General features: G+C 33.7%; 14 protein-coding genes, 1 long non-coding RNA gene and 2 pseudogenes across 23 annotated transcripts; 7 read left to right on the top strand and 10 right to left on the bottom strand.

Annotated features, from left to right (window-relative positions):
• Positions 1-5,012: 5,012 nt before the first annotated feature.
• On the bottom strand, positions 5,013-5,590 carry LOC120213588 (non-specific lipid-transfer protein P3-like). The gene is made up of 2 exons (XM_039211692.1): positions 5,172-5,590; positions 5,013-5,088 (listed from the first exon to the last, which is right to left on the bottom strand). The coding sequence occupies exons 1-2, from the start codon at positions 5,513-5,515 to the stop codon at positions 5,079-5,081; spliced, it is 354 nt and encodes a 117-aa protein (XP_039067623.1). The 5' UTR covers positions 5,516-5,590; the 3' UTR covers positions 5,013-5,078.
• A 541-nt stretch (positions 5,591-6,131) lies between these two features.
• Positions 6,132-19,807, bottom strand: LOC120213800 (stress response protein nst1-like). 3 transcript variants are annotated; one of them, XM_039211863.1, is made up of 6 exons: positions 19,667-19,807; positions 17,762-19,459; positions 16,325-17,394; positions 15,536-15,674; positions 9,028-9,032; positions 6,132-6,151 (listed from the first exon to the last, which is right to left on the bottom strand). In XM_039211863.1, the coding sequence occupies exons 2-4, from the start codon at positions 19,271-19,273 to the stop codon at positions 15,554-15,556; spliced, it is 2,703 nt and encodes a 900-aa protein (XP_039067794.1). In that variant the 5' UTR covers positions 19,274-19,459; positions 19,667-19,807; the 3' UTR covers positions 6,132-6,151; positions 9,028-9,032; positions 15,536-15,553. The 3 variants fall into 3 exon arrangements, with proteins under 3 accessions (XP_039067794.1, XP_039067795.1, XP_039067796.1); XM_039211864.1 differs by lacking the exon at positions 19,667-19,807 and having other exon boundaries at positions 17,762-19,461; XM_039211865.1 differs by lacking the exons at positions 6,132-6,151; positions 9,028-9,032 and having other exon boundaries at positions 15,326-15,674.
• On the bottom strand, positions 8,873-11,788 carry LOC120213801 (serine/threonine/tyrosine-protein kinase HT1-like). Its single transcript, XM_039211867.1, has 6 exons — positions 11,131-11,788; positions 10,635-10,767; positions 10,353-10,548; positions 10,093-10,217; positions 9,523-9,681; positions 8,873-9,431 (listed from the first exon to the last, which is right to left on the bottom strand). The coding sequence occupies exons 1-6, from the start codon at positions 11,292-11,294 to the stop codon at positions 9,141-9,143; spliced, it is 1,068 nt and encodes a 355-aa protein (XP_039067798.1). The 5' UTR covers positions 11,295-11,788; the 3' UTR covers positions 8,873-9,140.
• LOC120213638 lies at positions 14,109-15,202 on the top strand (annotated as a pseudogene).
• Positions 19,808-24,125: 4,318 nt separating the features above from the next.
• Positions 24,126-25,298, bottom strand: LOC120213573 (peroxidase P7-like). Its single transcript, XM_039211678.1, has 3 exons — positions 25,061-25,298; positions 24,790-24,984; positions 24,126-24,710 (listed from the first exon to the last, which is right to left on the bottom strand). The coding sequence occupies exons 1-3, from the start codon at positions 25,265-25,267 to the stop codon at positions 24,162-24,164; spliced, it is 951 nt and encodes a 316-aa protein (XP_039067609.1). The 5' UTR covers positions 25,268-25,298; the 3' UTR covers positions 24,126-24,161.
• A 1,924-nt stretch (positions 25,299-27,222) lies between these two features.
• LOC120213797 (protein IQ-DOMAIN 14-like) lies at positions 27,223-31,205 on the bottom strand. Its single transcript, XM_039211862.1, has 6 exons — positions 30,875-31,205; positions 29,663-29,815; positions 28,869-29,303; positions 28,403-28,633; positions 28,172-28,300; positions 27,223-27,913 (listed from the first exon to the last, which is right to left on the bottom strand). Exons 2-6 carry the CDS (start codon positions 29,735-29,737, stop codon positions 27,263-27,265), a joined length of 1,521 nt encoding a protein of 506 aa, XP_039067793.1. The 5' UTR covers positions 29,738-29,815; positions 30,875-31,205; the 3' UTR covers positions 27,223-27,262.
• Positions 31,206-31,525: 320 nt separating this feature from the next.
• Positions 31,526-43,969, bottom strand: LOC120213799. Its single transcript, XR_005524812.1, has 3 exons — positions 43,621-43,969; positions 43,550-43,586; positions 31,526-31,537 (listed from the first exon to the last, which is right to left on the bottom strand). It is a non-coding gene; the product is annotated as an uncharacterized LOC120213799 (long non-coding RNA).
• On the bottom strand, positions 39,626-43,251 carry LOC120213796 (disease resistance protein RPS2-like). The gene has a single exon (XM_039211861.1). It carries the CDS (start codon positions 43,081-43,083, stop codon positions 40,141-40,143), a length of 2,943 nt encoding a protein of 980 aa, XP_039067792.1. The 5' UTR covers positions 43,084-43,251; the 3' UTR covers positions 39,626-40,140.
• A 6,428-nt stretch (positions 43,970-50,397) lies between the features above and the next one.
• On the top strand, positions 50,398-53,421 carry LOC120213637 (endochitinase EP3-like). Its single transcript, XM_039211725.1, has 3 exons — positions 50,398-50,649; positions 52,620-52,784; positions 52,977-53,421. Exons 1-3 carry the CDS (start codon positions 50,398-50,400, stop codon positions 53,409-53,411), a joined length of 852 nt encoding a protein of 283 aa, XP_039067656.1. The 3' UTR covers positions 53,412-53,421.
• Positions 53,422-57,566: 4,145 nt separating this feature from the next.
• LOC120213636 lies at positions 57,567-65,388 on the top strand. The gene is made up of 5 exons (XM_039211724.1): positions 57,567-57,869; positions 57,992-58,396; positions 63,101-63,357; positions 64,188-64,761; positions 64,948-65,388. Exons 1-5 carry the CDS (start codon positions 57,590-57,592, stop codon positions 65,349-65,351), a joined length of 1,920 nt encoding a protein of 639 aa, XP_039067655.1. The 5' UTR covers positions 57,567-57,589; the 3' UTR covers positions 65,352-65,388.
• Positions 65,389-71,452: 6,064 nt separating this feature from the next.
• Positions 71,453-111,998, top strand: LOC120213795 (B-box zinc finger protein 25-like). Of its 4 annotated transcripts, none has more exons than XM_039211858.1 (7): positions 71,453-71,477; positions 79,771-79,775; positions 92,649-92,848; positions 92,973-93,272; positions 93,385-93,607; positions 96,446-96,453; positions 111,987-111,998. In XM_039211858.1, the coding sequence occupies exons 3-5, from the start codon at positions 92,666-92,668 to the stop codon at positions 93,604-93,606; spliced, it is 705 nt and encodes a 234-aa protein (XP_039067789.1). In that variant the 5' UTR covers positions 71,453-71,477; positions 79,771-79,775; positions 92,649-92,665; the 3' UTR covers position 93,607; positions 96,446-96,453; positions 111,987-111,998. The 4 variants fall into 4 exon arrangements, with proteins under 4 accessions (XP_039067789.1, XP_039067791.1, XP_039067788.1 ...); XM_039211860.1 differs by lacking the exons at positions 71,453-71,477; positions 79,771-79,775 and adding exons at positions 88,293-88,306; positions 91,996-92,005 and having other exon boundaries at positions 92,663-92,848; XM_039211857.1 differs by lacking the exons at positions 71,453-71,477; positions 79,771-79,775 and having other exon boundaries at positions 92,430-92,848.
• Positions 76,362-81,609, top strand: LOC120213789 (uncharacterized GPI-anchored protein At1g61900-like). Of its 4 annotated transcripts, XM_039211851.1 has the most exons (9): positions 76,409-76,500; positions 76,790-76,875; positions 77,945-78,067; positions 78,621-79,475; positions 80,266-80,511; positions 80,636-80,650; positions 81,017-81,157; positions 81,310-81,357; positions 81,500-81,609. In XM_039211851.1, the coding sequence occupies exons 3-9, from the start codon at positions 78,001-78,003 to the stop codon at positions 81,571-81,573; spliced, it is 1,446 nt and encodes a 481-aa protein (XP_039067782.1). In that variant the 5' UTR covers positions 76,409-76,500; positions 76,790-76,875; positions 77,945-78,000; the 3' UTR covers positions 81,574-81,609. The 4 variants fall into 4 exon arrangements, with proteins under 4 accessions (XP_039067781.1, XP_039067780.1, XP_039067782.1 ...); XM_039211850.1 differs by lacking the exon at positions 76,790-76,875 and having other exon boundaries at positions 76,362-76,500; XM_039211849.1 differs by lacking the exon at positions 76,790-76,875 and having other exon boundaries at positions 76,397-76,500; positions 77,917-78,067.
• Positions 84,119-87,768, top strand: LOC120213791 (annotated as a pseudogene).
• LOC120213635 lies at positions 87,251-87,790 on the bottom strand. Its single transcript, XM_039211723.1, has one exon. It carries the CDS (start codon positions 87,788-87,790, stop codon positions 87,251-87,253), a length of 540 nt encoding a protein of 179 aa, XP_039067654.1.
• LOC120213792 (protein STRICTOSIDINE SYNTHASE-LIKE 13-like) lies at positions 88,164-89,958 on the bottom strand. The gene is made up of 4 exons (XM_039211853.1): positions 89,591-89,958; positions 89,208-89,492; positions 88,931-89,098; positions 88,164-88,653 (listed from the first exon to the last, which is right to left on the bottom strand). Exons 1-4 carry the CDS (start codon positions 89,956-89,958, stop codon positions 88,254-88,256), a joined length of 1,221 nt encoding a protein of 406 aa, XP_039067784.1. The 3' UTR covers positions 88,164-88,253.
• Positions 95,517-115,100, top strand: LOC120213794 (tetrapyrrole-binding protein, chloroplastic-like). Its single transcript, XM_039211856.1, has 3 exons — positions 95,517-95,525; positions 113,731-113,735; positions 114,317-115,100. Exon 3 carries the CDS (start codon positions 114,324-114,326, stop codon positions 115,083-115,085), a length of 762 nt encoding a protein of 253 aa, XP_039067787.1. The 5' UTR covers positions 95,517-95,525; positions 113,731-113,735; positions 114,317-114,323; the 3' UTR covers positions 115,086-115,100.
• On the bottom strand, positions 95,651-97,850 carry LOC120213793 (fructokinase-2-like). The gene is made up of 3 exons (XM_039211855.1): positions 97,377-97,850; positions 96,445-96,777; positions 95,651-95,929 (listed from the first exon to the last, which is right to left on the bottom strand). Exons 1-3 carry the CDS (start codon positions 97,782-97,784, stop codon positions 95,684-95,686), a joined length of 987 nt encoding a protein of 328 aa, XP_039067786.1. The 5' UTR covers positions 97,785-97,850; the 3' UTR covers positions 95,651-95,683.
• Positions 115,101-118,483: the final 3,383 nt, after the last annotated feature.

The raw sequence follows: 118,483 nt of genomic DNA, 5'->3' as shown, positions 1-118,483 counted from the left end.
GTGTTAGACGCTTTATTCCAACAAGATCTAGACATCACCATTAAGGAAGAAATGCATGCATATATGGAAGAGAAAGAATAGGGAACAATTAATCGTTTGGTGTGCAACACGATTCGATCTTGTTTTTCCAGGGAGTAGAAGTATGGCTACAATAACGAAACTTCTGCAATTAAGTTGTAAAAAGCATTGGAGGAAAAATTCTACATAAAAGCTCTCATAATCATCTCTACATGAAGAAAAGATTGTTCAAATTTGATTATCAGCCAAGCACCAGTATGAATGAACATATCATTGCTTTCAATGAACTAGTGGCATATTTGTTGGGCATGGATGAAAACTTAAAAGATGAAGATTTGGTTTTAATGTTGTTGTCATCTCTTTCAGATAAATTTGAGCACCTTGAGATGTCATCACTTCATGGTAAGGATCAAGTTACCCTTAAAGATGTAATTGTTGCTTTGTATAGTTATGAGCTCAAGAAGAAAAGCAATAAGGAGAACAGGTACGAAGCAGCGGAGGTTATTATGGAAAGATGTAGCTCAAAAAGCCAAAAGCCACAGAGGATAGAGAGATCAAAATCAAATTCTAGACTAGGAAAAGATGAATATGCCTTTTGCTATGAGAAATACCATTAGAAGAAAGATTGTCCGAAGCTGAAAAAGAAAAAAAAAACCTGCTCCAGATGCATGTGTTGCAAAGCATAATGCCAATAGATCAGACATATCATTGGTTGCTTCATCATCAGGATTCCATTCAGATAAGTGGATATTAGATTCAGGTTGCACCTATCATATGTCCCCTAATCGAGAGTGGTTCTCCGATTTAATAGAACTAAATATAGGAGTTATTTATATAGGCAATGATAATGCCTGTAAAACTGTTAGGATAAGTTCAATTTGATTGAAGAATCAAGATAAATCAATTAGAGTTTTGATTGATGTCCAATATGTTCCGGAATTGAAGAAAAATCTCACCTTGTTGGGAATCTTGGAATCCAAATGCTCATACTCACCATGAGAGATGAAGTTTTAAAAGTCACGTCTGATGCACTTGTGATGATGAAGGGCATCAGGAAAAATAATTTGTATTACTACCAAAGTAGTACAATTATTGGAGCAGTTGCAACAACTTTTGGTGGCGACAATTTGGATATAACCTAGTTGTGGCATATGCGGTTGGGACATGCTGGACAGAAATCTTTGCAAATTCTGGCAAAGCAAGGGTTGTTAAAAGGTGCAAAGGCTTGCAAATTGAACTTTTGTGAGCATTGTGTTCTGGGAAAGCAGAAGAGGGTGAAGTTTGGCACCACAATCCATAATACGAAAGGTATTTTGGATTATATTCACTCAGATGTGTAGGGTTGGGTGTATCCGACGAGGTCCAAAGATGAAGTGCTTGAAATTTTCCTTAAATGGAAAAATATGATTGAGAACCAGACTGGTAAAAATATCAAATGACAATAGAAGTGATTCATTCTTTGACGTTTACCAAGAGAATGATATTATTTGACACTTCACTGTTAGAAATAAACCACAGTAGAATGGGGTGGAAAAACATATGAATTAAACATTATTGGAAAAAGTTTGATGTATGCTATCTAATTTTGGGTTAGTGAAAACATTTTGGGTTGAGGTTGTGACATATGCTGGTCATCTCATGAATCTTATGTCGTCATCAACAATTGGAGGAAAAACACCGTTGGAGGTATGATTTGGAAAACCTGCTATAGATTATGATTTCTTTCATGTGTTTGGATCCATTGCTTATTATCATATGAAGGAATTAAAGCTTGATTCGAGAGCAAAGAAAGCTCTCTTTATGGAATCACCCATGAAGTGAAGGGATTCCGCCTATGGTGTGTAGAAACCAAGAAGATAGTTTGTAGCAGAGATGTTACCTTTGATGAATCTGCATAGTAAAAAAAATGTAACAAATGGAGTTGTTCAAACAAGTAGTACTCTGCAGCAGGTGAAACATACTCCAAAACAAGTGGAGTTTCAACATATGACGATCCCAGAAGTTGATACAACCGAATCTTCAACTCCTATAGAAGAATCAGAAGATGAAGAGGTTCAAACCCAAAAACACCATAACTACTTGTAGTTACAAAGCTAAGAACATAAATTTATAGACCTGCTCGATTTGTTGATATGATGGCATATGCTCTCCCAATTTTTTATGATGATATTCGTATCATTTACCAAGAAGCCATACAAAACTTGGAAAATGACAAGCGGAAAAGTGTCATGGATGAAGAAATACAATCTCTCCGAAAGAACAACGCCTAGAATCTGGCACAATTACCGAAAGGTATAAGAGTAATTGAATGTAAGTGGGTATTTTCAAACAAAGATGGGTAGCAAAAAAGATGTTCGCTACAAGATAAGGTTGGTATCTAAAAGCTACTCTCAAAACGAGGGAATCAACTACAATGGAGTATTTCTCATGTTGTGAAACATTCCTCCATTAGAATATTGTTAGCCTTGGTAACACAGATGAATTTTGAGCTAGCTCAACTTGATGTAAAAACGTCTTTCTTGCATGATGATTTGGAAGAGGAGATCTATATGACTCAACCATAAAGATATAAAGATGATGATTGTGAGAAATGAGTTTGTAAGCTGAACAAATCACTTTATGGATTGAAGCAATCTCTGAGGCAGTGGTACAAGCAATTTGATAGCTTTATGAGGAGGCAAAAGTACACCAAAAGCAAATACAATCATTGTGTGTATTTGTAAAAACTACAAGATGGATCTTTCATTTATATTCTCTTATATGTTTACGATATGTTGATTACTTCGAAGAGTCAAAATGAGATAGACAAATTGAAGGCTCGGTTGAATCAATAGTTTGAGATGAAAGATCTAGGTGAGGCCAAAAAGATTCTCGGTATGAAGATAAGTAGAGATAGAGAGAAAAACAAGCTTTGTTTGACTCAGAAACAGTATCTGAGAAATGTGTTACAATGTTTTGGCATTAATGAAAAGGCCAACCATGTAAGCATCTCACTTGCTTCTCATTTTAAACTTAGTTTTTAGTTATCTCCTAAAACTAATGAAGAGCGAGAATATATGTCAAAAGTTCCATATGTTAATGCAATTGGGAGTTTGATGTATGAGATCGTGTGTACGCATCCTGACATTTCACATGATGTTGGAGTTGTGAGCATGTATATGCATGATCCTGGAAAAGGACATTGACAAGCTGTGACATGGATTCTACGATGTCTTTAACAAACCCTAGATATTGCTTTAGTTTTTGCACATGATGAAGAACTTGGTCAGTTTTTGGTTGAATATGTTGATCTGACTATGCTGGAGATTTGGATAAGCATCGATCAACTACTGGGTATTCATTTACTCTTATTAAAGCCCCAATAAGTTGGAAGTCTACATTATAGTCTATAGTGGCTTTGTCTACTATGGAGGCAGAGTATATGGCAGTTTTAAAGGCTATGAAAGAAGCAATTTGGCTTAACAAGTTGATGGAGGACTTGGAAGTTGTTCAAAGTCAGATTAGTCTCTATTGTGACAGTTAAAGCGCTATTCACTTAGCGAAAAATCAAGTCTAGCATTCAAGGACTAAGCATATCGACGTGAGGTATCACTTTGTGCGTAAGAATTTTGAAGAAGAAAATATTATATTTCAGAAGATTACGACAACATACAATCCTGCAAATATGATGACCAAGATGGTAATAGTAATCAAGTTCAATCATTGTTTGAACTTGATTAACATCCTAAAAGTTTGAGCACCTTCGGGTGTACGACGCATGTGAACGTGATTAGAGAAGCTACATTAGGATAGTTTCATCAGATTTGAGGAGTTGAAGAATTTGAGTAGGCTTGGAAATATCAAGCCAAGGTGGAGATTTGCTATGTGTGGCTTGTAATTTTACAAGCCTACATGTTTGAATGTCAACAAGTATTGGTCAGAATTGGTAGCCATCAAAGAATTCAAATTCAATTTTGCAACCACCAAAGAGTTCAAGTTTGATTTTGCTACATAAGTTGGCTACACAATTTGACAAGTGCATATGATGGATACCAAATGTTGCAAGTTGTCAAGTTACCAACTTGTGTACATGGGAAAAGTATCATTTAGTCCCTAAACTATTAGGTTATTTGCAAGTTTGGTCCTTGAAGCTCAACTATAAATAGGCCTAAGCACTTTCACTTGAATGTATCCCAAAAAATTCTCTCTCCCATTTGTTTTCTTTATTCTCCCACTTTGTAATATTTTGGGAATTCTATGAAATTCCATTTGTTGTAATGTTTTGTCGATAATGAAGTTATCATTCGTTGGTGGTGCCCGAGGAGTAAATGATATTTTCGTTGAACCTTGTAAATTTGGTGTGTTCTCTTCATTATTGCTCTTTATTGGGGTTTTCTATTGTGTTTCAATATTTAATAGTTTGATGGGTTTGTCCGCTGTGCAATTTTGGTAGTTTTGATCTTGACGATTCAGGTCAATTTTGAAACTACGTTCGTGTGGGAAATAACCCGGTTTCCCCAACAAGATTAACATCCAGCTTAGACTGTCGTCAAGTTTTAATGGAAAATGATGAATTTAGAACATAAAGAATAGTCGGATGACCATTTTGTAACTTTTAATGGTCAAGGGACTCAACAAAACACAACATCCTATAGTCGAAAGACCATTTTGTAACTTTTGATAATCAGTGATTTAACAAAGCAACACTCTATATCCGAGGGACAACTCGTGTACTTTACCCTATAAAATCGGATTAAACCATATCAAAATTTATAATGTTTGAATCACATGATCATCCCTAATTGTTACCGTAAAATAATATTAACAAACCAAACAAAATAATTTTATAATAAAATCTTACATTATTGAAGGAGATATTATTACTCAAACTGAATACACCATAGAACATCCGATACATAGACGATATTATTAGAGCCGACAACAGAAGGATAAACAACCAATTAACAAAGAGACTAAATTCTGGAAGCATAATCATCCCAAAATCTTTATTTTTACCCCCATATAATATATATATATATATATATAGTATCTCCTGCAAGCTGCAAATTACTTCATCCATCTCATCTCACCCTGCAACAAGTTCAAATAAATAAATAAATAAATCATTTAATTAGATCCGAACATATCATATAACTATATAAGTAGAAGGGTACCTGTTGCAATTAGTAGAGGGGCTGATCTTGAAAGGAATTCTAACACCGCATCTAGCAGGAAGACTCTCAGCTAATCGGTAATTAACACCGGAGATGGTCCTGGCGGCGGTTTGCAAGCACCGGCACACGGTTCGTCGGTCACGGGTGGTTCTAGCTCGCCTGTTGAGGTTCCTAACACCATTGCAGCAAGCACTCGACGGCCTTCTTCCACCTCGGTTCTGCAAGTATCCTAAGCATCCGGCCGCCAGTCCCGCCACGTCTCCGCATGTTAAGGCGGTCGTGGCCATCGGTTCAACCACTAACATGAACAAGATTAGACCACAAACGAGCTTAACACTAGCCATGGAGGGTTGAAATGAAAAACAAATGAACTTGGAGAATCTGGCTGTGTTCTTGGAAGGCGAGTGAGTTGATTAGGGTTCAGGTATTAGGGTTTATATAGGAGCTTGGAAAGAGATGATGTAGATGAGTAGGGTTTGGTAATGGTGGGTTTTAATTGAATTTAAACCGTTTTTGCATGCAGCTTTTATTTCAGTTGACATCTTTTTTCTCTCTTAAATATAGCCACAAGTTACATATTGATTCCCGTGATCATTTATAATTTAATTTATTCTCGTTGCTTTTTTTTTCCTCTAATTTTGATTTCATTACAGTCGATGATAATTAAAAGAGAATTATACGAGTATATCAAATTTTATAATATGTATATATATAGGGTTATGATTCGTAAAATTAATAAGTTTTATACTAATTTATAGCTATTAGATTTAAATAAATAAATTACTTAGACTTAATTAAAATTTATAACTTATAAATAAATATTTCTTTAACTAGTAGCAAAATAATAATGTTTTAGGGTTTAAAATTTGAGGTTTAAGATCAAACTTTAGGGTTTATAGTTTAGATTTTATGATTTAGGGCTTTAGTTTATGTTTGTTGTAGGAGTTTTGGGGTTTGAGATTTTAGGGTTTAGGGTTTGAGCTTATGTTTGGTGTTTGGTGTAGGAGTTTTGGGATTTGAGATTTTAGAGTTTAGGGTTACGATTCACTTACATTTGATGTAAAACTTTTAGTTTTATAACATTTTAAGATTATTGGATGAGCGTAAATTAAAGGATGATATTAATTCTTTAAGACGAGAATACCTTTACGTATGGATCATCATAATTATTTATCTCTTGCATATATCCGAAAACAATAAAATAAGAATGTTAGGTATGGTGGGATGAGACGCTAGATTCCTTAAGCAAGGTCAGGAGTTCGAATCCTGAAGTTTACGAATGGAGCAAACTGGGTTGGGAGGGTTGTCATCGTCTCTGCAGTACCCGATTTAATTTAGTCGGTCAATAGATCAGATATCAATGATTAATTTAAAAAAATGTTAGTTATAGAACTTATAATGAAGACCGTCAATTTTAATCATGTTTCCTCTACCGGCCTAGGATGGAGTGCTATATACAGTTGCGTTTGACGTATTGAGCCGGTTATGACTAAGCTTGGATTGCCTTGCCTTTACGGCAAAAGGGTGATTGGTGATGGAAGGAACTCCAATTTTGTAGAGAGATAGGCTCAGGCACCGACATGCCGACACCTTCCGAAGACAAGCCTAACGTTTAACTAATTTCTTTGCCGACATGGTTAGTGGTGTTTAATGGTTAAGTTATTCACATATTTATAATGTATTAAATGAAACAAAAATTAAATATTATGTATAATTTTAAAAAAATTCAAATTTTAAATTTCAAAACGGATTAAAATTAATAGTAAATTTAAGTATTAAATGAATAATTTACCCAAAATTAAAATTGGAGTACGAATTATGTATCAAAGTTAATTTTTAATTAACGGTTAAAGTAAATTATTTTTGTTTTATAGTGTTGTTTCTAGGCGATGCCCCGGTGGTGTTGTGTGCGTGTTTTTTTTTTCCTTTTATTTTTAGCTTTTTTTATTTAGATTTAAATAAATATTTATCGCAACATATTTCTTGATCATAAGAGGTTAAAGGTCTAGTATAGTTAGATGTTCTTTTACAATGATCTATCGATATATCCAGAATTATTCGAGTAACTTATCATATTGATTTTTTCAATTTCCACACCTTCATCGATATTGATCTAAGTTCGAATAGAAAAATAGAGAATATTAATAGTTGCTAAATTTGTTTAGAATATATATATATATATATATATATATATTTGAAGGAAAATTTTAATTTTATTTTTCTTCACATCTTCTGAGTTTTCATGTTGGGATTATATTATCATTATTGTACCTCACCTTTCTTATTTAATGAAAATCTAACTTTTAATAAAAAAAAATATTTAAATGATTACTAAATTTATTGGTTGTTATAAAATGATCATTTATCTTAACAAAATTTATGATTATTTTATAACATTCGCTTAGTTTAATAACCATTTTATAACTTGAGTCTCCCAACTATATGGTGATGCTTTGTTGAGTCCCCAACTATTAAAAGTTATAATCGACTATAGGATGTTGCTTGTTGAGTCTCTTGACTATTAAAGGTTATAAAATGTTCATCTGACTATTCATTGTATTCCAAACTTGTCATTTTCGGTTAAAAAATTAACAACAGTCTGAGCTAGATGTTAATCTACTATCTCAAATATGACAGTCGTTTGAGATTTTTGGTCATATTTTATCATATCTCAGACAACAGATTAACATCCAACTCATATTGTCGTCATTTTTTTAACAAAAAAATAACAAATTTAAAATATAATGAATAATCGGTTGACCATTTTGTAACTTTTAATAATCAAGAGTCTCAACAATACTACATCCTATAGTCGGAAGATCATATTTTAACTTTTGATAGCCATGATACTCAATAAAATAACATCCTATAGTTGGGAACCATATTGTACACTTTACCCTTTTTATTATTATTATTATTATTTAACTTCGCCTTTCTAAATGTTACAACTTCAAAGGTTACCACCAAACTCACATTTCAGACAGCAATCGCAGGATAAACCAACACCGGGAACAACCTGCACAATTCTTTGCATGCATAACGAACACAAACCAAAATGGGGGAAAATATTAGATAATTCAACAAGGGGAACTTCACTCTGGATCTTGTGGTACTTCACTCATCTCCGACTTGTCAACAAATTTTGCCGATTTGCTTATAATGCTTTCTTCTTAGCCGGAAGCCCGGAACTACCGACAGCGGCCGCAACTTTCTTTAGTTCGTCATTCGGAGTATGTTCCCACAAAAATTTACTTGCAGCCGGGAATCCTAGAATACAACAGCTTCATGCATAAGACATTCCTCGACCCAAACTCCCGCACTCCGAATTGTGCTCCGCTGACAATGTAGACACCAGATAGCCAAAGAGGTAGGTTAGGTCACCTATAAAGGTTTCAGGGTTCCCGACTGGTGCAGTACTAACATGGGAAAATCTCATCCATTTCACTGGTGAAAACCATCGGTTATAAAGGATTCAGGGTTTTCGACCATTGCTATCGTTATCATTGATTATAGTGCAATTAGCATTCTCTTTTTCCTCCTAAAGATCATCATGCACATCGTGATCAAATAAACGATCTTATGCATCTTTACAATCACATCTCGAACTGTAAAACATAACTCGGAATCAAACACTAACAAACAAACATGACATAAAGTCTACTTCCAGTAGGAGAGAATCCATGAAACATACCAAAAAGGAAAAGTAAAGCTGCAGTATGATTGCCTTTTGGAGATGATGAATGTAACATTTGATATGAACATGGCGATGTCAAACAAGTGTATCTTCTTTACAACGAAGTCAACTAGACAGTGTTAATGGTGCTCTATTTTTTCTTTTATTTTTCCCATGGAGTTGACCCCCTACATTTCCTTCATTCGAAGAGATTCGGTTAAAATATATACCTAATCTCGAGTGCCAAATTTCTTGAGTTGGAACAAAAAGATGGTTTTTTTCTCAAAAGTTTAACCTCATTGAGAGTTCCTTGTCTTCTTGGCAGTGAACAGTTGGCGAAGGAAACCAAACTTACCCTTTGTTCGAGCAGATAACTCGGTCATGGTTCCTTTACTTGTTTCTGCAGTCTCGCTGGTGTCAGATTCGGGTATGGATGGTGAAGGCGTTGTGAGCGTGAAGACAAATGCATTCAGCATGCCCGTTATCTGGCTGAAACTCGGCCTCATGTTAGGGTCCTCGACCCAACATGATTGTATGATAAATGCCAGCTCAGGGGATATATCCTCTGGAAGTCTAGGTCGCTCTTGCTGCACATTCATACGGCATCAAATTAGTTGGTCATCCGCTAGTTTAAAAACACTAACCATGCATAACAAAACATGCGTTAGAGACTTGCACCTTAAAAGCGGCAGCATAAGCTGCCTGCAAATTCGACATGCCCTCAAATGGCATACGATTCGTCAACAATTCCCATAAGACAATTCCGAAGCTGTAGACGTCTACTTTGTTATTGTAATGCTTTTTCTCCCCCTGACGCAACATCACCGTGCTATACAACTACAATGACACAGATCGATAGAAAGAGAGATAACCAAGATCAACTGTAAACAAAAGTTAACTCTGCTCGTAGAGATTACGTTTCGTTAAACAAACCATATCCGGGAGAAAACAATGATCAATCGTATTGAAGAGGTTAATGAGTATTTTACATCCATTTGTTCAGTCAGATACTAAATACGACACTAACAGACGATGCATGAATCTACTGCTATTCTATCTATACAAAAGACTTGAGGCCTGAGGCCTATGATGAACATTCCATGACTTATAGGGTGGTGATGAACTGATATCAAAAGTTAGACAACTTAGTATCAAAACCAACAAGATGAAATCAAAAACTAAAAGATCCAATTTTCTTTGTATATAAGTTTCATTTTCCATTTTGCTAAATGCAATAGTGGCACGAACCTCAGGGGCCATCCAACGATAAGTCCCGGTCTCTGCAGTCATCATTTCCGTCACAGTTTCTTCCCCTGCAAGTCCAAAATCCGCAAGTTTAACGGACCTCTGGTTTGCCGTAAGCAGCAAGTTGTCTGCTTATTAAATTTCTAAGGAATTAGTCAAAGAACCCGAAAATCTACAATGCACATTCTGCTTTCAATAGCAAAGATTCAATCACATTGGGGCATCAGTTAATGCCGTAAAGAAGAAGCAAGTTCAATAAATACCAGGCTTTAGATCCCTATGTATAATCCCATTGGCATGCAAACAATCCATGGCTCGAGCAATATCCAGTGCAAAATTCAAAGCCACATGAAGGTCCAAAACCTTCGGACGGATGCTAAATAAATACTTCCGGAGCGACATTCCCGGTAACAGCTCGGTTACCATCGCCATCAGTGGGTCCTTGCAATCTCCAAAGAACTGCCAATGCAACAAATCAACATAAAACAACAGATTCCATCAATGAAAATAATGTCATATTCGCATTTCAAGCTTCGAACAGTCACCTTCACAAGGTTCCCGTGTTTCACTCGAGACATCATGATAACCTCGCGAGCAAAACGACTCTCGAGCGCAGCTCTTTCCTCTGCAGTACTCCCACGGTGAAGAACTTTAATGGCAACGATCCGATTACCATACCTGGAAAAATATTAGACTCGCCCTTACGTAACTAGATAGTATTTACATATTTCTATCCATAATTCAGGGATTTAAATATCGGTATGATATCGGAATAGCGACCGCAATATTGCGGTAACAATGCTGTCCGAAACGGCAGTGACTACAATAGCATCCTTATACTCGCAATCACAATAATTCATTTCACCGTAAAAAACTAAAAACGCACACTGTGTCAACGGATTCTACCACTCCATATATGTATTATGAACTCAAAGCTAAAAAAAATTCAATTTGGGATAATGAACAACAAAAGTTCGCATTACAACAAAAACAGTTTTCCACAGCTACCACTAAACAACCATTAGGTGTTTTGAGACTGACCTTCCTTCGTAAACTTTGCCGTGAGCTCCTTCGCCGATTTTGGAGCCGATGAATAACAATTTCGGGTCAATGAGCAAATTTTGATCGATGGTCAACTTTTGAGTAGCCGTGATCGACCCGTTCAAAACGACGACGTTTCTGGTTTCTTCTTCGCTGCAACTCATTTTTTAAACCATTTCCCCCCCCCCCTTTTTTTGCTAAAAAATTGTCTTAAAAACCGAAGGTTTTTTCTTTCAATCTTCCAAATAAGCTTCAAAGTTCAAACCACCGATTCCTCTATCTCTCCCTAAACTAACCATCCAAATCAGCTCCTTTTTTTATAATCTTCTTTCTTCCTCTCTCTTTTTTTCTTCTTCTGGAATTTCGCTTGAGCTCAAAGACACTGACTTGAAGATAATGGCCAGAAAAGGAAATGAAACCCTAGGAAAGGGAGAAACACGATGAAGGAAACACAACTTACAGTCCAAGCAAAAAATAGGCAAAAACAAAGAGAAAAGTCTTAAGCTTTCACTCTAAACGGAGAATCTTCAATGCATAATCGAAGAAATAATCGATTAAAAATGACAAAAAAAAAATCAAAAAAGAGAGGAGTTTTGGGGTTGGTTCGCTCTATCTAAAGTACGAAGCTTTTCCGATGAAGATTAATATTGTAGGATTTTTTTTTCCGACGACGTTTTTATTTTTCAATTAAATAAAAAATGGAAATAATAAAATAGAAGTGAAAAGAAATGGGAAAGGCAGAGGTGTCTGGAGAAAAGTGAAGACCAATTAGAGTAAGAAACGTGGACAGTTAAGAGGTGTTTTCATAGTATCAGAGATTTTGACATGGCTGGTCCATGACGGAGTGCTCGTACGGGAGAGACAGACTCTCCATCTCGACTCCGGTCGGCTCGGTTCATGTCGGCTTTAGTTTTCTCCTCCTTTTATTTTAGGCAAAAAAAAAAAAAAAAAAGAATGTGAGACCCTTGAACTTTTTGGAAGAATCAATGTGATCCTCAGTTATTTTTACATTTAAATTGATTTTCTAACTTAGAAAAAGATTGACAAAAAAGCACCAGAGGTTCCTGCACTTTAAAAAAAAATTAATGTGGTTATCGTATTATTTTTTCTTTTAATGTGGTCCTCTAACTTAGAAAATGAACTTAATGTGGCCTTTTGAACAATGTTTTCGTTGTTAACCATTACAGTATCAGCGTGTCAGCTCATGGTTTTAACTTGACAATCCATATTCCATGCTTCAGTTATCAATTTAGTCAATCTGTCATATCATTCGCGATGTTAATTTACCACCTAGTCTATCATGTTAGCTCCATAGACTATTACATCTATATTGTGAGCTGCCACATATACAAGTGACAGTCAACGATGAAAAAAAGTACATGAACATTTGATGCATTTTTACCACAATATGATCATTTAACAAAAATTTTGCATCATTAACCAATGACTTAGCGTTGACTTGGCTTTAAATTGATATCGTCACAATAATAGAGGAATCCACCGGTTAGTTTCACCGTCATATTCGTTGACTTTACGTGTATGTTTATAAATATAACGTTGAATTAATCCACATTTGACTTAACGTGCACGCCATTTTAACACCCGAATATATTAACATATAAACTACCATTTTATTCCTTTATCACATTAGAATAAAATTAACATTTTTTAATTAATCATTGGTATCGATTTATTAATCGACTAATCCAGATTGGATACTACAGAGGCGAGGGCTATCCTCCAAACCTAGTTTGCTCTATTCGTAAACATCAGGGTTTGAACACATGATCTTGATTAAAGAATATTGTACCTTATCCTACTAGGCCAACTCGTCGTTGGTGGTGAATAACATTAACTCAATAAAGAAACATTTTTTTCTTATTGTTCATCAAAAAATCAAATTTCTTTACAAGTCATTGTAAGAATGGCTTAGACCACAAAATGGCCTTTAAATTTGGTAAGTTTCGTTAATCTAACCCCTAACCTTTTGGGGTTGATTTGGCCCATGAATTTATTAAGTTTATCAAATTTGTCCTTAAACTTTTTGAAGAGTGGCATCATCCCTTAAACTTTACAAGTTTGGTTAAATAAATTGACCATTACACTTGTTTTATAGGGTCAATTTGGCCTTAAACCGAATAAGTTTTTTTTTACAAAAGAATTAAAATGTCAATTTGATCAAATTTGTCAAATACAAGGACCATTTTGACCTTCAAAATATTTAAGGGGTATATTTGATCAAACTTATCAGACTGAAGAGTGAATTTAATAAATCATTAACCTACACATTGTTGTTATTATTTGGGTGGTGTTTAGCTTTGAAATTTGAAAGTTGTTTAAAGTAGGAGTTGATGGATGACTTTACGATAGTCTAATTTAAGATTAAAAAACAATAGAAAAATGATGTAATTGAAAATATTATTTTTTTAACATTTTTCGATTGCACACTTTCTTTATAACGTCAGCCGAAAATATTATATTCTTCGTAATATTTTTAATTTAACCAAAAATATTAAAAAATAACATTTTAAATTAGAAAACAATTTTCTATTAGCACAGGACTTTCTGGACGCTTCTTAAGTTTCAAAGGACCAAACAGAAGAGGAAAGAGGTTTGAGAAAGTCCAAAGTTTGAAAAACCAAACTAACGAAACGTGCCAAAACCGTCGGCGGCAGCGGCGGTGTACGGTGGTAGAGGACGTGCCGGGTACTACCGATTGATGTGACGATCGAATGTCTTTTATTAGGTCAAGCCATATGAAAAGTGCACATATGGTATAGTACGTGCAAATGAGGCTGGCTTTATTTCGTGGGTCCCAGAAAATCACACCAACTGCCGGCGGCAGCGGCCAAAGGAGACCGTCGGAGATAAAATTAAAACGTTGAACAGCGTTCTTTAGATAACTAGAAATCTTTGTGCAGTCACATAAATAGCATTAACAGACAGTTTTTGTTTTGTTCAAAAGCAGACAAGCGTGAATGTTCCTCGAAGTCGACAGTTTGAATGCCGAAGACCAATTCCTTAAATTTGTGCTGGTAAACAAAAGCTAGCTGTTATTATATGGAACAACTCTAAATCCATGCAGCTCTCTAGCTCTAAAAATCGACACCCACCGCACCACCAATCACAACAAAACCTCTGTCCAAGTTTGATCTTTTGAACAACTCAGAAATATACTCTAATACTAGCTGCATGTAGCTTGTGATATTTAACTAATGATTAATGTGTTGATTGCAGGGGTGTGACGGTTCACTTCTTCTGGATTCGACACCCGATTTCGAAACCAAGAAAAATGCACCTGGAAATTTGAACTCTGTGAGAAGGTTTGAAGTTGTAGATCAAATTAAGGCTGAAGTGGATAGAGTCTGTGGGCGCCCTGTGGTCTCTTGTGCTGACATCTTAGCCGTAGCAGCTCGGGATTCAGTAGTTGCGGTAATATCCAAATCATTTATCAATTGACTTATAGAAAAGTGTTGTGTTTGATTTGTAAATGAGGAATAAATACTATGCTGGTTGTAGCTTGGAGGCCCGACATGGAAGGTTCGTTTGGGAAGGAGAGACTCAACCAGAGGCAGACTAGATTTAGCAAACACCGTGCTTCCATCGGCATCAATGGATCTCCCTGCATTGATCAACAACTTCAAGAAGCAGGGGTTGAACAAGAGAGATCTCGTAGCTCTCTCTGGCGGTCAAACCATCGGATTCTCACAATGTTTAATCTTCAGGAACAGAATCTACAATGCAACCAACATTGATCCTGCTTTTGCCAAACACCGTAGAGCAACTTGTACTCGCACCAAAGGGAACACGAACCACGCTCCTTTCGACTCAACCCCTGGTCACTTCGACACTGCGTACTTCAAAGACTTGGTGAAGCAAAGGGGTCTACTCACCTCGGACCAAGCACTTTTCAATGGTGGCTCGACCGATAAACTTGTGAAGACTTACAGCTTGAACCCTAATGCTTTCTGGGTTGATTTCGGAAAGTCTATGATTAGGATGGGAAACATTAAGCCTTTGACTGGTAAAACAAGGACAAATTCGTGTCGGCTGTAGGATGGTGAATTATTGAAGCTCTTAAAGTTTATTTTTATTTAATTATTGCTAAACTTGTTTTTGTTGTTAAATAAGAGATCTCGTCATTTGATTCGCAGTATAATAAGAAAATTTTAACTTTTGGTTATAGTATGAAGGTATTTTGGATTTGGGATTTTGTCAAATGAAAATTCATTCAAATTTGGGTCAAAGAATCTTTTCGTTTAAAATGATGCATATCCTAAAAGTGAATGAATCCCACGTGTATTCCCCATGGAAGCTAATGTTAATACTCTCCCTTCATCATGAAAGAAGAGAAGATACAAAATCCAATTGGGTAATATTGTATTTTTCTATCATTTTTTTGAACCTATTATTTAAATGATAATCACCAATGTGAGTGTACATCTGGGGTGGGAAATAAGCCCCCAACATGGGTTGGCCTTGCAATTGTAGACTTCCCAACAGCTTCTCCTCCTGAACCTTCTTGCTTAATACCCCATTCCTTCCTGCCAGACCAAACAACAAAACACCCAACATGAATCAGACCAACACCCAATTTACAGATTTTACATATACATATCGTAAACCAAAAGAATCTATAAACCACAACATGGCCCTAGCCCTACATGTGTAAGTATGCATGCATGCATTTGGAAATTACTTAAGATATCGGTTCGAAATCTTAAAAAAAAAAGGTTCTGCGTGTTAAATTCTAACTCAAATTTGCATGTCTATCAATGTTTTGAACCTGAGCAGATGATGTACACATTTAAGAACATACACATCAAGTCATCCAAAAAATTATTGCTGCATTTCTCAAATGTTTTGTTCTTAAGTACTAACAAATCAAACCAAAGATGCAGGACCGTATGGTCACATATTCCTAGAATACTAGTAATTTAACACATAGCTTACCCCAAACCCAAGAGAAACGGTAGAGCTAAAAGATACAAAAATCCAATTCCTAAAAGACTAATAACTTCCTGTGGTACAAGTCTTCCAGTCAATTAGAGCCAACTTAAAATGCCAAGACTAAAGTCAGTCAATAATTTGATGAATCAACAAATGAAATACACAGCATTCAAGGTTTTTGCCTTTCATCTACAACTCTGAAACCTTAGCAATTAATGGCAGAATATAAGTTAGATGCACTCACTTGGGCCAACCATTCAAAGGAGACTGCTCAAATGGATGGGTACAAGGAGCTCCACTAGGACTTCCATAACTACTTTCACTTGCATCATCCCGAGGCTTAATAGGAAAATGATTATCACCGCCAGACAATGGTGGAAGGAAAGCATTTTGAAGCCACGAATCATGATAACTTGGACCATTTACAGGATTGAATGCCCCACCAAGCTGGCCGTTACCAAGAAAAACCTGCTGAGGAGATTGTGTGCTAGCAGGTAAAGGGTCCTCGTTCAAAAACAATGATGCCATAGTGTTCTGCGTAGAAGGATGGGCAAAGTTTTCCTTATTTGATATATTATGCTCCAAGGGTAAAAGCCAGCTTGAAGGACCAGTACCACCCACCAAACCCAGACCATCTTCAAGGAGAGAACTATTCCACATCTGCCATGTCCCCTTATCATTTGCATTTGTAACATCCACAGGGGCAAAGCGAAGATCTTGGGCCTTTGGAGTAGTCGGGAACCTATTGGAATTGTTAGGCCCTTCATCAGCAGATCGTAATCTTGACAAGGGGCACTCAATAGGCGAGGGCTTGTTGACTTCAGAAGAAGTGGATATGTTATTCATAGCTCGAGGCCTTTCCATACCTATACTGATATCCCTTCCATAGCCAGCACCCGAGTCCAGCTGAAAATTATCAAGCAACTCTGAAACAGGCCCAAGCAAGGATACGGGATCAGGGACATAACAGGGATCTTCGAAAAGCTCTGGTTCTTCTGGAATAAATTCATGAAGCCCTTCAGAAGCACTAGAAAATATGGGTCCAACAGAAGGTGAGAAACCTAAACTACTGCTGGGGACAGCATTTTGGTACGTAGAAATAAATGGTGACGGCAGTACAAAATTGATAGGACTATCAAATGTTTGCATTGTTGACGAATGACCAGGAAATGGTGGGCTAGCTTCTGCTTGAGTCTTTGAATTTGGTCTGCTAATAACATTTTCATTTGAGACTGGAGCAGCAGAGGGTGAATTAGTGAATAACTGTTGCCAAGATTTTTTTGGTGCTGCCCTTGGTTGGGGTTCTGAAAGCACCTGCAGTGAACAGCCCAACGTAACACTGTCATCTTCAAGACAAATTGTTATAATGCACTGAAGTGCAAAACCCCAAAAGAACACCCAATCCTAGAGAATTGGAAAATGCTCATCTGGAAAAGAAGGGGGGGTTTAAGCATAAATTCAGTTAGAATATTTGACTAACATGGAAATCAAGAAAAAAATTCATTTAGCACTGAAGATAACTGGCGCCTGCTCTTAATAGCAATAGTAATTTATACTAGTTGCAAGTTATTGTGCATTTAGAATGCAAAAGATAATGACTTGTATTTCATATCATAAAAATGGTATGGATTCTACTAATTTACAAAACCAATGAACTCAACAAACAGAATCAAGAACTTACAGGGTAGCTGCTTTTAGCATTCTTATCATCTCCATTGATACTCGACTTCTCAGATACACGCTCAGGTGTACAAAAATCTCTCCTGTTGGCAGAAGTACTTGCATGGTCAACAAAATTGGTAGTTTTCTTTTCCTTTGTAATAGTAGAAGGCGTATTAGTACTCTTTCCAAAGAAACTACTTCCACTAAAAGCCTTAGACGGTGAAAAAAATGTACCCCTCACACGATCAAAGTATCTAGTACCAGAATTTACTCGACTAAAGTTATTTGAAGAAGAATATTTCAGTCCATGTCCTGTTTCTAGCATACGAGCCTTGACATTATCCAGCCCAGACTTCTGATGTTCCCAGTGATCAATCTCACTCTTCTTATCAATGTCACGCTCCCCCTCAGTTTCCATACTAGTCCTCTTCTCAACTTCTTCAACATCAGAATTGCTCTTACTAGATGCTTTATCTTTTTCTTTCTCTTTCCTTCTATATTGACGCTTCTTTTCGGCTTCCTTTTTCATCTCTTTCTCCCTAGCAGGTGTGGATGATTTGCTGCAATTTTTTTCCGTCTCCAGTTTTTCATCCCTCAGTTTCCTTTGTTCCTCCACCAATCTTGCAACCTCCTCTCTTTGCTTTCTCTCTTCTTCCTCCAAAAGCTCCTTTTCCAACCTAGCCTGTCTCTTTTCTTCAGCTTTTCGGCGAGCTTTCTCTCCTCTTCTCTCTTGGAAGCTTGTCCCGTTTTCATCCCTCTTAGTCAACATCCTCTGATGGTCTGAATCAGATGAACCATCATCCCTCGATGAACTAAACCTAAAAATCTTTCTAAAAAGCCACCTAACGCTCAAGAAGAAGGATGTCAACATCTTGCATGCAAAAATAACAATGCCTGAATAATACTTCTCTGCCAAACAATCCTCGTCTCCACCAAAAACTCCAGTGCCATTCCTCCGCCAATAGCTATGCTTCCCTGAAACAGACCTAGTAACCCAGTTTCCATTCTCCAACTGTCCAGGCATCCACACATTTTCAGACCACCCCTTACCATTCAAGATTCTCCCGCCTTTTCCTACGAGATCCTTAATGATACCAGAATTTGAGATTCTCATACCAGTCAGTGCAGGCAAGTCTAGAACAGGTCTCTTCGAATTATGGCCACAATAAGAGCACATAAACCGACCACCACCAGGGTTCTGATCCCTATAAGGAGTCAGGCAGTTCCGACACCTTCGTGTTGCAGTCTTACGAAGCTTCTGCAATTCTATAGCCTCAAACCTCTTGCGCTCCCTGAGACGTTGATTCCTTCTAACCCGCCAAGCAGATATCCAAGGCATCAAAATCTCATACCAAAAAAGAGTAACCAGAAGCACAAATACACAAGCCAACCTCGGGGAGGTAATCTCAAATCGAAAATCAGGCGGCAAAAGCTGAGAAAGAGCCCATAAACCTATGAGAGGTATAACTAACCAAGGCAGCATGGCAGCAACCCGGCGAGACCACTTCTGAACCACACACAGTATACACATTATCCTCTAGCCCCCACCTATTTTCCCAGTTTATACAATCAACCCAAAACAAAACCTAAAAGTCAGACCTCCAGTCCCTGCAATTTCCTATTCAATAGACAATGCCCCAAAATCGAAAACCCTAACCTCTCATCCGAAACGAAGATAGTTATTTAAACGCAGCCGTTCCTCGGTGCTTCAAGAACCCTATATAGCATTACAATTGCAAATCCTTCAAGAACGGAAAACAAAACAAACCCTAACACCGCATTAATGGTTCAATTGTCAACCAATCAAATAAATTTAAAAATGCAAAGAAATCCCCAGAAATGGATCGATTTAAGGTCCCCCTTCCCAAAAAAAAGTTCCTTTGCAAATACTCAATAGAATACGTGAGGTATTCGGGGAACTTACAGAATCAGGTGTCCCTTCCGGAGCCTAATCGGGTCGGCGCGGTGAAATGATGCCTTTTTTTTTCCTTACCAACAAAGAAACGGTAAGAATCTTTTTTTTTTTTTTTTTGAGACGAAAATTTTGTAAGAAAGAAAATGATAAGAGAGAAGAGGAAAATGGGGACGAAAAGAACATTAATTTTTATAGTGTATGAAATCCTTTATGAACCACTTTTATGGGGCCGGCTTTTTGTAAACACTAATGCTTGGGTAAATTACGCAATTAGTACTTAAACTATCAGTTTAGTTTAGGTTCATTTTCGTATTTAAACTTTCAATTTCTTTCAAAATTACGCCTAACTTTTAATATTTGTTTCATTTTAGTAGCACTGTAATTGTTATAACTTGATATTTTTATGGGTAAATTACACCAGTTATCACTCGACTATCTTCTCGCTCATATTTTGGTCATTGAAGATTAATTTTTTAATTTAATTACTTAACTTCCAAATTACTCCTAATTTAATCACTCTAACTTTTAAATTTATTTTTTATTTTAATTATATATTAATAAAATAAAAAAAAATATCATGTCACAAAATATTATTAATAAAATAAATTAGAGTAACTAAAACATGATCAATTTGAAAGTTGGCTAGTTAAATTGAAAAATTTTAAACTTTAATGACCAAAATAGGAGTGAGAAGATAGTTAAGAGATGAATGATGTAATTCACCTATAAAAGATGTCACTTGGAAAAGTTACGTTAAGTTTTTAACGACGGAATACTAAAATGAAACAAAAACTAAACATTATGAATGACTTTAAAAAAAATTAAAAGTTAAAGTACTAAAATTGAATAGAACTGATAGTTTAGGTACTAGATATAGAGTTCACCCCTCAATTATTTTGTGATTATGATTTACTTACCGTTTTACCTAATATAAAATACTTTAGTTTTACATTGATTTAATATCATTAAATGAGCACAAACCAAGCGATCTCGCTGGTAAATGAATTGTTGTTATTATTTGAAGTTTCAGATTCAAGAATCGGGTATGCTAGGTGTTTAAATATTCAATTTCAAATGGTTTAGAGTTATATTTAAATAGATACTGCCTTATACTTACCCAGATTAATTTTATACTCGTGTTTTGATCACTAAAATTAAAAAAAAAATACTCACTAAACTTTTGATTTGTTCTCGATGATAAAAAATCTTGTTCTAAATTCCAACGGTGAGGAGGTGGAAAAGAAGGAAGCAAATTGTATATTTTGATTCTTCGTTGATCGGGCGGTGGATATTATAGACCATAATAGTTTAGGATTTTATGAGTTTCAGGTTGAATTTTGTTAGTGTTAAAGTGATTTAGGTAAAATCTAAATTGTTAGAGTGATAAGATATTATTAGACAACTTCATCGGTATCTTAAATGTTAAGAGAAGGCATCAAAGATGGTAATTACAACGTCGATGTGAAACATGAGTGAAATTGTAAAATTGTCATATATATAGTCTTGTAAACGAACCGAACGAACACAAACGTGATATGCTCATGTTCGTTCGTTTAACTTTAACCGAACAAATGAACGAACATGAACATAAACGAACACAAAATTTCTTGTTCGTGTTCGTTCGTTAAGGAATGTAGCTTGTTCGTGTTCGTTTATGCTCGTTCATTTAAATGAAAAACGAAAACAAATGAACGAAAACTAGAGCAAATAAAAGGGTAGTATATGTTCAAAGATTCTCAACCATTTGGCAAATAATGCTCAAATCCCTTACATTTATGGTGTTTGAACTTGAAACCTCGAGAGACTATAACAAATATCTTAACGACTAAAATCGTTTAATCAATACAAAATAATGGAGATTTTAATGACACTATTTGAGAAATTAATTGTTGACATCATTGTCCCACGTATAGATCATCTTCTAATTTCTATACATCCCCAACCAAATTGGTTAATGTATTATTTGAAATATTTGAAAAGACCCTAAGTTCTTCCCTTTTAATCAGATTCTAGATCATTAAGTTAAGCATGCTAACTATTTCACGACTCATTCGTTTTTTCATTAACGACGTTCTAAATTGACTGTTATATAAGTGTAAAACGACGTCATTTTGGTGTAAATTCTATTTTTCCAAAACAGCGTTGTTTTAACGGTGCTAACTATTTAACGATGAGGCGACCAAAAAAACCAAACATATTAAGTTTATTCAATCGTGATTTTGTTAAGTGATGAAATTTATAATGCTTGAAAAGACTACAGAAAATTTAATAAGATTCGTAACCGTATTCACGTAAAAAATAACATAACACAAAATATCAACACGGGATATCCCAAGCATGTCAAGGTTTCATAAAATCTTACAAACCAATACCATCTCCTTTGTATGGTATAACCTAACCTATCATGGCACACATGACATAACATGGAATGGTCTAGCATAACATAATACACATACCATGACACACAAACATAAAATAAATATAATGTTATGATTCATTACCCTATATTTTTAGTCTTGTTAATAGAGAAATGTGAGTTATGACAACTATAGACGATTTATCTCTATTGATTTAAACGAAAAATTGTAGTTGTTAATTTTATTATCAATGATTGATCAAAGATGAAAAGCAATGCTCTTTTTTCATACCAGCGGAGATGAATATGAGGAGAATAAAGCCTCTTTTCTTGTCTTGCGTTAGAGGTTTTATTGTTCTTTAGTATTAATGTCAGACGTAAGATCACGATGAGTACAAGTTAACAAGGCCAACATATTACGTGAATCTATTAGAAATTATGTCGAGAGTTATGGCTGATCGGAAGACAATAATATTGATATTAATAGGAAAATTCCTCTATAAATCCATATTAATAATAATTTAATTTTAAAAATAAAAATTAAATATGTTATTTTTTTTTTAATTTCTCACAAATTTTTTGAATAGGATATAATGTAACTCGTTAAAAATTCAATTTAAATTCGAGTTTGAATCAAATCCATTCGAATTAATTATTAACCAAATCGAACTCAAATAACCAAAGAGTTATCTCACTTAATTTAAAACAAACAATTATATACGAGATTTGTGTATTTATTAACCAACAATTATAAACGAGTTATATTGGTCTTGGTAGCCAACATCTCGATGAGCTTGACGACGTTGGGGTGGCGCAGCCGGCGCATGATAGCTATCTCCCTCTTAACCTGCGCCATGAACTGAAGGCCTTGATCGCCACGCTCTGCCCGGTGTCGACGTTGCGCGCGTGGTCAACTTTTGCGAAAGCGCCACACCCGATCTCGTATTTTCCGAACAGGGTTATCTCCGATGAGATTTCCGACGACTCGCTTGCTCCGCTGGAGCTCGCCGCGTCTTCCACCTCAGCCATTTTCTTGACTCAAAGACTGAAACTTGTTCTTTCTCTTACAGTGTTAACAAAAAAAATGAAGGAAAGAGAGAAGCTTGAACTGGAAATTTGGATTTATGAGAGAATTGGATAATGGGTGAGACCTTATTTTCTTTCAGTGGGAAGTCATTTTTGAAGCTACTTATCCATGGCGGAATGGCTTCCTATTGTCCTTTTGAAGACGTAGACAAAATTTGGAATATTCTTGAGGGCTAAAATAACTAGGATAAATTACGTGTTTAATACTTAAATTATGATTTTTAATCTATTTTAGTATCTAAATTTTTAATTGTTTAAAATCATACCTAAAGTTTATTTTTTGTTTCACTTTAATACATTGTTCAAAATTTAACGTTAAGTTTTGAAAAAAATTGAAAGTTTAGATACTAAAACGGACAAAAACATATGATTTTAAGAAAACTGAAAGTTTAGGTACTAAAATAGATCAAAACTGATTATTTAAGTACTAAATACGTAGTTTATTCAAATAATTATAATGATAAATGTTATCATTTTATTTTATGAATTCTATATAACTTCATAATATGCTTAATTGAAATAATTTAATAAATTAAATTACATATTAAGTACTCTAATTAGAAATTTTATTTTATTTTAATCGTTCGATTATTTTTTTTAAATTATATCTAATATTTTGTTTTAGTCTCATTTTGATCACCTATCATTAAAAAATTTACGGTGATGCTAATGTGTCATCATAAGATATTATTACGTCATCATTAAAAATGAAAATGAAAAAGATGTTACATCAATAATTCTATTGATTTTTTAACAGTGTGTAACCAAAATAAAATTAAAACATAATATTAAGTGCGATTTTGGAAAACGAGATATTTGGATGACCAAAATGAAATGAAAGTGAAATGGAAATACTAAAAGTGTACTTTACCCTTAAATTAAAGACATAAATGTTTTATTAATGTTGTCACATTATCAATTTAACAGAGATAATGAATCAAACAATTCAAAAGGTATATAATTTGACATTTCTTATATGTGTCCTTATTTCCATAAAATACAATTTAACAAACGATAAACAATTAGTACAACAAGAAGAACAATTAACTGTTGTTGCTTTCATCAATTTGCCCTCCTGCAACTGACACGAATTTGTCCTTGACTTCCGGTCAAAGGTTTAATGTTCCCCATCTTAATCATAGACTTTGCAAAATCATCCCAAAAAGCATCTGGATTCGAGCTATAAGTCTTTACAAGTCTGTCAGTTGATCCACCATTGAAAAGTGCTTGATCCGAGGTGAGTAAACCCCTTTGCTTCACTAGGTTATTGAAGTACGCAGTGTCGAACTTGGCGGGCGTTGAATCAAAAGGAGCTAGATTAGTGTTGCCTCCGGCTCGTGGGCAGGTGGCTCTACGTTGTTTAGCAAAGGCAGGGTCGATATTGGTTGCATTGTATATTCTATTCCTAAAGATTACACATTGTGACAATCCAATAGTGTGGCCACCGGAGAGAGCTACGAGATCTCTTTGGTTCAAGCCCTGATTCTTGAAGTTGTTGATTAATGCAGGCAGATCCATTGAAGCCGATGGAAGCACGCTGTCAGCTAAGGCTCTATTAGCTGTGGTTGAGTCTCTCCTCCCCAACCGGACCTTCCATGTCGGACCACCAAGCTGCAAACATTTTCAATTACAAATCAAACACTGTTGTTTTTTTTTCTATGATTCGATTGATAAATGATATGGACATTACCGCAACTACTGAATCACGAGCTGCCACAGCTAAGATATCAGCACAAGAGACAGTGGGGTGTCCACAAGTTCTATCAACTTCGGTCTTTATTTGGTCAACAACTTCAAAGCCTCTCACGGAATTCAGATTTCCACGTGCATTTTTCTCGGTTTCGAAAGCTGGTGTAGAATCCAGAAGAAGTGAACCGTCACAGCCCTGCGATACAATACAGTAATGAGTTCAAGAACACATAAAATGAACATAAAAAGGATGTAAAGACGAATGATGTTACATTAACGAAGCAGTCGTGAAAGTGCAGACGAAGTAAAGAGGCTCCCATCCGAGGCTCGCGGTGGACGGCAGCCTCGACTACTTTCTTGATGGCAGGCAAAGCTTGGGGACAAATTTTATCGTAAAATTTGGGTGATAAGGAAAAGGAAGTGGTTGCAAGAGCCAACAAGAGAAATGCATGAACAAGGAAGTTAGTGGGGGAAGCCATGTGAAGAAAGTAAGATTTGCTTGATTTTCAATAGCTTTTGAGGTTTCGTTGTGATTGCTGGTGTGATGGGTGTCGATATTTATAGCTACAGAGATGCATGGGTTTTGGAATTGTTCCATATGTAACAGCTAGCTTTTGTTTACCAGCTCAAAGGAACATTCAACACTTGTCTACTTTCGAGCAGAACAAAAACTTTGTCCGCTAATGTTATTTATGTGACTGGACAAAGATTTCTAGTTACCTAAAGAACGCTGTTCAATGTATTAATTCTATCTCCGACGGTCTTCTTTGGCCGCTGCTGCCACGGTTGGGCGGCAAGCAAAGCTGCACTGTCTTGACCTTGTTCACTATGCGTTTTATGGATAAACTCGTACTTTATAATTTATGTTACTTTTTTGACTTTGCTTCCTTTGCCAACCTGTAACGTGAATGTGTTGTTTAAGATTTGACCGCTAAAATGATTGAACATGCACTTAAGAATATGAAAATATATAGAATTGTTACTTGGTTTAAATATATTAGGTTTAAATTTCATCTTATAAAATTATCTTTTTATAAAGAATTAAAATTAAAATCAAATCAAATTCAAAATGCTATGGCGATTTTTTAGTCAAAGAAGAGACTGGTTGGAGTGAACTTTTTTAAGCTCGGTGGCATGGGATTTTCGTTCGTGCAGGAAGGATGAACGAATTTAGAAGATAAAGGGTTTTATGGCGTCAAAAACCTATAATCAATTGGCTTAGAATTGATGATGAAATCTTAACCTTCTTCCATAGAACCTGATGGTAGAGAAAAATAACACGATGGCTGTCTTTTTGTGAAGGCTTGAAGCACGGTGGTTATGTGAGCCTCGACAAGAACGTTACGGAGATGTTTAGAGTTAATTAAGGAGACGCTCTCGGATGTTGGACTGGTTAGGATATTGTTGCAAAGCTGAGATGAGTCAAAGGAGCACTGCATAGATGGAACGTGGAGTACTCTGGGAATGTCGATATTGAAGTTTAGAAGATGGAGAAAAGAATAAACGAGCTTGAAGTGAGTTCAAAGAGTGATGGTAAGGGTTGTTCCTGGTTTAGTAGTGTGTTTTGCTCTGTTATGAATTTGTGCTGGGGTTGAGTTGGTTCTGTATTCTGTCTTCTTTTGCTCAAGTTGTACATTGCCAGGTGATTTTTGTTTTGCTGAGTAGGCTTCGGGTTCCTACTCAAATTTTTTTAATTTGAGTTTTAAAACTTTGATCAATGAAAGAAAAAAAAAAAAGAAACTGAGTCGTTTGTCGATGACGATAGTCGAAGAAAATAGTAGAAACGATGACAATAACGATAGACAACGTTAGGGTTCATGTTCGTCATCGAATAACATCAACCCTTTAGAACTCAATTCGACAAATGAGACGTATTGGTTCTTCGAAGGCTTGAATTCCCAGTAGGAGTACTTCAACTTGCCAGAAGTCAAGTAAAGAGCAATATTGTTATGTTGGACATCAAATGTGTCGGAGGAAGATGTGTTTCTTGGGAACCAAGTTAACCGAGTCGATACATCATCCGGTCTTAATTTGTCCCCACGTCAGTTGGGAGATTGAAACCCTGCCATTTTATCTGGTCCAAACCATCCTCAAGAACTAGATTACATCTCTTCAGGAATCGTAATCTCTGCATCGATATCGAATATGAATACTTTCAAAAGAACGAAAATCGAATTCTAAGAACTATAAGTACACCATTTCCAGAAGTTTCGATCCGTCACCCGACTCGATCTTTAGGTCCCATCAACAGCAAATCGCCATCTTCACTAGGCTGAAGCACACATGAATCAGTGGTGTAAAACTGGGGATATTTTCCTTTGTAATGTAACCCCAAACCCTAGTTCCTATTACATCCAAATCATTGTTCTCTATAGTTTAATAATGTCCTTTATATATGTAAAGCCATACACTCAATTACGATAACACCACAATAATACATAAGTAATCAAAGGTTAAGAATCAGAGAAAATGAATCACACAAATCTGTTAAATGGCTTCCTTCCATCAGTGGCATTAGTTGGAGTAGAAAGTGTTGAATCAACACTCATGTTGCTTACAGACCCTTTGTTTGATCTGAATGATCTGATCCCTTGTGAAAAAGGGTATGAAAGCCTCCTATTCGACTCACTACGGGGAGTTCCTACGTATCTCTCTTTTGGATTACTAATGGCTCTGGCTTTGACTTTTGTTGAAACGGTTGGATTCATGTAGTTGGGAATTGAAAATGGTGGGCAGCTCATGAGGCTATCGTCGTCCTTAATGTGCATGTCAAAAGGTGAAGTGGTTCTGGTAGCCCTTGACCTTGAGTATTGGTTTTTGCTAGAACTTGAAGGCGGTGTTCGTTTCAGTCTTGGTGTAGGGAGTGTTGCGGATTTTGGTGTGGGAGTTTCGGTAATGTTGTCGTAGGTGAACTGCCTTTGCTTGCTGCTGCTTGATGGCGGCCTTGAACCAGGCTTCAGTTCGGTATTTGGCGTTGGTGGTGTTAGTTGAAAACTCTTCATGCCTTGGCTTTCAGCAACAATGGCTGGAGGTAGGTGACGATCCAACCGGTTCCACCACCATGGAAATCCGCTAGAAAGGCCTGAAACACCTGTGTGACCTGAGTTTGAAGCAGCTCTCCATAGCTGTTATGAATAGAAGTTTTAAACCAATATTAAATCAAATGCACACACCATAACGTCATAAGCTACAGTATGTATCCGATAATCAACCTTTTCTTCTTTGGGGTGTTTTTGGATGATCATATAATTGATACCAATGTTCATATATGTTGTGCAATAGATGCTGATACTTTAAGAAATACTAACATTCGAATCATATACTAATAAAACATTGAATAAGGTACAGTTGAATCTGGCCTATGCTGGTAAAAATAAGATTACCTGGTTCGAATATGCATATGCCATGGCCCTTTTTCTCTTAACGGCTGCCTCTGCTTTTCTCCGCTTTCTTTCTTCTCTTTCCTCTTTTGTTATCACGCTGTCATCCCAGTTTTCGTTGCCTGCCTCGGACTGATCCAACATTTAACTAAGTTAGGCATTTAACAGTGATACAAGAGAACAAACATAAATGAAATAAACATGAACGTATGTCTACTGGTTCCATAAACTTACTGCTTGGCTTATCCATTTGCCCAAGGTCCTCTCGGCTTCCTTATCGTTCTTAAATTGAGCCCGTGCTTGGTTTTCAAACATCTGGATCCTGCGTGACTGAATCTGAGACTGAACTCGCACCGAAAGCTGCATATGTTTCATGGCATTTGTAGTTTGGCGTCTCACATTTTGACCTCTCACCACTCCTTGAAGCCTCACTAGGCCTTTCAAAGCTCTAAAACTTCTCCTTGCCTGTATTTAGAGGTGGAAAGATGAAGTCGGGAATCAAATATCGATGCAAAACATGTCGGTCTAAAGATACATACGGTGTATCATAAAACATTATGATACACCGACCGACGAACACATGACCTGTAGCATAGCCATTAATATTAAAATGCTCTTTATTATAATGTTTCCATGGAGAACTATGTTCATTTACAAATATATATCAGCAGGTCAAAAAGTGAAGGGTAAAGTGACTTACCTTATAACCTCTATAGGCTGCTTGGATTTGAGTTGCTGAAGCGTGCTGGTTCCTTAAAGTCGGTTCTGGTCGAGGACGAACAGTCCTAGGAGGAGCGGCTTTTGGAGAAGCAACACGTGGAGAAGCAGCTCGTGGGGGTGGAGGTGGAGAACCAGTTCTCGGAGAAGCTGCCCTAGGAGAAGCAACCCTAGGAGAGGCAATCCTCGGAGAAGGAACCATTGGAGAAGCAGGTCTGTGAGGCACAAAAGGCGGTGTTGTTGGCTGCTCCGGAGGTGAAGGAGGCCTGAATATCAGGTTATGCTCTCGTTCAGCCTCCCCCAGAATTTTCTCGATACTGCTGGGCTTTCTGAATAGTGGAAGGAAGGAGTTGGTTTCTCCATGCCTTTGTTTTCCTAGGCTTTTCTTCTTGTCTTTATCACTTATTTTATCCCATTCCTGAAATGATATAGACATGGAAAACATAAGGTATCCTTTCAGTAACATTTTTAATGCCGCTCCGTATGCACACGATATAAAGTAGAATTTGCCAATGCTATGAGATCGGAAACGAATACACCAATATCAACAGCCGACCATAGAACAAAACTGACTTCAACCATAAATTTCACACTCCAATTAAGCTCTTCTATCAGTAAATTGCATTCTAGCGAAAATTTTGAAGTTTTCTATCATGAAAATATAAGAAAAATAACGAAATCAAGCAACCAAATATCATCCACGACATTCAATCTTTACGCAAAATCACGAACAAAGTGGTAAAGTCTGTATGCACCACTGATAAAATAACAACTTACATTACTTAGCTTTTCCTTGGAATGTGGTAAGAAAACTCTTTTAATTGCAGAAAACCAACTTCCCCTCTTTCCCATACTGCAGCATGGGAAGAAATACAATAACTAAATATCAGCAACCCCGACCCCGTATTATCAAAATGTCGATCCTTCTATCTGCAGACATAAACGCATGCATAAGAACAACACGGACGAAAAATAATATGTAATCAAAAAGTTTTTCCAGCAAATAATATTTCATGCAGACTCCAGAATTCATGTTCTCAACCATGAAATCAGATGAAGCTGCCTGATAAGAATCACAACAAGGAACTTTTTCAGGCCTTCATGAATATGATCTGAAAGTTTATTGATGGAGAACAAATATTGGAACTCGAAGACTGTCGTAAACAGGATAATAAGAAATTGGCTTTGATCATTGAGAGGAAAAGAAGTCAAAAGAAAATCACAGCAACTCATAATCCATAGTCCATACCAACAACAGGCCAGAACTTTTACTTAAGGTTATATCCACTACCAGCCATGAATCAAACAACTACAAAATCGAAAAACTCCATGCGAACAAAGGGAAAAGAAGAAACAGGGGAATCTTCGTAACCAAACCAGCTTCAATGTTAGTTGAGCAACAAACAGACTCTAGTTTCTCACTTGACATCATTAAAAAATATAGGTTTAACCCACCATATTTTTTCAGGTTCCAAGCTATGATCAAAACTGATATATCAGTCCAAATCGAAGAAACATACATACATACATACATACATACAAACAAGCAGAAAAGTCCAAAGAAATCATTTTTGTTGAACACCAGGAAACACATATTTGTCAATTTTTTTATATTAATTAAAAAATATATACATGAAGCCTTCACAATCAACATAAACTTCCTTAAAAGAACTTTTCCAGAAGAAAATTCACCTAGCAGAAACTAATAAAAGATAACAATTTTCCAAGAAAATATCTTACCCTTAGGTAAAAGATATCCAAAGAAAAGGTCAAAAAATAAAAATAAAAATGAAGAACAAAAAAGCTCACTTTTTGAGAATTATAGTTATCTACCCTTTCCCCAATAACATAATTAACACACCTCCAAAATTCATCATGAACACCATCATTAACAAAAACCCAAAACCTCAAACACACATATATACTTTGAAAACCCCCAAAAAAAACACTAACTTTAGAAGAAATCATACATGTATCGTGTATGGTTACCTTAAATGGGGAGCTTCCAAATCCCGAATTCTGCAAAGAACCCTTCAAAAAGCTGAGTTATAAGAAGCTATAGAAAAAGGAAGAAAGGTAGTAGTAGCCAGACATGGAAGACCCTCTTTTTTCCTTGTTTTAATTATCATTCTCTTGCTTTTGATTACAATTTACATGGGGGGTTTTCTATTGTGTACTAAAGAAAACAAAAGAAACTGTGGGGTGTTTCTCTTTCTGATTTTCTCTCTCTAAAAACCTTTAATGTGCTTCTTTCTTCGTTGTAGCTTTGGGTGCTATGAAATTGTACTACTTTTCTTCATCTTCTTCTTCTTCTTTTATCTCTTTTGCCACCTTTCACCTTTTGTTGAATTTGGAATTGGTTCTGCGTCTTTTAATATAAAAATGTAAAAGAAAATTCATCAGGCTAATCATGATGATGATTAATAATAATATTAGAATTTGATAAGGAAATAGAGATGGGTTGGCCACTTTCTCAACTTCAATTCCCCTAGGATGACTAATTAGATTTCCTATATTTTTAGTAATTTTATATTTTTAGTTTAAAGTTTATGACTTTCTTAATAATTTCTAAATAAGAGAATTACGTGACAATGAAAATTTGAAATATAAATATAAGAACCTTCTTATAAATAAGAGTTTATAAAAAAAATTCTTTGACAATTTTTAAATTAAATTATAATTCAATTTATAGGAAAGGGAACGTGGATTCTAAGAGAAAGAACTGAAGCACTTCTAGCGAGTTTAAAACTCACAACTTAAGAAAATAAGAGAGAATAAAGATGAATATTTTAATCAATTGATCGAATATGTAAAAAAAACACATATGATGATGTTATCGTTATTACATGATATAATTTGATGTTATTATATCACTAAAAGTTAACAAAAATACTAATGTAATAGCTAAAATTAAAATACAATTTAGCTTAAATATTAAGTTGAGCAGGCGGGTGAAGACAATCATCCCTCAAAATTTAAAATTATCATATAATTTTGAATTTTTTTTACGTATTTTACAGAAAACACAAAGGAAATTATGTTACTAGGAAAATGAATTACGTGAAACAAACAAGGGAAAACATTTTTCGGAAAACTAATTACGTGAAACAAACACGGAAAAACATTTTTCGGAAAACAATTACATGAAGCAAACACAGTATTTCAGAGAAAACCAATTCCATAATTGATTTTACGACAAACAAACAGACCCTTAATCAATGATAAATTTAACTCAACTATCATGTTGACTGATGTTACAAAAAATATTTATCGACCCACCTGTCCCCTTTATTTAAGGTTAAAATTAAATATCAAAGAGTTAAACAATAAAAGATTTAAAGAAAAACTATATTTTATTCTGTTAATATTTAAATACATCAAAATTCAAAATTAAATTAATTGAAACAATTGGGGACCGGCGTCGTTTCATCTTTATTTTGATTATGTTTTGGTATTATTTTTTATTTTTTTTCATGAAAATAATATATCAATTTATCAATAGATAATTTAATAATTGATCAGTTATAATCAAATACCTTAAAAATGATCTTATTAAGTTATATTATAGCATAGCAATTAATAAAAGATTTAATATCTTTATCGTATTAGATAAATTAACAGTTATTTTTTCTTAAATGATCTAGATTGATTATATGGTACTATCTGCTCGTAATCTTTTTTAACCTATTAACTACACACTTGCACAGACGACTACTCAAAATTAAAACTTTCAAAGATAATAACTTTCTTTTACTATTGAAATTATTTGACATGTTCAACTAATAGTTTATATAAATATCGATATTAGTTGTTTTTACATAAAATTAAGGGTAATTGTGCATTTAGTATATAAGCTGTCAGTTTTGGTTCGTTTTAGTATTTAAACGTGCAATTTTTTTTAAAATCATACATAACATTTAGTTTTCATTTCAATATAGTACCCCAGCGTTAAAAATTTAATGCATTTAATACCTAAAATATCAGTTTTTTTCCGTTTTAGTACCTAAACATTTTTCAAGCCTGAACGTTAAATTTTGGACGGGGTACTAAAATGAAACAAAAATTAAAGTTTTTAACAGCATGTACTAAAATGAAACAAAAACTAAAATTTAGGTATGTTTTAAAAAAATTGAAAGTTTAGGTATTCAAACAAACTAAAAATGATAGTGTAGGTGCTAAACGCTTAATTTACTCTAAATTTAATTGTAGGTAAAATAGTGATAAATCCTAACAGAAATTTTTTACAGGGTAAATTACAAATTTCATCACTAAACTTTACTCTCTCTATTTTGTTCATTGAACTTTAAAAATTTTAAATTTTCTCACTAAACTTAATACATTGAATTTTTTGTCACTCCGGTGTTAAATAGTTAACGACATTAAAATGATATCATTTTAAAAAAATCCCCAAAACGAATTCATTTTACATTTATATAAAACCCATTTCTAATGTCGTTAATGAGAAAACGGTTGAATAACAAAAAAAACTTAATATATTAAGTTTAGTAAAAAAAATTGAAAAGATTTAAAGTACAATTAGTGGCATAGAAGAAAGAGTAAAATAATTTGTAATTTACCCAAATTTTATAATTCAAAAAGTTAACATTTTGAATTCCTTTTACACGTGTAGACAGGGGCCAATAAGAAACGGTCAAACTGTGCTTCATACAATTCCAAACAATATTCGACACGGTTTTGATCGTGAACAGCACAAATAAAAAAAACACCAAAATATTAAAATACGATATCTGTTAAATTAAAATTTATATATTACATTATATATATATTTTAAATATCTTTTTATTTCATACTATTAATTTTAATATTTTTTTATCCATTCAACAATCATAAATTTATGTAAATTGTTAAAAAAAACTATACATATAATCCTCTATAATATAATTTAGGGTAAAATACATGAATCATCATCGAACTTTGCTCTATTTCCTATTTCACTCACTGTACTTTAAAACTGGTCAATTTCATCACTTAACTTAATATAATTGACAAATCTGGTCACTCGATCGTTTCCCGTACTCCCACCACTTTCATTTCAAGCCCATCGCACGGTGATAGAGAGACGGTCAAGGGACATTACCACCTGGGTTTTGGTTGGAATTGGGCAAGGAACTCAATGGTGAAGGCGATGAGGTGCAACGAAGATGGAATCGACCGAAAATCACAAAAATCAGTAGCAACGTCGAGCGACTTTCTCACAATTTGTGATGTTTTGATGATTGATTTTGGGTAGCTGATGATTCGGTTTTACTCGAGAAGTGACATCGGGACTACTGGTGACAGCGACGCAAGCCACCGTTGCTTGGAGACGATGGATTGAAAGGAAATAGGTTTCTGGAAATGGTCGTTAGTGGGGGAAACAACCGAGTGATCAAATTTGTCAATTATATTAAGTTCAGTGATGAAATTGACCAACTTTAAAGTATAATGACTGAAATAGGAAATAGAGCAAAGTACAGTGATGATCTGTGTGATTTACCCTATAATTTATAAATATACAAAAATATATATATATTATAATATCTTAGTTAAACATACAAAAATTACACGAATAAAAATTAATGTAAAATAGATATACCAACGTGATAAATTCAAAATAATAATATTATCGTTATTAATAAAACTTTATATAAATTTATTATATTTTATTGAATAGTAAATTTATTGTACTTTAAATGTAAAAAAAACACGTTAAATATATAAATTAAGCAAATCCATACATATATATTTCACCTTATGATGTAATTAACACACACACACACACACATATATATATATATATATATATATATATATATGAAAAATATGTGTATTTAATAAATTTAAATATACATATTATATATATAAAAAAAGTTTGATTTGGTTTGGCCAATACTTTAAAAGCATGATTGTTAATCAATTTTTAATTCTATTGGTATCTTTTAAAGATTATAAATTTAAATATGAAATTATAAATAATATAATGATTTTATATTAAAGAAGAAAAGGTTAGAGGCACACTTAAAGCTTTTATTAAAAAATCCCATCATTTAATGTCTTTGGGTAGGGTCCCAAGTCCTATCTTCATACAAGTGGTCCATTTCAATGGGAGCCTAACAAATTAAGCATTCGTATAATGCATTTATTATGTTGGTGAAAAAAAAATGTTATTTAAATTAATTTATTAAATGGTCATAATAATAAAAAAATATTATTTGTTTTAGAGGATCAGATTTCGAACAGTCGGATTTTTGTGTTGTCAATGGCTGACAAAGATTCTAAAATATATTATTTTGTAATTACTCAGACTATTCAAAAATTTATTTATAAAATAATATCTGTTTAAAATCTTTATTAACTATTTACAACGTACACAAACTATACAGATACAATTGTTTAAACCCTGAAATTCTAAAAAGAATAACATTTTATTTTATTAACGAGGTCATTCAATAAGTCATTTTAACTAATATCATACTCTCTCGTTAATATTCTAGATGTATTTCACAATTTTATGGGTAAACTACACATTTAGTATTTAAACTATAAGTTTTTATCCGTTTTAGTACTTAAACTTTCAGGATAAAATCATAATTAGCGTTTAATTTTCATTTCATATTAGTACCCCACTGTTAAAAATTCAACGTGCTTAATACCTATATTATCTGTTTTTGTCCATTTTAGTACCTAAACTTTCAAAAAAAATTAAATTTTAACGTTAAATTTTGAGCGGGGAACTGAAATGAAATACAAAATTAAACTTTAGGTATGCTTTTGAAAAAAAAATAAAAAATTTAGGTAATAAAACAAAATAAAATTGATAGTTTAAGTACTAAACACAAAATTTACCTAAATTTTATCCTTTTCATGCATTGGTCATGCTTCATGGAATGAGGATATAATATTGATTGTTTTTGACCCGGTAAATATAATCTCACTCACACCAAGACAATGAATTTGGTACCCAAAAGTACATTTCTTAACCAAATTTAAGTTTGGGTCAAATTCAAAGTTCAAAGTCCAAATTTTGGGTCAAAAAAAAGTCAATTTGGTCCTTGTCTTCTATTGTTCGTCCCAGTCAACCCTCCTTTGCCTATTCATTGCTCATTCAACATTCATTGCACTACAAGCCAGATGTTACATACTATATTTCTTTTGTGTGAATGATTGTATTGAAAGGTTAGAAAATTTGAAATTAGTCAGATTTATATAAATCTGATTATTGATTCAATCAATTAGATTAAATAGTATACTTTTTTTTTATTTTACATTTAAATTTCAAATTTAACATTATTTTTTTTACAAAAAAGTTTAGGTCAGGGTTGGTTTTTTCAGTCCAGAACCAGGGCATACCGAAGATCCAATTGAGATTTAGATAGGATTCGAACTTGACCTTACAAGTTTAAATAATATAATTTACCCTATGAGCAAAATGTCCTCTCTCCCTCCCTTTTAAGTACATTTGTTAAAAAAAAGATTGTAAGAAACGTAAATGGTCCCCGATTATAGAGTATTGTTTTATTAAGTTTATAGACTATTAAAAGTTATAAAATGGTCATTCGACTATAAAGTGTTACTTTATTGAGTCACTCGACTATAAAAAGTTACAAAATGGTCACCCGACTATTCATTATGTTCCAAACTCGTACTTTTTCATTAAAAAATAAACGATATTATGAGCTGAAAGTTAACTTGTTGACTGTGATATGATAAAATTTGATCTCAAAATCTCAAACGACTATCATATCACAGTCATCATGTTAACGTCTAACTTAAACAACCGCCACTTTTTAATGGAAAAGGACGAGTCCGGAACATAATGAACAATCGAGTGATAATTTTATAACTTTTAATAATATATGGGTTCAATAAAGCAACACTCCATAATCGAATAACCATTTTGTAACTTTTAATTATCGAATGACTTAAAAAAAATAGTACCCTATTTACTTTCTTTACCCGAAAAAATAAAAAATAAAAAAATGTAGTTTTTATGTTTGAAAAGTGCGTTTGGAGTGAAAGTTATGGAGAATATATTGTCTAGCTTTTAATAAATGAAGTAACAATCAATCTGTGATAGACTAAACTTAGAACAATATAAATACATATTATTTACATACGTCATCAATTTATTGTATGATATTAATTTATTAAATAAATATTATTATATGACAAGTATCGATCATTAATAGATTAAATATTTTCATTTAAATAAATAATAATTATAACTAAAATCAAAATGTAAAAAAAACAAAATATTAACATTTAACAATAAGGATAAAACTAAATATTAATGCCGATATTAATCCAAAAACGTTTAGGGTAAACTACACATTTAGTACCTAATTATTTAAATTTTTATTTTTTAAAATCATATTTAAAGTTTAATTTTTATTTATTTTAGTACCCATAGTTAAAAACTTAAAGCGTTTAGTATCTAAACTATTAATTTTAATCCATTTTAATATTAAATTTTCAATTTTTTTCAAAAGTTAACATTAATATTTGGTTGATTGTCCCTTGTTCCCATATGTAATGGGGTAAGGAGAGGTAAGATAGTAGGCTGCCCCAACACTAGATTGAGAGCAGCTTCCGTAGGAGACCTCCAAATTATGAAATGCCCTCCGTGGGATTTGAATGGATGTAAACAAAAACCAAACTTTAGGTGGAAAGAGCCTCCTTCCACCGAAATGGACGGTTCGTTACTCTCAATTGAATTTGTCCTCACTCTTGTTCTAATTCGGTGCTCGTCATTTCAATCGTTGAATTTTCTGTTTTTGGTTGTTTCAGTAGTTTGCCCTGACTTTTAGTTTGCTGAATCAATGCATATTTTTTTGACTTGTTTTTAATTAACTATTCTCTATAAACGAATGAATGCAATGTTGATTTTGTCTGGTGGGTTTATTTGGGGTTTTTTCATGAAATTATGTAATTTCTGGGATTTGGATGGTAACACCAGCTTTAGATTTTGGCTGGTGGGTATATTTAAGATCAAATGATGCCTTTGAATTGTGTTTTATGGTAGTTTTGACATAATGATGTGTGATGAAATCTTTTGCTAAATTGTTTGTTATAAAGTTCGGCAGAGCTATTTGCATAAACTGTTTGTAGAATTGCTTGATTGAGTGTTTTTTTTCACAATCTGTTTGTTAAAATGTTTTACAGAATAGCTTGGGGTTGGTAGATTTTGTATTGGGGGGAAGGGGGAAAGTGAAAAGAAAAGCATCGACCTTAGCTTTAATTGGCTGTGGTGTTTAGATACTTGCCGATGGGAATCAACTCATGAGTTTGAAAGCTTTCAATCTCTTTGAGCCGAACCGAGTTTAGGAATTTTTAGCTGCATTTTAACATCTCAACAAAGCCACATCTTGATTTGCCTGTACGCGAATGCTTGTTGAATTCTTAACATTTGAACTCATAGTAATCTGCATTTTTCTTCTTTACTGCATAGCTGGTCTCACTATAAACCTGACTCCACATGAAGACGGTGAAGGAAAATCTCTTCTGCTCGTGCTGAAGGGACGGGTCTCTTCCTTTCATGTCTTCGTAGTTTCTGTCATATTTACATTCAAAGTTCTTTTACAGCGTTTAAAGTCCACGGAAATTCGAAGATTTCAAGATTTTACAGATGTTTTTCAGCTGTATTTCATCAAGAGAAAGAATGAGTCAATCGCACACTGGATGAGATACTGAGATGTTTATGAATTTATATATCTTCACGCCATGTTTAAGTTTTGCTGAAAATATTCTTTTCCCTTGTCACTGATTTTTCTGAACCCCTCATCAACAATCTTACAACCTAATTTCATGTTTCTAAATCAACATTCTTTTCATGTACAGGTTGAGCTACTTTGATTCAATGTGTAATTAGTCAATGTTCATATCAGAATGTCTTCATGTTTTTGGAGTTGGGGTTTAATTTTGCTTTTGTTTCTCGAATATCATGATCGATATACATATCTGAGAACATTTTAGATCAAAATGTTTGAATACAGATACACAGCTAAACTATACAATGCTAGCTGTCTTGGATTGCCACGCCGTGTCCATGTTGTGATTTAGTTAATATCCTTTTCCTGAAATAGAACTGTAGTGAAAACGTTCATCTGCAGAAAGAAGGGTGTGGTCCTATTCTAAGCACAACCAACACCAAACGGTTAAGACTTGAAAGTCTCGAGTTCGAATCTTGCAATGGGATGAGTATAATCAATGATATGATTTAGATGAGGGCCTGGTCAATCTCCACACAGACGAAAAAGGTTTGTAGACGACAATCATGCAAGGGCAAGTCCCTGATATAAGTTTCTGAAGGTGTGGACTCTGCATTGGATTTGTTCGGGGTCGAATTATTTTCTTTGATTGTTGAAAGATTTTGTGCTTCAAAGATCATGCATGTTGGGTTTATTTGTAAAGTTACAATTTTCCTTTCTGTTGCAGGCCAGAGGGCTGAAGAAACAATTGAAGTGGCTCAAATGCTTCAAGGCATTGGATGCTTTCCATCATCATCATGTGTTGTCCATCGACGTAAGAGTGGTTATTGTTCATCAATTTGCATCGACAAAAGTCGTTTATAGTTGATTTCGTGGTGCCTCGTTCATTGATTTGCAATGACGGAAAAGTGGGATAATCATTAGTGGAGTCCGACGACAGGAGAGGTGGGCGGTGGTAGTTGATTCGGCGGTGATAATAGTTGGAATTTTAGGGATTTGACTTTTTGATAATTTAGGGAATTTAGGATTTTGAGATTTTGTTAATTTAGGGTTTATGACAACATTTCAATATTCATATCCAAATATGAATTGTGTACAAATACTAAGAAAAATAATGACGTTGAAGACGATGCTGCACCGGAATGCCAACACAGTTCCTTCAGTTATGGAGTCTTGAACTCGAGAAACCGCAACATTGTAACCGGCCAAGTCTAAGCACATTGAAAGGGGTAGTCCGATTCTAAGTACATTCAACAGAATAGCTCAAACTTGAAGATTTCAACTTGAAAGCCTCGCATTCGAATCTTGCGATGGGAAGAAAGTGATTATGTGATAGAAGAGAGTTACCTCATTGCTTGAAGGCCGAGCGAATCTCCATATATGCGAAAAACCTTTGAAGAGGAAGTTCAAGGACGGAACACGTTACTATGACCGATTCCCACTCGATCTCAGTATCACATAAGAGCTGGCATATGGTCAGGCCCGGGCTTATGTCGTCTCTTGTAAATGCCTTTAGCTGTGGAAGGACTGGTTGAGGCTCTTCTCTCGTCATATGAAACTGAGGAACTTTCTAAAATCATCTCTATTAGTGTTATTTGGCCAGTCCTGTTGGTTCCACCAATCTTCCGAGCATTGAATTGTTATCAGTTTCGACGCCTTTCGAATTGTATTTGGTAAATTTCTAAGCTTCATGTGCGGATTGATAAATACCGTCTCCAACGAAGGCCATTCCAAAGCGGCATGAGAAATGGTGCATAATTCCGGCAAGTCGCAGAGCTGCAAATTCTTCAACTTGGGAAAGGTGTGGGATTCGTCTACACGTCCGTCTTCAATAATCTCTTTCAAGATGCAGCAGTCCTCCACCTGCAGGTTTTCTAACTGAGAGAGCCGTATGATCATCCCCGGTGAGAAAAGCACTTCTATGTTGTTGCATCCTTTTAACGAGAGCGTTGTGAGACTACAAAGGCTTTTAGATTCTACCGGGCGCTGCCAGATACCTTTCAGTTTTGGTAGATTGCATATTTGTAGGCTTTTCAAGCATTCGAATTCAACACCTGTGCTGTCTATGATGTTCTCCATCTCTTTACACTCCTCGACGATACATGCTTCCACGCCTTGTAAGTTATCAGCACGGAAAGCTGATAAACTAGTAGCAGTTTGGTGATCGATCAGTTCGAACGCTTTGGCTTGCTTTAGGACCTGTGAAATAGCATCTGGAAACTCGTCTCCTGCCGAAAACCGAAGGTGCTTTTCTGCTGAACATTCAAAGACTCTAAATTCAGACGCAGAACTGTTTCTCTGGTAACCGACAACGATCTTGAATGATCTGAAGCTATTGGCCGTCCATGATTTGCTATTCCGAATGAAAGCATTGAAAAACTCCATCTCGGGGAAGAAGAAACAGAGTGAGGTTAAATTTTCCAAATTCGAAATTTCACTGGCGATTTCGGCTGCGTTTTGATATCTACTGCTACAATGGCTCACAGCAATGCTCAATTCTTCTAAATTAGAAAGCCTTGCAATCACGTTGGAAGGAATCATCGGCTTTGGTTCTTCGACATGGTTCTGGTTTCCAGCATCGTTGGCGAATGAAACCCTCAAACATTTTAAATTCGACAATTGTCCGATCTCTACAGGCATACTGTAGAGACTGGTGTTATGTATATCAAGGATTTCAAGATGCTCAAGATCCCCGATCTGAGAAGGAAGCTGTACTAACCGACTACAATTGATTATCAACAGCCCTTTTAGATTTATTAAGCTGCAGATCGATGATGGAAGTGCAGTTATTTGCATCTCATGCAAGTTCAGAACTTGAAGACCGCACATGTAGCCGAAGAATTCCCTCGGAAATTCAGCCAAGCTACTCTCCTGCAGTAACAATGTCAAGATCCCACAACATTGGGGTCTCTTAGGTAGAGTCGATAGGCGAACCTGAATAAGTGACATTCTCCTTGCACGTTTCCAATCTTCGTCTATAATGTTTTCGTCATCGGCGACGAAAAAGTTGAAGTTCTCTTCTCGATTTGCTATCCTTAATGCCACCCGTTGAAAACACTCGAACATCTTGAAGTGCCCCCACTTTCTTCCCTTTTCGAGTAACGACTTCCTCACAAATTCATCTACTATTGTATGCCCCCTGTCTCGTGTCCATGAAAGATTCCTTTGGCTTGGTAAGAACTGCTCGGCTCTCCAACAATCGATTATATGGTCTCGAAAAATTTCATAACCCGTCGGAAAAACCGCCCAATACAGCAAACAAGGCTTCATCTCTTCCGATAGTTTTTCATAGACAAGTTTAAAAGCCTTGTAAAATTCTTCCAGTTGTTCTAGTGGTTCCATTGTCGGCGACCTTAATTGGGACAACATATCCCGCCATATTGCAGGGTCCTCGTTTTTTGCCAATCGATTGCCGATTAACTTAATTATGTGTGGAATGCCACCGCATTCGTTGATGATGAGCTTTGCAACTTGCTTGATATCGGGATTACTCTTGAGATGAGAACCAACTATTTTCCAGAAAAAAATTTCGGCATCCTCATCTGATAATCTCTGCACATTCATCTCTTCATCCGTGTCGCCACATATATTGTTGTTTTTGTATCTGCATGAAAACACCACTTTTCCATGATCATGTTCATCATGAATACCAACTTCTCTGAGATCAATCTCCGAGAAGACGTTATCGAGATCAAGAAACAATACATATCTCTTGTCCTTTAGCTCTTTGGATATCATGTTTGCTCTTTCATCGGCACTGTAGTTTCTGTCTACCCTCATATCTAAACGCTTCCATATTACATCATGTATGTCTCCTATTGCTGATACATTCACCCAAAAGATAATGTCAAATTTACCAGATTTACCGACCCTGTCATGCAGAATCTCCATTATCGTGGTCTTCCCGACACCCGGAGGGCCCCATATGAGGATTCTTTTCAAGTTCTCATCCTCAAGCCACTCCACCAGTGTTTCTACACGCGAATCAAATGATGGCACATCACTTTTTTTCCGTGCATGCTTCTCTATAACAGGAACCGGAGGTGCCTGTGGCTTCTCATGCATTATATTTATTTGATCTAATTGATTCCTCAGCTCAACTACCTCTGCCGTCTTCTTCACGATACTCTTGCCAAGCTTTAGCAAACTCGGAAATGGACATAGTCCACAAAAATACGAACTGATATTGCCGTAATCAACCTTGAGTTTTTCAATATCCTGTTTCACGTTTTCGACCTCGTTGAGCCAGGTATCACATCTGTTTGTCTTTTCTTTCATTAATTTGTTCCAGTCCAGCATCCTTCTAACATCTTCATCTTCCTTACACAGATATTTATTCTCCTTCTCAAGCTTGGAAATATTCTCTCGTATATTCTTCACGTAGGCGTATTTGCGCTGCAAGCAGTTGAATATACCCTTCCCACCTTCGACCGCTGGTGCAACCAGTGAACCAGCCACTAGTCCTGCTGCTTGCACTGCCAGCGTTTCCATCCTGCCAATGTCTTTGCGATGAATTCATCATTAAACCGAAACCATTTTTCTCATGGAGCAATAACAAATATTACACACACACACACACACACATATATATATATATATGACCACACAACTAGGTAGTTGCAATTGCATATCACTGCATCAATACTATCTAAAACATTATTAACCTACCGATTGAGACATTACTACCCTACATATCCAAGGTATAGTAAGTGCAAAACTCAGATTGTGATCTTGGCTCGAAAGTCTCGTTCTCGGAAACTAATTATTTCTTTCCATTTTTTGCTCACTTCCAACTTGTATTATCCTTGTAATTCTGGCAAGTATCTATAAACTATAAAGTTCAACAGGTCAGTTCCACACCTAAAGTTGATTACTCTTGTTTACAGTTATATAGACATTGAGAATGCATACTTTTACCCGACTTGCAAAGTATCGTCTGCTTTGACTCGAAAGTCACAATTTGAGTCTCGAATTTCTCAATGCGGGATTGGGCGCTACAAACACTCGATACAGCTCGATGGAGAAGACAACACATAGGACCAAGATTACACCAAGCATTTGAGATCACAGAAGTGGATCTCATTAGCATTACATCAAGCACATAAAAGACACCATCTAACCGAGTTTCGGCACTCCGATTCCGGTGGTTAGAATTAGAACATTACTCTTTGTTTCTTTCAAGAGCTAAATTTTGCAGTACTTCCCAACATTTATGGCCACTCTGGTTAAAACCACTAAAATGAGAAATAAATTACCCCTTTTTCTAATTTCACACCATAGCTTCTACATTGAATCAACCCTACCAGAGTCAACCTTTCCTATCAGCTAATAACTTTATCAAACACCATAGCCAAGGATGGACCGAGTGAGTGCCGGAGGGTGCGGTCGACCCTAAAAATTTCAAATTCTCATATAAATTTCAAGTATTTTTACTGATTATCTAATTTTGCAATCCATAAATTTCTAATACTATAACTTTTTAAATTCGGTCCCTAGTACAAAATCATGTGTTCGTCCTGACCATAACAAATACACATGAAAAAGATACTGAAAACAAAGAGAAAGATGTTGGGGGTAAAATCTGTGAAGATCCAAGTTCCAAGCAATAATAAAGATATGGCATTGTAGCTCGTTTGAAGTAAATTCAACAGAGTTTCAGATTCAGACAAGGAAGAATAAGAATACCTGGAAAGACAGAAGCTTGCCTAGTTCTGAGATTATGTTGTGACTTGTGTCTGAAAACTGGGGTTGGGGTTGTTCCTGTTGAGATTTTTGAATCTCTTCCTGGAAGTTGACCAGACCAGACCAGATGAGCCAGTTGTGAAAGAACATGGGTTTTAGAGAAGTCGGACAATGTGCCAGCCAGGCCAAGGACCCACTCATCCTTGTACCAACCGCACTTCATTGCCTACTACTTTCCTTCTTTTGTTTTTTACTGCAAGGTAAAGTGTATATAAATTATCTAAATTTTTAGTTCTTTTAAAACTATATTTAATCTTTAATTTTTATTTCATGTTAGTAACCTACCATTAAAAATTTAACGTGTTTAATATCTGAACTATCAATTTTAGTACCTACACTTTTAAAATTTGAATGGAGTACTAAAATGAAACAAAAACTAAACTTTAGGCATTGTTTTGAAAAAAAATTAAGTATTAAAACAAATAAACTGATAGTTTAAGTACTAAACGCAAAATTTATCATTTTTATCAATATAAAGTGCTTACAAGCAATAGTATATATTCTAAAGATTTTCAAAGATTTTGTAATAAACATTCAAATATCCCGTAATCTATGATACTTAAATATGAGACTTTAATAATAATAACAATTCCTTTAATTAATAGGTAATTTAATTCGTGTTATTGTGGAGGAATATTAACTTTTGAAGGGGAACGTTCAATTAATTTTCTTAATTTTTTAAGCAAGTAATTTGTTTTAGGGTTAATTGATTACAAGGCACCTGAACTTTTGAAAAAATCAACTCAATTCCTGAATTTATGATGATCCAATATTGATACCACAGTCCACATGTATATAATATGTGACAAATAGAATTATTTAAAAAAAAAAGTTTAGGAGTTCAATTGATTTTTTTTAGAGGAATTAAATTGGTTTTCTGGTAAACTATACTCATGGCTATTTAATTATGTGAAAATTTTAATTTGACATTAATCTTTCAATTTTATTTTATTTTAGTCATTTACTGTTAAAAAATTAACACAATTGCTGTTGATATTTTTTTATTTTTTCAATAATGATGTGACATTACCTTACGATTTATACATCAACAATACCATTAGTTTTTAAAGGGCGGGTGGCCAAAATAAAATTAAAATGTAACGTTAGGGATGATTAAGGATGACAACGTGTTGGGTTGGGTCGGATTTTTGGTCAACCTGACCCGACCAGAAAAATATATATTCCCTTCACTCGACTCTGACCCGACTCAAATTTTTAGAGTATAAATCCGATCCGGTATAAAATAAAGACTTAACTAAAATAATAATATTTTTTTAAGGAAATTACACTATTATCCCTAGGTCGAGTTGGAGTTTTTTACTCTCCACCCTAACCCGACCCGTCCTGAACCATAATTTTTTTTTTAAAAAGATCCAATCCTATCGGATCGAGCCGCGTCGGAACTTATTAATTTCGGATTAAATTGACATCACTATGTATGTTTTTGAAGGAAAAAAATAATAATTTAGTGACCAAAACGAATCTGTACAAAAAGTCGAGTGACTAGATATGTAGTTTACCCTTACAAATTAGATGTCTAAAAAGATAACGAAAAAGAGAAAGAAACCGTGTACGTGTATCAAAATTTCAATTCGCTCTGCCATGCAGGTCACGTAATTCATCATGCAATCCACCAAGTTTACACATTATTCTCATTTCCGTCTCTATATAAAGAACCTCCATTCGCACAACATCTCCATCAACTCGTACTCACAGCACAAGACATGGAGTCCCTGAGGAAGCTCGCTCTCGTGTTGGCCACGATTGCGGTGGTCCTGGCGGCCGCCGTGCATCCAACGCCGGCGACCGCCGCTCGCACCGGGGCCGTCTCTCTCCCGAACTCGAACAGTTTGGCCGACATTTTCGACGCCCACGTCAGTCCACCGCCGACTATGACTTGCATCCCCCATAATGACCTTTGCCTGTTTCAACACCTTCCCTGCTGTAAACCTTACAAATGTATAGGGTTCTGCTTGAAAGGATGAGAAAAATAATGGAGCTCAAAATAATTACTATATCATATTTCTTCTTCTTTTTCAAATATGTATTGTTTAATAAAGGTGGGGTCTCTTGAAACAATGGCAAGTATGTATTAAGATCATGGAAAATGATGATATTGTTTGAATTTTAAGCAGTGTTCGATATGAAATGATATGATTTAATTCGAAAATCGAAATTGTATAAAGAACTATAAAAAATCGATGAAAATCATTTCTTTTAGTGATATCCGAGATAAAGAAGCGAAATAAAAGTAATTATTGACGTTAAGAGTTGAATCAAAATAATTTCATTTTACGACCACTACTGTAAGAAAATGTTGATGTTGAGTCTTCTTCTCCAAAATCTCTAATTTTCTAAATGAGAAAATAACCTCAGTGACCGAAAATGCCTTATAATATACGATTTTAACCAAATTTTTTTGGATTTGCCAAAATGACCAACAATTTCGCAACGCAAACTCCAATTTCGCAACCCAGTTTCCAATTTCGCAACGCGAATATGTAAATCGCAACACAGAAGTCAAATTCACAACACAGAAGTCAAATTCGCAACACAAAAGTCAAATTCGCAACGCGATAGTCAAATTCGCAATGTGAATAGTAAAATCACAACGTGAATAGTAAAATCGCAACGTGAATAGTAAAATAGCAACATGAATAGTAAAATCACAACGTGAATAGTAAAATCACAACATGAATAGTAAAATCGCAACGAATCTATATGTAAATTATCTCTTATTATCCATCTATAATAATTTGTTGGAAAAGTACATAAATAATTTTTATAAAAAATATTCGTACACGTGAAAAATTTTATATGTAAATGAACAACAAATCTATTTCATTTGTCATTCTTCATTACAAATTATTCTAAATTCAATTAATTAAAGTTTGAAATTTGAAAGAATCATTAACTCAAACTAATGAAATACATTTAAAAAATTAAATTTTGAATTATATTAAGAAAAAACTGATTCCTATACACATGTAGATAAATTTTATTTTCCACTTAAAATCCCAGTCTAGAAGCAGAGAGTTACCATTTGAAATTCGTAACGCGATTTTGCGATTTTCTAATTTCGCGTTACAATTTTTACTATTCACGCTGCGATTTTGGAAACTGAGTTGCGAAATTGTAGTTCACGTTGCGATTTTGTTGGTCATTTTGGCAAATCCAAAAAAAGTTGGTTAAAATCGTATATTATAAGACATTTTCGGTCACTGAAATTATTTTCTCTTTTTAAATTGACAGTCATTGCAAAAGTTGAGTTTTTGACGAACGAAATAGTTGTCGATCAATCCCACCGATGGAAATACTCCAACATGATTTGATTTTAAGTTTAGTTTTGATTGGACCGTTGTCTCCTATAGTCGAAGTTTGTACCATTGTTTGATGATTTCTCCTATCAAAAAGATCACCAAACTACTTCATGTTCGTATTTTTTTTCTTTGGTTCAAAATCGTAAAAGAACTTCCAGTATCTTTAAATCCCAAGTAAATCCTAATTGAAGCTAAAAGTCAAAATTTTTTGACGTCATTATCAATTATCACATTAACTTGAAACCAAACTATGTTAATCTTCAGATCAAATGAATCCTTTCCACCATTGGAATTGACCAACAAGCACTCTATTCACGAAAATTTGACCTTAGTATCGACTACAAATTTGTGGGGGAAGAAGAATTTAATGTGTCACATAATCATTTTTAGTGACAACTAGCGACAATAACCATAATGAAAGTGAATTAAAATTTAGTGATTGTAATGCAAGTTTTAAAAGTTTGGTGACCAAAGAAAAAACACCTTAAATTAATGTTTAGTGACCACCATTGTAGTTTGTCTATTTTATTTTATTTAACCATATTTATATGATATATTGAACAATTGATTCATATTGTATATTGCAGAGCTTCATTATGGGTGTGAACCTCTTAATCTAGTTTACTTGATCGAGTTATTTTTTTTTGAAAATCAATATATTTAGGGTTTGTGGATAATTATAATAATATCTCTACCTATATTTTTTTTACAATTAGGTATTTATTTTATCCAATAAAAATGAAACATATTATAAGTCAGATCGAATTAGGTGATGGTGTGAGTTTTACCTCAAAATTTGGATCGAGTTTTAGATCAAATAGAATCCTCCTAAACTCGGATTGAATCAAGCGCAAATGAAGAGGTTTAATTTTCGAATCGAATTCGAGTGAGCCAAAAATCCGACCTGGATCACCCGACCTATGATTATCCCTAATCTTATTGTCAACTGATCTCATATACTTGAAGCTAGATGCTCAACCTATGAAAGAAGAGATATACGATTTCCATTCCCTCTGCCATGCATGCAAGTCACGTAACTCGTCATGCAATCCTCCCGTTTCTACATGTTTTTCATTCTCTTTTCGGTACAAAATTTCGGCATTTCTATATAAAGGACCTCCATTTGTACATCAATTCACACACACCGAGAAATGAAGCCCTCGAAGGAGCTTGCTCTTGTGCTGGCTACAATCGCGGTGGTTCTAGCGGCCACCGCCGTGCATCCGACTGCAACCGCCGCTCACAACGAGGCGATGAGTATCGTCGTCGGAGCGAGCATCGACTCGAATAACACTTTGGCCGACATTCCCGACGTCGACGTTAACGGCGCACCCGCTAAGAAATGCCTCGGCCGTTACGAGTTTTGCCTGTTTCAGGGTCAGAAATGCTGTGGTAATTGCACATGTTTCGGGATGTGCCTCATGTGCTGAGGGAAAAATAATGGAGTTTGAAATAATTATGTGATGTTTTCTTATTCTCAAACACGCGTGGTTTAAGTTTAATAAAGGAGGAATGGGGTCTCATGGAACAATGGATTTACAGTTAAATAATGAATTAATACAGAAAATATTTATTTTATTTTATTTTCATTGAACATAAAAAAAATTATTTCCACTTTATTATTGTATTTTCACTTAAATATGTCACGTTAATAACATACGAGACGCCCTATTAAAAAAAAGTGCTCTTGTCCCTTCCAAACTTTTTAATCTAATAGTATTTTTCGCATACCTCTGCAATCATGTTGGTGCTCGTACAAAGATTTTCACGACATTTATTAAGTGCTCTTGTCCCTTCCAAACTTTTTAATCTAATAGTATTTTTCGCATACCTCTGCAATCATGTTAGTGCTCGTACAAAGATTTTCACGACATTTGTTTTTTGATTGGTTTGTCGGTAGCCACGTTCATATCCTTTCTTTGATAAAATGTTGTTTTGCCGATATAATCAGAATGATGTAGCGAAGTAATTTGTCAAATTGTTTGGTTCACTTATCACTTTTTTATCACTTCGTAAAACATCTTGTTCGACAGAGACAATGAGCTCTATAAAGGTTGCTAGATTTTTTTTTATGTTGGACGTCATTCTTAATGGAGATTTTATTTTTCTTTATATCTTTAAGTTTAATTTTTGTCGTTAATTTTCTATTTAAGTGTATTGTAATTTAATTATTTCCATTGTTTTTATTAATGAAATCCAGTTACCATTATTAAAAAAAATAACATGAGATTTAAGACAAACATGAGCGGGGACGAAGTTACGTAGGAGGTGGGAGGGGCAACAACTTTGATGACTTAATTAGTTTTAGGTCCCTATTATTTTTGAATCATTATAATTAAGTCAATATTCCTCCTAAATTGACTGATTTAATTATATTTTAGGACGTAGTGGTAAAATACATCATACTTTCAAAATAAAAGTTAAATACAAATCTTAAGATATTATACTTTTGAGCCGACCACTCAAACCCTAGATTTACTTAAACGATATTGCGTTGTTTACCACTTAAACCAATCCCGATTCATCCTCCGACAACATTCGTTAACGTTAACAAAGCAGTGAAGCACAATTCACCAGTCATGCGATCCACCTGTCATACAAACCTAGTCACGTAATTCGTCACGCAATTCACCTGTTCATGTATTATTTTCATTTAAGCCAATAACATCTATATAGAAGACCTGCATTAGTACAACGTCCCCCAACAATATATACTCAGAACACAACACAACACTGATCAGAAATGGAGCCCTTGAAGAAGCTCGCTTGTGTGGTGGCTACGATGGCGGTGGTTCTCGCGGCCACCGTGTCTCAAACGGCAACCGCCGCTCGCAAGCCCGTCGGAGTGTCGACCTCGATCAGAACGAAGAACAGTTTGGCCGACGTTTTCGACGCCGGACTTGCCCGCAAACACGGATCATTGGACTGCATCATTCACTATGACTTTTTCCTGTTTCAAACAAAGCCTTGCTGTGATGGATGCAAATGCCAGGGAGTATGCCTGTGGTGCTGACAAAATAGGGGGGAAATTGGAAATAATTTATATGATTATTTTCTTATTTTCCAATGTTTGTGTGGGTTAATAAGGGAGAAATTGGAAATAGTGGGGCTTTATAGGTAAATAATATGCGTGGTTTAATACTAGTTAATTACTTGTTTAAAATACTTGGTATTATTTTAGCATCGTTGTTGTTATGGTCATGTATTGTTACAATGTTATATTGTCATTAATAATAAAGGATTGAGGTCTCATCGAATGTACATTTGTTTTCATGCAACAAAGCCATAAATTAATTTTAAATTACATAAATGGTCCCTCATAAGTTTTTTCAATGATATTTTAAAATTAATTTAATCACTAATATTATTGATTATAACAAATTAATAATTCGGCGTTAAAAATCATTACCGTAGTGACTATGGGATTTTTTTATCCTCCAAACCAGCAAGTTGTAGTTTATGCTACAAGTAAGTTGGTCAATGATTAATACGTCACATCAACTTTTAATCACATATAGTTATGGTCGTTAACATCTGATTTATTATAAGTTAATAATGTTAGTGATCAAATCATTAGATTTCAAACTTCATGGAAGAAAAGAGAATTCAAACATAAATGACTACTTATGTCATTTACCCTTTTTTCACATTTTAGTTATCACATATCCCTTGTCAATCTGAGTGACATAAAAAAGTGATTTGATCAGTAATAACCTTCATTTTACATATATATTTTGCTTGTCTATGATCTGTTTTAGAAGTCTAGGTTTTATTTTCTGTATTTAAACAAAAATAATAAAAGTTTTTATCTGATCTTGTATAAGGTTTCATCCACGATTAAAAATTATAAAATATCATTCGGTTATTCATTATGTTTTAAATTCGTCCTTTGTCGTTAAAAAAATTGATGACAGTTTGAGTTGGACACTTACTTGCTGACTGAGATATGATATAATATGAACCCAAAATTCTATACAACTATCATATCTCAGTCAGTAGAATAACGTCCAACTCAAATTACCATAAATTTTTAACAAGAAAGGACGAGATTGAAACACAATGAATAGTTGGTTAATCATTTTGTAACTTTAATAGTAAGAGGATTTAAAAATAGGGATGGCAACTGGTCGGGTTAGAGCCGGGTTTTTGGTCAACCCAACTCGACCTGAAAATATATATCCTCCACTCGACCCGATCCGACCCGAAAATTTTATATCCTCCTTCCGACCCGACTCAATTCAAAAAAATATATTCTCCACCAGACTTCGACCCGACACGAATTTTTACAGTATAAATCCTACTCGGCCCGACTTGGTATAAAATAGAGACTTAGTTAAAAAATAATAATTTTTAAGGAAATTACATTCGAGTCAGGTCAGGTCGACATTTTTTCACCTTCCACCCAAACTCGATCCGACCTCACTCCTTAAAAAATCCGACCCTATCGGGTTGGGTTTGATCAGAACCCATCAAATTTCGGTTAAATTGCTATCCCTATTTAAAAAAAACAACGCCCTATAATTAATGGATTATTGTATAACTTTTAATAGTTAGACTCAGTAAACCAATACTTCATAATCGAATTATCTTTTATGTACTTTATCCATTACTTTAATAAAATTGTTATTTCTTATAATATTTTATTTATTTTTTTATGTGGATAATGTTTGAAAAGTATCAATTTCTCATAATTAGGGATTTAGATTTCAGCCTATTGAGTAGTATTTTACGACGTCACAAATTCAAAGGGTTGAATCATATACGATCTAGAAATAAGCTTTAACAAATTCGAAAAGTATAAGCTTTACCCATTTCCCTCGGTTGAATTTGTGCCCTGCATGCCATCATTGACAATTTCAATTACACTTTTGTTTAGCTATAAATAGCTGTCAACTATCCACCTTTTTCCCCAGAGTTCAATCAACGTTTGATATCACAAAAATGTCATTTCCCCTTATGTTGAAGGGTTTGCTAACCGTGGTCGTGGTCGTGGTCGTGGTCGGGCTTCTTGTCGGATCGGTGTCGGTTAAGGCTCAGACGGTGGCCGATATCGTGACGGATGAATTCTTTAATGGCATAATTGGTCAATCAGATCCAGGTTGTGAAGGGAGGAACTTTTACTCGAGGGCTGTATTTCTTGAGGCTCTCGGTTCGTTTCCTTGATTCTGTACGGCCGACGATACTAGGCGTGAGGTTGCGGCTTTCTTCGCTCAGGTCACTCATGAAACCGGACGTATGATCTCTCTCTTCCCCTTATAAACCTAAATCCCTATAGAGAAATGCATGTTTAAAGTCAAATTGTGTTTATTAAGGATGTAACAGATGATGTTGTTCTGTACAGATTTTTGCTCCATAGAAGAGAGAGCTGGTCCGAGCTTCCCCAACAGTCAGTATTGTGATCCGAACAACACCCAATATCCATGCAACCCGAACAGAAGCTACTACGGCCGCGGTCCGATCCAACTATCCTGGAACTTTAACTATGGACCAGCCGGAGTTAGCATCGGGTTCGACGGACTAAACTCGCCCGAAACGGTGGCAAATGACCCTCTTGTCTCCTTCAAGACGGCCTTATGGTATTGGGTGAACTTTGTTCAACCGGTCATAGGGAAAGGGTTTGGGGCGACGACTCGAGCCATTATTGGGGCTATCGAGTGCGACGGTGGGAATCCGGCAACGGTTCAGGCTCGAATTAACTACTGTACACAGTATTGTAACCAGCTTGGCGTTGATCCTGGACCTAATCTTTCATGCTAGTAATAAAATAAATAAATCATGTCCAATTTCTCAATAGAATAAAATTACTTCTCCAGCATCACAATTAGACCGTATTTGATACAATTCTATCGTATTTTCATAATGGATTAATAGTTGATTTGATCCCTAAAGTATACCGTTTTTCACTTTAGTCCTAAAACATTTTTTGTCCAAATGGTTCAATCCTATTTAACATTTTCAAAGTATTATATCAAGTAAAATTTTTAATTAAGCAGAGAGATATAATATTTTCTAGGTAAATATCGGGTTCAAAACTATCTTAAATAACATGAATGTTTTTTACCACTCGACCAATTAAATCAAATAAAATTTTAAAATAATGGTAAACCCAATTAAAAGTTAAATTTTCAATAAAATAAAAACAATAATTTATCTAACACACTTAATTAAATAAAAATTCATTGAAGATATATTTAAGATCATCTTCGATAATACTCGTATTTGAGTGTAGTTATAATTGATAAATCTTCGATTTTTTTTATAATCTGAAATAAGTATAAGGTAGTATTTGTTTAAAAATAACTCTTAATCATTGACATTAAACGCTCATACTCCTGACATTCTTGGTGCTCGAACCCAAAATCTCAATGAATAGCAACAATTCATTTATCACCAAAATTGTTTAGTTCGTGCGATTTCAATATTGACAATTTCAAGTTGATTAAAATTATAATGTATTGACAAGAAATATCACTTTTATCTTAATTGATATTAACTCTCCTCTTCATCCATAAAACTGGACGTATGATCCCTCTCTTCTTCTTATGAACTTAAAATTACGATCGAGACATACATGTATCGAGTAATATTGTGCCTATTACGATTGCAGGTGTAACGAATATTTTTGTTTTGTACAGATTTTTGCTACATAGAAGAGATAGGAGGTCCAAACTTCCCCAACAGTCAGTGTTGCGATCCGACCATCTATCCTTGCAACCCCAAGAAAAGCTACTACGGTCGCGGTCCGATCCAACTATCCTGGAACAACAACTACATACCAGCTGGGGAGAGCATCGGGTTCGACGGACTAAACTCGCCTGAAACCGTGGCCATGGACCCTATTATCTCGTTCAAGACAGCCTTATGGTATTGGGTGAACTTTGTTCAACCGGTGACATGCCGAGGGTTCGGGCCAACGATTCGAGCCGTTAACGGGGATATCGACTGCAACGGAGGGAATCCGGCTACAGTTCAGGCTCTGATTAACTACTACACACAATACTGTACCCAGCTCGGTGTTGATCCTGGACCTAATCTTTCATGCTAGCATTTTACTTCCAGTTTCTTGTTTCGGCTGCTTTTTTCTCATAAACAAAATAAATTAATATATGTATCAAACGAAATGAAATCAATATTTTAAAATACTTTTATTTATTTATTTATTTTTCGTTTAAGATTATTGAGGAACTTTCTAATTGGAGAATATCAATACCATACGCTTCAAGAATACAATATTCTTATACGAGACTATAATAGATGCAATAATTATAGTCTAATTTAATAATAATTAAAATAGTTTCACAATTAATTAACTTTTTATTATTTTTAATTGAAAAGTATTGCATGTAAAAAGATCAAGATATATAATAATATTAATAAATTAATAAAGTGTAAATGTATAATCTTGTTAATTTAATTTAATAAATGAATTTTGCAAAAATTTGTTTATTTTTCAGATTTATGTGATTGATGGTAGGTATTAGATCAAAGTTTAAAATGGAAGTATATTGGTATTTGAAGATTGATATGTAATGTTTTAAAGTTCATGAACCAATTTAAGATATGAGTTATAGTTTGAGGAGTGATGTAGATCGTTTTAAAGTGTTGGGATTAATTTAGAAAAGGCCCATAATTTGGATATCTCCTATGCAATTTGTCTCTTGAAAATGTTTACGAACTCCTTGATCCCAAAAAAAATGTTTATGAGCTCAATTTTTTGATAAATTACGTATTTAGTTACTCAACTATCACTTTAGTTCCGTTTTGATCATCTAATTTTTATTTTTTTTAAATCATCACTAACTTTAAGTTTTTTGTTTTATTTTGGTTATCTTTCATTAAGAAATTAATAAAACTGTTGATGTGATATTTTCTATTGTTTCAATGATGACATATCAGAATCACCGTTAGTTTTTTTAATGATGGTTGACCAAAATAAAACCAAAACGTAACGTTAATGATAATTTTGCAATGAAAATAGTCAGGTGACCAAAATGGAACCAAATTGATAATTGGATGACTAAATATATAGTTTACCCTTTTATTTTCTTAACATCCTAAAACCGCAACCCATCTTCCGTGTTTTAAAAAAAATCAATAATTACCTATCAGACACCCATTAACTAAATTTTATCGATTTAACACCCATTTACTGTGACCACTCAAACATAAGTCATCGCCACAAAATAAATTCTCTAAGAAGTAAATTAAACATACTAATAATTGCCTTACGTTTGTCAAATATAAATTAGGCAATTCCTAATTTATCTTAATTAACTCTCCCGCATTTGTTAAATATAAATTAGGCAATTATTAATTGATCTTAATTAATTAACTCTCCCCAATTCCGTTTTGAAAAATTAAACTCCAAAATTTTACTCTTAAATTTCATAAATATATTTTTAAAGTATTAAATTTATATTAATTTTTTTTATAAAATTATGAATCTTGTCTTTTTTTTAATTTCGTATTTCTCAAATTTGAACTTATTAATATATAAAGAAAATATTTTATTTATTTATTGATAATACACACGTATCTTTTTTGATATTATAAATTTGTATATGAATTTTAAAATATTAATATTTTATATGATATAAAATTTATAATCGTATAATTATATTATATTTAAAATTAGTGGATGCAAAATCATGACACTGATGTAAGCATTAAGACAACAAAACATAATTAATTCTTGACATTTTAGCCTCATGTTAAGTTTTAACCTTAATTATCTCAAAAAAATAAGTTTTAACCTTAAGAGGTCATGAAAATTTTCAAAATTCGACTTAATTGATCATTAAATAACAGAAAATAATTTGAATGTTTAAATAGTATCATACTAAAATGAATTAAACGTGAATTGTCACATTAATATCGTTAAAAATAATATTTTAATTAATATTTATATAAGAAAAGGTGTTTAACTTTTTTTAAAAATAATAACTGAATTTAATTTAAAAATAAAGATTAAATCAATAAAATATATAAATAATGATAATTAAATTTATCGGTAAATCATATTATTATATAATTTGAAATTTAATTGGTCTGAGATAATATTATTTGACAAAAAAAATTAGAGGTTCATGTACTTTTGAAAGGTGAAAAAACAATATGACATTTGTATTATTTTTCTTTCAATGTGACCCACCAACTCATAAACAAACTCAATGTAATATTTTGACCAACATTTTTTCATCGTTTGACTATTACGGTGCTGATGTGGCTGTTTACGGTACTAACATGGTAGTTTATCTGTCCGGGACAGAACTAGGAATTTATTGTAGTTGGGTTAAAATATTTTTATTTTCTATAAATATATTTTTTTAAATGAGGCGAGCTTGGTAAATTTTTCATTTATTGTAACGGGTAAAAATATTTTTATTTTCTATAAATATATATTTTTAATTAAGACGAGCTTGGTAAATTTTTTATTTATTTTTAATATATATATTAACATTTTAAAAAATAATTGGCAGGGACCAAGGCTTTCTTTGGCCCCCACGATGTTCCGTCCATGCATCTGTCTTGTTTGACTTACAAATTTAATACATCTGTCATGTTATTCGCGACAATATCAATTACCGTAGGTTGTCACGTCAATAGTGTAAATCGAATTTAGACAAATTAGGAGGACTGGTTTATCTAATTTGATTATAAAACTATAAACAACACTAAATTTAAGTATTATGTGATTAAGAAATGGTGTTAATGAGGTGGAATTATCTCACGACAACTTTAGATTATTAGGACCCAAAGGCGAAAAGTCTAAACTTGCAATTCTTTCATTTTAATTTATTACTCCTAGAAACCCTACATGTCAACATTGTTGATTCCAAAAAGCAACACTTCTCTACACGCTTTGTTGAGCTATAAATAACCGTCAACTATCAACCATTTTCTCCACATCAAAAACTACTTCGATCTTTACATAAATGTTATTTCCCAATATGATGAAGGCTCTGCTAACCATTTTCATGGCCCGAATTCTCATCGGATCGGTGTCGGTAAATGCTCAATCAGTAGCTGATATCGTTACAGATTCATTTTTTAATGGCATAATTGATCAATCAGATGCAAGTTGTGAAGGGAGGAACTTCTATACGAGGGCTGCATTCCTTGAAGCTGTCGACTCATATCCACAATTTGGTACGGCTGACGATACTAGGCGTGAGGTTGCGGCTTTCTTCGCTCATGTCACGCATGAAACCGGACGTATGATCCCTCTCTTTCTCTTATAAACCTAAATTTACGACCGAGACATACATGTATCTAGTTATATTACGTTTATTACGATTATGGATTTAACGAATGTTGTTTACTTGGGTTTTGTATAGATCTCTGTTTTATAAATGAGATAGATGGTCCGAGCTTGCCCACCTCTCAGTATTGTGATCCAGCCCAGTTTCCGTGCAATCCCGAAAAAAGCTACTACGGCCGCGGTCCACTCCAACTAACATGGAACTTCAACTACATACCAGCGGGGCAGAGCATCGGGTTCGACGGACTAAACTCGCCTGAAATTGTGGCCAGTGATCCTGTTATCGCCTTCAAGACGGCCGTATGGTTTTGGGTGAACAACGTTCAACCGGTCATAGGGCAGGGGTTCGGGGCGACGATTCGAGCCATTAACGGGGCTATCGAGTGTAACGGAGGGAACCCACCTGCAGTGGAGGCTCGGGTTGGGTACTATATAGACTATTGTAACCAGCTCGGTGTTGATCCTGGACCTAACCTTAGGTGCTAGAATTTTACTCTCGGTTCCTACTACTTAATCCTCATAAATAAAATGATGATGTATGCCATGAAATCAACATCATTATATATATTTGATGTATTATCCGTGATAGTTTTTATATGTAATGATAGAATTATGATAAATTTAGAATTTTAAAAAAATAACACGAATCAAATTATCTCAGTGGTTAAAAGAATAATTGATATTTCTAGATGTCTCAAGTTCGAATACTAACGACTGCGCATCTGTCATGTTATCCGCGACGTTATCAATTACCATAGGTTGTCACGTCAACAGTGAAAATCGAATTTAGACAAATTAGGAGGACTAGTTTATCTAATTTGATTTTAATACTATAAACAACGCTAAATTTAAATATTATGTGATTAAGAAATGGTGTTAATGAGGTGGAATTATCTCACAACAACTTTATATTATTAGGACCCAAAGGCGAAAAGTCTAAACTTGCAATTCTTTCATTTTATTTTATTACTCCTTCTAGAAACCCTACATGTCAACATTGTTGATTCCAAAAAGCAACACTTCTCTACACGCTTTGTTGAGCTGTAAATAACCGTCAACTATCCACCATTTTCTCCACATCAAAACCTACTTCGATCTTTACATAAATGTTATTTCCCAACATGATGACGGCTCTGCTAACCGTTTTCATTGTCGGAATTCTTATCGGATCTGTAATACCCCAATTTTTGATTAATGACTAAAATGTAAGTTTTAAAAGTATGATGGATAAAGTTTAAACTTTGTAAAAGTTCAAGGTCCAAATATATAATTTTAAAAAGTTATATATTTTGAGTCGTAAATGAACAGATTGGCCTAAAACAAGAATTTTCGTGGTAATCAGATTTTCGGTACGAGAATTATGTTAAAAGTTATAAAGCGTTAAAGTTCAGTATAGAAATCGGATAATTTGATCGAATCATAATTTTACGAAAATTTGAAGGATGCTAGATAATAGTTGGAAATATTATTTCCCTATTTTAGATCAGAGAAATTTAGCTAAGAACAGGGCAATTTTTCAGATTTGGTCTAACATTGGAAATTTTAGTGACTAAAATACAATTTTTGAAAATTGCATAACCAAAGTAGAAAGTCAAAGTCAAATTGGTTCATCTTTGAGTATGGAATATTTTAATGGGAGATAATGCAATGGCATTTGGTAATTATCAAGATTCATTAATGGTAATTTTGGAATTTCCCACTAAATGAATTAAAAATTCAATTAAGTTAATTAAATGTCAAATGTTCATGAAATTTGCTAGAAAATTCATGACAATTTTTGCTCTCCATCAAGCTTTGGCCGTGAGTCTCCCTGGTAAGGTAAAGAAATTTTTCAAGTTCATTTTTAAGCCTACATGATTGGTTTTTTGGATTAAGCTACTAGATAGAGAACTAATCTACATGAAATTCTCTATCATTTGGTATAAATATTATATGATGAACATGCCTATTTCATGAGAGTGAAAATTAGGGTTTATGATTTTGAAGATTGATGAAAGATTTCTATGTTATTGATGTCGGAGATTAAATTTCAATCATGTGTGATGTTTAAAATTGTGTAGGATTATATAAAGCATTCGACCATATAAAGTTGAATTCATGCTTGAAATTGAATAGAAATCATGCCTAAAGCTACTTGAAATATTCGGCCATATGAAGAAATTAGGGGAAAATTATGGAAAATTTTCCTATGGCCTAGAAATGATACCTAGAAGTATTCTATGAGACTTGGAGATCAATTTGGAAGCTTGAGTTGGTAAAAAAGGCTAATATACAAGTTTTGACAATTGTGGGACTTTATTGCATAAATGTGATAGTTGGAGTGTTAATGTTGAATCTTAATATTAGAAATGATGAAATTTTAAGTTAAAAGTTGATTGGAACTAAACTGCAAGTTTGGTAAAGTTTAAGAGTAGAATTCGAAAGGTTTCAATATTATACGGGCTTGATTTCAAGTTTATTAAATGTGAAAGTATCATTTGGGTAAAATATTATAATGCTGGAAATTTTATGGACATGCTGATTTTTAAGTTTATTTATTGAGTTGGGACTGAATTACAAGTTTATAAAGATGGGTGGTTAAATTCGAAAAGCCTAAGAAACTTTGGGATGAAATTTCAAGTTTTTGAATGTTAAAGTGTTGATTTGAGAATTTTATTAAAGTACTGGAAATTTTAGAAATTAAAGTGCAAAGATCATAATGGTGAAGGATCATTATGAATTTAATGGAAAAGTTAAGGTGAATTATAGAAAGAATTCATAATTAGTGGTTCGATTGTGAATTGACAAAAGTTGAAGGGTTGATAGTGGAAATAAATATTTACGGAATTGAATGAATAATTTGAGAAGTTTGAAATATCGATGGAAGTACAATTTGTCTTTATATTGATTTAAGTATCTATTTTATTTTTATCGAATTTTATATTTACACTTAGATTATGTTAGTTCGATGCTAACATATATAGTTTGAATATTCTATGTTATTATATGATGTCTTCGTATCACGGTAAATTTAGTGATCCACGTAACTTGAAATGGTAGGAAAAAGTGTGAGGCAGAGAAAATTATCGTGGAGAATGTTTGATAGTGAGACAAAGGTGAGTGAGTGCTTTAATTTGTATTTAAGTTATCGAACAAACATTAGCTTGCAATAAGCCAGTGTTAGAGTTACTACATTAAAAAATGATTCTTAATGTGATGTGAATTTTGATTTTAGTCTATAGGTTCATTTATTAAGCTTAAAGAATTATAAAACTAATACAAGGATGTTAATTAAGGAAAGTTGTCTAGAAAATTATGATTTGAACAATAAGTTTAGAAATTCACCATAAATTATGTAGAAATGATTAGAAGATAAATTTTATACCGTTGGATTTGTGTATCAGTCTAGTTTTGTTTAAAACAAACGGCTACTGATTCTGAGGTGTATACATAAATATATGAATTCTTAATTAAAGATATGTCAGAAAATTGGTTAGCAATTTCTGCTCAAATCAGTTTCTGCAAGTCAGATTTGAAAATTCACTATAAATTGTACAAGTTGAACTAAAAGAAGTTCCTTATATGGTTAGATTCTCATTCGAGTCTAGTTTCTAGTGGTACAAACAAAATAATTTTTAAGTATGTAGATTAATCCAGAATAATACTTCTTTTAATTTTATTCAAACTGCCAGAGTATTAAACTATGATAATTTTTGTAGTCGAAGCAATCGAAAGTAAAGGATTAACCTAAAACTTAGTGAGGCTAATATTTTGATTTATAAATAAAGTATCAAAGTGAGTACAATTTATTTATTTAATTAATCTTATTGAGGACGACTTGTGATAAGTCAACCTCGTAATTATTTTAAAGTATGTTTTCTATTTTAAATATGCATTATTTACATAATGTTTGTATAAGTTTTATGGATGATTTAGGGTATGAATTGCCCATATTCTATTTTGACGATGATGAAGTAAAATGATTCTAAATTTGAAATATTGATTATGAAATGAATAAGATATGATCTGAAAGCCTATTGTATGTTGCATTGATAGTCGTAGGTACAATTGGCATGCCATGAGGAGGGTGATTGTGATGTATTATGGTGTTACCTGAAGGTACACTAGTATATTTTCGATGTGAATTGCACTTAACGTGTATATTTTGATTTTGATGTGATTGCACTTTGTGTGCATATTTTGATTCCGATGTGATTGCACTATGTGTGCATATTACAATTCTGAAGTGATATACTGTGGCGTTACCTTAAGGTATACTAGTATATTTTCGATGTGATTGCACCTTGTGTGCATATTCTGATTCTGATGTGATTGTACTTTGTGTGCATATTACAATTATGATGTGATAGCACTATGTGTGCTTATATGTTCTGATTATGTGATGGTACAGTGTAGTGCTTGCGCGCGTACACTCGTTTGACTAACAAACCTTGCATTCTCATAAATATACAGTGTGCTATGAAAATGAATAAGGAAAATTCTAATAGTGATTGAAAGGAAAAAATATAAATTTGAAATATAAAAGTTCTTAAAAGTGTCTGAATGGAAAGTTTATGCAAAGTATACTATTTCTGATGTTAATTATTGTGATTTTGATAAAATTATGAGATCGTGATTTTTAGGTTTCTGATGAGGACAAACGACTTGGAAAGTCTGATTTGAAAATTTTAAAGATTTTATTTACATTTATTTTTTTATGTTATGAATTATTTATAATATTCTATTGATATTGCTCATCATGATTTATTTATTTGTCTCACTAAGTTTTACTTAGTGCATGATGATTTTAATGTGTAGGTTCACATAACGAAAAGGGCGTCAAGTGAGGAGCTTGCGAGCATCTTCTAGAAATCAAACCTACCAACAGTATCAGAAAAACATCCTATCTTTGACTTAGTAGTGGCATGTACATTACATATCTTAGGTTGTTTTATCATATTTATTTTAAAATAGCCTGTAATAGTAATTTGGGACTATTTTAATTTTGGCTAATTTTAGTTATAATCATATTTATGAATGAATATTATACATGTTAAGTTTTAAATGGTTTTAAATCAAGCAGTGTTTAGGCAGTTGTATATAGCTATGAAACAATACAAAATTGCCTAATTGCATGCTAAATGAAAACAAAATTTTAAGCATTTATGTTCATCAATTGTTTCCTAAGTTGATGTGATTTCTTTAGCTCGTATTTTGAGATGTATGTGTGCTATGGGTGTTACAGGATCGAAGTCGGTAAAGGCTCAATCAGTAGTTGATATCGTGACAGATTCGTTTTTTAATGGCATAACTGATCAATCAGATGCAAGTTGTGAAGGGATGAACTTTTATACGAGGGTTTCATTCCTTGAAGCTGTCAACGCTTATCCACAATTTGGTACGGCTGATGATATTAGCGCAATGTTGCGGCTTTCTTCGCTCATGTCACGCATGAAACCGGACGTATGACTCCTCTCTTTCTGTTATAAACCTAAATTTACGATCGAGACATGCATGTATCTAATTATATTACGTTTATTACGATTATGGACCCACCTATAGTGGAGGCTCGGGTTGGGTACTATATAAAGTATTGTAACTAGCTCGGTGTTGATCCTGGACGTAACCTTAGGTGCTAGAATTTTACTTTCGGTTCCTACTACTTAATCCTCGTAAATAAAATGGTGATGTATGCCATGAAATCAACATCATTATATATTTTTCATGCATTATCCGTGATAGTTTTTTATAAGTAATGATCGAATTATGATAAATTTAAAATTTTAAAAAATAACACGAATCAAATCATCTCTGTGATTAAAATAATAATTGATATTTTTAGAGATCTCAATATCGAATACCTACGATTGCAACAAGAGCGACTGAACATTGTGAGATAAATTCCAATGAAAATCGCAAATAATTATGACCACATAAAATAAGCCGCCGTCAGGATGTCGTCTTATTTCAATCTTCTCGAAATAATTAGTGGAAAGACTTTTCAACAAAAAGAAAATGTTATCATAATTATAAAATAATATTTATTTTAAATAATTTTAATTATCGATAATAAATATTTAATCATTTTTATGATTGTGAATATTATTTATATTATTGTTGTCATTGTGAGTCACGACCCTATAATATATAATTAATTAATTTAAACTGAATATTGTAAAATTTAATTTATTTATAATATTAAAATTTATATTTATAAGGGACTCGAGTTGACATCGTGTTGTTGGACCAAGTCATAGCTGTTATTTACAAGTGAGGTTCACATTAACGAGAAGCGTACCCGCGCAAAGTCAAAGTCAGACCAATTGGCAGCAGACCAAACGCTGCACAGTGCACCCCACCAATTTTCACTCTATATCTTCTCAACTCATCCCCTCCATTCTTCTCCCATCAAACACATTCTTCAGTTCCAAAAAAAAAAAAAAAACTCTCGTTCTCCCCCCTCCAGTATGAGGAAACATTTAATAACCATTCTTCTGGCAGTGATTATTGCCGTCGGAGCAACCGCGGTGAATGCTCAGAACTGCGGTTGCGAACAAGGTTTATGTTGTAGCCGGTGGGGGTTTTGCGGCACCGGCGATGATTATTGTGGCACCGGGTGCCAAGAGGGTCCTTGTAATCCACCGCCAGCTTTGAACAATGTTTCGGTGGCCGATATCGTTACGCCGGAATTCTTTAATCGGATTTTGGATGTTGCGGAAGTTAATTGTGAAGGGAAGAATTTTTATTCGAGATCGGCATTTCTCGAAGCTCTCGGACCTTATCCTCGGTTCGGAAGAATCGGATCCGCCGATGATTCTCGGCGTGAGATTGCGGCTTTCTTTGGCCATGTCACCCACGAGACCGGACGTAAGATCACTCACTTTTGTTAATTGTTACTCGTAAATGTTTAGTCGTTTAATTCGGAAACTAAGTTTTGCATGCATTGTATCGAGTCGAGTCGAGTTAAACCTAGCCGGTAACAAATATATAAATGGTGTTTCATCAACTTCTCCTGATAATTAACCAGCAAAAAACCTTTCTTTTATAATGCAGATTTTTGCTACATAGAAGAGATAAACGGTGCCACAAGGGACTACTGCGATGAAACCAACACACAATATCCATGCAACCCTAACAAAGGATACTACGGCCGAGGACCAATTCAACTATCCTGGAATTTCAACTACGGACCAGCCGGTGAGAACATCGGGTTCGATGGACTAAACTCGCCTGAAACCGTCGCCACGGACCCAGTTATCTCCTTCAAGACCGCAGTGTGGTTCTGGGTGAACTTTGTTCAACCGGTCGCAAACCAAGGGTTCGGGGCAACTATTCGTGCCATTAACGGTATGGAGTGTGACGGTGGAAACCCGACCACCGTTCAACGACGGATCGAGTACTATACCGATTATTGTAACCAGCTTGGTGTTGACCCTGGACCTAATCTAACCTGCTAGATTACATTTTCAAAATAATATATTTCAATTCTAATTACGTTGAATAAAGAAAATGCAATCATACATTATTGAATTGCATCTTTGTTTTGGCCTACATGCATAGTGCAGACATGATTGCAGATGGCATCAGTTCATAGTGGCACAACCAAACTACCAACCAACAAAAATCATTGTTTAAATATATATATATATATATAAAGCTTTCCTTAACAATTAAATCATTAAGCATGCAGAAATGCATGTTATTAAGGTTTACGAATTGATTGTGATAAATGAGAAAGACTGAAGATCGAGAAAGATTCGGTTGATGATTGAAAAGCTAAACCCTTATAACCTCAAAACCTCCCACAAATAAGAAGTGACAATTGAGTTTTTCTTACCTTAAGTACTAAAATGAAATAAAAATTAAATTTTAGGTATAATTTAAAAAATAAAAAAATTTAAGTACTAAATTAGATCATTAATTATTACATATTAGATAAAATAGTAATCGGATCTTGAGTCGTCCATTTTTTAACGAAAATTGATGAGTTTGAAATATATGAATAGTCAAATGACCAATTTGTAACTTTTAATAATCGAGAGATTTAATAAAACAACATCCTATAGTCAAATAACCATTTTATAAATTTTAATATTCGATGGACTAAACAAAGTAGTATCTTATAATCGGATTCGTACCGAAAATGTTTTTTTAGTAACGAAAAAGTTAGATATATGTAGTAGATACATATGCTAATGGGCTGATAGGCCCAAGACCATAGCCCACCACTGGTGCAACCCCACGCTATAGTATAGTTTTATTTATTTAGAATTATTGTAGTTGTACAATTATATAAAACTATAGTTTTAAAATTTAATATACATTTACTAACGAGTTGGTTAAAGTAGTAAGCAACTTGATATCACTTAAGTAAAATTTTGTGTTTGAGTCTTTGTGTATGTAGAAAATTTCCATTGGGAGACACACCCACCAGCACCAGGTGTGCGACCCGAATCGATCCAGATTAATTAGGACGAAACCTTGAAACCGGGGCAACCAAATTTTTTTAATATACCTTCAAATAATTGTCTTATAATTTTTTTTATTGATTATGTAAAATTCTTGTATTTTCCAGTGATATTTTCTATTTAAGATTTAAGATGTATTTATCCGTATACTAGTTTAATATTCATATTATATTTTTGTATTTGATTATATTTTAATTATTTTCCACGTGGATTTTGGTGTAGCGTGAAGTCGTCTCATGTGTACTATTGCGGATAACAGGCGGAAGTGAACATGGAAAAGCTAAAAACGGTAAACTTTTCAACGTCAAAGAAGGTATCCAATGAGGGAATGTCTCAGGAAAGGTGGGTTAATATACGGTTAATATACAGTATTATCGGATACATTAAAATGTATTTAATAAATTTGGTTTAGCGGTACCTATTATGTTGACAACTAATAATGTTTTAGGTAGAAAATATGAAAAACTATTAAAAAATTTGGTAACCGGTAAACTTTGGTTATCGGTAAGTATCTATCCTTTTTATAAAAGTGTCCATACTTTTAACATATCAAGTAAATTTTACCGGTTTTGTCATAATGAATCTGGTTTTGTCATATTTTTACCTGTTATATTGTAAATTATCTATCCTTTTTATAAAAGTGTTCATACTTATTTCACTGTGAAAATATATATTTATTATTATCTTTAGTTAATATTGTTAAATTTAAAATCTAAATAATATTTTATAAAATATCAAAACAATCAAATAATTTTTTGTGTAAATGAAATTATTAAATTAATATTGTAGGTGAAAAACATGAAACACTATTAAAAAAATTGAAACATAAATTACATAACTTTCAAAAAAGTATATATCATTTTTATAAAAGTGTCCATACTTATTTCACTGTTGAAAACATATTTATTATTATATTTGGTTAATATTGTTAAATTTAAATTCTAAATAATATTTTATAAAATATCAAAACAATCAAATAATATTTTGTGTAAATTAAATTATTAAATTAATATTGTAGGTGGAAAACATGAAACACTATTAAATAAATTGAAACATAAATTACATAACTTTAAAAGCAGTTTTAAATCCTATAAAGTGTCGATACTTTTAAAAAAATCTATCGATCCAAAACGATATACCAGGTAAAAATATGATAAAACTGGTAACAAAATGATAAAACCGGTAAATTTAAAAGTGTCGATACTTTATATAAGGATCGACACTTTGTGAATTTAAAAGAGAAGCAGTTATAGCGCCTATAATGTGTCGATACTTTAAAAAAAATATCGATCTACAACGATATAACAGGTACAAATATGATAAAACCGGTATCAAAATGATAAAACCGGTAAAATGATACCGAATATATTGAAAGTGTCGATACTTTCGTAAGTACGTGTAATAAATTATCGACACTTTCAAAGAAATAGGTAATCATCCTTTCGAAATTATCGACACCTGACATAAAAGTATCGACACTTTTGTATTTGTATCGATTAAATATAAATAACATATCCGATGAAAATATAAAGGCCATAGCTAAATATCCTCTGAAAAAAGATAGAACGGACGAGTTTTTGAAATCGAAGCGTAATTGTTGCTGCATTTCAGAAGGCGTTTCTAAAGCGAAGTTTGTTTGTTTGTTGCTGCAGTCGAATCGAAAAGTATGTTGTCGAAACCCTAATTTTTTATTATTACAGTAATCGCGATAGGGTTTTTTATGTGTTGTTTGGGGTTTTGGAGTAAGGAAGCATTTGGGACCGATTGCAGGTAGAAATAGATATTTAAGGAAAAATATAAATGTCGATACTTTTATTAAATATTATAGGTAGAAAATGATATTATAGGTTGTATAAATGTGCCGACACATTTTGGTGTGGCCATTCAAATTCTTTTGAAGAAAACCGTTTTACCACAAGAGTAGTTATCTATATTTGTATATTGAATAAAGTGTATGTAACAAAATAATTTGATTTGCGTAAACTGATATATGAAGGAAAAATGGAGTCAATGGGTTGGAAAATTGTTGGTGGAGCAGATGACTTTGAAATTGAGGCCGAGACTCGAAAGCAACCAAAGGGTGGATATATGTACTTCTAGTAAGTATCAATGTCCTTTTGTTATTATTGTTGAAATGGTAATTGGATTAAAGTATCGATAAACTTTAAATTGATTACAAATTTTAAATGTTAACAGTATGGTCGAATGCAAAAGGATGAAGGGAGATGGCACACAGAGCGGTTCGGTATGTAAAATGAAATTGACATTGAGTAGTATTAGTATTTAGTGTTAATGTATTGATTAAGAAACGTTTATGTTTAATATTAGGTGAAAAAGATGTGAGGTCCAAATGGAATTCAATGAGTGATGCTGAAAAGGAACCTTACATCACACAGTCAAGGAATGATAGTAAAGAATACAAAGAACGGAGGAAAGCACATGAAAATAAGGTATTCATTAAACTTGTAAATACGTTGATACAAAATATATAAGAACTATAACATTATATATTGTTAAAAAATGTAGGAAGTGTCGACAAGATGCAACATTAAAAGGGTGAATTTATTAATTAAACACCTTAAGGAGAAGGGTCAGTTGAATGTGCTGGGAGAAATAGGTTTTGGATCGTTGATCGGAGTAAGGGATCGACCTATTCGGAGGGAATTGTGCCGATCCTTGATGGCACAATTTGACGTCAGTCAATGTATGGCTAAGTATGGTGATTATTCATTCCCTCTGGGGGGTATCGACTGCTGCAGCCGTCTTGGGGTACAAAACAAAGGCAAAAGTGTTATAGAAGTCTGTAGGAGTAAGAACTGGAAAGCACTTGCCTCCAAATATGGTTTGAATCATAAGGTGACATATGCTGAAGTTGAAGAGGATATCAAAAGTGGATCTTACTGGGGGGATGAGCTGAAGGCCCGAGTTCTATTGTACCTTGTCGGGATATTTCTTTGTCCAACGGGGTGATACATCAACGAACAAGGAATATATGAAGCTCATTTGCGATGAAGGCTTGAAGGGTGAATTCAATTGGGCTGAATATATCCATTCGAGATTGATTGAATCAATAATCACCTTTAAAAAGGGCAGCCAGAGATACCTCAAAGGGTGCATAGCAATCTTAGAGGTAAATGAGTTGAATCACTTTTTTGTGTTTTTATATAAAAATATAAATTTTATTATAAATGCAGGTTGCACTGTTCAATTTTTGGTCGGGCTGTGAGGCAGTGCCGGCTTATGAAAGAACCGGAGTGGCACGCATCCGTGCATGGGGGAAGGAAGAGGTGGTTAGAGTGATGGTGAAGTTGAAGTTGGATAGAGGGAAGAAGCAAGAAATGGTAATAAATGTAATTAAATAATATTAAGAATATAATCAATGTATTAATATTGTAATTTAATTTTGAAGGTTATTGGCAAGGATGTAGAGGAGGCAGTGGAGGCAGAGGAGAAGAAAGGAGGGATGGTTGTATTGAGGGATGACGGTGAGTGGGACGACGGTGAGGGAAAACATAGTAACTTCGACATTTTGATGTCTGAATTGGCTGATATCAAAAAAATCCAATTTGAAATCATGCAAAGACAATCAAGAGTCGAAGAGAAACTTGATCGAGTCGTAGAGAAACTCGAGAGAGTCAAAGATACAGTTGAGAGGCATAAGGGGGTAGTGGAAGGAAAAATAGATGGAGTAGTGAAAGAAGTAGAGGTGTTGAGGGGTGAAGTGGTGAAAGAAGTTGGGGTGTTAAGGGGTGATATTAAGATGGTGACGGGAGAAAAATTTGAGGGAGTGGTGAAGGAGGTTGTGGATTTGAGGAGTGAACTTACGGGGGTGAAGGGGGTGGTTGGTAAATACTCGGATGAAGGAGCTCAATTGAAGGGTGAAATAAAAGAGATGAAGAGCTATGTAGAAAAAAAGTACGATGAACTGAAAAAATATGAAGAAGAAAAGTGGGAGGAGGAAGAAGAAGAGATGGAAGAAATGAGGAGGAAGGAAGTCGATGTCATTTATACACCAGAGAGTGTTATAGCAGCAGTTTTGGATTCGGAATGTCATGCACCCCAGAAGAAGAAGCAGAAGGTAAGTTTAATAAAAGAATACTTAATTTGATTTTTATTATGTTGTTGTGACAAAAATTTGTATGCAAAATTGTAGGTTGAAAAAGCGGATATTCCAAGCGGAATTGATGACATCGAAGCTGCAATTTGTGATTATTTATGGAATAGCAAGTTAGAATCGGGGTAAGTGAAATATATTGTTTTGTGAGTGATATTTAAATATTTCATGACAACATATTAATCCTAATGATTCATACAAATATTCTGTAATCTCAATGGGAAATCAATTCGCTACTGTATACGACGTTGCAACGTTGAAGCCTACGGAATGGGTTGGCGGTGTGGTAAGTAGAAAGTAGAAAATGTTAAAACTTATTGAATATGTCCTGATTGTGTAATTAATTTTGTTAGGTTATCGATTTGCTCGCCTGGACCATATGCTACGATTCTCAAAAGTCACTCCGGAGGATTGGCTACCTTCCATACCTCTTAGTGGTGAGTTAAATTAATAAATATTGAAAAGTAGTGTTATAGACGGTAAATTAATAATGTTTGTTGCGTAATTACAGCAACAGGCGTTGGATGCCAACAACAAAGAAAGTGTTGAGAGTATTTCTACCTTCTGGGGTGTCATATTGGATAACTATGTGAAATTCACCGACTGTGAGAAGGTAAGACACCATACCAATTGCAAATGATGTTTTCGGATATAGAATGTTGAATTTTGTCAAATTGGGTGTGAAATTTGTTGCAGATCATGATCACAATAAACTACCATAATTCACATTGGTATCTGTTGGATATGGTAGATCGTGTTGTAACAATATATGATAGTATGTTTACAACTGAAGCAGCTAAACAGAGAGTGAAGGATGCTAAGAGATTGGTATGTATGTATGTATGAAAGGACATTATGTAAATTATAATGCATAATTTTTTTGGTGCATAACTTCTTCTATTTTAATGCAGATTAAAATATTAGATTCTTATAATAAGAAACGCATTTGGGTTGAGTCCTGTGGATCTCTAGGAAAGTATCCCTTGAAAAATTTCAAATTTGTGGAGCATAAGAAGAATAAGCAATTGAATGGGTATGAGATGTTATCACAAATAGAAAGCTTAATTTATGCAGTATTCATCATAATTGACATGTGTGGTTTTCAAATTTTGTAACAGATATGATTGCGGCATGTATGTGATGATGTGGATGGAATCGATCGGTTCTACAGGGGCAACTGGTGATTTTGTAAGTGGATAGAAAAAATCGTCTGTGGTAAAATTGTTAAAAGTCGTAGATTGAATGCTGTAGTTGACAATACTTAACGTTCTGACAATTTGAATATAGGTTGTTGGAGACTGGGATCGATCGCGAATATTAAACGATCTCGTAAGCCACAATCAAAATGAACGAAGACAGGAGATAACAAAAGCTGCAATATTACATAAGAATAACAAAAGGATGCAATGATGTAAATGTAGGGTTAATTTTGTATAAGATTTATAATTTTGTATACGATTTATATTTTTGTATGTGAATATAATTATGAATGAGATGAGAAAAGTTAGCAGTATGTTGTTGTACATGTTTCTTATACACATTAAGGGTCATGTTGATACTTTGAAGTAAAAGGCAAATTTACAATATGGCCAACAGGGTGTGCCCATAAAGTGTCGATCCATATATAAAAAGTGTCAATCCCAAAAACATCGAAAACCAAAAGTATAATGTAATATGTAATTTTTCAATCTAACCGGTACAAGTCTACCGGTTTTATGAGAGAATATGTCTAAATAATGTGTCGACACTAATATAGTTTGTGTCGATATTTTTTGTCCATAATGAATGTAAAACAGGGTGCACCCATAAAGTGTCGATCCATATATAAAAAGTGTCGATCCCAAAATCATCGAACCCAAAAGTATAATGTAATATGTAATTTTTCAATCTAACCGGTACAATTATACCGGTTTTATGAGAGAATATATCTAAATAATGTGTCGACACTAATATAGTTTGTGTCGATATTTTTTTTTCCAGAATGAATGGAAAACAGGGTGCACCCATAAAGTGTCGATCCATATATAAAAAGTGTCAATCCCAAAATCATCGAACCCAAAAGTATAATGTAATATGTAATTTTTCAATCTAACCGGTACAATTATACTGGTTTTATGAGATAATATGTATAAATAATGTGTCGACACTAATATAGTTTGTGTCGATTTTTTTTTCCAGAATGAATGGAAAACAGGGTGCACCCATAAAGTGTCGATCCATATATAAAAAGTGTCGATCCCAAAATCATCGAACCCAAAAGTATAATGTAATATGTAATTTTTCAATCTAACCGGTACAATTATACCGGTTTTATGAGAGAATATGTCTAAATAATGTGTCGACACTAATATAGTTTGTGTCGATATTTTTTTCCAGAATGAATGGAAAACAGGGTGCACCCATAAAGTGTCGATCCATATAAAAAGTGTCGATCCCAAAATCATCGAACCCAAAAGTATAATGTAATATGTAATTTTTCAATCTAACCGGTACAATTATACCGGTTTTATGAGATAATATGTATAAATAATGTGTCGACACTAATATAGTTTGTGTCGATATTTTTTTTCCAGAATGAATGGAAAACAGGGTGCACCCATAAAGTGTCGATCCATATATAAAAAGTGTCGATCCCAAAATCATCGAACCCAAAAGTATAATGTAATATGTAATTTTTCAATCTAACCGGTACAAGTATACCTGTTTTATGAGAGAATATGTCTAAATAATGTGTCGACACGTTATAGTTTGTGTCGATACTAATTTAAATATCAAGTGTTTTTCCACCGTTTACGATATATAGTACTCTTAATCGAGAAACCCTAAACATAAAGGCAAGCAGGCAGATCTTCCTCTTTCTTCTACCGTTATCATAAGTGACGATCAGATATTCAGGTAAATTTATCGATATTTTATGGGTTTGATTGATTTCTATATTGGAGTTTTTATCCTGAATGTGTTTGTGTTCCATTATAATAGGGTTAGCATCCAACCAAAATGGCTCCAAAACGTCAGCGTCAGAAGCGAGGTCTTTCTCAAAGCTCTTCTCAACCCAGTTCTTCTCAACCACCTCCTTCTGTAACAAACGATTCTTCTGTATTTATATTTTGGTGTGATTATATTGTGTGTATATTTTCATTAATTATTCCATATTTGCTTCTATGTGTACATATACATTTGAGTGTCTATACTTTTTTAATATATTGTAAAGTATCTATCCTTTTTATAAAAGTGTCTATACTTTGGTTAATGTTATTATTATCTTTGGTTAATGTTGTTAAATTTAAATTATAAATATTATTTTATAAAATATCAAAACAATCAAATAATTTTTTGTGTAAATGAAATTATTAAATTAATATTGTAGGTGGAAAACATGAAACACTGTTAAAAAAATTGAAACATAAATTACATAACTTTTAAAAAAAGTATCGATCCTTTTTATAAAAAGTATGGACACTTTCAATATAATAGGTAAACATATGATGTAATAGGTAGCGCTTATATAATGTAATAGGTATCGTTTATATAATGTAATAGGTAGTGGTTATATTGTAAAGTGTCTATCCTTTTTATAAAAGTGTCCATACTTTTTTCACTGTGGAAAACATTAATTTAAGGTTATCTTTTGAGTGAGTTTTAAGATATTAATTTAGTAATTATAGACGTCTAATGATTTATTTTTACGTTACGATATATATTATTATTAAATTAAAAATTCTAAATAATATTTTATAAAATATCAAAAAATCAAATAATTTTTTGTGCAAATGAAATTATTAAATTAATATTGTAGGTGGAAAACATGAAACACTATTAAAAAAATTGAAACATAAATTACATAACTTTAAAAGAAGTATCGATCCTTTTTATAAAAAGTATGTACACTTTCAATATAATATAATATAATGTAATAGGTAAATTTGCAATACTATCGGTATAAATATACCGGTTTACTTATAAAATAGGTAAATATAAGCGCTACCTATTACATTATATAAGCGCTACCTAGTATGTTATTGTACTTTATAATATTTCCGATTAAATAATATAACATAACCGGTATAAATTTTAACCGGTCAATTGTTTAACCGGTCACGCCATATATTAGCCGTTTTTAGGCGCCGCACCGCAGAACTACCCATCCAATGAAGACAATTAGTAACTATTTTATCGTTACTTTAAATATATATATATATTTTTAAAGTAAAGTGCATAAATGGTCCCGGTTATATGATATTGTCTTATTAAGTTCTCTAACTATTAAAAGTTATATAACGATCCTTTAACTATAGATTATTATTTTGTTGAGTCCATCGACTATTGAAAGATACAAAATGATCACTCGACTATTAATTATGTTTAAACTCGTTGTTTTTCGCTGAAAATTTGATAGCATTCTGAGTTGAACGTTAACTTGTTGACTGTGATAAGATAAAATCTGATTCCAAAATCTCCAATGACGATCATATTAACATCTAGCACATCTCAGTCATCATGTTAACATCCAATTTAGACAATCGCTATTTTTTTTTACAGAAAAATGACAAGTTTGAAACATAATGTATAGTTGAGTGATCATTTGTAACTTTTAACAGTCGATGGACTTAACAAAACAATAATCTATAATTACGGGGCAATATTGTAACTTTTGATAGTTGAAGGACTTAATAAGATAATACCTTATAGTTAAGGCCATTTGTGTACTTTACCATTTTTCAGAATTCATACTCATGGTATAAAACTAGGTTTTTTCCTTTTTAAAATATTCATATTTTTAATCCTTTTTATGGTATATAAATCAATTTGATATTGAAACTTAATTTTTTTAATTAATATTATATATTGACTTTACTTGATATTTTAAAAATCAATCAGTTTATTAATGTGACATTAATTTCTTAAAATATCAATGGCATTAAAAACAATAATTAAATTGAGTTTCAATTTATATAAAAAGTCTATTTTTATATGATTCCAGTTAGAAATTTTCAATATTAATTATTTATTGTTAAGTTTAATTTTAATTTAATTATTCAACTAATCTTAATATTTAATTAAATAATTTAAAATTTTAATCAATTTTATTTATAAATAATTTTAAATTTGAAGTCTAATATAAAAATTAAACTTATTTTTATCTTATAACAAATGTCAATTGAACTTTTTTTATTGAAATTTAAAATAAAAATTAAAAAAATGGGTACATTATAAATTTGACAATTGAACTTTACTCTATCTCCTATTTCACTTACTGTACTTTAACTTTTTTCAATTTATTCACTAAACTTAATACATTATATTTTTTTGGTCAATCAATCGTCTTCTCACTAACGACATTATAAATGGGCTTTTATATAGATGTAAAATGACGTCGTTTTGGTGAAAATTTCATTTTCTTAAAACATCATTATTTTAAAGCCGTTAATTATTTAACGGCGAGTGACAAAAAAATTCAATATATTAAGTTCAGTGAGTAAAATAAGAGAAAGTAAAATTTAGTGATGAAATTTATAATTTACCCTTAAAAATTATCAGATTCAAATTGGATTTTGAGTATTTCATTTTAAATTAATTAACGATATTCTAAATATTTCCAATTGGAATTATGTAATAGTTACTTAGAATTTTCAAGTCGGGTTAATGGGTAAAGGGAAAACCCGAATCCGAAACCGAGGAGAGAGGAAAAGGTAAAGTTAGCCACTCACCACTCAGCAATAGTGACCCCATTTCTGACTCGCTCGCTGACTCAGTCACTCAGTAAAAGAAATCTTTCTCCCAAATATAAATAAATAGAAATGACACTGAAAAAAAGCTAACAGACACAAAAAATTCTCATTTTGAGTCATTTTTTATTGTTTATTATTATTATAGGGTTTCCCCCAAAATTATAAAGAAAAAATAAATAATAATACTCATGAAATTTGGTCCCTTATCACCCATCGATTCAACCCTCCTCTTGATTTGATTACTTCTTCTCCTCTCAATTTTCAGCAGAATATGTTATGTGTTCCACATCTTAAGGTAACTTTCTTTTCCCATTTGTTTTAAGTGTTTGGTAGCTGAGAAAATGCTGGAAAACGAAGGAAATTTGAGCGAGTGTGGAACTTTTTGTTGTTATTGTTCGTGGTTTTGAGCTTACCCAGAAGTAAGGAAATTTGGGTGAGCTTGGTTTTCCTTTATTTTAGTGTTTTGAGCTAACTCTTTTTCTCCTTTTGTTTTTGTTTTCTGATTTGGTTGCTTAATCTGGTGGGCTTAGTTCAGTTGTAATTTTTATTTTCTTTGAGATACGTGTAATTTCTTCTTTGTACAGATGGTAAGATTTGAGAAAATAGAATGAGAGTTTGATACTTGATTTAGTTTGTTTTCAGGGGAATTTGTTGCTTTTTTAAGATTGATGTGAGTATATGGTTTAGTTTTGTTGTTTATGCTTAATATATTACTTACTTTTTCGTTTGCTAATCTGAGAAATTGTATGGGAAAAAAAGAGAAAATGGGTATTTCCCCCCTTAGATTTAGGTCTCCTTTACAATATCCTGTTAAAAATGGAAAATGAAGTGAAGTTTAGATGATCACTACCTAGGTTAAACTGCTGCTATCCATTTTTCCTTAGATTTGCACCTCTGTGTTAGCTGATGTGATGATTGACGAAATGAAATATTGTTTCTAGTGTTCTAAAGTAAGCTTAATTCGATGCTGGATTGAGTTGAGCTAGAGATTCTGTTATGACACCTCTAATCCGAGGTCTGTCTTCAGAGAACAGAAGAACTTGATGTGATTTACTATGGTTGTGAGGCTATTTTGAGTGGGATTCTTTATTTTTGGGAAAGTACGAAAAAGGAATCAGCATAGGAAGTAATGTTTCCCAAAATTGTTTTTTTTTCTCTATCTGGAGTTTAGGAAGCTCCTTTTGGAGCTTGTCTTGGTGTTGTTCTTGTTATAATCGAACTGAGAAGAAAGGGTGTTTGGGTGGGTGACAGAGGGAAAAGGTTGCCGTGGTTGAGAGGCTCCTTAAGTGTGTTGTTGGGAAGTGTTGTAGCAAAAGCTTCGCTGAATGGCTTGATTGTTGTTCTTGGACTGCTAAGTTAAATTGTGGTAATATGGTGCATAAAGAGTTGAAGGTGGTATAATGATGCTCACTAAGTCCAATTTTTTGCAACCTGGTTAACATGTGGAATGATGAGAGGAACTAGCTGTTTTACTCACAATCAGACGAAGCATAAACCGGAAAAGGCCTAATCTATGCTAAAACAAAAGATTTAGACTTGAAACACTTTGGTAGAGTGGCAATGCCTTGTGGTGCATTATTTAAGCATGCTTTGCTTTATGGTTGTTCTCCTGCAAAATTGGATGCATATGGTGCTAATTTTGTTGCAAAGATAAATAGTTACATTTAGTTTTACATTCTTTGTTATTGGGCATTGATTTTTCTTTCCCAAACTTGCTCTAACACTTGAGGCTGATATAGACTTTACTGCATTGCTGCAATCATTGTTAAGGAGCTACAAGAGGCTTTTCAGTTGCATGATTCAATGGTGGCAAAAGGCTAGTATAGCTATGGACTGCTTTCAGAGTGTTAGACGTGTTAAAGGCAAGTTGTTCGACTTGGCTAATCGGATTTTCTTAAATTTAGCTTTAGACATGGCATTGTGAAGTTAAGAATATGGCAGAGGACTCCAACTTGATGTTATAAAGGTTTCTAGTTGGCTTTTTTCTTAATTTTAAGAGACGCTGGTTTTGATTTTCTGGGGATATTGTTATATGATTGTCAGTCAATATTTCTATGAATATTAGGCAAGTTCTCCTTTATTGTCAAGATGGACCCTGTATTTCTAAGTTTGCTGAGGATGATAAATTTTTTACTTGAAGTTCACACTAACAGACAATCAGGGGCGTCACTATGTAAAAATAATTTATTAGAGTAAATATGGCAATATATTTTTCCTAGATAATGGTTAGCCATCATTATATTTGATTAGAGTTTTGGCCTACATATCTTAGTTTTGTTCTTTGTTTTTACCATACTAGCAAAAAGCATACATGGTGATTAGCTTTAAACTTTAACCTTCGTTCGAGAACTTACTCTATTCATCTTTTAGATATTTATCCACATATAACAGAATGTGGCTCGTGTTTGGTTGCAGGTTCCCTATGCCAACAGTTATTATTATTCATTTTCTGGTTATCAAGTTTCCAAGATGTTGCCACATTGCAGACATTGCATGACCCTAGACATATTTCTTCCACATCCGAGCTAGCTAAGCCACCAGCTACTGCATTATTTGAACCTATAGAAATATCTCCTGCTGTCATTCCTCGATACCCTTATCCTGATGCATCTTTACCTCCCATGTATCCAAGTTTCCCCTCAACGTATGAACCAAATTTAACTGGAAGGTGCCCTGTAAATTTTTCTGCTATGTCGAATATCATGGGGAAAACAGCATCTGATTGTTCTCTACCTTTGGCAGCACTTGTAGGGAACGTTATATGTTGTCCACAGCTTGGTAGTTTACTCCACATCTTTCAGGGTTACTACAGTGCTGACTCTGATAAGTTGGTCTTGCGAAATGCTGTTGCTAATGATTGTTTTTCGGATATCATTAGTATCTTAGCTAGTCGAGGGGCCAACAGTACAATACCCACAGTATGTTCTGTAAAATCATCAAACCTCACGGGTGGTTCATGTCCGGTGAAGGATGTTAGCACCTTTGAGAAAACGGTGAATACGAGCAACTTATTGGAGGCTTGCAGCACTGTTGATCCTCTAAAAGAGTGCTGCAGGCCTGTTTGCCAACCTGCAATTATGGAAGCTGCTTTACAGATCTCTGGAACACAAATGATGCTCAATGATAATAAAAATGTTGTTGGGGAGACTAATCATATTGATGCCATCAATGAATGTAAGGGGGTGGTATATTCATATCTTTCAAGGAAACTCTCACCAGATGTGGCCAACACTGCGTTCAGAATACTATCTGCTTGCAAAGTCAACAAGGGTACAGATTCTATATCTCTTGCATGATTGTTTTCAGTATTTTACTTAGTGTTCTGGTTGTTTACATGTCACCCAAGTCTCTGATGTGAACTCAATTGGGTGTGCATCTTGCCTTGGGAAGGTTCAAGTTGAGATGATCTTGTATTACATGGTGCTATCATTTGGTGAAAGAATGAAAATGGAGGCAATGAGTAGTCTAAATAGATGGTAGATCATTTTATGTTGCTCTGACTTGTAAAAAAAAAGTAAACATATCTGTGTCGGAACCATAATTGTGCATGTCATGCACACCCAAGTACAAGTAATGTAGGATTTATGTTTAAATTATTTGTTTCTCTCATGTTTTTATCTTTTTCTTCGATGTCGGTTCATTTATGTTCCCCCATATTTTGTTTCTACTACGGTACTTCTATGTTGGGTAGAAATATATATTTTTAAATATATATATCTATCTATATATATATATATATATTGGATAGAAACATCAAATATGAAAGACGAGGTCAAATCACAACTTCAGTTTTCATATTAGACTGGGGCTGTCTTGGCCAATACATTAGTAGATTTTAAATATGTTAATTCGAGCTACTCAGACTTGCATAACAAGATAAGTTTGAGTTAAAACTTAGTTTTCTGATGAACTTGAGCTTCATTAGTCGTTATCTCTATCTTGTTAATTCCCATTCTCAGTTCACTTAGTTATTTTTCATTTCTATTGCAAGGTATTGTAGCATTTGTTTCAAATACTTTTAAGTTTTATCTAAAGTGGGATTATTTTTTTGAATATGCAGTTTGCCCATTGGAATTTAACCAGCCGTCAGAAGTAATTAAGGCATGCCGTAACGTAGCTGCTCCGAGCCCTTCCTGTTGTAGCTCGTTAAATACATACATTGTGGGGATACAGAAGCAAATGCTAATTACAAACAAGCAAGCCATTGTTTGTGCCATAATGTTCGGGTCAATATTAAGAAAAGGCGGAGTTCTGACGAATGTTTATGAGCTTTGTGATGTTGACTTAAAAGATTTTAGTATCCAAGGTATAGTGTTCTGTTTAATGTTCTTCTAAAACTTTGCCTATATTGCTCTGCTGTTTTATCTGATATTGATGTTTTCTTCTTTTCTTTCGGCCTGTTGAACTCTTATGGGCGGTCTCTTCGGCAGCATATGGACAACAAGGTTAGTCATGTTTCCTATTATCTTTCAATTATCCACATTTGCATATTCATTGGTTAAATAATATAAATGGTGTATGTATGACTGTGTGTTTTATATGCCTGTGTATTTATGTGTGGTATATGGACAACAAGGTTCGATGTGCTATGTGCATGCCGGTTAAGTCATCAAATGAACTACTTTTTACATGTTTATATTTTTACTCTTGGATCTTGTTCGAACTCAAGTCAAATGCATACTCGTATTCGACACGCACTTGAGTCCGAGTAACATAGGTCTTAATTAGTTATATGATTATGCTCTAAAACTTGAAAGAAATTAAAGTGTACCATACGGACTGAAAATTTTGGTATTTTTCTACACATCTAGGATGCCTACTACGAAGCCTGCCAGCAGATGTGGTATTTGACAATTCAACTGGCTACAGCTTTACATGTGACTTGACTGACAACATTGGAGCTCCGTGGCCTTCATCATCATCGATGTCATCCTTGTCTCTTTGTGCTCCAGGTAATTCATTTGCAGAAAAAAGGGGCTTTCATATGCTTTATTCTCTCTTGGAAAGGATAAACACAATTGAAGTGTGTGGATTTAATGAAGCTTAATTTCCTTGTGTGCTTCATCTTATATCCTAATGGAATGGTTGTTGCCTGTTGTTGCAGAGATGTCGTTGCCTGCCCTACCAACATCCGATATGCTGAAAAATCCAGGTGTGTAACATTTCTTATCTGTATATGCAATACATTCGGGTATGGAATAACTTGTAAATCTGAGTAACATAGGCTTGGTTTAAGTAACTTATCCATATATGTATTTGTATCGAAATGATAGAATTTTCTGATGTTGATGCAGGCTGCCATGGATGCGCATTGGAAATATTGGTACCCATTTTTTCATTTTTTGTTTTCAGCACATTTATGTACTGAAGAGAGTTTGTAGCCTTGCAGGTTGAGCTGTGGTTTAAAACAAAGACAGTTTAGGACTGTGTGGTGTGGAAAATTTTACTTGCATTGTAAGTTTTCATTAGGCCTTTCTTCAGCTGCCTTGTATAGTAAGTAACCTATTTTGCTCTTCATTTTCCTTGCTCTCTATCTCCAACATGAACCGGGAGATTACGGTTCGATTCGGTTTCGATGCTCCGACCGGATTGATTGGAATCGATTCCTTCGGTTTATAAAATTTTAAAAATAATAAGTAAAACTAAGGGAAAAAGAAAGTAGAGAGCATCAACTCTGAAACAGAAAGGCTAACATTGCAACATTATTTTTGAAAAGTAAATTACAATAAAGTCCAGTAATTGTGGCATCAATAACCAAAGATAAAACGCACTTTTGAAACCCAAATTTGAAGCCCATATAAACAACAAATAGCGGTGGGCAACTATATTTGTTTTTACCCCCCCCCCCACACATTTGATTTTCAACTACTATAATTATTTATATATAACCATATAAAATTAAGGGTAAACTTTAGTACCAAAATTATGAGTTTTGGTCTGTTTTAGTATCTAAATTTTTAATTTTCTCAAAATCATACATGACGTTTAATTTTCATTTTGATTTCGTACATTGTTGTTAAAAACTTAATGTGTTTAGTACCTAAGCTATTTCATTTTTGGCATGTTTTAGTATCTAATTTTTTTTTAAAAAAAATCAGAATTTAACATTAAATTTTGAACATGGTACTGAAATGAAACAAAAATTAAAGCTTTTAACGGTGGGTACTAAAATGAAACAAAAATTAAATTTTATGTATGCTTTTGAAAAATAAAAAAAATTATGTATTAAAACGAACTAAAATTAATAATTTAGGTATTAAATGCATCATTTATCCAAAAATTAAATACAAAATAACCTTTATAACTAATTATTTATTAAAACGACACCCTCTATACTGCGATAATATATTAGGAAAGACACGAATGATGAAGCGCGATAACGTATCACAAATACGTGTATATATATATGGTTTATTTATATTTGTGTTAAACATGCACTTGTTGAGTGACTGAAGATAAGCTTTACGCATATATATATTGTTTATTTATATTTGTGTTAAACATCTTCAAACACGAGATCTTGATTTTTAACTTAACTTGTATAGATTCAAATCTTTCTAACAATAATTTTTTGACCTAGTGGTCCGTAAACTTTCAAACTTTAGTAAAAAAATCAATATGGTCCCTAAAATTTTTATACTCAAGGTGACCCTTTAACTATTTTTTAAAAAATAATTTAATTTTTTAGTATTTCAATATTAAACGTATTGAATATCTTAATAATTGTTTATATTTTATATTTTAAATTTAAGTATTTTTTCTAAAAAACTAGATAAGTTCTCAAACTTTCTACAAAAAATAATTAGGCCCTCGAACTTAGCAAAAACCAATTAAACGCATTTATCACATCATTGTCCATTGTGAACAATCACATCAACATTTTTTATTACCATTTAAGCGTCATGACAATCAATATTTGATTCTGTTGGTTAAAAGATTACATTATTTTTTTTTAGATTAAGGGTTACATTTAGTGTAAAAAATTCAAGGGCTGCAACCCAAATTTGAGGCTTTAAATACTATTAAATATATTTTTTATTTTAATGAAATTTTTGTATGTTCTTGCTTAGAACAGTATTTCTTATGTATTTTTTTAGTTTAATTGATGTCCAGTATATTCTTATAAATATTATATTCTTATCATAAATTTAAATATTTTTTGTGTTATAAATTTTTTTATAGGTATTAGTTTTAGGGTAAACTACCTAAATCACTATTTAATTATAGAGTTAGTGTTGATATAATATTATATTTTTAATTTTGATAATATGATTATATAATTATTTAAATAGCTTTAATGTTAGTCATTTGTTGTTAAAAATTGACTGTTTAAATGACCGTGAACTTTGACCGTCATTAATTAATAATAATCACATCAGTTAAATCATTTACTTTTAATGATAAATAATTATATTAAATTATTTAAATAATTTTACGATCATATTATTAAAATTGAAAATATGATGATTCTATCGACATCGACACTATAATTAAGTGAACATTTGAATTGTTTATCTTTAATTTTATCATTATTTATAAGTTAAGGTACATACTATTACTTTTGTTCCATTTTGGAACTCAAATTTTATGCCTAAAAAAATAATGACTAACGTTTAGTTTATGTTTCATCCTGATATTTATCGATAAAAAAATTACTAGAATTAATGATGTAATATTTTATTTATTTTTCAATGATGATATAAAATTATGTATGATAATACGTCAACATCATCATTAAATTTTTAACGACAATATATCAAACTTAAACATAAATTTAAATATTATTTTATAAAAATAAATTTAAGTATTATAATAGAATAAAAATAATAATTTAAGTGATAAAGATATAATTTACCCAATAGTAAAATAGAATTTTCTCCGTTCCCGGGAAATGTTTTTATTTTCCTTTCATTTCCCAATTCCCACCATTTGATTTTCTCTGGTTCGATGACAGTCTCCTCGTTCATTTGATCAATCAATGCCTTTCTTCGATTCCTCCTCTCCAATTCCCTTCTCTTTCTTCCCATTTCTTTTTCGTCTCTTTTACTCTTTTTTTATTTTATTTTCTGAGTGATTTCCTGCCATTTTTCTTCTCCATTGTTTAGTTTGAAGATCTTGTGTCGATTTTCTTGCCCCTGAAAACCCATTTCAGTTCCCCGGAAAATCTTCTTCCTTTCCCATTTTTTTTCCCATTTCCTTGACCGAATTCTCAGTTTGTTTTTTTACTTTTCACGTAACTCCTTTGTAATTGTCCTGCCCGTTAGATCTTTGGTGTTCCTGGTTTTGCTTTTTCACGTAATTCCTTTGTATAAGTCGTTTTTGTTTTTGTTTTTTTGAGTTTCTATAGTTTTATATATTAAAATGGAGAAGGATAAATCACCAGGCTTACCGCCGACGGCAGGTCGAGTCTCGGGGTTATCATCTGCCGGAAATGCTAGTAACACGTCAAATGCGAAACCCGAACCGGTAAATTCAAGTCAAACTTCGGATTCGAATCGTTTCAGTCACGATATAAGCAAAATGCCTGATAATCCACCGAAGAAATTAGGCCACCGTCGTGCCCATTCCGAAATCATAACTCTCCCGGATGATCTCAACTTCGACAGTGATCCCGTCGTTGGGGGAGCAACCGTAACCGACGGGCCTTTGCCTGACGAAACGGAGGAGGAAATTTTGTCTGCGTATCTCGATATAAACAAGTTCAATTCTTCTTCTGTCATCTCGTCTTCTCAGGTCGTTAAGTCTTCATAAACGGCAGCTCCGTCGGCTGCGGCGGGTACGGGAGGAGGGACGTGGACGTCGGGTGAGGAAAATGCGAGTAACGGTGTTGGGTCTTCTAGGAAGCCTAGTGGTAGGCACCAACATAGCCTGTCGATGGATGGGTCGACAAGCATTAAGCCGGAAATGCTTGTGTCTGGCTTGGCGGAGGCTTCGCCGGCTGAGTCTAAGAAAGCAATGTCCGATACTAAGTTTGCTGAGCTTGCTCTTGTTGACCCCAAGCGTGCTAAGAGGTGTTTTCTTTCTGTTATCTTGTCGTTTCGAATTCTTATATTGTTTACTGAATGGAATTTTACCGCCATGCCATTTTTTCTATATGAATTGACATAAAATGTTCATGTTTTATTAGGAAAGTTTGTGGATTTTGGCTATTGGTAGGTTAGGATTGTTTCCTTTAATTGTTTTAATGACGACAAGTTCGTCTTTATGAGTTTGGTCGCAAGTCATGACCGAATGTAGAGTAAATAAGGATGTGTTACTTGTTATTGAAGTTACTCCATATAATGTTTTTTGTCGTGGGATTGAACTCGAGAATTGAATGACTTGCTGCCTGGTTGAAACCAGTTCGATAAAGATATGGTAGCAAAGAGACCATGAAACTATATGTTTTAATTTGAAGCTAGTGCAGATGCTTATGTTATAGTTGATTTCTTTATCTCCCCATGTTTTTCTTTTGATGATTCTCCTTCTGTTCCTGTTCTTTCCCTCTCATTTAAGGAATCTTTGTCTTTCTATCGGATTTCGTCGCCTCTAGAACTGGAATGTATGTTGTTACTCTGATATATTTTTCTTTGGCACCACCTTTATTTTCTATGCTATGTGATAGGATCTGGGCAAATAGGCAGTCTGCTGCAAGGTCAAAGGAAAGAAAGATACGACATATAGCTGAGCTTGAGCGGAAAATACAGAGGCTGCAAACAGAAGCAACGACACTCTCTGCTCAGCTGACTCTATTACAGGTATTTGCATTAGTTCTGGGCCTTCTTTTCTTGTGTTTGTACTTCGACGTTTATGTGTTCTTTTTTATTTAGATCGAATGTGGTTCATTTGACTCTTCCCATGGTAACTTATGAGCAGAGAGACTCCACTGGCCTGACTGCTGAAAATAGTGAGCTGAAACTGCGGTTGCAAACAATGGAGCAACAGGTTTACTTGCAAGATTGTGAGCACCTCTTGATATACATCATTCGAATAACAATCGCTTTTCCGTATTGCATTTTCTTATTCTTTTTGTCTATTACCACTTCATCATGACGTAAAAAAGTTTGAAAGATTTTGCATGTGAGAATTTGGTTGAATTGCAATCAGAGAAAAAGAAGTAGACTGAATCTGCAATACGCTGGATGTGTGTTCTTTGTATAGACACACCTTCCATGCACTGCTTATTGATGTGCATTTTACACTTAACAGTACCTCCGACACTTTACGTGTATAGAAAAAGATGTTATTACAATGTACTTGAATGGTTATTAAAGTAGATTTTTCAACTTTTGGCTTGCATATTAGTTGGGAATAAAATGCCTCTCGTTTTACCCTGAGCACCTCATCAAAGCTCGAGATGCTTTTATTGTTGCCTTCATTAGTGATGCTTTCGCCTTTTTTTGTTATCTGATAGCATTGAATGATGCACTGAAAGAAGAAATCCAGCATCTAAAATTGCTGACTTCTCAATTCATGTCTAATGGTGGACCAAGGATGAACTACGCATCATTGGGAGGTAGTCAGCAACACTACCCGAATAATCATGCTATGCAGGCTCTTCTAACGGCACAGCAATTGCAGAAACTTCAGATTCAGTCTCAAAAACATCAGCACCAGATCCCACCACATCTACTGCATCAACTTCAACAGCTATAACTGCAACAACATCAACAGGAGCAGCACCATCAGACGGGAGAGATGAGAGTTAGAGCATCAATGTTTTCACCAAACCGGAAAGATGGTCCATCATCAGATGTCAGCTCAACCGCATCAAATGATTAGGAGTTAAAGAGCCATAGGGCCAGGTATTGATGGGCCTTTCGCTTCCTGTTCAAAAAAGTTTGGTTGCAATCCATTGTTAGATAGGACAACATTTTTTTTTTGATAGGAATAGGAGGTCTCATTAAAAACCTCCCTCATAGTTGGCTCTTGTGAAAGAGGCAACTAGCGGAAGGAGGAAAAGAGTACCTCATTATATTAAAAAACCATGTTTACATAAGATTACAGCTTACTAAATAAACTGTCCGAAATAAAATACAAACCTAAACAACCATAAAGCTCAAACATCAACCAATACCTTCTTTAGCTAGCTTATCAGCCTCCCAATTGCATGTCCTAGGAATCCATCTAACAATAATACCCCTAGCAGAAACTAAGGCCTCAATTTCCCCAACTAAAGTATTGAAAAAAGTAGGGGCAGAAAATGGCATCAAAATCCAGTCAACTGCTGTTTTACAATCTGTCTCAAGGATTAGTCTTCCCTTCAGAGCCCATTCGGAAGAAATGAATAGATCAATCCCTTGTTTAATAGCTTTTAGCTCAGCTAACATAGGAGGACCAGGTCCCACCGCAAAAGAAAAGGTATATAAAGTAGAACATTCCGAATCTTTCAAGACTCCTCCAATACCTCCCTGCAGCCCATCACCTCTTACCGCTCCATCAACATTGAATTTAAAGAAATTCGAAGGAGGCGGAGACCAGTTAAGAACCTTCTCCTTATTGTAGGATTTTATAGGCAAATTGTCTGCAAGCGATGGATCCCCTACTAGTAGGACAACATTTATTCTTTCCATTTGTTCTTTCGCATCAATCTCTTTGTATAACATTTATTTCTAGTTATATGATCCTTCGGTATGGTATATCTTTTAGGAATTGTCCAATTTTCATCGGTTACGTTTTCTTTCATCAATAGCTTGAAGGGCAGAGCCATTGATGGCACTAGTTAGGTATGAGCTTTTCATGAGAGTTTTATTCATTTTTGATGGATTCAAATTGTTACGACTATTATTGAATTTTGCTTAAGCTTGTCTTGTAAGTGTTTCGACAACGTTGTTTACATTGGTGGGCTGCCATACAAGTTACAATAAGTCAATTGGATGAACTGGTTAAACTGAAAACAAAATATTTAACCGGTTTGATCTCTGATCCGGTTTTCCCGGCACTGCAACAAATTCATTGATAAACTAGAGAAAAAGGACAAAAAAGTTCATAGTCAAAGGAAAGATAGTTGAACAAAACACGGTTATGGTCTAACCAAACATATTGTAGGTAAAATGAGATCAAAGATTTTCAAGGGTAAGATAAAGTGGCAATGTGATTATGTGCCACAGTTCCAATCCACAGTTTCCCTTCAACTTCCCTAACTTCACTCACTAATTTCATCACCACACCTTTCCGATCTTCGAGCACCTCGACGATCTCGCCGTTTTCATTGAAGAGTGAGATCACCGTGAACATCTTCATCCCCACAATTCTTGCTAAAATCTTCATTTTGATGGGTAATCTGAAGTACAAGCTCCTGATCCATGGATTCTGAACCAGAATCTCTTGTGCTTGAGTTCTGCAACAATCTATGGCTACCCAGAATTGACCTTTGTCGTTTATTCTTACATTGTCCGGAAAACCGGGTAAATGTGCAACAATCTCCATTGTCCCAGCTTTTGGTCCTTCAAGCCAGTATTTCATTAGCCTGCCACCATTTCAAAAATCAATATCAACATGCAGATTAAGGTTCTGGTGCGAGTGTCAGGTACAAGTAAGTGTTAAGTGTATAGTTTCATATTAGTTGAAAGGGGCATATAATGCACCCAATAGTAAGCATCAACATCTGGGTTAACCAGTTGGTTCATGCAAGCAGACTCGGGATTCGAATCCCGCTATCTGTAACTCTTGTGTTAACGTTAGAATACGGTCTTGTTTGTACCAAAAATATACTCTGAAGAACACAAAGAAAGAGATGGAATTGCCTGCAATTGCTAGTCTCAGTGAATAAGAGGAAACTCTGGTCCAGAGATAACTGAATCCCATTCGGAAAAGCTAAGCCATCCAACACTAAATGAGTTGTCTTTGTCGGAGGGTCATATCTGAGAATCCTTCCGGTCGTTTCGCCTTCCAACAGAATGTAGAAATGATACCTGCTCAATAATCTTCTGTAAGTAACCATTCATTGTAGATAGATAGATAGATATGCATATTAGATTTGAGAAAAACAATGGGATGTTTCAAGTATTGTTGTTTACTTACGCTCTATTGTACTTTCTGCTTGTGTCTGTGAAAAAGATCGAACCGTTTTTATGGATGTCGAGATCATTTGCAAACAGTATTTGCATCCCTTCCACGTGAGTCGCTACTGGTGTGGCAAGTCCGCCAGCCGGTCCGACTACAAGCAGTCCGTAATAGGCATCTGCAATGTACAGATCTCCACTGTTTTTGTCGAACCTTAACCCGAGTGGTCGGCCACACCGTTTCTCGTGTCTCCATTGCTTTGATGTTGTTGAGTCCACACCTCTGGCACATAGCTTCTCTGACCTTTATTTTATGATCATTTCCACCACAAATTAGCATAAGGTTTTAAACAAAGTTTTGAATGAATGAAAACCCTCAGATAGCACATCAAAGAAGCTCACCAGTTTGATGTAACAATGGCGAATGTCTCCCATCCGACACCTTCACCCATCCACCGAACAACGCGGCCGTCTGCTAACCCGGTGTAAGGACCACGACCAAACACGTCGAACTCCAACGATTCGGGGCCGAAAACTTCGTCAACAAACTCGAGTCTCCCATTCCCCAACCGGCTTTCATTGTCTCTAGGCCAACTTCCCATCACTTCCTTGTATGGTGCAATGACAAGTTTCACCGGCCTGAACTCGATCCCACCTACCGGTCCGATCTCAAGAGGATCCATTAGAAAGAAACCGAGGACCAGAACAGCGATGAACAAAGCCCGGTGCTGCAAGAAAGCTTCCTCTTTATGATTGCCCTTCTTCTCCATTGATGATTCTTTTTTTTTTCTCTGAAAGATGAATCAAATCTCTGGTATGATGAATTTAGTGTTCGTTGGTTACTTGGGTAGGAAGTCATTGGTTAAGAAGTTAGAGAACATGCATTCGATGTGTATACGTGTACAAACAATATTATGATATATGGTGAAAGCAGGTTGCTTATTGTTGGTCATGTTTGTTTTATGAGAAATCTTCATTTCTTTCATGGAAATTACCAAGTTTTTCACTCAATGTGACTCTCAAACTCAAAAAATAAACCCAAGGTGGTCCACTGACCAACGTTTTTCGTCGTTGACCGTTACAGTATTGACGTGACAATTTACTATGCTGACATGACAATTCACAGTGTTGACGTGACAGTCTACAATGATTGATAACGTGACAGATGAACTAAATTGATAACTCAAACATGACATATGGACTGCTACGTCAGCGTTGTGGATTGTCATGCCAGTATCGTAAACTATCACGCCAGCACCGTAACAGTCAACAATGGAAAAAAGTTGGTCTAATGATCACATTAAGTTTGTATTCTGAGTTGGAGGGTCACATTAAAAGAGAAAAATAATACGAGTGCCAAATTAGTTTTTTTTCTCAAAAGTACAATAACTTCTTATGCTGTTTTGCCTATAAAATCAAGAATGCTAACATTTATGCTAAAAATCTTATAAAAAAAATTACGGACAAAGAAAGATATTCATTATAATATCGAAACTATAAAGATTTACGACTATAAAATGTTACATAGATTTTAAGATTAGGTAAACTATACGTTTAAATGAATTTTACCATCTATTCTATTTCATTCATCGTAATTTGTCATTCTACTGTTAAATAATTAACGGCGTTATAACATGATCTTATTTTAATCAAAATCACATCGTTTTAGTCTAAAATTTAATTTCTTTAAGAATACAAAACGACACCATTTTGATGTAAGTTGTCATGTCTTAACGTCACTTAATTATTTAAGGGCGGAATAATTTATTTTAGTACCTTAACTATCACTTTTGTTCTGTTTTGGTTCATCCAACTATTATTCGTTCAACTTTTATAAAAAGGTAATCTATTTTAGAATTGAGCGAATAATTGAGTGGCCTAGGGTGTATTTTACCCTTATATTTATTATTATTTTTAATTTTTCAATATACAAGGTAAACTACACGTTTAGTACTTTAACTATCACATTTGTTCTGTTTTGGTCATCCAACTATTTTTTATTTCCAAATCATATATAATGTTACGTTTTAATTTCATTTTGGCCACTCACCGTTAAAAAATTAACGGTGATGCTAACATGTCACATCATCATTGATTTTTCTTTAAAAAAATGCTGCATCAATAATTCTATTATTATTTTTAACGGTGGATCACCAAAATGAATCTAAAACATAATGTTGGGTATGATTTTGAAAAAAAATAGCTCAGTACCAAAATGAAACAAAAGAGATAATTGGGGTATTAAACTTGTAATTTACCCTAATATATATGTTAAATCATTAAGATATTATTATTACAGTTACATATATTCTACTTTTACCTAAAAATAAAGAATTGAAATCACAAAAGACGCAAAATTGAAACAAATTATAACTTTGGCCCTCCAATTTTATTGTCCATATATAAATTGGATAATGGATACTGTCCATGCATAGGGTAGTCATGCCCTACGACAACTTAATTTAAGGTTAAGGAACGTTAATAAATAGGCACGACAGAAAATATTATAGAAGTCATAACATTTTCGGTTGGACGCTACTTAAAATATTAATTTTTTAACATTAAACTAAAAATGTTATATAGAATGTAACATTTTCAGTTGCTAAAAAAGTTTTCAATCGAAATATATTAAGAAAAAGTTAACATTTTAAGTTGATTTCAACCGAAAATATTGTAAGTTTTATAACATTTTCAATTGTATCTTTCCTCGGCCTTAAATTAAATTTTATTTCTTTATACTCTCTCCACATGTTCCATCGTCGATCTTTCCTCATCTAACAATTTGAACATTGTTGTTGAAATATAAGGGTTTAATTATGCCTTCAGTTTGTGTACTCTTCAAACTTTAAAAGTTAGTCTCTTATGCTCAATTCCAAGAATTCAATCCCTCTATTTATCAAAATTTAAAAATAAAATTTGAATTACACTTTAAATTAAATTTATTTAAATTAAATATGTGAAATTTTAATATTTAAAGATATGATTTGATTGAATATTAAACTATAAATCAAATGAGGGACTACATTATAAAGTTTAAAAGATTGAGGGACTGAACACACAATAAGACTAAATTACAAAAGAGGACTGCAGAATATGAAGTCCCTAATAAATATCCACCAATAATAGTGACCCCAAACACGTTTTCAGTTGGTAGCATGAACACATTGCTGTGTCCTCAGCCACACAATCCATCAACATAGTGCATCGTTGTAATCACTAAATTTCATGATTTTGATTTCAAAAAATCTCCAATCCCCCTTATCTCCAATCCGATTCTCTCTTTCCCCAGATTATTTTCTTTTCATCTCCTCTTTTTCTCGGGAAAAAAAAGTGGAAAGGAAACTTTTTTAAGGTATACCCGGATCCTATTTACTTCTTGGCTTCAGTTTTTCATCGTTTTCACAAGGTTTTGAACTCTGGGTTTCTCTTACTTGGGTGTTTGTTTCTCAGGAAAAAGAAGAAGGAAAACTTCTTTAGATGAAAATCCAGTGTGATGTTTGTGATAGAGCACCAGCAACAGTTATATGTTGTGCAGATGAAGCTGCACTTTGTGCTAAATGTGATATTGATGTTCATGCTGCTAACAAGCTTGCAAGCAAACACCAAAGGCTCCTCCTTCAATGCCTTTCGGACAAGCTTCCTCCTTGTGACATATGCCAGGTTTATTTCATGTTGTTTTTTTTAAATATCGAACATATTCGTATCCGACACTCACATTCGAATTCGAATTATGTAACGTAGACTATGAATCTTGTGGTAATGAGTTTACATATATGTTGTACAGGAAAAACCAGCTTTCATCTTTTGTGTTGAAGATAGGGCCCTTTTCTGCCGGGATTGCGACGAACCGATCCATCCGGCCGGCAGCCTCGCCGCTAATCATCGACGGTTCCTCGCCACCGGAATCCGAGTCTCGTTGAGTTCGAGTTGCAATAGAAAGACTGAAAGCAATGTGTTGGAGCCACATAACAAGAGTTCACCTCAGACTTCAATGAAAATGCCTCCACCACGACACTCAACCTCTGCATCCTCATGGGCTGTTGATGATCTGTTGGAGCTTTCGGACATTCAATCTCTGAACAAGGTGAGAAACACGATAAATGATTCGAAAGATGTTTGTCGACACACCCGAATCCGAGTAACATCGATATAACAATCCGGTGCTTCCTATAATGTTTTTCATCCTCTTGTTGCAGAATGAGCTTGGGGAGCTTGAGTGGCTAGAAGACATTGGTCTTTTTGGTGATCAATTGCCTCAGGAGGTATTAGCACCGGCCGAAGTTCCTCAGCTTCCGATATCGCAGTCAAACAACCCGAACTTGTACCGACCTACCAGACATTACGTGCCTCTTAAGAAGCCTAGAATCGAAATTCCGGACGATGACGACGAGTACTTCACGGTCCCTGATCTAGGATGAGTCGGTAGCTCGATCAAACTATATGTTTATAGTTTCATATGTAGGCATACTTAAGCTCGTATGCATCTTATCATGCTTGACTATTATGTTGCATTTGTTTCTGTTCAAATATTTAAGTACCCTACTCGTCTTCAAACATGAACATAAAGTATTCTAACATGAACATAGAGATATGATCATGTACTTATGCTGAGCATACTTGTTTTATTGATCCCAACGTGGTTCTCCGGTCGTCGTACATCAGTTCATTGGGTTTATCGGTGGATCTGTGCTATAGTTCCGGCATGAGATTCCCCGATTTTATGTTCGAACCCGAGAAATATTTCGGGGTTTTTTTGTTCGAACCTCGAAAACAACATGATGAAGTGGATTGTATCGATTGAGCTTAATAACATGGGATGAGAGTTGTATCGATTGAGCTTGATAACATTGAATCGTTCGACTTGTCGGAAAACCTACTTTCCGGTTCGACTTGTCGGAAAACCTACTTTCCGGTCAGATACCGACGAGAATTTCTGGGTCGAGGATATTGACACGAATGAACATAGAAAACAACGAATTTTCAGGGAGGATTTCAGACATTAGTGTACTATATATGGAAATTGGATACGTTAGACCACGGATCCAACATGTTCTTCGGAAGCTTAACAAATCTTCCGACACAACTGAGATCTTTAATATTACCCCATAAAACAACTTTCACGACATATTACAAAACTGGTTCGTTAGAATAAGATACTAATTTGCCTTAATATAATTATTTAAGATATTACGATACTAATTGATTCGAGGATAAATTATATGTTTGATATCTAAATTATCAGTTTTGATCTGTTTAATACCCACGCTTTTAATTTTTTCAAAAGCATATCTAATGTTTAGATTTTTTTCATTTTAATATCACACTGTTAAAAATTTTAGGGTTTGTTTGGTTCTAGAAAATATCTTCTATTTTTGTTTTCAGAAAATAATTTTCATTTTCAATTTTTTAAAAATTAGAAAACATTTTTGGTTAATAAAAAAAATGAAAACTTGAATTATAAACTAAAATAATAAAAATATATTTGGTATCTAATTTTATAAAATAGAATAAAATAGTTATTAAATAATTAAATTAGATTATAATTATTAAAAATCATTACATAAATTTAACATATGATTTTACAAATATAAAACAATAAAGTTGATAAGAAATTCCATAACACAATTTATTTTAATTTATAATAGGAATATAATGTTAATAACACACAAAAGTGTTACTTACATAAAAAAATATGTTTTCTTATTTTTTGAATTTCGAAAACAATTTTAATGAAAAGATTGAAAACATTTTTTTTTACGTTTTCATATTTCACTTATTTTTATTTTCATTTTTTTGAAAATATTTTTCAATTTTACAACCAAACATGTTTTCTTCAACGTTTTCTATTTTCTATGAAAATAAAAATAACATATATTTTCTAAAACCAAACGGACACTTAATTTTTATTTCATTTTAGTGTCATGCTCAAAATTTGACATTAATTATGAAAAGATTAAATGTTTAAGTACTAAAACATGTAAAAATTGATAATTTAAGTACTAAACATGTTAAGTTTTAAAAGACAAGATATTAAAATGAAATGAAAACTAAACGTTAGATATAATTTTTTAAAAACTGAATGTTTAGTTACTAAAATGAAACTGATGTTTAGATACTAGACGGACATAGTTTATCCTTGACTTTAATCTAAATAACTTTACTATCCAAATACAATATATATTATCTTTTATTTCAAAATAAAGTTTATAATATTATTTAATAAATAAATACTATCTAAAATTGTAAGTTAAACATTTTAAATAATTCAAAAGTAAAAAATATTATTTTTTTAAAATCAAATCAAATTTTATTCATTAACATTTAACTTCAAGTTCAAGTATGAATGGTGACAGAACGAGTAAAACATTGCGAATTACAAAAGGGTTTCCACATAAGGAAAACCACAGCTTGCATAATCAAAGGGAAAATAAATTCAAAACGCGTCGAAATGTGGAGAGAAAAAAAAAGAAAAAACAATGTAAAGTTGCTTAGAAACTAAGCTCCATTGATTAAGGCAAGTGCATCGGCTTCAGTCGGCAGCGCCGGGATGGCTCCCTTCTTGGTCGTGGTGATGGCTCCACATGCATTTGCAAATCTCAACACTTCCCTCAACTTCGATTCATCCTCGAGAATCGACGGCTCGTCCACGATCTTTGATAGCAGAGCGCCGACGAATGAGTCGCCGGCGCCGGTTGTATCCACGGTGTTTACATGGAATGCATCGACTGACCCATGGAATTTCTGACATTTTTCAGTGACAAAACAAAACATAAGCCAAAATAGTTTTGTCCAAGTGTCAATGCCAAAAAGCATCGAAATGTAACATTGGGACCCATTGTTTTTATGGAATTAGATTACAACCAGAGGCACGCAGTATTTGAGTTCAGGTTGAAGAAACCACCGTTCACCAACCCTTTATAATTAAAAAAAAACAACTCCAAGATGCAAAATATGGCCCCCCAATGCTTCACTTTGTAAATTGCTTTAGCCGTTGGTATTACTCAAAGGACATCAATTCCAATGTAATGGGCCAAATATATGTATAATATATAGAATATATTCAAAGATTAATCTAAGGAAGTATATCTAATTCGGCAATCTGAGTCAGTTCCAGCACAGGGAATTGAAAACCCTCCACCTAAAAGTCATCATCTACCATAAAAATAAATGCATCACCTACCATGACAGACACTGCCAAGTGCCAAGAGTCAAATTCTATGCTATTGGTTCTCGGAAAGAAGTTGAATTTAGCATACCTTGGTGTAGTATCGGCTACCCTTTTCGCCAAGGGTGACCAGGAGCAGGGTGAAATTGGGGCGCCAGAGTTTCATGGCTGTTTCGTCGTCCACCTTGTCGCTTCCGGTGAGGAACTCGAGCTCGACGTCGCTGACCTTGACGATATCGGCCTTATCCCAGATGGACAAAATCTGTTTCCTGGCTTCATCAGCCGAAGGCCAAAGTGGAAGACGAAGGTTAGGGTCATAAGAGAGCAATGCGCCTGCATCTTTGGCCACTTCCATTGCCTTCAAATGAGCTGATCTGCATGGCTCCACTATCAAACTTATCGATCCATAGTGAAACACTCTGGCCTTCAAATTAGATTTATATAGTGATTGTTAGGTAAGCTAATTATATTTCTTCACTATACTTCACTCACCAATCACATCTACCACCAAACCAACCGACAGCATTATACTAATTCTATAATTTTTCAAAATTTTGCTGAAATTAAAAAACACTAGCAATTGTATAGTTTAAGCAATTTTTTTTAAATTAAAAAAATCCCGAAAATGTAAAATAAATAAAAATCTCTCGGGTTCATTTGGATTTTTCAAGGTAATTGTCCCCAAAGAGAAGCACGTGATTTGGACAGCACCATCCACGCTAAAGTAGCTTTTCAATTTACATCGATGGCAGGTGACAATAACAAAGCCATAAATTTTTGAAAATAAAAATGAAAAAGGACAAAAATTTCGGAGCTTAGATACTGTGCGTGGGCCCGCAAACAATATAAGGTTAAAGGCTACGCTCAATCTACGGCGCGTAAGAAACACCGATTGTGTTTGGCTCTAAAGTCAACATCGAATAAAGAACAAATGAAAAGCGCGGCAAACCAAACAAAGATCTAGAGGAGAAGAAATCAACAGATTCGTTAATTTGAAGTGTAAAATACGATAGAATGACTTACAGATCTGATGAGATCAAGGTTCAATTCCTCCGGCTTCAACAGCATATCGGCGCTGGGATTCCTGTAGAACATGAACTCACGCTCTCCGTCGGCGCGTAGCGTAACGAAGGCGAGAGCAGTTCTAGCGCCCTGGTCAAACAAGATCCCTTCGTCGGAGACTCCGTTTTGCTTGAGAATATCCGCCAGCATACGACCGAACTCGTCGTCCCCGAGTTTCCCGACGAAGGACGCCTTGCCGCCGAGTCTAGCGACGGCGATGGCAACGTTAGCGGGGGCTCCGCCGGGAGCTTTGAGGAATCCGGGTGCTTCGGCTAGAGAAACGCCGGAGACGGTGGGGACAAAGTCGATCAGCATCTCACCGAAGCTGACGATCAAGCTCTTGCCGGAAACAACGCCACTGGCTGCCATATCTTCGAACAAAAAGAAGACTCGATCGAGGAACAGAGAAAGAATGAGATAATATAGTATAAGAGGGCAGAAGGAAGATGAATGAAGGGCTGTTTATATAGGGAAAAATAAGGCGTATCTATTGAAATATCACCCTTATACCAAGTAATTATATGTCAAACACTTTCTCTATTGATATTATTGATCTAGTACTTTTTTTGACACGGTGGTATTTAATTGTGGATCATCAATCATAATTTCGCGAAATTCTGTCCGAGTTTATCATACTTGCCTTCGTTGAATGTTTAGCATGTATGGAAGACGCAGATCATGATTTATACATTTCCTTTAATTCAGTCGAATCATCTGTCTCTCATATTGATTAACACCCCTCCCACTCCACTCTCCATATAAATGTCACATTCAACACAACCCTAAAACCACACACAAATATCAAATTCTCTCGTTATTTATATTATTAATCTTACTATTAATAATGTAAAATATTTTTATTATATTATAATTATTTAATAATTCATTGTTTTATTAAATTTTATTGTACTAATTTTTTATTATTTTTTACATTTATAAAATGAAATAGGAGTTGCTATGTTTAGATGAGAATCATATCTCGAGTTATTTTGTCGATATAGTAACAATTTTAAATTGTGCTGATATTTTAATTATTGTGAATGTTTTATTTATTTAATTTTTTAGTATTAGTTTATATTTTAATTTGTATACTATTTATTAAATTATGAGAGACGTTGTATATTAGATCCATTCATTTGTAACGTTAAGTTATAGATATCTGCTCATTCTTAACGTTAAGTTAGAGATACCTACTCGCATTTCACATCACTTGAGAGGCCCATTAGATGACTGGATGGCGGAGGTCCCTCTGGTATGTTATACTATTATCGAGTGACATCCTACTGATCGCGTGCTCTGCCAATTTGGTTTCATACAATCTATTATGGAAACACTTGAGAATCTCGACGATATGCATATCATCGATAGATAAAGCAAAAAAGAAGTCGGTTGACTGTTGAAGCACATCAAGTGCGTAATGATGTGGGAGGATCGACGTGGATGCATTCCCCGTACGAAACCTATTTATGTGGATCATTATTCGATTACAAATGATTATTATGAGTGATTCAACATGAACGGGAAATCGTTCCTAATTTATGAGAAAATACGAGGCATGTGCATTCATCGACGTCGACAAAGACGTCCACCGTGTAACATCCTAAAGACCGGGCTAATGACTAAAGTGTAAGATGTTAAAACTTTGTGTCTAATTTTGAAAATTTGAAAATTTTAGGGACTTAATTAGAATATCTATGTGTATTATTGAATAACAAAGAATGAATGATGAAATGACATAATGGTCATTTGATAAGAAAATGAATTTTTAATTCATCCCTTGGATATTATACATCCACGTGGAAGGGAAAAGAATGGGAAAAAGAATCCAGAAGTCTCTTTATCTTTCTTCCTCCTCCCACCGTCAGCTCCATAGCTAAGGTAAAGATTCTTCCATTTGGTTATTTCTTGTAATTTATGAGTGATTTTGACTCTTGGAGTATTAGGAAAGCTTATGGAAGTTTAAAGAGAAATAGAAACTAAAAGATTTGCAAGTTACGATAGATTGAATAAAAAGGGTTTTTAAGTGATTTGATAAGAAATAGTTCATAAATGAATTTTGAAGTGAAATTTGACTTGTTATAAACTGAAATAAGAAATTTAAAGTGGTAGAAATGGGTTTAGAGCATGTTGAATTTATGTTAAGATTCTTAGTTTCAAGTCATATTATGGGAATTTGAATGATTAAGTGTGTTAAAGTAATATAAGTTAGTTGTTATAAGTGTAGTTAAGTTTGAAGGCTTGAGAGGAAGTCATAATGGAAGGTTTAAGAGAGTTTTGGTCAAATTTTGAGTTGGAACGAGTAAGTTCTGGGCAAGAGGTATCAGTACTGGATGAACAATACCAATACTTCAAGGTAAAAATAGGTGATATCTTGGTCTAGGTATCGATATTGGATGAACAATATCGATACCATAAGGTAAAAGTGGATAAATACTTTAAAGAGTATCGATACTGAAGTAGTAGCATTGTTACTAGGGGTATCGATGCCAATGTTTAAGTATCGGTACCATTTTTAATAACGAATTCCACAATGCATAAAGAGTATCGATACAACAGTAGGGAAGTATCACTACTGTACCTAGGGTACGGATACTAATCAGAATGAAATTGTGAAACAAGTGCTTCGTTTAAATTATGTTATTAAGAATTGATTATAGTGATTCGAGTTTCGATATTTATACCAATCGTATTATTGTGTAGATATCGAACGAAGGCCAATTCCGGACGAATCAAAGATATAAGATTGATAAAGTGAGAAATAAGAGTTATAGGTGTTACTTTGACTAGATAGGCCAAGGTGAGTGCATACACTTATAATAGATGGTGATATGAGAAATAAGACTAGCGATGAGTCTATTTCCAAGGTTTTGATTTCATGATTTTATAAATAATAATATGTTGTTTATATGGTTTCTGGATGTAAATGAATATAAGTATAGTTGGTATCTGTTATTATGTTACATGCATTGTTATACATGAGCTATGTGTTACATGATCTATGCGGGTATTTGAGAAAATGATATAAGCTATATGATACCGGACTACGTGAATATGTGAACATGTGATATAAGTTATGTTATATTGAACTATGTGAATATCTGAAAAGGTGAAATAAACTATTTGACAATGGTCTATGTGGATACATGCCTATGTGATAAGCTATATGAAATGGTATAAAATGTAAAGCTCATAAGTATATAATATGAGAGCTAAGGGTATAATTGGCATGCCAAGAGTCGAGGGTTCTACGCGATCCTTTGGGACAACTCTATGTGGTCTTTCGGGACATTTCTATGCGGTCATTCGGGACAGTACTATGTGGTCATTCGAGACATTTCTATGCAATTTATACACTTAAAATAGATGGTGATATGGGAAATAAGAATTGCGATGAGTATATTTCCAAGGTTTTGATTTCATGATTTTATGAATAATAGTATGTTGTTTATATGGTTTCTAGATGTACATGAATATAAGTATAGTTGGTATCTGTTATTATGTTACATACAATATTATACATGAGCTATGTGTTATATGTTATCCTATGTGTTACAAGATCTATGCGGATATTTGAGAAAATGATATAAGCTATGTGATACCGGACTACGTGAATATATGAACATGTGATATAAGCTATGTGATATTGAACTATGTGAATATCTGAAAAGATGAAATAAGTTATTTGATAATGGTCTATATGGATACATGCCTATGTGATAAGCTATATGAAATGATATAAAAGGTAAAGCCCATAAGTATGTGATATGAGAGCTAAGGGTATAATTGGCATGCCAAGAGTCGAAGGTTCTACGCGGTCCTTCGGGACAATTCTACGTGGTCCTTCGGGATGTTTTTATGCGGTCATTCGGGACAGTACTATGTGGTCCTTCGGGACATTTCTATGTGGCACTTCAATGCAATTTATACGAGTTGTGGTGACAACATTTGTGCACAACCTCAATGCACTTACATACCTTAAGTTCTCAATGATGTACCATAGGTTATTAAAAGAAAAAAGATATAAATGAACATTGAATGATAATGATAATGATGTTGATAATGATAATGATGTGGATAATGATAATGATAATGATGATGATATGTATACATATAGGTGTGCATATATGTGCTTTCGTTATATGATGTGTTCCATGTTTTCTTTACATGATTGTATGAAATGATTATGATATTATTAAGTTATGTAATGTTTTATTATACATTTTATATGCCTAACTAAGTCAATGATTTAGCGTGTGAGTGTTTTACGCAAGTCAGGACAGTATTCCCCTTTCAGAAGATCAGATCAGAAACAAATTAGACCATATGTATTTTATTATACCGAATGTGGTTGGCATGTAATTCAATGTTTGAATTGTATATACTCTGATCAGTTTTGTAAACAAACATTATAGTATTTATGTAAATTATGGAGTTATAATTTCAAATGGTGTTTAAACTTATATTATTTAGTATTGATTAAGGGTTCCATCATTTTTATATAAATAAAATTTTAAATTTTCAACCATATTTTAAAAGTAACAATTTGAAAAGTCAATGTGACACCTAGGATTCGTATCCAGGTTGGATACGGGTTGGGGTATTACATTTAATTGTATCAGAGCTATGGTTTATCCAATTCTAGGCTCAAATCGAAGTCAATTATGTTTTAAAAAGTTATAAAATTTTAATTTTCAGTTTATAAAATTTTAATAGAATTATAAAATTTTAATTTTCAGTTTATAACCCAATTGACAAGTGATTATGATTTCAAGCCTTATATTTTGGGTAAATTAGGCGTTTAGTATCTAAACAATCGATTTTAGTCTGTTTTAGTAACTAAACTTTCAATTTTTTCAAAACCATACATAAAGTTTAGTTTTTGTTTATTTTAATACTCATCGTTAAAAACTTTACTTTTGATTTCGTTTTAGTATTCTGTTCAAAATGTAACATTAAGTTTTGAAAAAAAAATAAAGGTTTAGGTACTAAAACGGACCAAAACTAATAGTTTAGGTACTAAATGCCTTGAGTTTTTAATGGTGTGTACTAAAATGAAATGAAAATAAAATGTTAGGTATGGTTTTAAAAATAATTGAAAGTTTATAAATTAAAGCGGACCAAAAATGGTAGTTTAAGTACTAAATAAGGAATTTATCCTTTTTTGTTACATTCATTTCTTGTAATAGTTGAAGTTTCAATGTCTCCTACCGGCAAGCAACAACTATTTGCTCGTCTATTCCAATCAATGTCAGTTTAAGGTTGAATGTGTTTTGTCAAAATATATTGTGAGAAATTAAAATATTTATTTTAAATATATTTTATAAAATATAATTAATCAAATTTAATTGACTTAATAATAAAAGAAAATGTTATTTTCTTTAAATAATTTGAGTAGTTACGTATGTAATATATTGTACATTATATAATCTTTGAGAATTTTTTTTAAATATATGTTACATTATAATCGTTTCAAGGATATAAGTAATATTTTTTTAATTTTTACATTTAAACTAAACAATTAATATAAAAAATAATTTTATCTCAAAATTATATTTTTTTTCTGGAGGTGTTAACATTATAATTAATTTAATGATTTGGACGTCAAAATATTAATTGTCAACAAAATCCGTAGAAATGTATAAAATTCATTGAATTTTATACTAAGAACTGAATTAGGATTAAACATCAAGAGGGACCAATTTACTTAATTTTAAAAGAACGTGGACTTATTAAAGATTTAAACCTAAAAATTGGAAGTTAAGTTTGGATTGATCAATGCTTAAAATAATAGGGACTTAAAATAAAATTTAACAAAAAATGAGAAAACTAGATCTCCTCCTAAGCAATGTTCCATATTTTACATTAATATCATGGACGAAGCCAGTATTAAATATTGGCAGAGGCCGAAATATTGAACTTTTTAAGAAAAATACGTTAACTTATTGGATATTTAAACTTAAAATTCAAAAGACAATATTGTTTAATTTGTCTAATATTTAAACTTATAATGACCTAAATTGTAATTAAATAAAAAATTGAGAACATTAGATTATTATTCTTTAGTTCAGCCCTACTTGCTTAAATATTTAATAAATTATTATATTTTTTTAATTTGAATACTTATTTTTACATGAACTAAAATACTATTAGATAAAAATCTATCGAATATAATTTTTTACAAGGGCCAGGGCCCTTTGGGCGCTTCACCCCTGATTGATATAAGGGTATAATTACAAAAAACACTCATAATGCTTGATTAAATAGTTATTTCCACTCTTATTACTTTTTTGAGCATTTTGACTTCCATTGTTTCATTTTGGTGTAAAAAAATCATTCGTTGATGAAATCGTTAGTCAACAAAAAGACAACCTCCAAGATATGGGTTTTCTATCCTCAAATGAAATGTTATGGGACAACACGAATCAACTTACCTCACTGGTTAAAGGCCTTAAAGACTTTTCTCCTACCAAACTCTTTTGAATGAGAAGGAGCATAAAAGTCTTGTTCCAACACTTTAGATCCTTCATGCCTAGGCCCCCTTCAGGCTTAAGGGTATAGATTTTCTTCTAGCTAACCCGAGCCCCAGTCGCCACTCTGTCCACCCCTTCTAGAAATAACGAGCGCAAAGCTGGCCAATCCTCTTAATGACAACTTAAGGTAGAATAAGTTGCCTACACCAATAATTTGCTATACTAAGCAGAACAGACTTGATTAATTGTAGCCTATCCGCATAGCTAAGTTGTTTATTCGCCCACCCTCAGCTTAGCTTTAATCTTGTCCACCAAAGAAAAACAATATTTTTCAGTTAACTTTCGTGTAACCAATGGTACCCCAAGATAATGAATAGGGAGATAGCCAATTCTAAAGCTTAAAAACCTTTCAATAGTATTAGTTAGCTCAACTGCCATCCCTGAAATAAAAAAATCACACTTAGAAGCATTCAACTAAAGCCTTAAAATAAAATAAAAAACTATCTAAAACAGAATGAATCCCAACAACTGAATCATAAGAACATTTGCAAAATATTAACAGATCATCAGCAAAGCACAAATGTTTCAACCCCACATTCTTGCACTTAGTATGATGTCTGAAAATCCCATTTCCACCTGCAAGATCGAGCATTTTAGACATGACATTCATAGCCAGAACAAATAAGAGGGAAGACAGGGGTCCCCTTGTCGAATACCTCTAGCTCCTTTAAAACCCCCACTAGGCTACCATTGAAGGAAATTGAAAAGCAAGAGCCCGTGAAACAACCCCTAATCCATTCTCAAAAATAGAAAAATATCCCAAGAGCTTCCAGTATTTGAATCACAAAATTCCAACTCAAAGTGTCAAATGCCTTCCTAATATCAATCTTCAAAACCCACTTAGGAGAAAGTGTCTTCTTAGCATATCCTTTTACCATCTCCTGCGCCAAGAGTGTATTATCCATAATTTCTCGACCATGAACAAAAGTAGTCTAGTTCAGATCCAAAATGCAAGAAATACACTTGCAAGCCTACCAACAATTATTTTGGTAAAAGCCTTATAAACCACTGAATAATATGAAATAGATTAAAAATCTTTCATCACACTAGCATTGGACGTCTTAAGCACAAACACCAAAGTAGTGGCATTAAATGCCAACAAGAGAGTAGAAGTATGAAAAAAACTCCTTACAGTTTCGAGTAAAGTTTCTACCAATAACAGACTAAGCAACTTTAAAGATGAGAGAAGTGTACCCATTATGATCAGGTGTCTTGTCATTCCCTTTGTAGAAAATGACATCCCTAATATCTTTATCTATAACTTTCCAAACCAACCAGTCCCCTTCTCCAACAGACAAAGAGAAGTCTAGTAGGGTTTGAAGCATATCCATATCACAGTCACTAACCATAAGGTCAACTCATCCAACAAGCGTAGTAAAGAAATTAACTGCCTCAGAAGCCATATCATCAAAAGACTCCAACCTATTACCATGTTCATCATGAACAACTCTGATGGTGTCATTTTTCAACTTAGTTGCAACCATATAGTGAAAGAACTTAGTCCTCTGATCTTCTTCTTGAAGCCAATTAATTTTGGCTTTCTACCTGAAATACTGATTTTTAGCTTTCTCAAGCTCTACAAGCTCAGCTATAAAGAGTGCTCAATAGCGATGCACTGCTCAATTACACCAGAATCTAAATTCCTAAGTTGAACGCTTTCCAGATCCTCTATCTTTCTATGCACTATTCGAGAAATATCATTAAAATGTATCTTGTTAAAGAGCCTCAAACAAGCTTTCAATCACTTTAGCTTGTAAAAAAGAATCATCATAGGGAAGGTTTCTTGAATAACCTCATTCCAAGAATCAGTCAATGTAGATAAAAAATCACGATGCTTAACCCAAAAGTTAAAAAACTTAAAAGGATTCAGTTTGGAAATATGAACATCCTTCAAAAGCCAAACCAAAGAAAGACAATGGTTAGACACCTCATGTACTTGAAAATCAACAAAAGACTCAGTAAATGCTACTGACCATAAAGGATTAATTAGTATACTGTCAAGCTTTCGAGCCAAAAAAATGATTTTCCTGTTTGTTTGACCATGTGTACAAAGGATAAATATATGGATGGTCTAACAAACTTAAATCCACAATACAATCATGAAATTCTTGAATCTTAGACTGCAAGTGAGAATGAGAGCCATCAAAGTCCAAGCTTTCATGGGGGCATCAGTAATATTAAAATCCCCCTAATAAGTTAAGGGAAATACCCAATCATAACCTCAACATCCCTAAGGTTCTGCCACAACTCCCTACATTCAGCACCAAGGTTTTTACCATATACTACATAAACATAAAAGTCCATCCCATAAACACTACTCTTAAAATTGACAACTTGCTCAGTAATCTGGCAACTAACAACACTCACATCATCCTTAATATAAATCTAGATGTGACTATTAACAACAAAAAAATGATTAGAGATTACATTCCAGCCATTAAAACTTCTAGCAATGACAGTAAAAACATTTGATTCTTTAATCCTAGTTTCAAGAAGATACAATACAATAACATGAACACCCTTCAATCTTTGTGGGACCTTACCTTGCTTACAATGACTGTTCAATCTTCTGACATTCCAAAATCATATCTTCATAGATTAAGGTTAGGGCTAAGACCTCCAGCACTATTGTCTATAATCTCTATAGTTTTCTTTGGCTTCTCCAAGTGTTCCTTCTTTTTAGTCTTCATCTTCTAAAGAAGATGAACAACTCCTAAAGAAACACCTCTTGATTTTTGATAATTCCATAAAAAGACTATATTTGAGGCATTTTGCTTAAGTTTTTGATTGTCCTAAGGCTCATATAGGTTCATTTAGATACATTTAGGAGAATTTAGTTGCATTTGGTAGATTTTTTCCTTGGCAATTTATTTTGTGAATGGTGCTACTTTATGGGGAAGGTTTGGTTTGGATGTTGATGTGTAGGTTCTAGAAGCAAGGGTGTGTGAGGAGAATTGCCCTGGAAAACTGGGATGCTGAAGCATAATGAAAATGTTGCGGTAAATTTTGGGCGCAGAAAAAGACAAAGGAGTTAGAGATATTTTCACAGAAAGATAACTATAAATTCATCACGTGTTATTTGTTGCCAACCACTTAGGAGGGGCCCACTGCCATATGTTGTACTATCCCTCACATGTGGGGAATGTACTTTAAGGTACCATTGTAATTTTGGCACAAAATCTTATGTATATTTCCTTAGTATATATATATTATGACACCACAAATGAGTGGGATCTTTTGAGGGGAAAAGTGAGCTGAAAAAGAGAAAAAAAATGAGGCAACAAGCTTCAAACTTTTTTTTCTCATATCTTTCGTGGTGTTCATCTATTTTCAAGCTTGAGAGAGTGACTAGTTAGTCTTCTGAGTGGATCTAATATCGCTAAGGTGGTTCATGGTGTCCAAGGGAGCTTTGACAGGGCCGTTTAGAGTATTTCCTCCACTCTTATGCTTTCTTTTTATTCACGTTGTATTGATTGTAAGGAAAGAATTATTTTTATGGGTTATTTGAACCCCAACATGAACTAAAATTTATTTGGTGGGGTTCATCATGGATGATTAAGTGTTTTCTTTAATGGATGGTTGATGTTTTCATGTTTAGTACTTGTTTTACTTATTGTTTTTAATTGCTTAAGATTGTAGGAGCTATAATAGTAGCTTTTTTTCTTAAGTATACTACTTAGTGTTCGAAAGAAACTAAGTTATTGATATTTAGTGTTCAAGAGAAACTAAAGGAAGATTGATGTAAGCAATGAGTTTTAGCTGATAACTAGAGACTAATCCACCGTTAGAGATGAGGTTAGAATTTCAATGACTAAAAGAAGTATGGATGAATCGATAAGTTAGATGTTGATGCTTAGGCCCAGAAAATCTGTTGTGGCATTCTCATCTGTCAGATTCCATGACTAAAGATAGCGTAGGGACACTCGTAGTAAATTCTATCGAGTAAGTAAGACATAGAAGTTTAGACCATCTTAAAAGATAATACTTAAGATTCCTAAGTGACCCCATCATTTATTCTCATAATAGCGTGTTGTGTGAGGATTATCAAGTCATCTTACTTAATTCTCACGTTATTAATCTATTTTGCCTTAGCATTTTCATTTGATTGCACTTTAAACAACTACTTTTGCCACGACATTCTCATTTTCCACCCACTCACACTACCATTTCAACTCTACCTACAAACATTTCATTTTGCCTCGGCATAATCGTTTGTGCATACCATTAGCTATTTATAGATAAATTAGTTTATTGCATTGACTTAACTCGTAATTTCCTCCAATCCCTGTGGAGACGATACTCACTCATCATTGTATTACTTGCTCGATTGTGTATGCTTGCACATAATTTATGTGTAATTTATAGCACACACAAAACACGAACAATTTTTAAGGAGGGAAATATGAGGCAAAGGGGATATTTTCACTATCAATACTAGTAAGAATAACAAATTTGTTTTATAACTAGTAATACCCCTGTCAACGTCCTCTTTGGTTTTACCCTTATTCATTCTCACAAAAAAAGAACTAGTTTTACTCCCAGAGCTCACAATCATGCTACTAGAAGAAACATTATTATCAAATAGAATGACTACACCATATGACCCATCAACAACAAACTCTTTACATTGTCTCTCTTTCACAACTCTACCTTAGAATCTGAAGCAGAATAAGGAGCTATACTAAGATTCTTATCACTTAATTTAACATTTTTTCCTTTAATATGCTTAGAAACCTTAGGCCAAGCCTTAATCGAATGTCCAAATATCTTGTAATCAAAGCAACATGGGGGAAACCAAAGAACTTCAACTCGAATCCACACTGAAGACCCATCCCTTAACACAACCACAAGTGATTCAAGAATCCTAGATTCAGCAGACACTTCAACACAAACCTTTGTGAACTCCAAGCGCTGCTTCTAAGTAGTGATGGAATCCATATGCAATGTCACACCTAATGTAACACCCCAAATCCCAGGTTAGAAGTATCAGGATAACCCGAGATGGGCCTTAGTTTAATTCCTTAGCTTCTAGGAAACCTTAACCCAAATTAAAGAGGATTTAGGCTTGAGGTAAGCTCAATAGAGATTAAAAAGGGTGTTTTTAATCTGTAGTTAGAATTGGAGGGACCAAGGAAATAATTATACTCTTGTTCAAAAATAAATTTAAAATCTTTTAATTGAAGTTAATTTCATGTATGTTTTCCCTTCCTCGTTTTTTCAACTCTCTTTTTTCATTTTCTTCTTCCAATGTTTCACATTCTTTCTTAGAAAACTTGAGCAAAGGTGGGAGCTTTAGTTTATCTCCAGTTTATCCCTTTAAACTAAGATAAGAACCACATTCTACTCTTCCCAAGCTTCATTTTAAGCCAACTCTTGCAAGGTTTGGTGATGGATGCCAAAAACAAGTTTTGAAGGGGTTTAAGGAATTCAGAGAATCCAACTCGTTTTCAGTGTTTCCTAGCTACAGAAAGTGTTTTTAAACCGTTCTTAACCTTCACTTTGAGCTAGTATCGATATTTTGTGTCATAGTTTCAAAACTCCCAAATTTTTTTGAAACTAGGCAAAATAAAATGTTTAAAAGTATCGGTACTTATATAAAGTATCGAAACTTTTACAGGAGTATCGATACTCTTGGGCTAATATCTATACTTTCAGTCTATTTTGGACAAAAAGACCAGTTTTTAAGGGAGTTAGACTCGAGGTACCCCAACACTTCAGTATATCCTCAAATAAGACTTCAAGTGAGAATAATAATTAATATGAGAACAGTATAAACATAAATAGCTAGGTTTACATAAAACTAGCCTTGGTTGATGCTTGAGAAACAATCAGGATACCCGAGTTCCTTTTAGCATAAATATGACAGTCAGTGGATCCAAGTCAGTGCCACGACACTACAGTAGTTGACTGGGCGCAGATGCCCCAAGACTCGACAGAGTAAGTCGGTGGGTGTACGTTCTGATTCAGAATCGCTTAGCCGCACCATGATGCTAGCCACATATTAACAGTCCAGTAGTTGTACACTTATACCTGTGTCGTTTTTCACTTCATCTAGTGAATGTATATAATATAGTACAATTTCCAGTGAGACACTGAGCTCGTAACCTCAGCGTTCAGAATGTGTTTTTGTGTGCAGGTTCTTAGGGAGCAGATCATGGGGAGCTATCGACATCAGATATTCCAGTGCATCAGATTCAGATTTCCAGAGACCTTTTAGAGTACGTCTTGAGTCATCTTTAGAAGACATGTACTATTATAGACCTTGTTATGTATTCAATCGTAACTCTTTTAAAACTCTGTATTTTGTATTATTTAGCAAATGTATTTTAGGAGCTCCCCATTATTTTTAAACCCATATTATTATTATTATTATTATTATTATTATTATTATTATTATTATTATTATTATTATTATTATTATTATTATGTTTTTATATTACCTTATGGATGTCTAAATTTCAGAGATTTACAAGCAGTTCTAAAAGAAAAATTTTGGATTATTATTTCAGTTGTCCCGCGTAACATTGTAATCCATGGATCTTTGGGTCTAACTGGACTAGGGTGTTACACCTAAGGCGCTCGCAATATAGCTCAGACCACATTTGAAATAAAGCTCAAGGGGCATGTTACACAATTGCACCCAAATAGGCATTCTAATAAGATTATATTCAAATTTACTAAGATTCGATTCCCATTTGCGCAAGAAGAATGGTTTGTTTTGAATGTGCCAAGGCCCAATTTCAATAACTTAATCCCTAGCAATCATATTAATGGAGAAAACATAAAGACCAGGGCCAGCAAGAGTAACCTTAACCCGTGAGGTTCCCCCAAAGCAAATCAACCACCTTATCCATCGAACCAAAATTCAGAGCAATCCCAATAAATTGTCCCATTAGAGAATATTTTCACTATGAAATGCCCTTATCAATGACAGTCGAAGGAGGTTTCACAGCAATCGAACCATCTAAATCCACCGGAAGGAAGTATTCCAATATTTTCTCCTCCGTAGCCACAAAGAACTTTCTCCAGTCCGTGCCTTCACCTCGCTTCAAATCAACCATACCTAGAGTCACTGCAAGAAAACCCAATCACAACCCACAAAAAATGGAAAGCAAATCGACAAAGAAAAGAGCAGATCTCAATGCCCATTAAACCTGCTAAGGAGCACTGAGAAAGAAAAAAATGCACCGAGAGGGTCATTTAAGACTTTCTATGACACAGATAATGACAAATGATATATGACTTAATTATAAAATAAGTGTCCAAACTATATCGTTTTCTCTAGACAAGTGTCCAAACTTTTTTTGAATCTTTTAGGTGTCTTACGTTACAAACGTTACCACTTTAGGTGCCCAGTCTATAAATTCCGTTAAATTTTTTCGTTAAGTGGCATGTATCACATTATGGTGATTTCAAAAAATTTATTTATTTAAAAATTAAAAATATTATTATATTAAAAAACCCTAATTTTTCTTAAATTACAAAAAAACTCAAATCCTTAAAAAACTTAAATCCCTAACCCTAACTCACTAACATCGTCCTTATCAGCCATGACCATTATCGCCATACTTATCATCAATCGGTCGTCGAGATCGTTTAGGGCCACGATTTGCTCCGTAGAGTTCATCAAGTACAAACGTTGATTGATCACGATTTCATAAGGTCATTGATCGTTGTATGGAGCTTCATCAACAACAAAAGACATTGGGCGACGTGGATTTAAGGGTTGAAATGAATGTTTTTTAAGTTTTGGGTTTTTAAAAAGTATTTCGGAATTTGTTTCTATATATATAATTTTAATTTTTTAATTTTAAATAAAATTTTTAAAATTATCAGAATGTGATATGCGTACTTTAACGACATAATTTAATGACAGCTACGGTCCAAACACTTAAAATGGTAATGTTTGTAATATTATACATATAGATGATTCAAAAATAATTTGAACACCTATTTAAGAAAAACAATATAGTTTAGATATTTATTTTATAATTAAACCATGATATATTGATGAGATTTTATTACATGAGATTAGAAAGAGACTAGACTCGTACTGAATATGAAAGAAAAAGTATTAATAATTACGTCAGTAATTAAAGAGATGATTACTATCACGAGAAATCATGGGTTCGAATACGAGACTAATGAGGTAAACCATTTTCAGATCACGAGCCTGTTGTTCCGATGAAGTTGGTGCGTCGGCGATTAGAGTTTGCAAAGGTTTAAGAACTGTTCCCGATGCGACCAAACTAGCTCGGATCCTTGTCGATTCAATGACTACGAGACAAACGCAAAGAGTTTAAGAAAAAAATTGCATTTTTGTGTCATGTTTTATTTCATCCCATATTTCATATCGATTAAGACCATAACTCGTATTTTATTCACAAAAATTTGCATTTTTGTGTTAGTTTATATTTTAATTCATTATGATGCGATGATACAAATTGTATTAATGAAGTGGTTTTCATAATGGATTTATATGATCCGACTCGAGAAGCATACCTCTTCTATTTGAATACGACTTAATTCGAGGTTATGAATGTCACATCTGACCCGAAACCCAACTCAAATTTTAAGATAAAAATTCGCATTCAACCCAATCCGACATAAAGATAAAAAAATCTTATTTTTAATCGAGAAATAAGAATCTAAATGAAATAGGTATAGTGAAATACGTATTATAACAATTATCCCTAAGTATATAGAAGAAAACTATATTATTATCATGGGATAAATCAATTTTTTTACCTTAAACCTAATTTAATCTCACCCTTTGCAAAATCTAACCCGAACTTACTTTTTTAATGACTTTATCAGGTCAACTCAAAATCCATCAAATTTGAATCAAATTATTATCCTTTATGAAATACTTAGTTTGAATTAGTCGATTATAGATGAAATAATGGTGATTATAAAAATAAAAATTTTAAAAGAATAAAAAATTATCATGTTTTGTTATGAAATAATGGTGATTATAAAAAATAATGATGATTATGAAAAATAAAAAATTAACTTAGAAAACGTCAATATGAAGACTTAAAACTTGTAAAGTTTTGTTAGGATAAAAATTAAATTAAAATAAAATACAGAGACATAACGAATGTAAAATTTAATTATAAAATCATCATCATTATTATTATTATTATTATTATTATTATTATATTTTAGAATATGTTGAATAGTTTATAATTTAAATGAAATTGATATAATAGGTATAAGAAGTTTTTTCTTACTAAAAATTAGAGTTAACTGCATCATACGTATTTAATCACGATTCTGATTTTAAATTAGTTTATAAAATTTTTAGCATTCTAATTTCATCCTTAAGTTATGACTATCATTATAATTTTGTCTTTAAACTTTTGAATATTTTAGTTTCATCCCCAAACTATGATCTTTATTCTAAAATAGTCCCTAAACTTTTTGAACATTTTAGTTTCATCTTAAATTATATGTATATACTAATCATACCTCTTGTTAATAAAATTGTGAGGCCAATTTATATTATTGTATGTTTGAAAAAAATAAGTTAAACTATCGTTAAAACTAATTACATATTTGGATGAATTTAGGGATGAACTAAAAAGACTCAAAATTCAGAGGATCAATTTAGAATGAGAATCATAGTTTAGGGATGAAATTGGAATGTTCAAATGTTTAAGGTCCAATTTGAAAAGAGGGTCAAAGTTTGGACACATATAATATTGGCACAATGATAAATTAGACACCTAAAGTTTACCAAAATGGTCATTTTGCCCCATATTATATTTTTTGAAACATTTTAGCCCCCAACTTTTTACTTTAGGGTTAAAACTCATAACATTTGATAGAATAATTACTTTATCCCTTATTCTTTTTTTCTAGGGCATGTTATCCCTCAAAATTTCATTTTAGGTTAAAAGGCTCCTATTTTGTAGCGTTAATCGTGTGTTAACTAATTATTTTCATTTATAGAGGGAGTTTTTTGCCCCAAAGTGAAATGTTGAGGGTTAAAATGCTCCAAAAAATGAATATAGGTCAAAATGACCATTTTGATAAACGTCGGGCTATTTTTTGCATTATGCCTATAATATAATTAACTCTAAAAATTACATGAAATTGAAGAAAAATATTAAAAATTCCTTATTTTTATGAGAAGGACTAATTTGTCCAGTTTCAAAATTGAGGAGGTAAGAGGAATTTTTACCAAAAGAGGAGGATTTGGAAATAGGGAGATAGGAGGATATAATCTCACTCAAAGCTGACCAATCAGAATGCAGCATTGGAATACCCCAAATCCATACTTGTGGTTCCTTTTTGTATTTCCCTCCACACTTATCTAAGCCCCAATCACATACCATTCCCATTATCTCACACAATCCCACATCGACACAAAACCATGACCACCACTAACTCCCTCCACCACCATTATTCTTTCCTCAAACGCCTCTCCACCTCAGAATCCAACCTCCCTCCTCCTCCTTCCTTCCTCTTCCTCCACCCCACCGCCACCTCCTCCACCACCACAACAACCACCACAACCACCTTCTCTCTTTCCCCTCCAACTTCCTCCACCACTTCCACCTCCCCAACTTCCCAACCTATCTCCTTCGACACCCTCCAACACCACCTCTCCACTCAAAACTTCTTCCAAGCCGATGAGGAAACCCGCCGCCTCCTCATCGTCCTCGCCGGCGAAGCCGCTCAGAAACGCGGCTACGTCTTCTTCTCCGAGGTGCAGTTCATCGCCGAAGCCGACCTGAAAGCCATAGACGAACTCTGGAGACAGTGCAGCGACAACAGATTCGGGTACAGCGTCCAGAAAAAACTATGGCAAAAGGCCAACAAGGACTTCACCAAGTTCTTCCTCAAAGTCGGGTGGATGAAGAAACTGGACACCGAGATCGAGCAATACAATTACAGGGCTTTCCCGAGCGAGTTCACGTGGGAACTCAGTGACGAAACGCCCGAGGGTCATCTGCCATTGACGAATGCTTTGAGAGGAACACAGTTGCTCAACAGTATCCTCAGCCATCCAGCCTTTGCGGTCGAAGAAGATGAAAAAACAGCTGAGAATGAAGCTAAAGGGAGCTCAAGAGATGGCGTTAATGGTGCTAAACCACTCGGCAGCTTGTTTCCTAAACCAAATTATAGCTTTTAATCAGGCCCTTTAATGGCGTTTTAGCAAGAATACAGTGTAAAATCTGAATTGGGTCTTAAACTTTTTTAGTTAATGATTCATCCTTAAGTGGTTGAAAGTTGAAACTATTGTCTTTTTTTTTATTATTATTAATATTATTATTTTTATTAATTTGAGTAAGTATAAGATAATATTTATTTAAAGAACACTCTCAATCATGTCGTTGCCCTTAACATTCATTTTCTCTAACCCGAATTCTCAAAAAAATTATAACAATTCTTTTACTAAAGCGTCACTTGGTTTGTGCTAACTAAAATTATTAAATGATTATGTATAATAGTTATTGTAACATTATAATAATTGTACCAGTACAATAAATATAATAGTTATTTATTACATTTTTATAAAATTTAATATTTTTTTATGAAAATTATCTTATTTTATATTAATTATATATCGGTGTATGTAGGGGTGAGCAAAACTTCACGTAAAAAATTGATTTTTTTCGACTCGAATTAACTTTCAGTTACAATTTCATAAACTCGGCTCAATTAAAAAAATTCAAGTTCAAATTGAGTTATAAAATGTAACTCAAACTTTTTAGCAATTAGTATATTATTTTTCAAGTTTGAGTCGAGTCTCTCAACTTAGTATAATATGTGTATATCACATATGAAAAAATATGAAGAAATTATTGTACATATATATATATATATATAGTTATAAAAATCATTTAAATTAGAATCAAATAATATAAAATATCATAAATATTCATAATTAAATTTAAATAAAAACTTAAAACCCACATTTATTTGACTTAATTCAAATTTTATAAACTCAAAAAATCAAATTCGAGTTATAAATTAAGACTATTCAACTTAAATAAATCAAAAATTTTAACTTGATTTGATCAAATATATCTCTAAATATATATTATTAATGGTACATATGGATGTGTGAACGATTATAGACTTGTCCATAACAAATATAGGCTTATCGTACTTTCCTAGCTAAATGAAAACTGAAACATGGAAAACAGGATGAAATGACTAAATTGATCTTCTTTTGAGCATTAAATTTCATTTTTGAGGATTATATTATTTCTGATATTGTTTCTTTTTATTAAAATATTATATAATAAATAGATATCGATGAATTATTCACCATTAATAAAAAAATGTTACTCCACAAATTTTATTTTATTTAATAAATTTGTATTTATTCAGATAATAAAATAAATATTAGAGGGTGACGTTGCGTGTTCTAACAGGTCAATGAATTTTGTTTAACTGTGTTAATAATTCGGGGCAAATGGGATAACGATTTATAGTTAAGGGAGCAACATGTTCCGAAAAATACTTTAGAAGACAACTCGGTACAAATGGTATAAGTCAGGAGCAATGGTGCATTTAAGCCTTTTTATATTTATATTTATTTATTTAATTTAACATATATATACTATATATATGATTCACTCATAATTTATCAAATATTATATATATATTTATGTGTGTGTGATATTTAAATACAATAAAACTCGAACATAAATACTTTGAAATTTTAAAATTTCTATGTGAATTGCCTAGAATTGAAAAATCTTACAAAAATCAGTGGCATGCATTGTATGAAAAAAATATTGGCCAAGCATCCGACATGTTCCGTTATTGCTCTCCACAAATAAATATAAATGGATTAATTATAAGTTAGATGTCTTAACTTAGTAGCATCTCTCAATTTGGTTTCTGATACTTTTATTTAATTAAAATGTGGTCACCACAAGTTAATTGTAGTTAACAACAGTTCAATATTCTGTTATATCACATATTTGGTCCATGATATTTACATATTATTTTATTTTAATGACATTTTTAATGAAGAGTGAGAGTAATACGGTAAACACAAGAACTTGAAGAAAAATGAAGAATGAGAGTAACACGGTAAAATTGATCTATCATAACATGGCAGTACCTCATGAGATGCGAGATTTGCAAATATTTGATTCAGGGCCTGAACGTTCTATTTCAGAAGTTCTCTGGCCACCCCGCCGATGGCTGTGAGAAGGCATTAATGTAGTTTTTCAGTATAAAACTTTCAAGAAAGAATCAATAAAAACTTGGCTATTACGAGCAACGTAAAAATTGTCGAGGATGAAATCCAACCTTAGAATGGAATACAATCATATTGTACCGCCCCGAATCTCGGGTTAAAAGTATAAATTAAAGAGGATTTGGGCTTGAGGTAAACCCAATAGAGATTAAAAATGGTGTTTTTAATCTGCAATCAGAATTAGAGGGACCAAGGAAGCAATTATACCCTTGTTTAAAAATAAAGATGAAATCCTTTAATTGAAGTTGATTTCACGTTTGTTTTCTCTTCCTCATTTTCTTAATTCTCCTTTGTCATTTTCTTCTTCCAATGCTTCACATTCTTTCTTAAAAAACTTGAGCAAAGGTGGGAGCTTTAGTTTATCTCCAGTTTATCCCTTTAAACTAAGGTGAGAACCACATTCTACTATTTCTAAGCTTTATTTCAAGCCCACTCTTGCAAGGTTTGGTGATGGATGCCAAAAATGAGTTTTGAAAGTGTAACCCTCCAGACCGATGCGGGTAGCCCGATCCGATTCGGGGTGTCACATTAGGGCCACCGGAGCGACCCACTGTAAAAATAGCGGAAATTTTAAAACTTTTTATCAGAACATGTAAACTTATAAAATCAATTTTCACTATTTAAAAATAAAACATATTTCCAATCACGTATATAAATCAAAATACAATTACATGCCCCCTAATCACATGTACCATACTCTGCAACAACGCCAGACGAACTCCCTTACTGAAGTCGATAGATGCACTGGTACAATTCTTTCAACCTGAAAAGGTGAGTAATAGAGTGAGCTTTGGAAAGCTCAGTAATACAGAACTACCAGATGATGCTGATGAACGTGCAGATACATATAAATATTTATTTCCTTATTGCTTCTGAGCATTTACATATTTTTATGCTGAGCAGAGATTCTACTGATATTTCGGGTGGTAACGGACAATGAGCTTTCAGTTCAGAAAAATATTTCGGATGACTGAGTTGAGGAAATCATAATAGGTTTTCTAGTGTGTTCCCAAAAACCATGTAACTTTTCAGATCTTTTTAAAACATATATATATATACCCCCATCCCATCACAACATAATGTGTAGGTTCCCCAGAACCATACACCCAACACAACACAACATATAAGGCCCTGAGCACAAAGCCGAGGTACCTGCGGAAATTCTTCCTTCAACAATACCCCCCAATTAAAACATTTTTCCGTCATTAAACGAAGATATCAGAAATCAAAACAGAATTCATAACAGATATCAAAACAGAATCCAGATCAGAAATCAGAACAAAATTCAGGTCATTTATCAGAACAGAATTCAA

This window comes from Hibiscus syriacus, unplaced genomic scaffold (genome assembly GCF_006381635.1).
Source record: "Hibiscus syriacus cultivar Baekdansim isolate YM2019G1 unplaced genomic scaffold, ASM638163v2 tig00110044_pilon, whole genome shotgun sequence".
Classification (NCBI taxonomy): Eukaryota; Viridiplantae; Streptophyta; class Magnoliopsida; order Malvales; family Malvaceae; genus Hibiscus; species Hibiscus syriacus.
Note: the sequence above shows the minus strand (reverse complement) of the source record. Positions and strands in the feature narration are given on the sequence as shown.

Coding starts and splice junctions, on each gene's coding strand:
- LOC120213588 (XM_039211692.1), bottom strand. CDS start 5,515: ATGGCTAGTGTTAAGCTCGTTTGTGGTCTAATCTTGTTCATGTTAGTG.
- LOC120213801 (XM_039211867.1), bottom strand. CDS start 11,294: ATGAGTTGCAGCGAAGAAGAAACCAGAAACGTCGTCGTTTTGAACGGG. Junction 10,768..11,130: donor GGCAAAGTTTACGAAGGAAG/GTCAGTCTCAAA, acceptor ATATTTTTCCAG/GTATGGTAATCGGATCGTTG. Junction 9,432..9,522: donor CTTATGCTGCCGCTTTTAAG/GTGCAAGTCTCT, acceptor ATGAATGTGCAG/CAAGAGCGACCTAGACTTCC.
- LOC120213800 (XM_039211863.1), bottom strand. CDS start 19,273: ATGTGTATACTGTGTGTGGTTCAGAAGTGGTCTCGCCGGGTTGCTGCC. Junction 17,395..17,761: donor ATGCTAAAAGCAGCTACCCT/GTAAGTTCTTGA, acceptor TGTTCACTGCAG/GTGCTTTCAGAACCCCAACC. Junction 15,675..16,324: donor CCTTTGAATGGTTGGCCCAA/GTGAGTGCATCT, acceptor TTGGTCTGGCAG/GAAGGAATGGGGTATTAAGC.
- LOC120213573 (XM_039211678.1), bottom strand. CDS start 25,267: ATGGCTTCCCCCACTAACTTCCTTGTTCATGCATTTCTCTTGTTGGCT. Junction 24,985..25,060: donor TTCACGACTGCTTCGTTAAT/GTAACATCATTC, acceptor ATTGTATCGCAG/GGCTGTGACGGTTCACTTCT. Junction 24,711..24,789: donor CTCGTGATTCAGTAGTTGCG/GTAATGTCCATA, acceptor AAATGTTTGCAG/CTTGGTGGTCCGACATGGAA.
- LOC120213797 (XM_039211862.1), bottom strand. CDS start 29,737: ATGGGAAAGAGGGGAAGTTGGTTTTCTGCAATTAAAAGAGTTTTCTTA. Junction 29,304..29,662: donor CCAAGGAAAAGCTAAGTAAT/GTAAGTTGTTAT, acceptor ATATCATTTCAG/GAATGGGATAAAATAAGTGA. Junction 27,914..28,171: donor CATATGCATATTCGAACCAG/GTAATCTTATTT, acceptor TATTCATAACAG/CTATGGAGAGCTGCTTCAAA.
- LOC120213796 (XM_039211861.1), bottom strand. CDS start 43,083: ATGGAAACGCTGGCAGTGCAAGCAGCAGGACTAGTGGCTGGTTCACTG.
- LOC120213637 (XM_039211725.1), top strand. CDS start 50,398: ATGGAGCCCTTGAAGAAGCTCGCTTGTGTGGTGGCTACGATGGCGGTG. Junction 50,650..52,619: donor ATGGATGCAAATGCCAGGGA/GTATGCCTGTGG, acceptor CTTATGTTGAAG/GGTTTGCTAACCGTGGTCGT. Junction 52,785..52,976: donor GGAACTTTTACTCGAGGGCT/GTATTTCTTGAG, acceptor AGGATGTAACAG/ATGATGTTGTTCTGTACAGA.
- LOC120213636 (XM_039211724.1), top strand. CDS start 57,590: ATGTTATTTCCCAATATGATGAAGGCTCTGCTAACCATTTTCATGGCC. Junction 57,870..57,991: donor TGTCACGCATGAAACCGGAC/GTATGATCCCTC, acceptor GGTTTTGTATAG/ATCTCTGTTTTATAAATGAG. Junction 63,358..64,187: donor TGTCACGCATGAAACCGGAC/GTATGACTCCTC, acceptor ATTAACGAGAAG/CGTACCCGCGCAAAGTCAAA.
- LOC120213789 (XM_039211849.1), top strand. CDS start 76,477: ATGTTATGTGTTCCACATCTTAAG. Junction 78,068..78,620: donor GAGTGTTAGACGTGTTAAAG/GCAAGTTGTTCG, acceptor GTTTGGTTGCAG/GTTCCCTATGCCAACAGTTA. Junction 81,358..81,499: donor CGATATGCTGAAAAATCCAG/GTGTGTAACATT, acceptor ATGTTGATGCAG/GCTGCCATGGATGCGCATTG.
- LOC120213635 (XM_039211723.1), bottom strand. CDS start 87,790: ATGTTATACAAAGAGATTGATGCGAAAGAACAAATGGAAAGAATAAAT.
- LOC120213792 (XM_039211853.1), bottom strand. CDS start 89,958: ATGGAGAAGAAGGGCAATCATAAAGAGGAAGCTTTCTTGCAGCACCGG. Junction 89,493..89,590: donor GCCATTGTTACATCAAACTG/GTGAGCTTCTTT, acceptor CATAAAATAAAG/GTCAGAGAAGCTATGTGCCA. Junction 89,099..89,207: donor AGCAGAAAGTACAATAGAGC/GTAAGTAAACAA, acceptor ATTATTGAGCAG/GTATCATTTCTACATTCTGT.
- LOC120213795 (XM_039211858.1), top strand. CDS start 92,666: ATGAAAATCCAGTGTGATGTTTGTGATAGAGCACCAGCAACAGTTATA. Junction 92,849..92,972: donor CTCCTTGTGACATATGCCAG/GTTTATTTCATG, acceptor TATGTTGTACAG/GAAAAACCAGCTTTCATCTT. Junction 93,273..93,384: donor ACATTCAATCTCTGAACAAG/GTGAGAAACACG, acceptor CTCTTGTTGCAG/AATGAGCTTGGGGAGCTTGA.
- LOC120213793 (XM_039211855.1), bottom strand. CDS start 97,784: ATGGCAGCCAGTGGCGTTGTTTCCGGCAAGAGCTTGATCGTCAGCTTC. Junction 96,778..97,376: donor ACCTTGATCTCATCAGATCT/GTAAGTCATTCT, acceptor TCTAATTTGAAG/GCCAGAGTGTTTCACTATGG. Junction 95,930..96,444: donor GTAGCCGATACTACACCAAG/GTATGCTAAATT, acceptor GAAAAATGTCAG/AAATTCCATGGGTCAGTCGA.
- LOC120213794 (XM_039211856.1), top strand. CDS start 114,324: ATGACCACCACTAACTCCCTCCACCACCATTATTCTTTCCTCAAACGC.